This window comes from Thamnophis sirtalis, unplaced genomic scaffold (assembly GCF_051295495.1).
Source record: "Thamnophis sirtalis isolate CommonGarterSnake01/CBP01778 unplaced genomic scaffold, rThaSir2_p1.2 scaffold_3, whole genome shotgun sequence".
Lineage (NCBI taxonomy): Eukaryota > Metazoa > Chordata > Lepidosauria > Squamata > Natricidae > Thamnophis > Thamnophis sirtalis.
In genome coordinates this window covers 169,825,623-169,927,413 of record NW_028261383.1, presented here as the reverse complement: position 1 = coordinate 169,927,413, position 101,791 = coordinate 169,825,623, and the positions used below count along the sequence as shown (strand labels likewise).

Sequence of the window (101,791 nt, the reverse complement as noted above, 5' to 3'; positions counted from 1 at the left end):
GTCACATTTACTTGCACACAGTGATTTTTTGTGTGTGTGGCTTGTACCATACCCCTTTTCCTCAGGCCAAGCCTCAACTCAAACAGAGCTTAAGCATTATTTTACAAAGTCTTTGTGCATAGTTACAATTCAGTGGTTATCATTGCATAACTTGGCTGACCCAAACAGTTGTTGCCCCTGGGGAAATATTTAGTCCCGTGTCCAAGTAATGCTCAATTTCAGACGCCCCAGTCAGACAAGCGAAGGTCACTTGGAGGCCATTATTATTTGGAATATCTTTGTTTTTCCTTCTGCAATCTTAATGACTTTCTCAGGGTGTCGGGAGAGATAGTTTTACCAAGTGGTTAAGGTGCTGGACTAGGAGTGGAGAATTATCATTGTCTTAAGCACAGAAGTCATCAATCACTGTCTCTCGGAAGAAGGCTGTGGGAATCATTTCCAAAAATGATGCCCAGAAAAACTGCCTTGATGTGTCCATATAGCACAGGTGGGTTCCTACCGGTTCACACCAGTTCGGTAGAACCGGTTCGTCAAGCCTACCGAACTAGTTAGAAGAGGTTCCACCAGTGAACCCGGAAAGCAGGCCACACCTACAGAAGAGGTTCCCAAAAATTTTGACACCCACCACTGCCATATAATCACCAGTAGTCACTCTTGATTTTAAAAAAAGTTATGCCAGGAGATTCAGGCCAACTTGGGGGGGGGGGGGGCAGCCTACCATAGTTATTTTATACCTAGTCATTCTGACCCAACAACTGATTGAATTTTGTTGTTCACGCGTTTCATCCAGTGAAAATGTCTTGCAAACGAGATGAACTGAAATTACATTAGATTACAGCCAGTAACTTCCTTCCTGGCAAGTCTATCATGTATATGGCAATTCCCTTTTCTTGTGTATTTATTTATTTATTAGACTTATATACCGCTTCATAGAGCTTTCAGCCCTCTCTAAGCGGTTTACAGATTTTTAGCAAATTGAGTCAGCAAATTGCCCCCACAGTCTGGGTCCTCATTTCACCCACCTCGGAAGGATGGAAGGCTGAGTTGACCTTGAGCCGGTGAGATTAGAACCGCTGAACTGCAGATAACAGTCAGCTGAAGTAGCCTGCAGTACTGCACCCTAACCACTGCACCACCTCGGTGTAGACCCATTAAGTCTTTTCCAGGTCTACTCTGAAGGAGCAGCTATATGGGCACCTTGCCATCTTTAACCTTACCAAGAGAAAAATCAAACATAGGAAAAGCCGCGAAAAGTTACTTTTGGGTCATTTCGCCTTAATTAGGCATCTCCTTTCATTCGATGCCTCCTCTTTTCCCACCACCCATGTCCCCAAGTTTTGCAGGTGAATGCCTGCAACAGGGATTTCATTGTATTTTCATATTCCTCCCTCCCTTCATTTAAGGTATCTGGAGGGTAACATTTTGGAGGAAGATTGATTAAACTCACAATAGAAACACTGTTATAGTACCTATGTCATGGGCTGCACCTGGCGAGGTGGATGACAGGGTGTTCAAATAGTGATGCAGCTTCAAAACTGTGGCCGGGATTTTTCTGGCATCTTCATGCGTTGACATAAACCCTTTCATCTATTGATTACCCTGCTTGTTCTATTTTGTATTTTTAAAAGAAATCTTCCTGGTCATCAGAAATATCTGCTGGGGTAGGCTAGCATCTTATGAATCTATGCTGACGACAAGAGCTGATAAAATGGAACTTTATTGAAATCTACGGTGTTTGATGTTTGTCTTCTGCATATCCATTTTATCTCTCCATCTTTATGTATATCCAGGGTGTTCAAAAACTCATTTAATCTCCCCCCCCCTCTCTCTCTTTTATCCTCCATTTTATTACTCTGTTTATCTGCCTCTCTCCCATTCTCCTTACTCTGCTATTTCCATCCATCAGCCCTCGGTTCTTTTCCATTAGTCCTTGCACAAGCGTCTTTCTTTTTCTCTCTTTCCCTTCAACACCCACTCTCATAAAACCTTCTCCAGATTCCCACCCCCTCCACTCTGCCTCCTTATGATCCATTCTCTCTCGCCTGAACAAAAGAAGCTCTCCCTTTTCCTTCCGTACTGAAAAGACATTCCAGGGCAAATTCTCCAAATTGGGGTGTACTCTGCCTTTATTCCAATTTAAGGATAATTCCTAAATTCTATTTCTCTTCGCAACCCTCTCTCCCGCTCCCTTATTTTAATAGTCATTGTGAAAAGAAGGAGGCTTCTCTAATTGCTTATCCACTTCACACAGCACGCACCTCCAACAAGTTGGACTGAAGGATGATGCAAACAAATAAACACAGGGCTTCAATGCTTTTTCTCCCCCCCCCTTTCCTCCAATCCATTTTGCAGTCTGCACTACAGTCCTTGGGGAAAGGACATTTTCCTGGGAGGGGGAAGGAAACCAATTTACACTCTTCTTCTTTTTTTTTTTTTTGCTAATGCATGCTCTTTCTCTTGTTCTTTCTTCAGCCACAAGTCACATTAGGGCTTGTATGCAGCTGTCTCCTTCTTGGCTATATTGCTGGCCTGGCCTGTGTTGCCAAAGAAGATGGCCTCAACACCCGCCTGCCTGCTGATGCTGTGGCCGCTGGTTCTGATTTTCTGTGCTCCAGCAGAATCCATCAAGTTTCCTGAAGGCTGTGAGTAACAATGATATTCTGCTGCATGTGTTTTAAAATGGGAAGGGTGGAAGCTCTCCTTGTATAAGCATTCACAAGCGGGAGGGTCTGTGAGGCACTCTGGCTGCCTTTTGTTAATTCTGGGTCAATTTTGGAGCCACGAAACAGCACAGAAATGTTCTGGAGGTACGGGATTTGGAGGGGTGTGAGCGTTTTCATTTTCAATGTTTTGTTAGAGCCACAGAGAATAGCATTTAAGGCACCTTACTCTGTTTTCTTGACCGAATTAATATTCTGCTGCTTCTGAGAGGGCTCAAGGTGGCAGACACAGAAAAAAGTCTCACCCATTTTATTCCCAAACAACTCTGTGAGATAGTTTGGACTGAGAGATAAAAAGGGAGGGAGATGTGCGGGAGGGAGGGAGGGAGAGAGATGCTCAAAGCTACCCAAGGAGATCAATAGTTAAGAGGGAGACTCCGCTGTAGTGCACTGTCTTTCCTATTATTTAGGATATTAACTTTTCTAATAATGTTCCACATCTTAGTCTGCGCAGTATCGTCAGAGATCAATGAGAGGACCCCTTGGGGTAATAACACATGCCGCCAACCTAACAGGACAGCCCCCCCCAAAAAATAAGAGAGGTATAGAGGTAGCTCTCAAATTACAACATTAATTTAACCACCATTTTGAAGTTGCAGCGGCACTGAAATATTGACTTATGACTAATCCTCACACTTATGACCATTCACATGATCAGAATTTGGGCATTTGGCACCTGGCATTTATTAAGCATTGTTGCAACATCCTAGGGCAGTGTTTCTCAACCTTGGCGGCTTTAAGTCCTGTGGACTTCAACTCCCAGAATTCCCCAGCCAGCACAGTGTTTCTCAACCTTGGCAGCTTTAAGTCCTGTGGACTTCAACTCCCAGAATTCCCCAGCCAGCTATGCTGGCTGGGGAATTCTGGGAGTTGAAGTCCACAGGACTTAAAGTCGCCAAGGTTGAGAAACACTGCCCTAGGGTCACATGATTGCCATCCGAGACCTTCCCAGTTTCTTTTAGCAAGCAAAGACTATGGGAGAAGCCGGATTTGCTTAACAACTGCATGATTCACTTAACAACTGCAATAATTTGCTTAAAAACCATAGCCAAAAAGGTTGTAATATTGGGTGTGAACTCACCTAACAAATTCCTTGTTAGCAACCTAACAACCTGGACCTAACTAAGTTGAAGTCTACCTGTGTTGATGTTGATCAATACAAATGGATGCATGGTTTATGACAAGAGAAGAAAGATAAATGGGGAAACAGGAATCACTTAGTCCAACACTAAAGAGAGTCTTTTGCACCCACCTGCTGCATCTCAGCTTTATGACATTAGTTCTACACACCATGTCATCATTTGGTGAACTATTTACTAGCCGTGAACCTTTTTTCCACATTCTTTGAAATCTCCTTTGTGCAAACAATTTCATATTTCTGACATTTCACAACACTTAAGATAGATTGGTCACAATACCATTGAAAAGGAGACAGACAGTTCTAACAGACAATGAACACGAGTCATCTACAGTCTTAATAGCAGACGAAGGGGTCGGTTCCTGCCAGTTCTAACCTCTTCTATAGAAGAGGTTCCACAAATCTACAGTGCCGTTTAGAACCGGTTCCAGCTCCTTCCCCCTGCCCGTCCGCACATCATCAAGATGAAGAGCGAGAGGAGGAATTCTGGGAGTTGAAGTCCACAAGTCTTAAAGCTGTCAACTTTGAACACCCCTAGGTTTTTTTTCCTCTAAAGGGTTAGGGGTGCAAAGGTCTTGTAACTTGACAGCTTTAAGGCTTACGTGCTTCAAATGCCAGAGTTTCTGAGCCAACATTTTGATTGCTAGGCAAGAGCGTTGTTAAGTGAGTTTCACCACATTTTACAACTTGGCCATGCCCACCCAGTCACATGGCTGGCAAGCCACTCCCATCCAGTCACATGGCTGGCAAGCCACTCCCACAAAGCAGACCACACCTACAGAAGAGGTTCTAAAAAAATTTGAAACCCACCACTGAGCGGATGTTACCCTTTTATCTTCTAGCTATATAAACTCATCACATTATTTATTTTGGCTAACCTTTGTTGTGCAAGAACAAAATGTACAACATAGTTTACGCCAATACTGTTTACTAAACTCCATAATTTCCTGTCCTTGAAAACTATCTTTGCTTATACCTTATTCATTCACTGATTCATGCAGGCCTTTTTTTTAATTCTTATCCCTTTCTTTTTGATAATCTTATCAACTCCTATATCTTTCTCGATATATACATCTATAACTTTCTTTCTCAGCACAACTGCTCTTCTTATATTTGTTTCGCAATCCACACTTCATTCTGTCTATGACTAAAACCCTTAAGTGTGTTTATCAGTTGCTGGAGACTTTTATATTTCAGTCCACATTAATTCAGGACCACTTTTTCTTTACCCTATATAATCAGGCAATCCATGTTATATGGAATAATTTTTATATAATAAGAATTCTAGATCGAAATCCAGATACCTATTTACCAGATCAAATTGCAATAGCACAATCCTCTAGTACTGTAGTTTATGCTTCTTATAATTTGCCAAATATAGGAGGAGTTACAAATTTTACCTTCTTCTCTGTTGCATACCGATTTCAATGATAGTTTTGAATCTTCTTAGTTCCCCTCAACAAGCTTTTTTTAAAAAACACAGACCAGTTTTCAGCACCAAGGACAGAAATCAGGAAGCAGGTATTGTCTTTTAACACTAGGGAGAGCATTCAAGGTTAGCCTCTGCTCCTCCCATGAACATCATCCCTTCACGAGGTTTTATCTTGTGGTGGTACAGCTAATAAACATGAATTCTTCTGTCCTGTCCAATTAGTGAAAGTGTACATTAGAGCAGAGGAGAACAATGGGGGGAAAAGGAACCGTGATGTGTTTTAATTTTCTTTTTTTTAATGTCTAAATCTGTGGAACAAAACCACTCCTTCCTCTTTTGGCAACTTCTCCGTTAGGCATAATTCGTACTCTGTATTCAGTGTCAGTTGGAATCTGACCATCTGGAGGTGGTGAAAGTCTGAAAACAAACATATGCGTGTCGAAATAAAAATCGTGCTAAGAGGCTGGTGCATTATTTTGTAGTAAGTCAGCTTCCTAGGAATGAGAATGGTTGTATCGAAGAAATCTTTAAAAAAAATCAAGTGGGCCAAAGAGTCTTAGGGGAGCCAAATGGCAGGTCCACAAGCATTGTATTTGCATACTCTTGATTTAAACCAATCTCCTATAATGGTTTCATGCGCTCTACATGGGGCTGCCTTTGAAAAGTGTTCGGAGACTACAACTAGTCCAGAATGCAGCCGCGCGAGCGATATTGGGTGTACCAAGGTACACCCACATCACACCTATCCTCCGCGAGCTGCACTGGCTTCCCATTGGTCTCCGAGCGCAATTCAAGGTGCTGGTCATTACCTTTAAAGCCCTACATGGCCTAGGACCCGGATATCTGCGAGACCGTCTTCTGCCACATATTTCCCAACGACCGATAAGATCGCACAGGGTAGGCCTTCTCCGGGTGCCGTCAGCCAGACAATGTCGGCTGGCAACCACCCAGGGGAGGGCCTTCTCTGTAGCCGCTCCGACCCTCTGGAATAAACTGCCCCCAGAGATCCGGACCCTACCCACTCTCATGGCCTTCCAAAAGGCTATTAAGACCTGGCTATTCCGGTAGGCCCCGGGCTGTTGACCTCATGACCGAGGTCCATCCCCGATTAGACAGGGTGTATATTGTGGCTTTTTAAATCTATGTTTCTGTGTTTTTAACTTTCTATTTTTAAAAATGTATTGTTGTAAGCCGCCCGGAGTCCTTCGGGATTGGGCGGCCTATAAATTCATTAAATGATAAATGATAATGATGAATAAATGGGATGTTTTTGAACAGGACATGAAAGACCAAGGTGAAGCCAGTCTGATGGATCTTTTGTGTCAGGGAGGATATATGAATTCTGAAAAGCATTGTCCTTGACAGTGTTAACCTGATTTTTTAAAAGGCTTAGTTACTTGGCATAAGATTTTAGAAGTGGACTTGAGCATATGAGAAAATTTATAGGTAGATATTAGGCTTTATGCATTGTGGTGACAGATTTTTGGTGATGTCCATCACTGTTATGTAAATATTTTGTGACAAACTCTAATGGCTGCATTTTTTGAGATGCTAATTGTTACTGACATTGTCCAAGAATCAAGTTAGGAGGGGGCACTGTCTCATCCAGAATTATTAATGGAAACCACAATAATATGATGGCTAAATTATGATTTTTATAAAAAACAGACCCTAAGGTGGACGTGAACCAGTGGTGGGTTTCAAATATTTTTGGAACCTACTCTGTGGGTGTGGCCTCCTTTGTGGGAGTGGCTTGCTGGCCATGTGACCTGGTGGGAGTGGCTTGCCGGCCATGTGTTTTCTTTCTTTCTTTCTTTCTTTTCTTTCTCTCTCTCTCTCTCTCTCTCTCTCTCTCTCTCTCTCTTTCCTTTTGTCTCTCTGTCCCTTTTTCTTTTTTTCTTTCATCTCTCTCACTCTTTTTCATTCTTTTTTCTTTTTTTCTTTATTTATTTCTTCCTTTCTTTTTCTTTCTCTCTCTCTCTGTGTCAGTCTGTCTGTCTGTCTGTCTGTCTGTCTGTCTGTCTGTCTCTCTGTGTGTGTGTGTGTGTGTGTGTGTGCGTGCATGTGTGGCAGTGGTGGGTTTCAAAAAAATTTGGAACCTCTTCTGTAGGTGTGGCCTGCTTTCCGGGTCCACTGGTGGAACCTCTTCTAACCGGTTCGGTAGATTTGACGAACCGGTTCTACCGAATAGGTGCGAACTGGTAGGAACCCACCTCTGACGTGAACTTACAATCTTATGCTTTCTAGCCGGCAGAAGGTACCGATTTTGGAGAAAACTCTATGATGCTTCAGATCCTAAAATGTTCAAGTGCTGGATTCAGAAGAAAACGAAGTATTGCAAAATATGATGCTATTGAATGAAAGAGAAATCTGCCAAATTGAGATTAATTTCCATCTTATTTAAATACAATTTCAGGATTATGTATAATCCTGTTGTTATAACAGTTGTTTTAAACTGATGACCAGTTGAGAAGGGAAAGAGACAGCATTTTTTTTGTTTTAGCCCATAAAATGAATTGTTTGTGGGTCTCTAAGTATCGTTATCAGTTACAGACACACACAGTTTAGAATAGGCAGACTCTAATTCAGTTCATATGCAACATAATGCTATTTATTAGAAGTACTGTAGTGGTATAGTGTTGTATATAGTGAGCCGTATGACTCACTGTAGATGTTAGTGTCATAACTTATTTTTTTTTACATTTCATAAATTGTACGCAAATTAGTTTCCCCTCCTCCCAGATTTCTAATCTTAGCTTATTGATTCTTATTAATATTTATTGATTTGATTTCCAAAAAGACTGGCGAATTATATTGCGTCTATTAATACGTTGTAATTTTAAGGTCCATTCTCCAGACTGTTTAGAAATCAAATCAAAATCTTTCTTCCATTTCCCATTTTTAAATTTATTTTTTTTTTTTTGGAAGAGCTATGAGTTTTGCTCTGGGCTTCCACAGGCCTCTGGAATCATGTTACGATTTGCAAATCTTAATTTGCAGCAGTGATAATGGTGGAGACAAACTCTTTCTCCGATAATAAGCTCATAAAAATTCACCTTTCTGTTTTGGTTCTTTATTATTATTATTATCCCATTCCACCACCACCTCGCCCTCACTGTGTGTTTGTGCGTCTTGCTCTCCTCTTCTGTCTGGATGAGTAGGCAAGGAGATCCCTGGAGACCCTTTCCCCCCCCCCCCCGCTAATTGGATCGGAGCTTTTTTCCAACCTGTCGCTGACTCAACCAAACACAACACTTCCTATAAGAATCAATTCAGCTTGTTAAATTAAGGGGGCCCGAGGAGGCTAGCTGAATGCTTGGCCTTCTCCATGACACATTTGATCTGTAAGGAAGTGAAAAGGCATTGGCATAGGAAATGCCTTTCTACACCTAGCCTACCCACAATATAAGACCCTCAGGTTATAAACCATTCCCTGCGAGGGCATTGTGATCTGCAAACATTCATCAGCAATAGTGTTTATTTCCCTGCTGTGAAAACCTCACCTGCTGTGTTTCAAGCATTGTCACTGATGCTAAGGATACAATTTCAGCTTTCACTCCCCAGTCCACTCCTGCACAGTATACAACCAGCTAGCCACCTGCAACTCCGATGGCCCTGTTCATTGTCCCCTAGAAATGTCAGGCAACTTTTCTTATAGGGAACTGAATGAAAATGAAGCACTTAATATAAAGTGCACTGTCTCGTGATGCTGATTGACCAGTGAAATAAAGAAGAGGATAGTTTGTGGTTTTATAACGAAGCACACATGCTTTGCATACAAAATACCCTGTATTCAGATCTTGGCATCACCTAGATATGTCCTAATATCCGGAACTGGTTACTGATAGCCAATGTAGATAATACTGAGCTGAATTAACCCACTGACTTAATTAAAAGTATTTTTAGGATAATTGTCCTATTATTTATTTTGATAATCTGGTCTGTGTGTGTGTTTGTATAAGAGTAATAAGTGTGCATAATGTTCCAAGTATAAAATATTTTGAGCCTGAAGTGGGCTAACTGAACACTGCCTTGATACTCTTACAACCTCACCAGGAGCTGTATCAGTTTGAATTGGGCATTCCAAATATAAAAGACTTCCAGCCCCACTCCGAATGGTATGATTGTTGTGTTTTTAGTAGTATATGGTCTTTTGTTCTGTAATTTGTTTGTTTCCCCCTCCCTTGAATTGTGAGCCGCCCTGAGTCCCCTCAGGGAAAAGGGCGGCATACAAATAAAGCAAATTCAAATTCAAATTCAAAATGTGTTTGCTCTAAACTTAGGATACTTGCAGTAGTACTTCCTATGGGGATGGAACAGCCTCTTTTGAACATCTCTTACATATAAATATAGATTTGTGGAGCTGAATATGGTTATAAAGGAGAGTCACCTGCATGTCTTCCCTAAATACCCACGCATGCATCGATTCCACTAAAAAACATGCCCATATATTATATCTGTACTATTATTGCATTTTCAATTTGCATTGTGCTATAGTATAACACTGCAAAGCTTCAAAATTGTAGCATATGTTATAAAACGTACACTATCACCTGCAGTTAGTCCTCGACTTATACCACAATTCATTTAGTGACTGTTCAAAGTTACAACAGCACTGAAAAAAGTGACTCATGACTTTTTTGCAAACTTTGCAGCCCCCCCCAGGGTCATGTGATCAAAATTCAGACACTTGGCAACTGATTCATATTAATGGCGGGTGCAGCCTCCCCAGGGTCATGTGATCACCTTTCGTGACCTTCTGACGAGCAAAGTCAATGGGGAAACGAGATTCACTTAACAACGGGATTACTAATTTAACAACTGCAGGGACAACTGTGGCAAGAAATGTCTTAAAATGGGGTAAAACTCAATTAACAATAGCAATAGCAATAGCAGTTAGACTTATATACCGCTTCATAGGGCTTTCAGCCCTCTCTAAGCGGTTTACGGAGTCAGCATATCGCCACAAAAGTCTGGGTCCTCATTTCACCCACCTCGGAAAGGATGGAAGGTTGAGTCAACCCTGAGCCGGTGAGATTAGAACGGCTGAACTGCAGATAACAGCCAGCTGAAGTGGCCTGCAGTACTGCACCCTAACCACTGCGCCACCTCACCACCTTAAATGTATCACTTAACAACAGACATTTTTGGCTCAGTTTTGGTCGTAAATCAAGGACTGCGTTTATTTCCCGGCACTCTCTGCATTAAGAGAGGACTTTAAAAGCAACGGCTTTCAATTCGGAGAGCAAAGGAAGCTCTGAATTGAACTGGCTACTAAAGAAAAAAACATGCCCCCTCTCATTTCACAATATGTTGAGGGAAAAAAATCCCTATTCCAATTGTCTGAGTCTTCAGGTCAGTGTTTCTCAACCTTGGCAACTTGAAGATGTCTGGACTTCAACTCCCAGAATTCCCCAGCCAGCATTCGCTGGCTGGGGAATTCTGGGAGTTGAAGTCCAGACATCTTCAAGTTGCCAAGGTTGAGAAACACTGCTTCAGGTAATTTTCGATGGGCGCACAAGTTTGCTTAGCTCAACAACTTTTCTCTTCGAATGCCACATCAAGAGGTGCAGCTTTTTCAAGCCATGAGAAGTCTGAGGTAATCGCCACGAGTCACCATTTGCCAACCTTCATCTCCCCCTTCCAGATGTGCCAGGCTTCATTACTAACTATCTGACTCATCATAATCAAATGAGAGTTAATGAAGCTCAAATGTCTGGAGAGTATCAGGTTGGGAAATCTCTTGTGAGGCATCGTTTTCCTTAGAATTGCAACTATGATATTTTCCTTTCCTTTAATACAAATCTGTATTAAGAGAAGAGAGGAGATTCCATCTCTTCTCTTCTCCATCTCAAATTTGATTCCATCTCTTCTCTTCTCCATCTCAAATTTGCTGCTTTCAAGATCTCTTACTAATGAAAAAAGGAAAAGGAAACGAACCAACAAAACAAGCAAAATTAACCTTCCTCTCCACAAAAAAAACACACACATTATTTCCACCCTGGGAGTTGAGCGTAGCACCACCAACCATTGGGCAATCATCTCTTGCTTGCCATCAGCATCTAGATTTGATTTGATTTATTGCATTTCTATGCCGCCCTATTCCCAGAGGGACTCAGGGCGGCTCACAAACCAAGTAAGGGGGGTGGGGAAATACAAACAGGAGGGGAAAAAAACAACGGACAAACAACTACAACAATTTAAAAACACTCAACAACCACACAATTCGAGCGGGGGCGGGGAACTCGTCAGCCCCAGGCCTGTCGGAACAACCAGGTTTTAAAGGCTTTGCGGAAAGCCTGAAGGGTGGTGAGGGTCCGAATCTCCACGGGGAGCTCGTTCCAGAGGGCCGGAGCAGCCACAGAAAAGGCCCTCCTCCGGGTGGTAGCCTATCGGCATTGGCCAGTAGATGGAATTCGGAGGAGGCCTAATCTGTGGGATCTAATCGGTCTGTTGGAGGTAATTGGCAGCAGGCGGTCTCTCAAGTACCCAGGTCCAATACCATGAAGGGCTTTATAAGTGACGACTAGCACCTTGAAGCGTATCCGACGACCTATAGGCAGCCAGTGCAGCTCGCGGAGGATAGGTGTGACTTGGGTGTAACGGGGTGCACCCACAATCGCTCGCACGGCTGCATTCTGGACAAGCTGAAGTCTCCGAATGCTTTGTGTAGATTACACAAAGGGTACAGAAAGTTATTTTCCCACTTTCAATGAACATGCCAGACTCTGTACTTTTATCAGATGAGTTTCCTGCAAGCGTCCTGCTTTCAAATGTGGAATTTTTTACTCACTCTGCTCTTCTGTAGAAGTACTGTTTTCATCCTGCCTTGCTTTGAATACCCTAATGGTGCAGAGGAACACAATTGTTTCATTCACTGAATATGGCATGCTGACATCCAGCCGGCTTTCCTGGTCACTTATACCATATCATCTTTCCTATGGGTTCTGGCTTGCACCCTTGTGCTTCCTACTTAAAGTGTGCTCGTTTGGCTGATCCTGTTGTGGTTACGCATTTCTCTTCCTTTTGGTCTTGCTCTTCTCACAAACTGTGTGCTTATGTTTTTCTTGAGGCCCAGGAATGATGGAATGATTACTAATAAGCACTTCTCTTTTTTTTTCTTTTGTTGTTTTTCTTGCTGACGCAGTTGACCGGACAAACTGTGAGTCTTCCACAAAAAGGGGTGATGGTGGTGATAATGGTGATTGGGCTGGGATGAGAGAGGAGAAGCCAAACAGTCATTGCTTTGCTGATATGAATAGCGCATAGCTATGCTTTTATACCCTTGTCTGCAGTGCAAAGATATGACATTATTCTTGGATAGGGTGAGGTCTTCGAAGTATGGGACCGGTGGTCCCTTCTGTGTTGGATTTTTGGATTGCTCATTTTCCGTCCCACCTTTTCTGTTTCTTAGTACAACAGCCACCTGAATTCACAACACAACCAGACCAGGAGATTGTTTTATACCCCACTGATGAGATTATCCTGAAATGGGAGGCTACTGGAAATCCCTCTGTGACGTGAGTGTGGACAAGCTTCAATATTGTTTCCCCTTATCCTGGCTCCGTTCCAAATGGAAAACATTTAGTGGGAATAGCAATAGCAATAGCAGTTAGACTTATATACCGCTTCATAGGGCTTTCAGCCCTCTGTAAGCGGTTTACAGAGTCAGCATATCGCCCCCCACAGTCTGGGTCCTCATTTTACCCACCTCGGAAGGATGGAAGGCTGAGTCAACCTTGAGCCGGTGAGATTTGAACCGCTGAACTGCTGAACTAGCAGTCAGCTGAAGTGGCCTGCAGTGCTGAACTCTACCCACTGCACCACCTCGGCTCTAAGAATGTCCTCCTTAGGATCCTAGGATAGTTCTGTCCATTAGAGCTAAAGACCAAAACGTATCTTTTCTTGCTTTTATTTGTTGGAAAATAGACAACTTTCATGTTGCGGAGGGGCAAGGAAGAATTGGTCTGGGGAAATAGATTCAACTATTTTTTTCTTAAGCAGTTTCTCTAGCTCTCTGATTTTTCTGGTTAAAATTGCTCTTTCCCCCAAGGCAGGTATTTGAGTGTAATATCAGCAGCTATATTTTGGGCCCTGGGGTGGGGGGAGCAAGGCGGAGTTGGGTTGGGGCCACGGTTTGAATAAAAACAGTCAACTACCATTCCCAGTGCTATGGCCATAATTTAATTTAACATTGCTTTCCCCTCCTCTCCGCCCCCTTCAACAACGAAGAAAAAGGCATCAGAAGATCTAATCATTTATCTCCCAAGTCAATATAATTTGGCCTGGAGACACTTTTGTTATTATTAATGGAGGCCTGCTGACACTGGGAAATGTTATTGTTAGAGAGAAACCCCCAATTTGGTGTTTGATGATGCTAGGAAAGGTGGAAGAAAAGAGAAAGAGGATGACTAGCAGCAAAGTGGATGAACTCAGCTTCGGTGGCAATGACTGCACTGTTGGATGACCTGAAGAACCAACTTAGGGACAGATTGTCTTGGGGGGAAAATCTATGTCATCACTAAAAGTCAACACTGACTTGATGGCACATAATCAATCAATCAATCAATTGAAGTAGTTTGCCTGAGAGAGACTGATTGACCTAAAATTCTCCAGTGACTTTCTGTGACTGAGATGGACTAGGTCAGTGGTTCCCAAACTTGGCAACTTTAAGACTTGTGGACTTCAACTCCCAGAGCAGAGCTGGCTGGAGAATTCTGGAAGTTGAAGTCCACAAGTCTTAAAGTTGCCAAGTTTGGGAACCACTGGACTAGGTAATAGCAGATTCTTTATAATTTTCTCCATGTGTAAGAGTACCGATGTGTAGTGTCAACCTCACTCATCCAACTGCTATATTGGGTTAAGAACACTGACTTCCTTGGAAAGGCGTTGTAGAGATAATATATATAGAAATAATATTCAGAACAAAGGCATCTAATTACCCGGTGCACTTTTTTCTACCTTCAACTCAATATTGAGTCCTCACAACTGCCTGGAATAGGCCCCACAGTTTTCTAGCTCAGGTTTTCTTCAGGAGTGGTTTGCCCTTGCCCCCCTTTCAAGGGCTGAGAGAAAGTGACTGGCCTAAAGTCACCCAGTTGACCTATGCCATGACTAGAACTCATGGTCTCATGGTTTCTAGCTTGCTTCCCTAACCACTAGACCAGTGTTTCTCAACCTTGGCAACTTGAAGATGTCCGGACTTCAACTCCCAGAATTCCCCAGCCAGAGAATGCTGGCTGGGGAATTCTGGGAGTTGAAGTCAGGACATCTTCAAGTTGCCAAGGTTGAGAAACACTGCTTTATTATCTTGTTACACCTCCTTCGTAAGAGATGCTTAGAGGGTTGGCCCTCAAATTGAGAGGAACCCCAAACACCATGGGGCCAGCTTACTCCTGAACATTGTGAATACATTATTATTTTCACACACAGAGCAACCTAAAGACTAGACTGGAAATGCGTGCCCCCTCTCATCTCACAATATGTTGAGGGGAAAAAATCCCTATTCCAATTGTCTGAGTCTTCAGGTCAGTGTTTCTCAACCTTGGCAACTTGAAGATGTCTGGACTCCAACTCCCAGAATTCCCCAGCCAGCGAATGCTGGCTGGGGAATTCTGGGAGTTGAAATCCGGACATCTTCAAGTTGTCAAGGTTGAGAAACACTGCAGTAGACCAAACTGGATTTCCAAAGATACTATACAGTAATAATAATACAAGACATGATAATTCTGCAAGGAGCAAATCTGTATGAATTCCATTTTTTTCCCCAGCTATAACCTTCCTCTGTTTCAAATCTAAGTCCCAATTTTGATTCAGAACAAAGCCATGTAATCATATAGTACTCATCTCCTCTATATGCAGCCCTGAGACTGCTGGTTTTAGGAATGGGTTTCCAGTATTGATATTGGACTTTTGCACAGTGCGCAATTCTCCTAGGTTCTGCTCTGTTCTTAATATCTCCATGATTCCCTCCTATGCTGGACATGTCCCTGACCTTACTTGGTCCTCTGATCCTCTTCTAATTGATTTCTCTCTCCTTACCCCAGTTCTTCTGTGTCTCAGAGGGATGATTGTTTGCCTGCTCTTAAATCCCCCAACTGTACATTTCCACCGCCACCTCGCCAGTCACACCCACCTTAATCAATGCAGACTGAAAACCAAGGTTATTTATAGATATAGACCAACCTGCCAGTCAAAGGTTATTAAAAAAAGAAAAAAAATAGCACAGGAACTCAGTAGGAAGATTGCATCCCCTTTCCCTTCTCCTTCCCTTTTCCCTTTGTCATAGTGTTTTTTCCCTTTTGGCAGGTACCGCTGGACCAAAGATGGGGAACAGTTTGATCCAGAACAGGTGCGAGGGATCAAACAGTTGGAAAATTCGGGGACTCTGATCATCCATGCGAACAATGGAAACGTGCCAACTCGGTTCAATGGGTTGTATCGGTGTTATGCCAGCAACATATTGGGCACAGCCGTGAGTTCTGAGAGCCGCATCATTGTCGAGAGTGAGTACCTCTCTGCCTCCCCCCCTCCCCAAGGTGTCCTTCCTACTTTCCCCCCTCCCTCTTTTATAAGTGTGCCCAACAATTCTCTTTCTTCCTCCAGCTCTGCATCATTTGCACACACCCATGTGCACATGCGTTCACACGCAAACTTCTCTCATTCTGGCTTTGCTGATGAAGCTTATTTTAGGAGCCACAATGATGCAGCTTAAGGTGTCCATTGCACAAATATAACCCCCCCCCCCACACACACACACTTCCAATTTTTGGAGAAATAAATTTCTCCCTCCCTCTTGCCATAAATGTCTTTTTTCCCCGTTTACCTGCCTGGGTTCCCTGGAGTGCAGCCAGTTGCTCTTGTTCCCATGGATACAGTTGTCATGGTAGCATCGTGTCATGTGATGTAATTGCCAGCCCCTCCTTCTCCTGCCTCCCTTCTCTCCTGCCCCGCCGTAGCTCTCTGCCCGTCTGTCAAGGAAGAAGGAAAGATTTAAAAGCTGGAGGGATGCAGGAAAGGAGACACCCATTGACATCAAAAAGGATGCATGATTTAAGAACATCCTCGCTTTGTTCCAAAATTGCACTGATCCTTTATTCTTCATCTTGGCTGAAGTTCTCAGAATAAATCAGAATTAATAATAAAATGCTATTGCTGTGGCTATTGAGGAGGTCGTGCTAATAAAGATTTCAGAAATCAGTCAAGAAGTCCCGTCTAAACAAGAGTGTGTAAATGACTACTAGTTTTCTGAGACAGCAGATGGGTTGGTAAACTGCTTCAGCTTCAATTGGCTGAGCATGGCAAAGCATCTCCACTCTCACTGAGCAATGATCAAAAACCTGTTAAAATACATTTTCCCCGAGGCACAGTGAATAACTGGGTATATTAAAAACCTAGCCCAGAGGACTCCGCAGCCAATTTCTCTCCATGTACAGTAGCCTTTTCCCCCCCTCCATGATAATCCCCCCCTCCCCACATTCACTAATTGCTTCGATTCCTGCTTCATTGCCTTCCAGATGCCCCACAGTGGCCAAAGGAGGAAGTGGCACCCATCACAGCAGAAGAAGGGACCCACACAGTCTTACCCTGTAACCCACCCACCAGTGCCGATCCGCCTAAAATCTACTGGCTCAACAGCAGTGAGTATTAGAAACTGTTAGAAGGGAAGAAGGAAGGAAAGGAGGGGAGGAAGGAAGTAGGGAATGGAGGGATGAAGGAAAGGAAAGGAGTGGAGGGTGGAAGAGAGAGAGCAAGAAGGAGAGATAGTAGGAGAGGATGAAGAAATGTGGAGGAGAGCTAGGGGAAGAAGAAAGAGGTAAGGAGAGGTGGGTGGAAGGGAGAGAAAGAGAAGGAGAGGAGGGAGGAAGAGAGAAAAAGGGAAGGAGAGAGGGTAGGAAGGAGAAGAAAGAGGGTAGGAGTAGGGGAGAGGTAAGGGAAGGAGGAAGGGGAAGGAGAGGAGGAAGGAAGGAAGTAGAGAAGGAAGGGAGGGAGAAAAGAAAAGAAAGAGAAAATAAGGTGGTGTCATAGCAGGTGTGAAGGATGGTAAACAAATCATTCCAAATTATACCTTATAACCTTTTAAATGGAATAATAATAATAATATAAGAATGGCAAAGAAAAAGAATAACTATGTGAATGTATACCTATAACTGTATGTAAGAGAATAAATGACAGTAAAAATATAAAGCACAATATAGGTAAATAATACTTGATCATAAGTAGCTAAGTATAAATAAATAAAGAAGTGTATATAAAAATGGATAACCAATAACGAGATTATGAACGCAAGATAGAAATGTATAGAAGGGAAAACACTAACTGCAAAGAAACCGATTCGGAACTGCTGTATGATATACGATGGAACTTATTGTTCCTATGTTGTTTTTAAGTCATGTGTCTGTTGATGTGTTTATGTGTTTAAAATAAAAATTAATAAAAAAAAATAGAAACTGTCTTTTCCAAAGACTGTGAATTTGATTGTGACAGATCACGTGGACTGATTACTTTTTCTCAAAGAACTAGAAGAGCCGGCGGTAAGCCATGTGCTTTGGAGGAAAGGCAAGAGGTTCCCAACACAAGAGAAGGAATCTGGAAGTATTTGATGGATAGGGATGGTAAATGGGTAGGTGAAGGTAGCTGAAGGGTAGGTGAAGATGGAAGAATGGCAATATTGGCACACATGTTTTGCAAATACTTGGTCCCCGGTAATCTTTTTGATCATGTCATTCAAGAAAGATGTTGAACTCTTATAGATAACCTGATTAAAGATTAAATCTGATTAAAGATAATCTGATTAAAGATACAGAAACAGATAAATGCATTATAGTGTTTTGCTTTGAACTGGCTGCTGGATCATTTCAGAATATATTACATGCCAACCTCTGTAATAATCCCAGAACGTATGGGAAAGCAAGAGAGGGGAAGGGCTTTCTATAAACTTTTAGGAGACATGTTCTTGTTGGAAAGAGAAGGTTTGACTGGGAAGAATATGGGTCCAATCCTCCACTCTCAGGGATTAATTTGCACTCTGGTTTAGTCCCAAGTGCATGGAATCTGTTTTGGAAGTCAAAATCTCCTTTTGAAACACAGAAAAGAATTGAGTTCCTCTGCTGTGACCACCTCCTCCAAAATCTCCTCATGAAGATGATCATTGTGACTTAGAAGGAATAGAATAACTTTGCTTTCTTTCCTCAAATGAATGCTTGGGCCAAGAAACAAAGTGGTTTGGCATTTGGCTGTCTTAGGATAATTTTTCCCTGCTTTGCTGTGTCTCATTTGCCTCTCCTTCCCATCTCTCTTTCTGCAGAGATTGAGCACATTGCCCAAGATGAACGTGTCACTGTAGGGCAGGATGGAAACCTCTACTTTGCCAATGTACAGATGAAGGATAGTCAACCTGACTATATCTGCAACGCCCATTTCCAAGGTCCCAGACTCATTATCCAGAAAGAACCCATTGAACTAAAAGTCATCCCAAGTAAGTCTTAAGGTCACCCTATGTTGAGGTGCTCGGTGTGGTTCACCGACAAATGCGCGCTCGACAAAAGCACGCCTGACGAAACCGCGGTGAGAAAACCGTGAGTTCTAAATGGCGCCAACGAATGAGCGCAGAAGCGTGCCAACAACAGCGCGCCGACAGAAGCGCGCTCTAAACCTAACTCTAAACCTAACCCTGAACCTAACCCTAACCCTAACCCTAACCCTAACCCTAACCCTGAACCTAACCCTAAACCTAACCCTAAACCTAACCCTGAATCTAATCCTAAACCTAAACCTAACCCTGAACCTAACCCTAAACCTAACCCTTAACCTAACTCTGAACCTAACCCTGAACATAACCCTTACCTTAACTTAAATCGCGCTTCTGTCGGCGTGCTGTTGTCCGCGCGCTGTTGTCGGCGCATTGATGATGTTGCAGTTTTCGCACCACGGTTTCGTCGGCACGCTTTTGTCATGCGCGCATTTGTCGAGTCACGGCTTTGTGTGGTGGAGTGAGGAAGTAGCTGACTATTGCAGGAAGATATCAATTACATCTTTTTGGGGGGAAATTGTTTTTATTTTTAAACAAAAAAAAAATTCTCATCCATTACATACAGCATGTTGTTTGGTTACAAGTGTTTTTGCATCCATATTCTCAATTACATTTGCAATCACAGATTTTTCATCTAATATAACTGGATACCTCACTTTCATTGTACAACGTATATTCAATTACAATTAATATATATATTTTCCCAATAAACCTAATTCCCTTACATTCTTGATTGTCTGTTTAATAACAATATACCTTTATATAATCACATATCCCGATATGAAAATTTTACCAACCATTTATATTTGTATATCACTGTTTTCAATTATGTATAATCCCACCAATCAACTATCGAGTATGCTTATGTTCATTATTGTCCTTATACATCATACATTCAAAGAAAGATGTTATTCCTTCATTTTTCAACAAGGTATTCTAAATAGTCACTTCATATATTTTTAATTACTTCCTTATTAAAATTATTTATCAACAAGATATCTTTATAATATATACTTAAAGTTATACATTATATCACCAATCCTCTATCAAGTATACATAAATTCATTGTTATCCTTATCCATTTTAAAACAAAAGTTCTAAAGTATTCAATTCATATATGTATCAGTCTTTCATTGTATCATTGTTAGTCTATTTCACAGCATAATTATATTATCACCAGTGGTGGGTTTCAAAAATTGTTCGAACTTACTCTGGGGGGGGGCTCCTTTGTGGGAGTGACTTGCTGCCCACGTGACCAGATGGGAGTGGCTTGCCGCCCATGTGACCGGATATGAAGATGCCGACGACACTTGTCAGAACCACCTCAAATTACCTCACACACAGCACTGGCATGCATAAGAATATGATGTAAACTTGTTTTTTAAAAGGCATCTTTGGTTTGCGTTAAAACAACTTCAACACACGCAATGTTCTGATTGCACCACAAACGCAGTAGTCATCCTTACCTTTCACAGAGGCACTGAGGTTTATAAATATGAGCATGATAGTGTAGAATAATCATATCCAAGGACCAGCGGTGGGTTTCAAAAAATGTTTGGAACCTCTTCTGTAGGTGTGGCCTGCTTTCCGGGTCCACTGGTGGAACCTCTTCTAACCGGTTCGGTAGATTTGACGAACCGGTTCTACTGAATAGGTGCGAACTGGTAGGAACCCACCTCTGATTATCACTTAACTCCTTCTGCCTACCCAGCTTAACATTTGAATTGTGGAAACCTGCAAAATTATGAGATGAATTCTTGCCTGAAATCCTTATTAGAATCTATCAATGGATTTTGTTGTTGATTATCAATCATTTGCTTCAAATTTAGTATTTCAGTTTTCCCCATCCTGTTGCCCTCCAGATGTGTTGGATTTCCATGGGAATTAAAGTCTAAGCATCTAATGGACAACACATTGAGGAACATTGCAGCTGTTGCTTCCCAATATTGTTCTTTGATGGTTCTCACTTGGTATCTTATTGCTCAGTGTCATTGAAGTGGAAGTGGTCATCTAGGCTGTTGGTTCACTGACCAATGCTGGCACCCAAATGAAAATATCCCCATTTAATAGTTGCCCAACTTCTAACTGAACACATCCACAAAGGAAAATTCTTCTGACAATTAATTTTATTATCAAAAAGCTCTTACCATTTGGAATGTTTATATAACATTGAACCCAAATCTGACTTCCTGTAATTGAAAGACTGTTATTCTGTCTTTCAATTCTATTCTGTATTCTGTGTCCTGCATTATCTTCCTCAAGGACACATTAGTCAAAATGCATCAATGTAGAATAAGGTAGAACGTTTCTTTCTTTCTTTCTTTCTTTTAACTTGGGAAACTGCCTTTAATATTTGGCAGCAAAAATCTATTGCTCCCTTAGGGAGCTTAGAGATAAGTGAATCAAAGAAGTGGAGGCAGAGTTTGTGAAAAAACCAGAGATGAAATTATGAAAATTGAAAGGTATATTCATGCAAAAGTTTAAAACTCTTGAGAAGAGCTTTGTAGCAGTGAATTATGGAAGAATATGATGTATTATTTATTATCATTACGTAATGCTCACCAGTTAAATGATTTACCAGAGATAGCAAGAAACTACACCAAAGATAAAGTCTTAGAGAAGTGATGTGTTTTTTGTATGTTCCTAGCAACGACCGAGACAAGAAGCTGACGAATAAAGCTGGGGACACTAAATTCAAGTCTTCGGGATCACAGATCTCATTGAGGGAACTTTTAGCTGATCTCTTATCTCTCTGTCTAGTATGCCTCATCAAGCTGTTGTGAAAGTTAAAGAGGAAGAAATATCCAAGGGAATAACTCAAGCTGCTCCGAGTTTCTTTTCAGAGTGAGATAGGCAGCATATAAACGGGATGAAGGAATGAAAGCAGGCAGGCTAGGTCATAACCTCATTTAGAAAGCTTGGAAAGTTGAACTAGGCTTTATGAAGGAGTGTGTAAAACTGCCTGCAAATTAGTGGAGCCAATGACACATTTTTACCCTCAGATTATTAATTTATAATCAGTCAAAAGCCAAATGTTCTGCACTTGCGTTGCCTAGCCAGTGATGGCTAACCTCTTTGTCCTCGCATGCCCATAATGCAATGCGTGTGCAACAGCCCCCGCGTGCTCCACCCCACTGCCCATGCATGTATGACCACCCGTGCTCCCCCCGCGTATATGCACGTGATCCACCTGAGCCCCATTTTGGGCCTAGCAGGGCCTCCCTGAAGCCTCCTGGGACAAAAAACAGAGTGTGGGGGGGTCTCTGCACTCCCCTCACATGACCCCCCCATGCATGCGCACATGACCCCCCTCCAGGGGTGGGTTTCAACCGGTTCGCGGCGGTCCCTGCGAACCGGTTGGTCGCTGAACCCAGAAGTAAGTAACTTCCGGGAACGGCGAAGGGCGCGCCCGCCCGCCCGCCCGCGGTCCTTACCCGGTTTTGACGAGTTCTGCACTTCCACGCATGCGCAGGACGCATACAGCGCCTGCGCGATCGTCCAGGAGCAGCTGGAGCGTCGCGCAGACGCTAGCACGCATGCGTGCACCGCGCGCGTGCACGAGGACGCCGCCAGCCCCGTTCCAACCGAACCGGTTGGAACGGGGCGAGAAACCCACCCCTGCCCCTCTCCCTCATGCATGTATGCGTGGCTCCCACATGGGCAGCAGACTCAAAAATCAGCTGGCCGCCAGGAGGTGCGCACGCGTGCATGGTGGTTCTGAGCTGGGCCACAGCTTGCGTGTCCACAGAGAGGGCTCCACATGCCACCTGTGACACGCATGCCATAAGTTCACCATCACAGACTTAGGCCATCAGTACAGGTTTCTGCTGCTTTATGGTCTTCTGATATTGAGTAACTTTTTTCTTCTCTCTCTTCCACAGCCAACACTTTCTCATACCAGAAACCAGTTCTAATTGTGCCAGAGACCACACACAAGAGCTACGTGGCCTTGTTAGGGAAGCCCTTGATACTAGAATGCATTGCTGCAGGACTGTAAGTATTTGGAGATGTCTGCCAGCAAAAATAATGTATGTACGTCCTTGCACAGGGAGCTTAAGTGTCCAAATGGACAAAAATGAACATTAGCCAAAGGACTGGTAGTACAGATCTGAAAGGCACTTTGCTAAACCCATAAACGGATGAAATATAGGAACTGAGCCCAAAACTTCTGTTGCCGAGGGAGACAGTTGTTAGTTAAATTTTGTCCCATTTTATGACCTTTCTTGCCACAGTTGTTAAACCACTGCAGTTGTTAAGTTAATAACATGGTTGTTAAGTGAATGTGGCTTCCCCGTTGACTGAATGGGGAATGGGAATGAGAATGGGAGAGCTGGGGGTTCACCGACAAATGCGCGCCCGACAAATGCGTGCTGCCAAAACCGCAGGAACAAAACCGTGATGTCGAAAGCGCGCCCACTAAAGCGTGTTGACAAATGCGCACCGACAAAAGCGCGCCATCAGAAACAACACAAAAACAACGCAAAAACGTTAACAACCCTAACCCTAACCCTAACCCTAACCTAAAAACCCTAATCACGCTTTTGTGGGCGCAGTTTTGTCGGCGCGCTTTCGACGTCGCGGTTTTGTCGGCGCAGTTTTGTCAGCGCGCATTTGTCGGGTCACGAGAGCTGGGTATACCTCGTGGGTATGATAACAAAAATGGCCAATGAGATAAGAGTACACCTTGATTTCAGTAGCTGTTTCTAATGCTATCCCCGTTCTTTTGTGGATAGGTTGGTAGATTGGAGAAGCTTATACCTGCATGTGTGCTTGAAAGGGAATGGATATATTTTAAGGCAGGTGTGTCAAACTGGCGGCCCATGGGCCGAATACCTCACACGGAGGCCACGCCCACCCCAGCTCCGTGAAGGGGGAAATTGTTGTGATACGTCATGTGTTGATAATGTGACGCCAGTTTGACGCCCGTATTTTAAGGGGTTGTGACTTCTGACTTCCAATTGCTGAGGAAAATACAGCTTGGGATTTCATTTTTGCTCCTTATTGGTTTGGAGAGGCAGTGGAAACCTCTAATCCAAAGTCATTCCCCCCCTCCCCTTTTGACTGCATAGAAATTACTCCATCCTTTGAGTGGCCTTGGAAATATGTATTTAAAACATTTCTATAGCCGCCCATCTTATAACCATTTCTGGGTGGCTTCCAATCAAGTTGGATAGAAGCAGAGATTTAAAAACAGCAGTAATTAGAACAACATTTTGTTCATCTGCTATTCAGGGAACACTCAGCTCCTCCTGCCATTCAGCTGCTGGTTTGATGATGAGAAGGAAAACATCAGCAGAGAAGTGGAATGATACCCTTTGATTACATGCTTAGTAGTGGTTTAATTAACTATGCTGTTAGGTAGCAACAAACAAACAATAATGAGGGGCCTGGTGTCTTGCTGTGGCAGTTGGCAAGCCAATCCCTGCTCGGCTATGAAACTCCCATTTCTCTAGGCCAAACTGCTTCACAGGTTTCTTATGACACACAAAATGAATATGGTAGGAGCTGAGTATCTGGTGAGCTGATCATTTGAGAATCATCTACTCCTCCGTCTTAACACCAAATGCATTTAAATCAATGAGATAATTTAACTATGGCCCAAGTCAGCTTTCATTAATCTAGCACTTTCCAGATGTATTTATTTTTATTCATGTATTTATTTAGCTTGTCAAACATGTACAAGATAACAGGTATAAGTATATACATGGGCCTTAACAAAGGAAATGAGTTCAAATAAATGGGGACAGTCGGACAGGGACGGTAGGCACGCTGGTGCGCTTATGCACACCCCCTTTACGGATCTCTTAGGAATCGGGTGAGGTCCACGGTAGACAGTTTAAGGTTGAAGTTGTATTGGACCACAACTCTTGTTATCCCCAGACAATGAACCTATAGGGAATCTAGATGATGGGCTCTGGAATCCAAAAATCGAAAGAGTGCTAAGTTGCGGGGGAAAGGACTAAACAGATTTGACTGATGTCATTAGTACTACTCTCTTGATTCAGATGGATCTGACAAGTTCTAAAGAAAAATTAATTGCAAAGGTAATAAAGGCAACTCCTTTACAAAAAAATACATACATACATACATACATACATACATACATACATACATACATATATATATAGGAAGTGTTATATAGAGTTTTATATATGGGTTCACCCACAAATGCGCGAACGACAAAAGCGCGCCTGACTAAACCGCGGTTACAAAACCGCGAGTTCTAAAGCGCGCCGACGAATGAGCGCTGAAGCGCGCCGACAACAGCGCGCCGACAGAAGCGCGCTGTAACCCTAACCCTAAACCTAACCCTAACCCTAAACCTAAACCTAAACCTAAACCTCAACCTAAACCTAAACCTAGACCTAAACCTAAACCTTACCTTAACTTAAATCGCGCTTCTGTCGGCGCACTGTTGTCGGCGCACTGTTGTCGGCGCGGTGATGACATCGCGGTTTTAGTGCCGCGGTTTTGTCGTTCATGCATTTGTCGGGTCACGTTATATATGTAGTTATATATATAGTTCATATATATATAGTTATATAGTTATATAGTTATATAGTTATATAGTTATATAGTTATATAGTTATATAGTTATATAGTTATATAGTTATATAGTTATATAGTTATATAGTTATATAGTTATATAGTTATATAGTTATATAGTTATATAGTTATATAGTTATATAGTTATATAGTTATATAGTTATATAGTTATATAGTTATATAGTTATATAGTTATATAGTTATATAGTTATATAGTTATATAGTTATATAGTTATATAGTTATATAGTTATATAGTTATATAGTTATATAGTTATATAGTTATATAGTTATATAGTTATATAGTTATATAGTTATATAGTTATATAGTTATATAGTTATATAGTTATATAGTTATATAGTTAGTTATATAGTTATATAGTTAGTTATATAGTTAGTTATATAGTTAGTTATATAGTTAGTTATATAGTTAGTTATATAGTTAGTTATATAGCTAGTTATATAGTTAGTTATATAGTTAGTTATATAGTTATATAGTTATATAGTTATATAGTTATATAGTTATATAGTTATATAGTTATATAGTTATATAGTTATATAGTTATATAGTTATATAGTTATATAGTTATATAGTTATATAGTTTATAGTTTATATGGTTATATGGTTATATGGTTATATAGTTATATGGTTATATGGTTATATAGTTATATAGTTATATAGTTATATAGTTATAGTTATATTCTTTAAAAAAACGGGAGGGGAATATCCACAAACCTCACAAAATGCAAATATCCCTCTACGCTTTATGTACAGGAGAAATATTCCCCTTCTAAGGTGATGAATTCTCCCATCTGCAATTTTTATATGATCTTGTTTAAAACGTAATTTCAGATAAAGCTCCTTTTAACTAAACAACATAATTTTAAGCAGTGACCTAGATCAGTAGCGTCCAACTGAGTTAGAACCCAGTTTTCTACACATTCTTTTTCTTCTTCCCTTTCTCTGCAGCCCTACCCCATCGGTGGAATGGATCTACCTGAACAGACTGAGCCCTTCACCTGGGGTGACCTTTGAGAACTACAACAAAACCCTTTGCATCCCAAGTGTGACGGAGGATGATGATGGAGACTATCAGTGTATCGCTCGTAATGAGCACGGCAGCATCCGCCACACCTATACCGTTAACGTGGAAGGTATTTCCATCCACAATTTTAATCTAGTAGGGCCCGATAGGATAAAAATGGGAAGGATTTGGAGTAGTCAGACTGGCAAGTAGCAAGATTTCTCTTTTGAGAAAAGATTATGGTGAGATGAATAGATGTAACCACACAATGTCACTCCAAATTCCTTTCCCCTATGGCCTACCATTTGATGTGACATTATTAGGTTGGGTTTCTCTCACTAAATGACATTCAGTTGTGTGCAGAGGTTCAAGTGGAATGGAGGCACAGCGTAATTATGTCATATGTGATTTAGGATGATAGCTGGAAGAGTGGGAAAAATAGGGAGGCTACAGCCATTTTTTAATACTTTGGGGGAAAGGGAGAAAGGGGAAAGAAATTGCATTAAGGGAAAATATTGAATAAGGCAGCTTACTTTGAAAGATGGAAGTTTCTAAAAAAAATGTAGTTTTCCAATTATATATATATTGATTTTAGTGGCAAAGCAACAAGAGCTGAGGAATCCAGCCCATAGATCTTAGCAGCTCGGTGCTCTTTATATATGGTGGTATAAAACCAAATATAACTGAAATATTGACTGTGAATAAAAACCTGGATTTTAAGCTTAACCAGACATGCTAGCTATAATGCAGCCCAAACTTAGCACACCATTGCATTCATTGGAGAAAATTTAAGCAGATGCTTTGCATTTTCTTTCAAGGCCATTAAAATTTAAATTTCAAAACTTCAGTTGGATTGTTCTCCCCATTAAATAAAGACAATAATTATTATTCAGTTATTATTCTGATATTTCATGGTTTTAGGATTTAAGCTTAATACCAGTGATTGCCAGCAAGAAACAGGTTTTTTTGCATTCCAAGGACTACACATACCACATCTTAGCAAATCTTTACAGAATATTTTATTGCAGCACACAATTTCCCCAATAAGAGCCTGTAGCTTTGGATCAACTCCACTTTTCTAGACTTTGCAAAGTGATGTTGCCATGCAAACGTGTATAATACTCAACACTTTATATTCAGTCATTTCATACTCAGTCCCAAACTAAATTGACAATTATTTGAAATAGATGAAATTTCCTAGTTGAAGAAAAAGGCAGGTTCTTCCCTTGAATAATTTATAAATTTATAATTTGTAATTTTAATAGATTTGTATGCCGCCCAATCCCGAAGGACTCCGGGCGGCTTACATAAAAGCAATTAGCAATAGCAATAGCAATAGCAATAGCAATAGCAATAGCAGTAGACTTATATACCGCTTCATAGGCCTTTCAGCCCTCTCTAAGCAGTTTACAGAGAGTCAGCATATTGCCCCCAACAATCTGGGTCCTCATTTTACCCACCTCGGAAGGATGGAAGGCTGAGTCAACCCTGAGCCGGTGAGATTTGAACCGCTGACCTGCTGATCTAGCAGTAACCTGCAGTGCTGCATTTAACCACTGCGCCACCTTGGCTCTTCTTTTAAAATATTAAAAAGATTAAAAACACAAAACAATACAGTTTAAAACAGAAAAACACAACATGCACTCAGTTATAATGGGGCTGAAGTTCAGTCAAGCTCAACAGCCCCAGGCCTGCCGAAACAGCCAGGTCTTAACCGACTTACGGAAGGCCAACCGACTTAAAAGAAGGACTGTGCCACTTTTGCCCTCCAGATGTTTTGTATGATGACCCCACTCCCCCCAGTCTCTCTAATTATTGGTTGGCATGGTGATTCAAAACAAATAAAGCATCAACTTGCCTATACTTGACTGAAATATGAGAGGTAATAGAAAGAGAGTTTAAGGACAACTCATTACAAAGGGAGTATTGTGTTAGTCTATATCACGGGTGTAAAACTCGCGGCACTGCGTTGCCATCATGTGATGTTTTGCGACGGTTTCCCCCTTCGTGGAGCTGGGGTGGCCGTGGCTTGCCCATGATGCATCCGGCCCTCGGGCCGCCAGTTTGACACCCTGGGTCTATATAAAAAGAGATCTGGGAAGTTAACGTTCCTCACTGTAGTGAGCTAATTTTGTCGTAATGGATGCTATTTTCACGCGGTCTTCTTTTCTCAGCTGCTCCATACTGGATAAAAATGCCCGTGAGCCAGATTTATGGGCCAGGGGAGAACGTCCGCCTGGATTGCGAAGTTGATGGAAAACCTAAGCCAAAAGTGTCATGGAGCATAAATGGGACTCCTTTAAAAGGTGAGGGAATGGGTGAGAAGAAAGAAAGGCAGAGAAAAAGCAGAAAGCTACAATACCACCATAGCTTCCTGGGCCTAAACTCTTGGCTGCTTTTCAGATGTGATGCCAGATCCCAGAAGGAAGATTCAATCAGGGGCTTTAATCTTCAGCGAGGTGCAGCCCAATGACACCGCTGTTATCCAGTGCCAGGCCCACAATAAGCACGGCAGTCTCCTGGCCAATGCGTACATCCTTGTTGTCTGTAAGTTCATCTCTCCACTTTGAATCAAAAGGGGGCTGCACACAGTTCAAAGGACAGGCAAAAAAATAAATAAATCGAGCAAAGGCTATTCCAATTGTTCTATCACATCACCAACCTTTCAGTTTCCACTTTAAAATTCCTCCAGTAGCTTTTCCTCCTGCAGCGAGTTAGGAGTGTGAATGAAGTCTGCACTTCAGTCATCTTTCCAGGGAATGGCATTCAGTATTTATAAATTATGTACAGAGTCTGCTTCTCTTTTTGCTCAGGTCTGATAACAAAGGCCCTTTTTGCCTCCAAATTAATGGCATGATGTGCAGTGGCGGGATTCAATTTTTTTTTACTACCGGTTCTGTGGGCGTGGCTTTGTGGGCAGGGGAAGGATACGGCAAAATCCCAATTCTTTCCTGACCCCAACTAACCTGCTTTCCTGCTCTGTTCTCCTGTTCAGGGCAACAACAACAACAAAAATCAGCTGGGAAGCAGCAGGGGCGGGGCCAGCCTATTTGCCGGTTCTCCAAACTCAAATTTTCCACTACCAGTTCTCCAGAACCTGTCAGAACTGGCTGAATACCACCTCTGATGATGTGGCATTGGAGATAGCAACCCACTGAGGAAATGTGTAGTCATCTTAGTGGGTTTAGCAATGGCTCTTCCCAGAAACCTTTTAACTTCAGGAAAGGAAGGAAGGAAATAGATTAAAAAGTGAAGGTTTATTTAAACTAACCATCTCATGAGGAGAACACTTATTCTTGGTTCACCGACAAATGCGCGCACGACAAAAGCGCGCCGACAAAACTGCGGTGAGAAAACCGCAACCTCGAAATCGCGCCCACAACAGCGCACTGACAAAAGCGCGCCATCAACCAACAACGCAAAAACAAGGTAATAACCCTAACCCTAACCCTAACCCTTACCTTAACTTAATTGCGCTGTTGTTGGTGTGCTGTTGTGGGTGCGCTGTTGTGTGCGCAATTTCGACATCGTGGTTTTCTCGGCGCGATTTTGTCGGCACGCTTTTGTCGTGCGCGCATTTGTCGGGTCACGCTTATTCTTACCTGCTATTCTGGCCCGTGTGTCCACCGTCTGTCCTCATCATGATGTTAAAAAAAAAACCTGAATACGCCGAGTACAGAGGTGGTACATGTGTTGACAGGACTTAGGGCTAGGTAGGATTTCTTGAGGAGATAAGTATCTTGCTTTACACCCATTGACCTTTTTATTTTACTCCAGGGTTGCCTGCAGAGATCCTGACCCCAGATGGCATAGAGTATGCTGTGGTGGAGAACCAAGTAGTGATCCTTCATTGCAAGACTTTTGGGGCGCCAAGACCTAAAGTGCAGTGGTACGCTTTCTGTTTGGGGTCATTTTCAGAAAGCACAGTGTGCTTTGATTTATCCACAGCTGCTCTGACATTGTTTACATAGCTCCACTTATATATCAAAATTCTCTTAGTATCATTCAGTGATAGTCTTTTTTCATTTGTACTTGGAAAATCAAATGTCTCTTTGGATTTTATTAGCCTAGCTCTGTCAAATCACAAACTAATGGGCAAAATGCCAGTGCCGAGGAAGGAAGAGAATTGGGCCAGTGAATAGCACAATTATGCTATTAGCATATTCAGGAAATTGCAGAAGTTATATGAGGGAAAGAAAAACCAAACGTACATATTCAATACAATACAATAGCAGAGTTGGAAGGGACCTTGGAGGTCTTCTAGTCCAACCTCCTGCCCAGGCAGGAAACCCTATACCATTTCAGACAAATGGCTATCCAGCATCTTCTTAAAGACTTCCAGTTTTGGGGCATTCACAACTTTTGGAGGGAAGCTGTTCCACTGATTAATTGTTCTAACTGTCAGGAAATTTCTCCTCAGTTCTAAGTTGCTTCTCTCCTTGATTAGTTTCCACCCATTGCTTCTTGTTCTACCCTCAGGTGCCTTGGAGAATGGTTTGACTCCCTCTTCTTTGTGGCAATCCCTGAGATATTGGAACACTGCTATCATGTCTCCCCTAGACCTTATTTTCATTAAACTAGACATACCCAGTTCCTGCAATTGTTCTTCGTATGTTTTAGTCTCCAGAACCCTAATCATCTTTGCTGCCCTTCTCTGCACTCTTTCTAGAGTCTCCACATCTTTTCTATATCGTGGTGACCAAAACTCAATGCCGTATTCCAAGTGAGGCCTTACCAAGGCATTATAAACACTTCATATGATTATTAACACTTCATATGATCCTGATTCTATCCCTCTGTTTATGCAGCCTAGAACTGTGTTGGCTTTTTTGGCAGCTGCTGCACACAGCTGGCTCCTATTTAAATGGTTGTCCACTAGGACTCCAAGATCCCTTTCACAGTTACTACTGTTGAGCAAGGTACCACCTATACTGTACCTGTGCATTTCGTTTTTGTTGCCTAAATGTAGAACCTTGCTCTTTTCACCATTGAATTTCATTTTATTAGATAGTGGCCAATGTTCAGGTTTGTCAAGATCCTTCTGTATCTTTAGCCTATTCCATTGCTCTATTCTCTTTTGGGATAAGCAATAATAGGCAAAATATCGTAAAGGCCTAAGAAATAGCATTTTAAGCAAAAGAAAGGCAATTAAAGGTGTTATATATGAAAAAAAAATATTAGGAGCTGGATTGTGTTGCAAAACCAATGATAGCAACTCTGAGTGCGCTGAGATGTACTATAGAGGGGGATCTCTATTTCTCAGACCCCCCTTCTCGTTTTCATTCTCCAGGTTTATGGAAGACATGAACCCTGCCCTAAAAGACGAGCGAACCTTTATATTCACAAATGGATCCCTGAAACTTCAGGAAGTCCGACGTGAAGATGCAGGAAACTTCACCTGCTTGGCTGAGAATGATCAAAACAATGTCTCCATCATTGCCCGCCTGGTTGTCAAAGGTGAGATCAGGTTTTCCAATTATGTATTAAATCAAAGAGGAAATATGACAGAAAATAGTTGTCCCAGTGGTGGGTTTCAAAAATTGTTCGAACCTACTCTGTGGGTGTGGCCTCCTTTGTAGGAGTGGCTTGCCGCCCATGTGACCGGATGGGAGTGGCTTGCCACCCATGTGACCAGATATGAAGATGCCGAAGACACTTGCCAGAACCACCTTAAATTACCTCACACACAGCACTGGCATGCATAAGAATATGATGTAAACTTGTTTTTTTAAAAGGCATCTTTGGTTTGCGTTAAAACAACTTCGACACACGCAATGTTCTGATTGCGCCACAAACGCAGTAGTCATCCTTACCTTTCACAGAGGCCCTGAGTTTTATAAATATGAGCATGACAGTGTAGAATAATCATATCCAAGGACCAGTGGTGGGTTTCAAAAAATGTTGGAACCTCTTCTGTAGGTGTGGCCTGCTTTCCGGGTCCACTGGTGGAACCTCTTCTAACCGGTTCGGTAGATTTGACGAACCGGTTCTACCGAATAGGTGCGAACTGGTGGGAACCCACCTCTGAGTTGTCCATAAGAGAGGCGATAGGAAGGAAGTAATCTGGAACAAAGTACTGTGGCTTTCAGCTAAATCCTCTAAAACTGTTTTCTCCCACAACATTCTACTTCCTAAGTGGATGTGGCAGGCTATGCCAGAGTTTTTACTATTGGTCATAAGATCAGAGGCATTTCTAAAATCCATTGAAATGAGCATTGTGCCATGATGTTCTGTTCCTTACACGCATGCACGTGGCATACAACGTTGTGATGCTCATTTCATCATCTGCCGCCTCCTTGCCTCCCTACCAATGCCCACGTGGATGTGGTTCTGCCAGGCCATCTGCCTATGGCATCAAACTAAGCTTTTAATCTGGCAAGCCTTTCCGAGAGTTCATATCCCTCCTGGGATGAGGATGAGGGAAGTTGGTGTTTATTTATGCTTGCTAATAAATTCTTTATACCTAAAGATGTTTTGTCTTTTCTCCAGCGTGGAGAATGGCTTAAAAGATAATCTCTTCATGTGGAAAATGACCTGAAGACTTTTATTTAAAATGAAGTAGATGGCAGTTTTACTTGGGAGCAAATGTAATGGATGTTTTAGAGAACTGCAATGCTATCAAACGTGAAATGATTTGTTTACACAAAACACTGGACCATAGATCAGCAACTAACAACATTTCAGCCTACCAAATTGGGTGAATTCAGCCCACATGGACCCTTTATGGTTCAATGCATTGTGCAAACCCAAATTTAGCTCAATTGAGTAAAGCATGATTAAGCTTTATGTGAACTTAATAAAAGAGTAGCACTAAACAATTGGTTGAAAAATTGTTTTTTTTTCCTGGCTCTTTCAAGGCACATGCTAGCCTAAAATGCTGTCTTGTTTGTGGTTCAGTCTCTGTGAAAAGCGTAGGACAAATTTTCAATGGAAGGAATCATGTTTTACTTCCCTAAGGTGAAAATGAGGGACTGCTACTAAGATTTTCAAGCTGGGAAATGTATTGAGCCAGTCATAGTTGTATTAGGATACATTCGAGCCATGCTGAAGAATGATTAAAAGAAAAGCCACATGGGATATATATATGAGAGGACGATAGATACCACACTAAGAGTTCGCCGTAGAGAGGCTACAATACAGTATTCCATCCAGTGGTGGGTTTCAGAAATTTTTGGAACCTCTTCTGTAGGTGTGGCCTGCTTTCCGGGTCCACTGGTGGAACCTCTTCTAACCGGTTCGGTAGATTTGACAAACCGGTTCTACCGAATAGGTGGGAACTGGTAGGAACCCACCTCTGATTCCATCCCTATTCCAGGAGCAACACAGATCGAAGAGGGACCTAGCAGCATGGAAAAGAAGCAAGGTGAGAATGTGACCTTCTACTGCAAGGTACTGTTTGATGAGACTATTCCGAAGCGTGGCATCCAATGGCGCCTAGATGGAGAAGATATTGAAGAATCAGATGATGATAACAAGTAAGTTCAAAGCGTACAATCATGTTGAATAAAAGCTTAGGGTTCGAAGGACTTATGCATTAACTTTACTCCGAACATTGGTCTTTCCCTAGATACATCATTCGTGACACGTCTCTGACCATCACCAAGGTGGACTTCGATGATGAAGGAAGATACAGCTGTGTGGCCTGGACCACCCTTGACTCTGTAGAAAAAAGTGCCAATCTTTTGGTGTATGGCAAGTATCAAAAAAAGAAAGATTAGATCTGGATTGTTACTCTCTTGATGTTAAACGTCAGACCAGGGAAATCTCAAAGGGAAGCAGTAGTTTCAGTTCAGTTCAGTTTATTAAATTTATATGCTGCCCTTTTCCCCCGAAGGGGACTCAGGGCGGCTCAGTAATATTCCTGCCGCATGGTTACAAAATTGGTATTTTTATTTTTTTAAGTACTAGGTTTTTGCTGGGTATCTGTTTTTGAAATTTGGTCCATCTATATTTCTGGCAAAGCCATCTATAGTACAGCACTTTTACAATAAAAACATAGTTGAACCAAAGCAACTTGTCAATAAATAAAAATAACAGTAATTATTTCACAGTTATATACCAAATATACACGAATTTCAAGAAAGGAATGCCAGTTACAAAGACAGGGTTTCAGATTATGTTTGGAAGTAATTAAAGATGTAAATTGTGCCATAATGGGATGGGAATTACATTGCATTGAGACAGTTACTGAAAAGGCTCTTTTCCGTATTGCATTGTTATTTTTTTCACTTTCTTTACTTTTTTCTTTTAAAATAGCAATAGTTAGCAATAGTTAGACTTATATACCGCTTCATAGGGCTTTTAGCCCTCTCTAAGCGGTTTACAGAGTCAGCATATTGCCCCCCAACAACAATCCGGGTCCTCATTTTACCCACCTCGGAAGGATGGAAGGCTGAGTCAACCTTGAGCCTAGTGGGATTTGAACAGCCGAATTGCTGAACTGCAGTCAGCTGAAGTAGCCTGCAGTGCTGCATTTAACCACTGCGCCACCTCGGCTCCTTAAATAAAATATTTATTGTTTTAAATTCTTTAGTTCACTTTAAATTCTTTAAAAATACAGGTAGCTCTATCAGCAGCCCCCATGGTCACGTGATCAAGATTCAGATGCTTGGCAACTGACTCATATTTATGACCACTGCAGTGTCCAGGGGTGACATGATCACTTTTTACGACTTTCTTAGAAGCAAAGCCAATGGGGAAGCCAGATTCACTTAACAACTATGATTCTAACCTAACAACTGCAGTGATTCATTTAACAACCGTGGCAGGAAATGTTGTAAAATGGGTCAAAATTCACTTTACAAATGTTTCAATTAACAACGGAAATGTTAAGCTCAATTGTGGTCATAAGTCAAGGACTACAAGGGTAAGAAAAGGCTCTGCCTCCAGTTGATTCCAGTTAGGCCACTTCTGCATACCCTCAGAAATTCAAGATGGTATGATGGGATTGGTAAATTAATTAATTTTAGTGGGAGGAGATTAACTCTTAATATTAAGCTGGATGATTCACTGAAATGTGGAGAATTCTAAATATTGATAACAAAATTTATTTATTTATCGAATTTATTTGCTGACCATCTCGCAGTTCAAACGACTTGTAAAATAACATTGATAAATGATATAAGTATAAATGTAAATGCTATCATTTACTTACATATGTAATATAATTTATGTTTTATCTACATATAAAAACATAGTGCATAAGACAAAGCAGGCATCAGTCTGTTTTTAATGAGGTGAATTTGTTTCTAGTGTGTTATAGAAATACAGACTGAAACCCAATGAATAATGGCTTTGAGCCACAAATGTACAGAAAACTTGACAGATTACTTCAGATTTTACAGAGATAAGCCTCTGTTTAAACAAGCTAGTTTTAATTACATTGAATCAATCAATAACTGCAAAGCCTACAAATTCAATCAGCTTTACTCTGTCAGCATATAATTTGTAATAATTAATGTAATTCTGCCCCTGAAGGTGGAGTAAAAGAATTCAAAATTTCAGATTGTGGGACAGGCTTGGAAAATCTGTACGGGGGGGAAAAAATCTTGGATTTTCCTTCTGTAGTGAGGACAGAAAGATGAGCAGCCGTCTCATTACTGTCTTTTTTGTCAGGCATACCTGGCCCAGTGTCAAATCTGGAGGTCCAGAAGCAGCAGAATCATCAGGTAAAGCTGACATGGACACCTGGAGATAACCACAACAGAGAAATAAAGGGTAAGGAATCGTGCCGAATATCTCGCCATTAGGGAGAAATGACCTCTGATTAATCAGAACGCCTGGATTTCCCCCTTGGAAAAAGGCATCCACAAGGCTTGCTGCTTTCATCAAAATGACAAAAGCAGCACCGTTGCGCCACAACCTTGGCTCCCTTTGTATCCGCGTGTGCGGGGTCACGACACGCGTACGGAAGGGGGCAGAGCTGACATTGCCCCACTGCTTTCATCCTTCGCTTCTCATTTGAACCCTCCCATGGATGCCTCTGCTTGGGAGCAGTTTGGGTGGGCAAAGCAAGAGGTCGATCGCGGTCATCCCTGGCTTCTATTCTTCTCTTAGAGCAGCACCTAGAAAATATTTGTGGCTAGAAAGCACCCTAGGCAGCAACCTTATATTTCTTTGTTGTTGATATTGTGACTTTTCACAGTTTAAAGCAATTAAAATGAAAAAGACTGATTGAAACAAAAGTACGTTTCTCTCCTTACGGAGACCTGCTTCTGAATTTCGTGCTTGATGTGGGGAAGAATGAAACGCTGACTTTGGGTTTTATTGATTTGACTGATAGATCTTTAATGAGATGGCTTGTTCCAGTGGTGGTTTCAAAAATTTTTCGAACCTATTCTGTGGGCGTGGCCTCCTTTGTGGGAGTGGCTTGCCGGCCATGTGACCTGGTGGGAGTGGCTTGCCGGCCATATGTTTTCTTTCTTTCTTTCTTTCTTTCTTTCTTTCTTTCTTTCTTTCTTTCTTTCTTTCTTTCTCTCTCTCTCTCTCTCTCTCTCTCTCTCTCTCTCTCTCCTTCCTTCCTTTTGTCTCTCTGTCCCTTTTTCCTTTTTTTCTTTCATCTCTCTCTCACTTTTTCTTTCATTTTTTATTTTGTTATTTATTTATTTCTTCCTTTCTTTCTCTTTCTCTCTCTCTGTGAGTCTGTGTGTGTGTGTGTGTTTGTGTGTGTGTGTGTGTGTGTGTGTCAGTGGTGGGTTTCAAAAATTTTTGGAACCTCTTCTGTTGGTGTGGCCTGTTTTCCAGGTCCACTGGTGGAACCTCTTCTAACCGGTTCAGTAGATTTGACGAACCGGTTCTACCGAATAGGTTTGAACTGGCAGGAACCCACCTCTGGCTTGTTCATATAATTATGGAAATGCAAAAAGTTGTGATTTGATGTTAATGCCTATTTTACGGTAAGAGTGGGAAGTCAATGCTTCTTTTTCCTTTTTTTAAAATTACCTTTCCTCACCTCTCCTTCCCCATCGCTTCCCTATTTACTTTGTATTTTGTATTTTACATTACTTTGTAACTCAATAAAAATGTTAATGATTGTAGGGGACAAAAAAAGAAAAGAAGGAGAAAAAAAAGACTGAAAAGATGCAGTTGTGTGTGATGTGTAAAATGACTATTCAGTGCTTCCTTGGAGTTATCCCTAAATTTTGAAGCTAGATATAAATCACACATTGGTGAAAATGCCATCTTTACACTTCTCTGTTTCTCTCTGTGTGTGTAGAAACACAGAAACTGTTCAATCAGCCGAGGTACTGAATTAACCCAAATGCCTGGATTTGCACATCACGCTAAACCAAACATTGGTGTCATCTATGTACATGTGCATTTTAGCTCAGCTTGTAGCCCAAACCTAGGAAAGCCTTAGGGGCCTAGTGAAAGGTGATAGCAATTTTAATAAGCTTTTTTAAAAAAATCATTCAAACTCTGAGATACTGTTTCCCTTCTCCATCACAGAATATAATGTGTTTTGTGAAGAAACCAAATTTGGGCCAGCGGAAAAGGAATGGTTAGCCACGGTCCCAGGAAACCAGCCATGGGCTATCCTCAACCTCTCTCCGTTCAGAAGTTATAACTTCTATGTGCAGGCCAGCAATGACCTGGGGGAAAGTGAATTAAGCAGCCGGTCTGTCATTCATGTCACAGATCCCGCAGGTAAGAAAGTTCAAGATGCTGGAAGAAGGCTCTAGGGATGGACCCTTAATATGGGCAATGCTTACCTGTTATTCAACAAAATAAGAGGGATATACATTAGGCTAGACACGATGTGTTAGATCTCAATGCAATGTGACTTCACATGTATACTGTTGTTCTCTAATTTTTCTCTTTAAAAATAGGATAAGCCAAATACATTAACATATAGTGGAAATACACCGAGGGGAGGAGGAGTAGGAAAGAAGAAAGATGGGTAGAGAGGGATGGGAGAGAGGGTGGGGGAGGGAGGCGAAAAGGAAGGGGGGGAGTGGATCTGGATTGAGGAGTGGTAGAGGGCGAGGGGAAGTAGGATAGAGGGGGATGATGGAGGGAAGATAGAAAGTTGGAGGGTGGTGGAAGAAAGTGGTGTATGGAGAACGTAAGAGGTATATTGGGCTTTTATTTTCTGGGGCATTGTCGACAAGAGGAATTGATGCAATTACTGTTTAATACTGTATGGGGTATACATGTGAGTGTATGAAAATGAAAATAAAATATACTGAAAGGAAAAAAAATATATGGGCAATGGTCCTTATAAAAGTTAACCCAACCATTCGTTAACATATAATTTACTATGATATTAATAATGAAACAATAACCTTAATTAGGATAAATAACCGGCCCATACATTGTAAATTGAGATTTGGCAAAAAGACTTATAAACCTTATAAATTTTTGTTTAGATCTTGTTATGAAGGTATATATAATTTGGACCAGAAGAGAGGAGACATGTTATCAACAGTAAACAATTGTTTCTTTTTTCTTTTTTTCTTTTTAACTATAATAATAAGAAGGAAATGTTAATGCATACTTTGGGTGATTATTAACTAGAAATGTCAATATCTCTTAGACTGTTTTAGATCTTAAATGGTTATTTTGTTAACACTTATTAATAAGTCTCTGTTTAGAGATGGTTATAAAGGTAAAGTCTCTCTCGGGCCTGTGGAGAGGAGAGGCGGAAAAAAATAAATAATCCTTAGCTAGCTACAATAATAACAAAGAAATGTTAATTGATAATATTCAATGATACAAGCAGGTGAGATCCACTAGCAAAAGTAAAATGGACAGAAGCGTTAATTTGTGAGTTTGGGGCAGTGGTGAGTTTCAAAAATTGTTCAAACCTACTCTGTGGGTGTGGCCTCCTTTGTGGGAGTGGCTTGCCACCCATGTGACCGGATGGGAGTGGCTTGCCGCCCATGTGACCGGATATGAAGATGCCGACGACACTTGTCAGAACCACCTTAAATTACCTCACACACAGCACTGGCATGCATAAGAATGTGATGTAAACTTGTTTCTTAAAAGGCATCTTTGGTTTGCGTTAAAACAACTTCAACACACGCAATGTTCTGATTGCACCACAAACGCAGTAGTCATCCTTACCTTTCACAGAGGGACTGAGGTTTATAAATATGAGCATGATAGTGTAGAATAATCCTATCCAAGGACCAGTGGTGGGTTTCAAAAAAGTTTGGAACCTCTTCTGTAAGTGTGGCCTGCTTTCTGGGTCCACTGGTGGAACCTCTTCTAACCGGTTGGGTAGATTTGACGAACCGGTTCTACCAAATAGGTGCGAACTGGTAGGAACCCACCTCTGGTTTGGGGGGTGGGGGGGAAAAGGGAGAGGGAATGTTAGGTATCTTTTTAACAATGCCAGTAGGTGGCTGTGTCCTTAAAACTCTATTAAATGAAAATGGTGGTATAGCAATAGTAAAATATATAAATTCTAAAATGTACAATTTAAACTGAATGAAATATATGTGATGGTGGAAGAAATGCATGAAATATACCAGTAACCAATGGATACGCTTTCTACAAGATGTAATGAAAGATGGTTTTTTTTAGTGTCTTCCTTTAATAAAAACAATAAAAACTTTAAAAAAAAAGTTAACCCAACCATGCCATGCACAAAATAGTGTTGCCCCACAAACATTGGCTTCTAATGCCTCTGGGACAGGCATTTTCAGTCTGGGAGACACAGTGGATATTTGGCCTTGGTTGATTCAAAACATACAGACATCCCAGTTTAACTCTAGTCTCTTTGTTTCCCAGCACCTGAGAGAAACCCAACTGACGTCAGAGGAGAAGGAAATGAAACCACGAATATGATCATCACCTGGACGGTAAAATATTCTTTTACCTCAGGGATATTGGTCCCAATCTCTCGTGCTCCTCACCCACAGATTCAGTGCCAATGGCATCATTTATAGGACTAAGTTGTAGTGCAAGCAGTGGTTGCTGTAGTTGTTGAATTTTTTACTGAAAAGAAATTCGTTTTTTTGGTGTAATTTTTCAAGGTTGATGGATTTATTTTTCATGGAAAGATTTGTCCTAATGTATAAGGTCCTTGAGCATGTCTGTACAAATATAGCTCACTGTTATGACCCCCCTCGTCCCACACCAACATACACTCCGAGCCAAAGATAAGTTACAGCATTTAATTAACAGACAGACAGGTCCTTGGCAGCAAACCGGCACAGACAAGCCTTGGCAGCAATCCAACACAGATAAGCCGTGGCAGAATCCAGTCTGCCAAGCTCACAATAATGTTCTCCGACATTAGTTCCTGCGTTGACTTCTGCAAGAGGGGCGTGTACACATGTAGTCCTTTTATAGTCTGGAGAGGAACCTAATGACCACCAGCTGAGTGCAATTACCTCCTGTACTTGCGCAACTGTTCCTGATGCCTAGTAGCTCTTTAGTGCCGGGCATCCAGGAACAACTCACTGCTGACCTCAGGCTCACACTCCCTTGTCTCCTCCCCACTGGTCCAAGGCTCAGGCGCCTCCTGGTGGCCAACCAGCCTCCCTGTGCCCTGCTCGGAGTCGGAACCCTGTCCAGGGTCCTCCACATCCTCCAGAGCCGACTCATAGGACCCCTCGCTGTCGGAGTCTGGTGGCAGCTCCAACGGCTCCTGCTGGGCCACAACAGCTCACCATCATGAACACAGTCCATGGGCTTAACGTTGTCAGGCACATGGGAGACTTAAACAGATCCCCAAAGGAAGTAACATATGGGTAGTTCACAAATTAAAACCTTTCATTTAGTGACTTAATCAAAATTACAGTGGCACTGAGAAAAGTGACTTATGACTGGTCCTTGCACTTACGATGATCACAGCATCCCCACAATCAGGTAATCATAATTTGGGTGTTTGGCAAATGAGGGTTGTAGTATCTCAGGATTGACAGCCATTTGCGACCTTCGCAGTCAACTTCCAAGAACAGAGTCAATGGGGACAAACTGGATTCTTTTAACAATTACACAATTCGCTTAAGAACTGCAGTTATTAAGTCAATAATGTGGCAAAAAAAGGCTTTAAAATTGGCTGTGACTCACAAGAACTGCCTTGCTTAGCAATGGAAATTCTGGTCCCAATTTAGTCATATGTCTTCCATGATTGGAGATCTACATTTGGGTTTTGCAAGCCTCTTTATTCTTGTTCTGACCCAGCCTTAGTAGAAACAAGAAACAAACTTCTTGTCATGAAAACTCCCTCTTTATTTATCTCCTGTGAATTAATGACATTCACACACTGAAAAGTCCAGGCAATAGTCCTTCAAAGTGTTAACTGCAGTAACAGACCTTATCAGTTCCTTGCCATGAGCTCAAGCAGTCTCTGAGGGACAAAACACGATGAGCCAAATCTTCAGCAATCCGAACTGTTGTCTCCTATGACCACTACTCCCCTTTCCTTCTATTTATTCCCCATCCAGGAAGGGGCCATTCAGTGTCCATGTGTGCCTTGCTTTCTGTGTCAACTCCTTGAACTCAGTTGTTCTCTAATAGTTCTGCGCATACGCGCGTCTGGAACAGGCCCCAGCTTTTTTTCCTCTCACTAATCTCAACCTCCAAAGGCAGCTGCCCCCTCTGGTGGCTGGGAAATGCCAGATGGCCCTGGCTCTATCTCTGCGTCTGATGCAGAGCATCCATGAGAGCCTTCTCCAGACTCCAAAGCTGGCCCAAGTTCCTCCCCAACCTCCTCATCGTCTGAGTCTGCCGCCAGCTCTGCTGGCAGCTGGCAGGCCACAACAATTCTATCCTTGGAGCAGATTGGACTGAAACTGTCCATTATGATGGGACTGAAGGATGGTCTCTTCAGGAGGAAGGGCACCACTGCTGCCTTCAAGGCAGTCAACATTTTCCAAATCCAGATGCACACATCCTGTTCAACTACCCGAATTTTGCAATGTTCTGATGAGTCTTTGGGATGGAAGCCTATCTCCATTCCTGTGATATCTGTACTTCAATCTTTTCGGTTCACACAGTTATCTAAACATGACCACACTTCAGGGGTGGGTTTCAGGCGGTTCGCGGCGGTCCCTGCGAACCGGATGGTCGGCGAACCCGGAAGTAAGTAACTTCCGGGAACGCCGAAGGATCCACCCACCCGCCCGCATTTCTTACCCGGTTTTGACGAGTTCTGCGCTTCCACGCATGCGCAGAACGCATACAGCGCCTGCGCAATCCTCCAGGAGCAGCTGGAGCATCGCATAGGTGCTAGTACGCATGCGTGCACTGCGCATGTGCACGAGGACGCCGCCGGCCCCGTTCCAACCGAACCGGTTGGAACGGGGCAAGAAACCCACCCCTGCCACACTTCATGAGAAATTTCAGCTGTCTTTGTTTATATTCCGCCCCCAGAGATCAAGTGGATGAGTACACAAGGGATTTTTAAAAGCATCTTGATTCTGGCATTTCTTCCTGAGAAATTGTGATTTGTTTCTACCTAATTCATTTAATAATTTAAATGGGAAGCAAAGATCATTCTGTATCATCAAGCTCTTGATGCTATTTATTTATCACACCCACATTTCCCTTTTGTGGTTTGTTTATTTATTTATTATTAAACATGTACTTTGCCGTTAGGCATCTGTTAAGCACTTAAGGCAGTTTACAGCAATACAGATAAGTTGCTTATGTGTAAATATGTTAAATTGCTATTACTTTGCTAGCTTCCCGTGCCGTTCAAAATCATATGGGCTTCACACGGTGAATCTTCCTTTCTTTAGCTTGCCATGTGTTCCATTGGTCAACTTGCCACCTGTGTGGAAGTGACAGAAAACGTGTGTGTTGCAAGGTCTGGAAGTCGTGTTTGTGTTGAAGCAGTGTGCGCCCCCACACCCCAACTGTCCATTTTAGTCACTTAACTCTGTTTGATTTTGCTATATTGTTTGCGTTCCAGCAGAAATAGGTGGCAGCATACCAGTGTGCTTCTCTTCCAGAATTGTCCCTGAATTGACACGCTTGTCATGATGATAGGTTATTTTGGCTGAATTCCCAGGAGGGAACTGATGCCAGATGCTTCATTTCAGAGAGGTTTCTACCAAATTCAGCTGCTATTCCTGCTACAGCTGGGCTGGCACTGGTTGCTCCGCATGGTTCATTTGTAGCGCCTAGAGGAAGATGCCATGTAAAATCCCACACATTTCAAAGATGCCAGTTGCTTTTTGTCTCCTGAATTAGCAACGTTTTTCTCTTCATGGAAAAGGGGGCGTTGGTTATGGAAATCCCCTTCCTTGTTAACGCCAACAGGATTCCCAGAAGCTCTTTGAGTCAGAGTACAATTGGGATAATAAAGCTAGCGTTGTAATCAAGAAGTGTTAGGCATATCATGCTCTTATTTGGAGAAGGTGAAATGAACAGAAGTATTTAATCAAAAAAAAAATAATTCTGATTTTCAGCATTCTCCCAGTAGAATTAAGAGCATAATACTGGTACTTTAAAAAAAAAAAGGTTTTCTGTGCTTGATTGTTCCTAAGGAGAATACAAAAAGTAAGCCTTGCTTATAAGTGATATTTGCATTTGAGAACCGTTAACAGGCAAACTTTAACTTTGCTTTAGCCATTAGCTGAAAGCACAAAAAGATGACCACTGAGGAATAGCAATAGCAATAGCAGTTAGACTTATATACCGCTTCATAGGGCTTTCAGCCCTCTCTAAGCGGTTTAAAGAGTCAGCATATCGCCCCCACAGTCTGGGTCCTCATTTCACCCACCTCGGAAGGATGGAAGGCTGAGTCAACCCTGAGCCGATGAGATTTGAACCGCTGAACTGCAGCTAACAGTCAACTAAAGTGGCTGCAGTCCTGCACTCTAACCACTGCACCACCTCGGCTCTTACCTTATTATAAGATGTTTCCTTTCTTTTTTCTTGCCCCCATCTTGTCTGTCTTTGTGCCTCCACCTGCTGGTGTTTTGGAGACATGTGGTTCTCCCAATGCATGGTTTCCTCAATCTTTTCTTGAGCAGTGCCTTCCTTCCAGATTTGGCCATTGCTGCTTACCTTATGTTGTATCAAGAGATGGAAAAGTAATGCATCTCTTGTTTGGATGGCCACAACTCTAACCCACGGCAAGCAATTGGTCATGACTAAAGTGACCAGATTTTAAGATGGGTAAAGCAGGACACCATTGCCGGGAAGGGGGGGGGGGGCTCGGAGCACCTGAGCTATAAAAAAAAAAGAGGGCTGTAAAAACCATGAAGCGTTACCCCTGCTGCCGCCTCCTCCACCATGCTTTTGAGGAGCTTCCGACAGCTGAGCCACTTGGCCCGGGACCGAGCCTCCCCCTCGCCGCGCTACCGCCGCCGGAAATCCCCCTCTGCCCGAGGCCGCTGGATGGCTGTCGCAAAAACATCGTGCGTCGGCGCGTGCATGTGCAGGAGGGGCGGGAGCCGAGGTGGCGCAGTGGTTAGGGTGCAGTACTGCAGGCCACTTTAGCTGACTGTGATCTGCAGTTCAGCGGTTCAAATCTCACCGGCTCAAGGTCGACTCAGCCTTCCATCCTTCTGAGGTGGGTGAAATGAGGACCCGGACTGTGGGGGCACGTTGCTGACTCAATTTGCTAAAAAAATTGTAAACCGCTTAGAGAGGGCTGAAAGCCCTATGAAGCGGTATATAAGTCTAATAAATAAATAAACAAACTTTCTGGTGCCATAATTCTGGCTGTTGCAACAAAAAGCAAGAATGGACAGTATTCAGCAGGCATTGGAAGAGGTCATAACAAGCTGGGTAATCAAAGAATAAATACAACAGACTGACCAGTTGCCGAGGGACAAGAACCCCTTGCTGCAATGGGATTCTTCAGACTCATGTTTTTTTTATTTAGTCCCATCGGAGATCATATTACTAAGATGGACACTACTTTGGGATGTTCAGACCTCTAATTTGAGCTACAAAGAGTGTGTTTTTAAAATACTATCCTCTTTCCTGGGAATTTGGATGGGATGAGCTCAGTTATCTAGCCTACTGTGAGTTGCACCTACCTCTTTATGCTATAAATATTAGAAGCTGACTTTCCTATCACCAAGACAGAAGAAATATGAAAAAAATAGCACCTGTTAACTGGACCTCTGCTTTCTGCATATCTGATATACCCATATATATATTTTGTGAGTCACAGCTTGATTTAAATTCATATTTGGTTAACTGAACTGTAAGGTTGTCCACTACCTGCTTGTCTTCTGAATACCCGGAGAAAATAATTAAAAAGAAACGGGGTAAATCCCCTTCCTAAGCTATTTTAGGTCAGGTGATAAATTAGTTCTGTAGAAATAACAATTCAATTGCTCAAATTCCCCCTAAACCCTAATCTCAGCTCAACAACGACTTGTTAATGAAGGCACTGTGAATAAAAATCTTGCTTGGGAAAGGTGTTTTCAATCAGGAACAATACCCAAGGGCTACAGACTTGTCTTCTGCATCCACATTTCTTTGGTGTAATATTCTGCTAATATTACGATTGACTTTTTATTTCCATCTTTGCTTTAGCCTAAAGGAAATGAAAAGAAAAAAAATACGTCTAAACTTGTCATTTCTTTGATTGCGTGACTCACAGATAATTCATACATTAAAAAAAAATCCCTCTTTTTATTACTCTTTTTCTACGTTTCAAAGATCTGCTCCTGAATTTTGGGATCGAGTTAACTTCAACTTTCAACTTTAATAAGATTTGTAGGCCGCCCACTCCCTTGGGACTCTGGGCGGCTCACAACAAAAGTAAAAACATATAAAATTTTAAAAATACAATTATTAAAATTAATATATCATCCATTCAATCAAGTGGGGCTGGATATTAATCAACAGCCCCAGGCCTGCCGGAACAGCCACATCTTGGTCGATTTACAGAAGGCCGGGAGAGTGGTAAGGGTCCGGATCTCTGCGGGTAGCTCGTTCCACAAGGCCGGTGCAGCTACAGAGAAGGCCCTCCCTCGGGGAGCCGCCAGCCGGCATTGTCCTCCAGCCGGCATTAACCCAGTGATCTGCCTCAAAATTCTAATCCCTGCAACTTTGATGCAGGCTGATCACAATCTGGTGATCTTTCATTATAATCTCTGGTCCGGAAGTCAGAGACCTACATTCCACATTCTCTCTACAAGAGAAAAATACCCCTTTTTGTGAAACGGTTATCATTTTTAGCTTTCAATCAATGCGCTAACTATACTCCAGGTACTGCCTACATTACCTATGAAGTGGCTTGGCTAGATCCTTCATTCATTCAACCAATATCTTGCTAATGGAAAACCTATATAATATAAATGATATTTTAATTTAATTTAATTTAAATGCTAAATGTCCTTGACCCTAAACTTCCATGTTCAAACTACTAGGCTCCCAAAAATTACTTTTCAAAACATCTTCCATTTCTTCAGTTACATATGTGGTTCCTTAGCAGATTTGCTTTGCTTAACTACTAATCTCTGAAATGGATGCATTTAGTAGGAGACTGCACTGGCAATATTGAAAGCCAGCCAGCCATGTTAAGCCGGATATAATCATTCCACAAATGGATGCCCTAATCTGAAGCCTTGCGTCTTCTCTTCCTCTGCTCAGCGTACATCTGTTTGCATCTACCAACAAGCAGTTTCTGAAGTTCTATTCATGATCGGAAATTGGCAGATGGCTCATAAATGGATTAAATCACTTTTATAGGTGTTTGCTCTAATCCTTCACATTACTAAGATTTATTCTTGCCTTCTCCAGCTACTATCACTGTGCATTTTAATAACCCCCATAGTGACGGAGGCAGCTGAACGTTGACTCTCTCACTGAGATATTCTCTGCTTATTTGAGAAAACTTATTTTTCAAGGAGACAGCAGATTACACCCGACCACCAAGGCCTCAATTTGACAGCAGGGATTCTCCTGTGCAGGCATTCAACTAGAAGGTCACATTGCTAATTCTTAGAAAAACCTGTGTCCTTAAGATGGTCTTTTATTTCTAAGTTTGCTATTAAAAAATTGTAATATTTCAGTGATTTTTCAAGGGTTTCTTTTTGCTTAAAAGGCAAAAGGTCTAAGTTTATCATCTGTTTCAGTTAAATATGCCCCTGTAACAGGTTATATTATCTTCTTGCACAGCTAAATGTTTCAAAGATCTGTTGAATTTACATCCTCTATTCTTCCTGTGATGGCAGGCTGTCTCCATGAACCCAGTTCCAACATGGAGTCGGTTTATGTTTCTCAGTCTTCTAACCGCACAGCTGTGCAAAACTGCAGTATCTATTGCAAATTCTGCATGTAATTGCGTTCATGAGAATACCATACCTTCTGAGCAGATATTTCTTATTTTGCTTTCCATGAAGTCATGGCGCATTTTTTTTCCTTTTAATTGAAAGGTCCTCTCAAGAGGATGAGTGGGCTCACATTTCATCCTAAACTATAACGAGGTTCACTTAAACTAAGCTAGATGCGGGAGTCCATTCATTATAGCGTTCTTGGGTATATACAAGATCACTATAATTTAAAAGCCTTGACATTATGTGTAAACACAATTAATTTATCCCCTCCGTGAATTTACTTTTTTTAACAAAAGCTGACCAAACAATCACTTTGCTAATTATTCACATCTTATACTAGGATTAACTTCATAAAGTTTCAAATGCTCCAGAAAGGCCAAGATCAGGATAGAACCCTTCTCTTTGTCTTCTTGAGCAATGAGGGTCAAGAGGCCTACTCCCTCTGATCCTGAAAATATGGTGACTAATAGGCATTGATAGTTTTATCCCCACCCCCATTGATTTTTCTAATATCTTTTTAAGGGTAATAAAAGCAGAGTTCATTGCTACTGCTGCTTTTTAAGATAGCAGAATCCACGCACTCTGTGGTGAAAAAGCCTATCATTTAGTCCAGGGGTCGTCAACCTTTTTATACCTACCGCCCAGTGGTGGGTTTCAAAAATTGTTTGAACCTACTCTGTGGGTGTGGCCTCCCTTGTGGGAGTGGCTTGCCACCCATGTGACCGGATGGGAGTGGCTTGCCGCCCATGTGACCGGATATGAAGATGCCGACGACACTTGTCAGAACCACCTTAAATTACCTCACACACAGCACTGGCATGCATAAGAATATGATGTAAACTTCTTTTTTAAAAGGCATCTTTGGTTTGCGTTAAAACAACTTCAACACACGCAATGTTCTGATTGCACCACAAACGCAGTAGTCATCCTTACCTTTCACAGAGGCACTGAGTTTTATAAATATGAGCATGATAGTGTAGAATAATCATATCCAAGGACCAGTGGTGGGTTTCAAAAAATGTTTGGAACCTCTTCTGTAGGTGTGGCCTGCTTTCCGGGTCCACTGGTGGGACCTCTTCTAACCGGTTCGGTAGATTTGACGAACCGGTTCTACCGAATAGGTGCGAACTGGTAGGAACCCACCTCTGCTACCACCCACTTTTGTATCTCTGTTAGTAGTAAAATTTTCTAACCGCCCACCGGTTCCACAGTAACGGTGATTTTATGAAAACCTAATTAAAATGTTTTTAAATAATGCTATGATTTTTTTTAAAAAAAGTCAATTAAATTAAAAAACAGGAAAGTGCTTCAGTATCGGACAAAACCCCTACCGCCCACCATGAAAGCTGGAACGCCCACTAGTGGGCGGTAGGGACCAGGTTGACTACCACTGATTTAGTCTGTCACAAATCTTTCACCTTTTGTCTTCTTTACGGGACCTAAAGTTCCCCTGCTGGTGACCTTCTGCCATTACACCTTAGAGAGCATTTTAACTTACTGCACCTGTGTTTGGTTTGCCAATTGCACAGTGACAGATAGGACAACACTCCAGAGGGCTAATGCCATTGCCCAGAGGATCATTGATTGCCCTCTCCCCTCTTTGGAAGAGCTTTATAGCTCCCGCTGCCTTAAGAAAGTTCAAAATATTCTTAAAGATCCATCTCATCCTGGGCACCCTTTTTTTTTTTTGAACTATTACCATCTGGTAGACAGTACAGGATAATAAAATCAAGGACAAATAGGCTGAAAAACAGCTTCAATCCCAGGGCAGTAACGATATTGAATTCTACTGTAGAGTGCAATATTAATGCAATATCGGTTTTCAATTCAATTGTATAGAATGTGAAGGATGTCTGTTGGGTTTTATTTTTATAATTATAATGTACACTTGAAGATGGCATTTAATTTTGTTGTACGAGGTACAGTGACAATAAAGCAAACTAACTAAACCTGGAGTTTTAGAATTGTAAGAGATGATGAAAAGCTTCTGTTTTCTTTGTGTAGAGTGTTTTCTCACAATTCTTCTGTCATGCTGGCTGGAGCTGCGAAGTGTAAAAAAATCCAAATTAATTAGTAGGTTACCAGATTACAGTACCTTCCTCTTTTTGAGGCCAACGTACAGCTTTCATTTCTCATTTCTCATTTTATTTGTCTTGTATGCCACCCACTCCCAGAGGACTCCGGGCGGCTCACAATAGACAAGGGAAAGGGGATAAATAGACAAAGACAACACTTTAAAAAAGACGCAACATTCACAGTTTCCGTGGGGGTGGATGTTTCACAAGCCCCCCGGCCTGCTGGAGCAGCCAGGACTTGGTGGCTTTGCGGAAGGCCAGGAGGGTAGTAAGGGTCCAGATCTCCACGGGGAGGTCATTCCAGAGGGCTGGAGCTGCAACAGAGAAGGCTCTCCCCCGGGGAGTCGCCAGCCAACATTGGCTGGCAGATGGAATCCGGAGGAGACCTAACCTGTGCGATCTAATTGGTCTGAGAGAGGTAATCGGCAGGAGGCGGTCTCTCAGGTACCCAGGTCCGATGCCATGTAGGGCTTTATAGGTAGCGACCAGCACCTTGAAGCGGATTCGGAGACTAATTGGTAGCCAGTGCAGCTCGTGGAGGATAGGTGTTACGTGGGTGTACCTAGGTGCACCCACAATCGCTCGCGCGGCTGCATTCTGGACTAACTGAAGTCTTCGAACACTCTTCAAGGGCAGCCCCATGTAGAGCGTGTTACAGTACTCCAGCTTTGAATTTGCTATTGTTATGCAGGAGTGAAAGTGATCTCATTGCCGGCTTCAAAACAGCTGGAAAAGATTACTGAAAAGTGTTCTGCCAAAGTGTTCCCATTCAATGAAGTTTGTCTCTCACCCAAGACTGCTGTTGATTGTACGTTTTTTCTCTTCCTCCTGCTCATTTTTCAGCCCTTGCCCCAGAAGGAGTGGAATGCCCCAATGGTGAAGTATCGCGTACAATGGCGGCTTGAGAATGAAGGACAATGGGATGAGGTGGAAGTTGAAGAGCCTCCTGTATTGGTGACAGATACTCCTGTCTTCTCGCCTTATGAGATCAAGGTGCAAGCACAGAATGATTTTGGCAAAGGGCCTGAACCGGAATCTGAAAAAGGTTACTCCGGGGAGGATGGTGAGTAATGAGGGATCCATTTGCATTATGCCCATAGATTCAACAAAACTCAGTTATGTTACAAATTGAGGGAGTTTTAACCCCAGTACATCTGGAGGTATCAAATGGAGGAGGGGGTGGAACTAATGCGTGGCACGACAAAACCGCGCTTGTCAAAATAGCGGTGATAAAATAGTGTCGCTAAAGCCGCGACGTCATCACTGCGCGTCATCACCGCCGCGACAACAGTGTGGCGACAGAAGGGCGCTTTAAAACAGCGCGGCGGCAGAAAGCGGATTTAAATTAAGGTAAGGGTTAGGATTAGGTTTAGGGGTTTGTTTTAGGGTTAGGTTTAGGGTTAGGTTAGGGTTAGGTTTAGGGTTAGGGTTAGGGTTAGGGTTAGGTTTAGGGTTAGGTTTAGGGTTAGGTTTAGGATGCTGAGTGCTTGGGAATGCGCAGATTTGCCCTCCGTGATTATGTCATCGCGGTAGGGTCCCGTTTTTCCTTAGCGCTTCAAACGGCGCGGATTAGTCTTCGCGCTTATGTTTCCGCGGATAAGGGCTTCGCGGATTTGTGGTGGAACTGAACTAATGTAGATGATTTCAATACCAACTGTGGCAGGAAACCAAATTAGATGCTGAGGACTGATCTTCTTTTTCAAAACATTCAAAAGAACATTGCTATGCTATCATTGCTCTCCATCCTGCATTTAAGATTTCCATTTCTCTCACATTTCGGAGGTTGTTTTTAAATCCTTATTTCTGAAAATGTTTGTTTTTGAAAAAGAAAAAAGTTGTAATTATCTTCTTTATCATCTTTTAGATGTAAGATGATCCCTCACCTCCCATGTTTATGTAAGAGTTATTTCCTAAATAGGATTCAAATGTGTTACTCTTGCTTCCTCCAATGAGAAGGAGGTCTGATAGCATCTTTGCAGGCTTGTTAATTTGAAAATTGCTGTGAGAAAATTTTTGGTGCCTCCTAACTTTTGAAACCCATAGTCCATTGTTCTCAACCTGGGCAGCTTTAAAATGCATGGACTTTAACTCCCAGAATTCCCTAGCCAGCAATGCTGGCTAGGGAATTCTGGGAATTGAAGTCCACGCATCTTAAAGCTGCCCAGGTTGAGGAACACTGTCACAATCTATTGTGGCTTTTCTTCTATAATGTCTGGCTGCCTTCAAGGACAGATAGCTCTGTTGGATGGTGAACGGTTTTACTACTTAGTAAAACAAATGGAGCAGGATTTACTTCTCACCCGTACCCAGCAGAAACTGCCAAAAAAAATAAGTAATAGCTTACACCAACAGTCCTGTATAATTGGATGTTTTAAGCATACAGAAGTCTTTAATGACAGAATTCAGTTCTTGTTTTCACCATCATAGTCACCTTGGTCATAGGTAGATAAAAAATACCGGAGACAGATCCTTGAAATGGCTGGATTTTATTTTTTCTAAATTGAGGGTGGGCTATTTGCCTGCTTGTCCAGCTAGCAGTTTCAACTAAAACTTTCCCAAAAGTTCAAACTGAAATTTGTGTAGTACTGGAAGACCTTGACCCAATTAACATTCCAATACTGAACCTATTTAGCTAACCTCACTGGGAGATTTCTTAGTAATCATTTCTAATATTGCACAGTACATTAGAGATTTCTTCTTTCACTTCATTTTAATTTATATTTGTGCCTCCTGTGATACTCCAACTTTTTTCTCTTTCTCATGCTGGCAGGGAGGAGTTTTACTGTACTGCTTAGAAGGATTGGGAATGCCATTTCTGATTTTTTTCTCTCTCTCTCTGCCAACTTTGCTTCCAACTTGATAAAGCATATTGTACAACCAAAAAAACTTGATGTTGTGCTACTTCGTGACATTCGGGACTATCTTAATAGAGGGATTCCCCAATAGGGCTATCTTTGGCGATTTGGAGCCTTGGCACTTGCCGAATTCCCAATGCCATGTCTCTTTGCAGAACTGTCAGACTGAACTTTCATCCCCCCCCCCACCTTCCTTTCTTGCTGAAATTTTAAATGTAAAGGATCCTTCTTTCCCCAGTGCCCGAGGCTGTCCCTGAAGATCTGCTGATTGAGATGATAAACAGCACTACAATCAAGCTTTCTTGGATCCTTCCCAACAGAGAGAAAATTTGGGGACATCTCAAAGGATTCAAGGTATGGCATTAAGAACTTTGCATTGTATCCTGGAGGACAGCATTTGAATTACTTTTTAAATTACTTGGGTGCCCTCGAGATATGTTAGAATTGGACATATCTAGTGGTTGGCTAGATTTCTGCATCCTAATTGCAGTAATGCTACTCCTAGAATCTTCGAAGGGCAGACTAGCTGGAGTATTATGGCTTAAAATTCAAAATATTTGGAAAACTCCACATCCAGAGTGGGGTTGGTGGTGGTCGAGAGAAATCTGTTCTGTCCGAATTACTGTAAACATTACCTCTCGTATAAATCCTGTTAACTGCTTTCATACTGTAAACTTTATCCATCATATGAATTCTCAAGCTATTGTAATATTGCATTTCCAAGTAGTAAAACCAGAGTAAATAATGTAAAAAGAGTCAACTGACGCAGAACAAATTCCACCACGTAAGAGGAACAGCGGAAAGTCCTCAGGTATAATATAGCCACAACAGGTTACAAGATGCAGATGTTTGTGGTACAGAACTGAGATTGATTTGATGCAGAATTGCTTTTTAATTTTTTTGTTTTTTAAACTCAGGGTAAACACTAGCCTGTGGGACTTCAGCAGGACTCTGAATAGAACTGCCATTCAGCCAGAAGTTTACTGCCCAGGCTAGAATTACAACTGAATGTAAAACCAGAAATTGTATGTTTTGTTTGTATCATTTCCCTGCTTTTTGTGAGAGATTCCATGTTAAAGGTGCCCTTCAGGGAAGGGAACATTCGATACATGCTGGAAAGCATTTTGGCCTTGTATGCCTTCTATTCGTACAAATTAAGAAGGAGAGATATTTCTTGACATGCTCAGAGGCACCCTTCCAACGCATTTTGGAGGGGAGGAGTGAGCGATTCCACTTACGATGACAGGCATTTAAAAAAAAAAAAACTTGCCAATATTGAGTGAGCTGGTAGACGTGGATGTTCTTGAATCCGGGCAAATAATTTCTCCCTCTTTCTCTTTCTTTCTCTGAAATTCCACCTTCACCAGGTGTATTACTCCAGGCTGGGAACTCTGGCAGAACGAAGCCGCCGACAGGCCCATCTTCACTTCCATCCCCACGGGGAGCTGTTGATTTTGGGGAATGTGTCTGAAGTCATACTGGGGGGCCTCAGGCCCTGGAGCCGGTACCAGGTTCAGCTGGCAGTGTTGAATGGGCGGGGGGAGGGGCCCCGCAGCGAGGCCATGGAGTTTGTTACACCTGAGGGAGGTAAGAACCGGCGGCCTTCCCCCCCCCCGCAGACCCTCCGATCTGTGCTTCCCTCTATCCACCTTCTGAACTTCTGTCCAACTTTTGCTCCTATTCCTAAAAGCTCTCTCTGTCCATGTCACTTTCTTTAGACCTCGCATTATGTGCAGAATATCTGACAGAATGTACAAAAGAGTTGAAACATGAGCTGTGAGCACCGAAATACTTTGCTCACAGACCAGATCTGAAAAGCATGGGATGTAGCAATAGCAATAGCAATAGCAGTTAGACTTATATACCGCTTCATAGGGCTTTCAGCCCTCTCTAAGCAGTTTACAGAGTCAGCATATCGCCCCCAAAGTCTGGGTCCCCATTTCACCCACCTCGGAAGGATGGAAGGCTGAGTCAACCTTGAGCTGGTGAGATTAGAACCGCTGAACTGCAGATAACAGCCAGCTGAAGTGGCCTGCAGTACTGCACCCTAACCACTGTGCCACCTCGGCTCTTTGTGCTGAAATGAAACAAATCCCAGGCTGTCCAACTGTTTTCCAATTTGGCAACCCCGTTTATGATTTTTTTTTTTTAATGTTCAAACCAAATATTTTATTGCATTTTAATTTCACTTTCCCATTTTGTATGTTTTCAGTTCTACAGCCATAAGCACTTTTAAAAATGTTTCAGTAGTCAAACTAATAGTTGTAATATAGTATTTTTTACAATTTTATCTACGTCCAGCAATTGACAGTTGAATTCATGATCATGCAGTGAATAAATGCAGTGATGTAAATCCAGTTCAATCCTGTTAAAAAGATTTCAGTGATGAAGATTGTTATTGTGGTCGTTCATTTCATTTCATTCACTTCATTTATTAAATTTCTATGCCGCCCAATCCCGGAGTCGTTAACGGGTGGCATGATTTTAAAACTACACCTACAATGGTTTTTTTTTAAATTTTTATAAATTTTTATTTTAAACACATAAGCACATCAACAGAAACAAACACATGACTTAAAAACAACATAGGAACAATAAGTCCCATCGTATATCATACAGCAGTTCCGTATCGGTTTCTTTGCAGTTAGTGTTTTCCCTTCTATACATTTCTATCTTGCGTTCATAATCTCCTTATTCGTTATCCATTTTTATGTACAATTCTTTATTTATTTATACTTAGCTACTTATGACCAAATATTATTTACCTATATTGTGCTTTATATTTTTACTGTCATTTATTCTCTTACATACAGTTATAGGTATACATTCACATAGTTATTCTTTTTCTTTGCCGTTCTTATGCTATTGTTATTCCATTTAAAAGGTTATAAGGTATAGTTTGGAATGCTTTGTTTACCATCCTTCGCACCTGCTGTGACACCACCTTATTTTCTCTTTCTTTTCTTTTCTCCCTCCCTTCCTTCTCTACTTCCTTCCTTCCTTTATGATATTTTAATTTCATGAGAAAATATGGAAGGTAACCAGGGAAGTAGTGTATAAGGCAGAGGTGTCAAATTTGATTTCATGGAGGGCTGCACCAGGGTTGTGTTTGACCTTGGAGGGCTGGGGTGGGCATGGCCAGCTCAACGCCACTCGTGTTGGGGCGCCTGTGGTGGGCCGGGAGCTCTGCCAGCCAAAACGGGCTCCCGAACTCTGTTTTCACCTGCGACGGTCTCCTGCAATCCTCTGCCAGTGAAAACAGGTGGCCCTCCTGAGCTCCATTATCTCTGGCAGGCGGTCCTTCACTGTGTCCAGCGCGGCCCCGCAGGCTGGATCTAAGTACCCCACAGGGGTTCCACCACAAAACCGCGCTCGACTAAACCGCGTCCGACTAAACCGCGTAGCTGACGTCATCAACAGGACGACAACAGCGCAGAGACAGAAGCACGCTGTAAACCCTAAACCTAAAATTAACCCCTAAACCTAAACCTAATCCCCCTAAACCTAATCCTAAACCTAACCCTAAACCTAACCCTAAACCTAACCCTTAACCTAACCCTAAACCTAACCCTAAACCTAACCCTTAACCTAACCCTAAACCTAACCCTAACCCTTAACCTAACCCTAAACCTAACCCTAACCCTAACCCTAACCCTTAACCTAACCCTAAACCTAACCCTAACCCTAAACCTAACCCTAAACCTAACCCTAAACCTAACCCTAAACCTAACCCTAAACCTAACCCTTACCTTAAGTTGAATCGGCTTGCTTTCAAAGCGCTATTTAAAGCGCCCTTCTTTCTCCGCGCTGGCTGTTGTCGCCCTGTTGATGACGTCAGCGACGCGGTTTAATCGGGCGCGGCTTAGTCGAGCGCGGTTTTGACGGGTCACGCCCCACAGGTTGGATCTGGGCCCCGGGCCTTGAATTTCACACCCTTGGCATAAAGCATAAATCTGGATTGAAGGAGGGGTAATCCTAAATCAAATAAATTAAAATGAGCCTCTATTAACCACAGCTTCCCCTGTTCCAGTCAATCAGTTTGTAGAAACCATTGTCTAAAAAGTGAAACTTTGCATTAAGTAGATATTGAGTGCGGGGAGGGGAGATTATTGCTGTTATTGTTACTAATACTGTTATACAGAAATAATGGTTAGCAGTGCAATAGGAGTAATAGGAGAAAGTGGGCAAAATATATTACTGCATATCTGAGTATGTGGGTAGAGCTGGATTTTTCTGGATTGGAGGAAATTATGTTTTTCTTTATGTTAGTAAAACTTAGTTAGTGAAGGCCTCATTAGTTAGCATCATTTATATGCTGCCTCAGCCATAGATTATCTAAACTTCACACTAAACTCGAAAATTCTAAAAACATAACAATAAAAATGCAAGCCACTAAAAACCAAGGCTAGAGAAAGAGCTTTGGGTCAACCTTGGGTTGACAATCTACTCCTCAAAAGTTCCATCTCAGTGTTTCTCAACCTTGGCAAATTGAAGATTTGTGGGCTCTAACTCCAAGAATTCCATGCACTTAAAGCTGCCAAGGTTGAGAAACACTGCTCTATGGTAAAAAACAAACAAACAAACACTTTTTTAACCTTAAAAGATTATAGTAAAGGTACCATCTTGGTCTCAAGGATAAGATGTTTCATTGGGCTTAAGTTGTCACAGAAATCCATTTCTGGAACTCAGGACACCTCATTTTTTATGGTCCGGTCATCCTCAGCACATCTCCCAATTTGCGTGCTTAAGATACACTCTTGTGGTGTAGCATTATGTCATGTAGAAGAGACATCAAACTCTTTATTTCCCACCCTCATAGTGGCAGAAAAATTGCAGTACAGCATTGCAGTCAAAAAGGGCTCAAGACATACCTGTCTTTGGGACTTGAAGTTTCCCGTCCATTCTACTGTAGGATAATTTTATTTCCTCTTCATAACAAACAGTGATTTCATTCTATCAGGATCTCTGTTGTGGCTTTGGTTGCAATACTAAGGAGACAGAGAGTGTAGATAAATTAGGAATTATGCAATGGATGCATTGTTAACGGCATATAGATCTTTTGTTTTGATGGGCTTCTGCTTGCTAATAGGAATTTGCTCCAAGTATTTGGAGAATCCAAAAGGCTGCCCTGTCTACTACAGCTTTCTTCCCACTTATAATCCACTCCTTCGCATTTACATTCCTTGTGCCCTTCACTCTCCATTTCTCTTTGCCTCCTTACGTAGTACCTAGCATCCCTGAATACTTTCAGCTGGACTATCTCTCGGACACAGCAGTGTTGCTACAGTGGATGCCTCCAAAATTCCCTAACGGGAAATTACTGGGATACGTGTTGGGATATCAACAAGGTGAGTCTGTAGCAGCTCTGGGTTTTTCTGGGTCTGTATTGTAGCACAGGGAACCTGCAGAGGGAAATCCTCACGCGCATTTTATATTTAGGTGTGTTGCTTTTGATGCTGCTGTTCTTGTCCCAACTTCCTTCGAGCGATTTTTACTTCTGCATCAATACTGTTAATCAGAACGATAGAGTCAAAGGGCCTTTGAAGGTGATCAAGGTTCAGCAAGGAAGGATGCAGTTAGAATCTCTGTGAGATGACTATCTGGGATGTACTTAAAAATCCCCAGGAACTGCTTCTCAGATCAAATACTTCCCTGATGTTTTGCTGAAATTTGCTTCCTGCCGTTTCCACCTGATGTTGTAATCCCATCTCCTGCTGTAATACAGAATAAGAATAACCCCTCAGTCTTTCAGTTACTTCAAGAACCCTAACATCCACCCCTCCGCAAGTCTTGCTTTCTATAAGCTGAATTTACTTCTTCTTTCAATATTTTTTTCAAGGCAGAGACTGGTTTCACAGGATTTTCACCATGCTGGTTTCTGTGTACCAGCGTCTTAGTAAAATATGTGGCACCAGAACGGGTTGTAGCTTTTTGAAAGCAAAATGATGATGTCTTCCTTCCATTCCTTTAGTTTCAGTAGTAGATAATCATTTTCCTGATGAATCTGAAAGGACTTAAAGAGACTCAGGATGGGAGACATAGCAATAGCAGTTAGACTTATATACCGCTTCATAGGGCTTTCAGCCCTCTCTAAGCGATTTATAGAGTCAGCATATTGCTCCCAACAACAATCCGGGTCTTCATTTTACCCACCTTGGAAGGATGGAAGGCTGAGTCAATCCTGAGCCGGTGAGATTTGAACAGCCGAACTGCAGAACTGCAGTCAGCTGAAGTAGCCTGCAGTGCTGCATTTAACCACTGCGCCACTTCGGCTCAATATTAAAACATATTAAAAATGGAATCCGATTTCTAGCATATTGTGGCAATTTCTAGCATATTGTGGCAAGAATCACTAGCTAGCATTCGGTGATTTTTGCCACAAAATGCTAGCAATCCGATTCCATTTTTAATATCTCTCCCATCTTCCTTCCCTTAATGCTTCCTTCTTGCCCGTTTTATGCTTGTTGAACACTACCAACTCAGAACAGGATTTGTATTTTCTGGCATGTTACCCGCCTTCTCCAAGCTGACAGGTTCTGTGAAATGAAATCCATCAGATAGGGACAGCAAGTTGGATGACAATGGTATTATTTTCTGAAAATTGACCTGTTACTCTTCTGCCATCTTGTGCCTAGCCAATCAGACAGAGATGGATATTGACAACATCGACATCCCAGCCACCCAGTTAAGCCTCAATCTCAGTGGTCTTGATCCCCACACTCCCTACAAATTCTCCTTGTGGGCAGAAACCAAAGAGGGTCGAGGAGAAATGGCCTTACTTGAGGAGCATAAAATGCACGAGTCAGGTATGTGAAGCCTTAAAAACATTTCCTACTAATATTAGAGAAAGAGATGATATATTTCCTACAATATTCTCTTAGAAGCCATGGTTAATGTGCTGAGCTTAAATACATTTAATCCCCCCCTTCCCCCGGTTTGGTTTGATCCTTGCTTTTTGTTCAGAAGCTCATTTTGAAAACACAGTGCTCCCTTTTTCAATTTTCACTTATAATAACTCTGTAAAGTAGGCTGTGGTGAGAGACTATGACTGACCTGACCTCCTCCTGAGCATCCATGGCTTTATGACATCTTTTCACACTTACAACCATCACACTATTCCAGCAATCATGTTGCAATTTGGCTCACCTTTACAACCAGTGGCAACATCCTACAGTTTTGTAATTGTAACCTGTGGTCCATTAGGGAAGTTGGATTTGCTTAAAGACTGCATCATTCATTTAACAATCCCGATGATTCATTTAACCACCATGTTAAGAATGGTCATAATATTGAATCCAGTCATGTAACAATTCACTTTATGAATGTTTTGGTAATGGAGATTCTGATCTCAATTGTGGTCGTAAGTCAAGGACTCCCTGTGGACCATAATTGGTCCTATGATATTTCCATAGATTAAATCTCTACTCGAATTGTTTACACCGTTAGCCTGTGCCTTTCTATGTCACAATTCCTTTAAGTTTGTCCTACTTTCAGCTGTGAAAAGCTTTGTGGGTGTGTTCTGCCTATTTCGTTATATTGAGGCGAGAATTGGGTATTCAAAAGAAGCATGAAGGTGAAATTGAATACAATAGAATTAGTTACTTAGTGCGTGGGTTCCACCACAAATCCGCGAAGCCCTTATCTGCGGAGACATAAGCGCGAAGACTAATTCGCACCGTTCAAAGTGCTAAGGAAAAATGCGACCCTACCGCGATGACATAATCGCGGAGGGCAAATCCGCGCATTTCCAAGCACTCAGTACCCTAAACTTAACCCTAACCCTAAACCTAACCCTAAACCTAACCCTAAACCTAACCCTAAACCTAACCCTAAACCTAACCCTAAACCTAACCCTAAACCTAACCCTAAACCTAACCCTAAAACAAACCCTAAAACAAACCCCTAAACCTAATCCTAACCCTTACCTTAATTGAAATTGGCTTTCTGCCGCGGCGCCGTTTTAAAACGCCCTTCTGTTGCTGCGCTGTTGTCACGGCGGTGATGACGTCGCGGCTTTAGCGACATGCTTATGTCTCCGCGGATAAGGGCTTCGCAGTTTTGTCGTGCCACGAGTGCGTGTGGTCAAATAAGAAGAGGTAGGGCTGAGAATGAATGAGTACTGAATGAATGTGGATTGAATTCAAAATAAAATGACAGTATAGTCTTTCAGGTGGTTTGGTCATGCAGAGGGAATGAGTGTTGAACTATACAACATCATCTAGGAAGATGAAGTGGTGTAGAAGAAGACTCCCCAAAAATCGTGCTTGTATGAGTTATTAAGCTCTTGAAAAAGAGAGAGGGACATTACAGAAGGGGCAATGTAGGAAGCAGTGTATGGACACTGTAGAAAGAATGCTTGGTTTAGCTTGATATAAAAATATGGAGAAATGCGTTGAATGGTTTGAGTGCTATGTCTCCTAACATTTTCCCCTTATCTCACCTTCTAATTGCTTTATCTAACTATTTCCTTTTCCTTTATTGTGCTCACCCAAAAGTAAATGACATGATATGAACATATGTATGTCTGTATCTACTCAGCGATACGGAAGTATCAGATGTCATAGTGGATGGTCCCGCATGTGTAAAGCAATTTGAAAACAGGAAACTACAGCAGCCGTGTATCAGGTTGTGTTGGCAACGTAACCAGAGCTTATGGAGAGAGTAACCATTAGACACACACAATGTAAAAACACGGAATTTTTAGCTAAAAACCTTAATATTCACAGGGACCATTCAGGGTGGGAATCCTTTCTTTGATCTCAGTTTTACTTTTTTTTTCTCCTTTACTTTTTAAAAGCTCTTTTTCAGGGATTTCCCACCCACCCTTCTCCCCCAAATGCCTGATTTTGTCTGGGCTGGGAAATTAAGCAAAGGCAGGTATGAATGAGGAACTACCACAGAACCTGCTAGGCCACGGACTGCATTAGCAAACTAGTTTTATGTTGCTGCCACAGAAATTGGACGAGTATGTCCCAATTCCCACAGTGGAAATATAGTTAATCTGGTAGTTTTTTCTGAGGTCTTAATGACCTTGCTGTTCGCCCTGAAGCCTGCAAGGGTGGGACCTGTGTAGATTCTCCAGATATTGTGATTTTAATACTTTTCTCTCTCATTTTCTCCCTGCCTCTATGCCCAGTGAATTTGTCTTTTGTAAACATCAGTGTGGGCGAGACAGGAGAAAACTTCACCACCATCATCTGGATCCCTCGTCAGAACCAGCGAGATGTGGAGTTTGCAGTCCATCTTATGAGCAAAACAGGTAAGAGGAGGGAGGTGGATGCCCTCTTTCTTGTATTGTCTTCATGGTCCTATCTCAGCCGTGAGTAAGCATCTTTTGGGGTGAAAAGCTCTGAAGATCAATCACTGTTGATGCCCCCCCCCCCTACAAAATCTTCTTTCACTAACAACTTGTACCATATACATTCTACCACTTTTTTCCTACACCTGGAGAGGGAGGGAGAGAGGAGGGAAATGGGGGGGGGGGGAGAGAGAGAGACTTTTCATTCTACTCAAGGCTTCAAATGTGCGAGCTTTCCAAATCTTCCATTCCAACACTGAATGCAGGACTAGATGGAATCTATGACCTGACCCATCAGGTTTCTTCTTATTTGGTAACCAGCTCCCCCCGGAAATCCGGACCATACCCACTCTGATGGCCTTCAGGAAAGCCGTAAAAAACTTGGCTATTCCGGCAGGCCTGGGGCTGTTGACCTCACTGTTAAGGTCCGGCCCCGACTAGAATGAAATTATGAGGGATGACTGTTGTTTTAAATTGTATTGTTGTTATGTTTTTTATATTTTCTTGTAAGCCGCCCGGAGTCCTTTGGGATTGGGCGGCATATAAAAGCTTTAAATAAATAAAATAAATAAATATTGGTTTTTTTTTCTTCCCTCTTTCCAGTCATCATCTGTAGCAATATCTTTGGCAGGGACGAGGAATTCCTGCCTGCCTGCCAAGCTGATTTATTGAAATTGCTAATTTTATATGTTGCAAAACCAGTGATTTGCAATGGGACAAGTTTCTTCCTTTTGAAGGCCTCCTCTTGTAAATTCCTACTTCCCTTATGAGGAAATAAGTGGTTTTCAATGACTGGGAGTCCATAGTAAAGTCTACTTTCCAACAGCTAGCTGAAGGATAATGAAAAATGGGGTATTAATCCGTGACAGCACGGATTAGTAGTCTAGTCCTACTAGACTAAAATCAAAGGTAACACATACTGGTTCAGGAGAGTGGGGAACACAACCACAACCTTTTTGTCTCTCCCTTTATTTCAAACAGACAAAGGACAATGGCATGATGTAGGGAAGGCCAGTTCTGGCCAGGGCTCATACAGCATTCCAGATTTGCAGCCAGGCAAGCAGTATCGTGTTCGACTAGTTAAAGTACACCGTACTGGGGATGTTCAAATCATTTGGGAGTCAGATGTGGAGACCAGTGGTGTGGGTAAGTTACATTGGAGAACCAGGAATCGTCCAAGACATTGTTATTTATTATTTATTAATTAATAATCTAGAAATGCTCAAAATTCATCTTTTAAAATTTCTTGTTTGTTGTTTCCTTAACTAACTTGGCCAGAATAGGATTAGAAGTTGGAGGACAAGATAACTCTAGAATAGCAATTTTATCCATAGTTTAATGTGGATCTAGATTACAAACTATTCCTACGAATCCCTCACTCAATCAAAAAGCAGATGATAAACACCACATAAATGTCACATTTGGTAAATTTTGATATTTCCCTGTCACTCTTTCAAAACAACTATTAGTAGAATGCAAGAAGGGTAGGTAGATAGCAGAGGTGGGTTCCTACTAGTCCGCACCTATTCGGTAGAACCGGTTCGTCAAATCTACCGAACCAGTTAGAAGAGGTTCCACTGGTGGACCTGGAAAGCAGGCCACACCTACAGAAGAGGTTCCAAATTTTTTTGAAACCCACCACTGGTAGGTAGGTAGGTAGGTAGGTAGGTAGGTAGGTAGGTAGGTAGGAAGGAAGGAAGGAAGGAAGGAAGGAAGGAAGGAAGGAAGGAAGGAAGGAAAGAAGGAAAGAAGGAAGGAAAGAAAGAAGGGGGAAGGGGTTTCTAGCAACAAAAGAATGTATTGGGTCTACTGTGTAATTTTAAAGTAAATGAACAATAGTTATTGACAGTTAGCACTCCATGTTCTCTTTGTAAACTTTTTGATACATACGTATAGTTTAGAGCAGGGTTGAAGGCTGAATGCTTTCCAAGAATGGATCCAGAAGTTTGGAAACATCTGATCTAAGTTGCTCTGGAAATAATCAATTTCTACTCATTTCCCAGTTCAGTAGCAAGTTAGGAAAGTTAAAAATTCTGGCTTCCAATTCTAAAGTTTTTTAAAGAAAACTCCCTCTCGTTCAAGTTCAAATTCAAGTGACATCCTCACTTTTTTGTTTTGGGATGGAACATAATTACATTGGAAAGGAAGAAGGTTTTGCCTTGTTAGGAATGTGCACGGCAAATTTCAAAGAGAGACCCCGAGGGGCTGATTGTAAAGGGACACCCTTTTTGTTCACAACTGTCTATCAGATTAACCAAATGAATCCACTAATCCCTCCCAGGGGTGTGTCACTGTCACTTTCTCCTTACTGCTGTTTGTCCACCCATCGCAAAGCATCCTTCTCTGCCTGCACATCTGCCAGTGCTATGCTGTCTAGTGAATTGATACTGTGGTCTTTTAAAGTGTAGGACGATTTCCTAAGCTAGCAATGAATGGAACTTACCACCCACTACTAGCCATTGGGACTGTGTGCTTCCAACCTAATTAATTTAGCTACGAAGCTAGGAAAAATGAAAATGGCATGGAGATGCAGTTTCAACTACTTGACCAGTGTTGGGATCTGGCCTTGTATTCTAGTTTTAGGGCGTTTCCACCATGCAGACCACATATACCAGATAGGAATGAAACCAGCTTAAGAAAACTCTTTCCAGACTTCAGCCCCTTCTTTGGAAATTCTTAGGATTAAAAAAAAAAACTCAGTCAAAATGGGTGCAGTGGTCTAGAGGTGAAGCTCTCCCCTCACAATCAGGAGGCTGTGAGTTCGATCCTAGGTAGGGAGAGATATTTTTTTCTCTAGGCACAATGAGAATATATCTGCTGAACAAAACTCCTCATTGGTGACAGGAAGGGCATTGGGCCATTAAACACTGTGTTAGCTCCATTCAGTTGCCCAGACTCCATCCTGCAAGGAATTATGGGCTGATGATAATGGGGCTTCTTATAACTTAAATCCATCTGTGCTTTACGACCAAAGGGTTCTTTTTCTAAGTGATATCCCCTCCAGGTATTTGAACCATCTTACCTCATGGGAGTTAGATTGTATGATCATCTTTATTGCCTTTCTCAGAGCCTGTTCCAATTGCTCTGAATGTATTGTTCAGAAATGAACACAGTACTTAAGGAGCCTAGCCAAAATACTTGAAATTCCTGTGATTCAGTAGTGGGATTCAGCCAGTTCGCACCTATTCGGGAAAACCGGTTGTTAACTTTCTAAGCAATTGGGAGAACCGGTTGTTGGAAGAAATATTTTATTTTTTTTCCACTTTACAGGGCTAATCCTGTAAGGAAGGCAGGAAGGAAACATTCTGGGGTTGTTTCTAGCATCATCTTTACTGCCCTGCTTACAGAAACTGCCTCTCCAGTTAACCCTTATTACAGTGTAACAGCTAAGGTGAAGCGCCCATCGACGTGAGTGATGTTGAGTTGGCCACGCCCACCCAGTCACATGACAACCGAGACATGCCCACCCAGCTGGTCATTAGGGAAGAGAACCGGTTGTTAAATTATTTTAATCCCACCATTGCTGTGATTTATGAATTAACACCTACAACTACTTTCCAATAGAAAATGTATAATTTAACATAATCTTATATTAAATTATACATTTTCTATTGGAAAGCAGTTGTAGGTGAGTACTCTGAATAGGCTTTTTGAGCCATTTTTGGATCCATTTAATTATCATGCTATCCAGCCCACACTGCCGAAGTAGTGCAGTGGTTAGGGTGCAGTACTGAAGGCCACTACAGCTGACTGTTATCTGCAGTTCAGCAGTTCTAATCTCACCAGCTCAAGGTTGACTCAGCCTTCCATCCTTCCGAGGTAGGTGAAATGAGGACCCACACTGTGGGGGCGATATGCTGACTCTGTAAACCGCATAGAGAGGGCTGAAAGCCCTATGAAGCGGTATATAAGTCTAACTGATATTGCTATTGCTATTTTACTCGCTTTACTTTACTCATGACATTGGGATATTTGGTCTGAAATCAAGTTACAGTTGTGCCTGCTGTATTCCCACAATCAATTAAAAATGATCCAATTTAAAAAAGAAATAGATAAGGCTGGCTGACGAGAATTGTTTATGACAAATCCATGCTGACTTCTTAGTTTATTCTTTCTAAAATGCTTTGAGATCCATATCAAAATGATCTGCTCTAGATTTTTCTGAGGTATTAATCTCAGTTAACTGGTCTGTACAGTAATTTGCTGGATCTTCCTTCTTTCCTCTTGCTGAAGAATGAGTCCATACATTCAGATTCAGAGACTCTACAGCAGGGGTGTCAAACTCGTGGTGTCATACTGTCATCATGTGATGTATCGCGACTTTTTCCTCCTTTGGCTAAACCGGGGGTTGTGCGTGGCCAGTATGTAATGCATTTTAATGGTAAATTATTTGTGAAAGGTTCCAGGTGTTTTTTTCCCCCCATTCTATTCATAGCTGGTATTTTTCGATATATCAGAGGGTTAATTTTTTGCAAAGAATGTGTATTTGTAAATATTTTAAATATTGCCTCCTTCCTGATGTCTCGGGCATTTTAATACATTTTGTAATTTATTATTTATAGTTGTTTTATTTGATGTGACATTTCAAAGAAAGAAAAACCACTCCAGTCGTTGAAAAAAAAAACACATTCCAATTTCATACTGTTGGAAAGCGAGAGGTTGAAGGAGACCTTGAAATGCATTAATGCTTTGGAAAAGATGAAGAAAGCAGGGAGTTAGTGTCTGCCTTGCCATATTTCAAATGTCATAGCAACAAAGACAAGAAAGCCACTTCATTCCTTATACTTCACAGAATATAACTAGTAAATGAATTTTAGGAAGACCTGAGTATGATAATAGTAGAGCATAATATGTTTGTTGTGGCTTAAAAACACGAGAATGGTGTTTTGTGGGGAGAAATTTTCAGAAAGTGTTCATTTCTTATTGCCATTTCCTTTGCTTACTCTGTGATACAAGCTATGGGAAGGGGATAAGCTAGGAGATTTTTTTTGCGGGCTGCATAACTACTTTGTAGGCACTAGATAAAAATTATTTTATATGCTCTCAAGTCTTTAATTGCTTTTGAGCTGCTATGTTGAGTTGCTATTGGATTCTAATTTATTTTCATGGGTTTTGAGGCATACATTTCAGGGTGGGAAGTAGGTGATTATACTTTTATTTTGTTGTAAGCCACTTGGTCACCATGCACATGAGTGGAGAGATATACATTTGTTAAATAAATAGGTACCCTAAGTAGATGTGATCGGATATGAAGATGCCGACGACACTTGTCAGAACCACCTTAAATTACCTCACACACAGCACTGGCAGGCATAAGAATATGATGTAAACTTGTTTTTTAAAAGGCATCTTTGGTTTGCGTTAAAACAACTTCAACACACACAATGTTCCGATTGCACCACAAACGCAGTAGTCATCCTTCCCTTTCACAGAGGCACTGAGTTTTATAAATATGAGCCTAATAGTGTAGAATAAGCATATCCAAGGACCAGTGGTGGGTTTCAAAAAATTCCGGAACCTCTTCCGTAGGTGTGGCCTGCTTTCCGGGTCCACTGGTGGAACCTCTTCTAACCGGTTCGGTAGATTTGACGAGCCGGTTCTACCGAATAGGTGCGAACTGGTAGGAACCCACCTCTGTGCCACAGTAGTAAAAAAGTTTGAAACCCACCACTGACAGGCCAGTATGGTTTTTTTGCATGGAGCGCAGCAACCCTAGATTCTCAATCTCTGCAGCTTGTTGTCCTTATGGGATGGATTTGCTATTAACATCTTTCTGTTTTTCTGGACAAGCCCATTGCTCGATAGGAAACAGGCAGCTTTTGGTGAGGTGATATTAATGCTACGCCCTGATTATTTCCCACAGTTCAAGAGAGACAAAAAAGCTTTGCTGCGGAAGGTTGGTTCATCGGATTTATCAGCGCCATTGTCCTCCTCATCTTTGTTCTAGTGCTCCTCTGCTTCATCAAGCGCAGCAAGGGCGGCAAGTACTCGGGTGAGGTGCCCCCAGCCCCACCCTAGCACCTCGCGGCAGACACCCCCATGGGCTTCCCCCCAGGCTATTATCAGTTATCAGTTATGTAGCACGCTTAGTGTGCCTGGTGCCGTTGGTCCTCACAACAGTCCTGTGAGGTAGGTTGTATCGTTCCCGTTTTACAGAAAAGAAGCCGAAATGTACAACTGAGCTTGAAGTTTGACTCTTGCATCCAAAGCTCACATCAACGCTTGAGCTGCTGGTCTGGACTAGATGCATTTAAGGCCAGACTTCCTGAGCTGGAGATATATACTACCACAATCACAATTGCCTGCCAGATTGGCAGAAAATGATGAGTTTTTAGTCCAGTAATCAAGATAGCACATCAGGCTCAGGGTAGTGATCTAAAAACATGGTGGGGAAATATATAACACAATGTGATAACCTGGCATTGCCCAGGTATTTATTTGTAGGGGGGAAATGTCCAGACCAAATGTAATTTCTAAAGTTGGATTTACACCCCCCCCCCTACCAGAGGGAGTCCCCTTGTGGTGTACTGTGAAGCCATTATCATGGCAACTCCACTGTGCTGTACAGTAGAAGCCATTTTACGGCAGTACAGTAGAAGCCATTTTATGGCAGTAGAGTAGAAGCCATTTTAAGGCACAACAGGCTGTAGCTTAGCAGAACACACTCCGAGGCATGTTAAGGGTGTCATACCCTCCACAGTATTTTTCTCCAAAGAGAAAGTCATCTGTGTACCGAGTTTGGTTGAAATTGCTCGAGGTGTTCCAGAGTTATGCTGGAACATACACACTCACGCACATAACAATTTTTATATATAGAGAGAGATGATAGGCATAGGTGTGCTATCTGCTTAATCTGGTTTAATGATTAGTAAACCTAGCAAAACAGACCAGGAAACATAGCAGGCGAGTGCTTTTCTAGCAGATTCTCAGCTTTTCTAAAACTTCAACTCCCATCACTGCTTGCCAAAGAAGATGAGAAAATACGTTTGTTCTTTTCAGTTCAAGAATAAAAAGGTACTCTTGAGCAGAAAGACAAAGCAGTAAATCAAGATAATGATGATAGCAGTAGCATGCTCGACTAAACCGCGTCCGACTAAACCGTGTAGCTGACGTTATCAACAGGGCGACAACAGCGCGGAGACAGAAGCACGCTGTAAACCCTAAACCTAAAATTAACCCCTAAACCTAAACCTAACCCCCCTAAACCTAACCCTAAACCTAACCCTTAACCTAACCCTAAACCTAACCCTAAACCTAACCCTTAACCTCACCCTAAACCTAATCCTAACCCTAAACCTAACCCTAACCCTTAACCTAACCCTAAACCTAACCCTAACCCTTAACCTAACCCTAAACCTAACCCTAAAGCTAACCCTAAACCTAACCCTTACCTTAAGTTGAATCGGCTTGATTTCAAAGCACTATTTAAAGCGCCCTTCTTTCTCCGCGCTGGCTGTTGTCGCCCTTTTGATGACGTCAGCGACGCGGTTTAATCGGGCGCGGCTTAGTCGAGCGCGGTTTTGACGGGACACGGGTAGCAGTATTATAATAAGAGCTGTTGTTCTTACAGCACTATTGCTTCTTTCTATCATGCTTCACAAGTGTCTTAAAAACTGTATTTCAATCTTCTCCAATCTTCTGCACCTTTCAGAGGTGTGGGACATAAATCATTCTTGTTTTCTAGCCAGTGCTGTTACTGAATATTCTGTCTGTGAGTGTTGGGAGTTGTAGTTCTAACGCACCTGGAGGGGTTGGGGGAGGGTTGTGGTACAACATGGGTGGACATGTGCTTCTTTACAACAGTCCCTTTAACTCCAATTTCCTAGCACTATAGGATTGCTCTCAACCTCCACCCCCCCATCTTGCATTCACATCTTGTTGGTTATGCCCTTATTTCAAGGAGCTAAAGAGAAATCCAGCCCCACTGAGGGACAAACCCCCCCCCTTCTTCCTCTTTTCCATGTTTTTAAAGTTTCCCCCATTGCTTCTTGGGAAATCCCCCTGCCCACCCCCCCTTCCCAAGGTCCCACTTTGGAGGGTCCCTGCCCACCAACCCTTTTGCCTTGTGTAACATACTTTCTCTTCTACCCTAGTGAAAGACAAAGAGGATACACAGGTGGATTCTGAGGCCAGGCCCATGAAGGATGAGACCTTTGGAGAATACAGGTACAATAAATCATTGTTCCCGTTCAGGGCTAGAAAAGAGTAAATTGAACCAAATAAATGACGTACATGGTTCCTTTGTTTTATAATATACACCATTTCCATGATCAGTTGGGATTATCCTGATACAAATATGTATGGTTTGGGTACAAATTTAGCCTTAGATTATTTAAGTCTTTGGGGTTATCAGCCATAGATTTAAGGGCGTGAGGAAGCAGTTTGACAACACAACAAGAATGCAAAAATACAGAGTGGGAATGAGATTCTAACGAAAAGCACATTAACTTGCCAACAGATGGTTAATGTTGGGAAGGGGGCAGGAGGAGATAGCACGATTTAATTTATGAATAATTCACTTATGAGATCCTGTCAGCAAGTTTTTGGTGGCTTGGTCTACCAGAGCAGCAAAAAGATGCTAGTGCTGTCATTCACAGTGCATCAATAGAAGGCTGGGGCTATCAAGAGTGCTAAATTATGCTCACGGGTATAATAAGATAACAAAAAGGACAAGGATTGGCAATGAACTAAAGGAAGGGAAGTTCATAGTGTTTCGCCTTTATATGCATATATATATCTTTGTCAGTGGTGGGTTTCAAAAATTGTTCGAACCTACTCTGTGGGTGTGGCCTCCTTTGTGGGAGTGGCTTGCCGCCCATGTGACTGGATGGGAGTGGCTTGCCGCCCATGTGACCGGATATGAAGATGCCGACGACACTTATCAGAACTACCTTAAATTACCTCACACACAGCACTGGCATGCATAAGAATATGATGTAAACTTGTTTTTTAAAAGGCATCTTTGGTTTGCATTAAAACAATTTCAACACACGCAATGTTCTGATTGCACCACAAACGCAGTAGTCATCCTTACCTTTCACAGAGGCACTGAGTTTTATAAATATGAGCATGATAGTGTAGAATAATCATATCCAAGGACCAGTGGTGGGTTTCAAAAATTTTTGGAACCTCTTCTGTAAGTGTGGCCTGCTTTCCGGGTCCACTGGTGGAACCTCTTCTAACCGGTTCGGTAGATTTGACGAACCGGTTCTACCGAATAGGTGCGAACTGGTAGGAAACCACCTCTGATCTTTGTGTATATGAACACAGCCATCTGAATGGTGCCAGGATCTCTTAGTGCCTTCCATTTCTCTCCTTTGTCCTCAACTTACCTTCTTTGAAATGTGATGCTACTTTTTCTCTCTTTTTTTCTTCTAATCTCCCCCTGCCTTTTACTTGACTAACCCAGGTCCCTGGAGAGGTAAGAATGCAAGGGGTAAACATTGAATTTTTGCACTGCATGTTGCTGGTATAAGGTGGGGATAGAAGGGCCAGGATAACATTACCTGTTGGCATGCTTCTGGATTTCACCGACTTTATCATATCCGGGAGAAAGAAAAGCCATTTCCATAAAGGGCATTTGAGAGAAATCTTGCTTTTCTTTCCTTAATTAATGGGGAAAAAAATAATCATTAAAAATAGCTAAGGATAATGTTAAAAGCAATTCTTTTCTGTTTCTACTCTCCGGTGAATAGCAGTGGCAAGAGGGATATTTCACATTAGAAAGAATATTGGTTAGGGACTGCATATGAAAATGGCTTTTAAAATTTCAGAATACATTTTCCCCAAAATTGTCATTTGCCAAGAGTCTCCACATTAGTTGCAGGTAGACTGAAATTTAGCTTGCTGTCCCTGAAGTAAATGCATTGGATCCCGGACATCTTTTTTTCAAAGAATCATCCCCTTTCCCTCCATTGGGAAGATAAAATATAATCAAATTGTTAAAACGAAATACTGAAATTTCATTCCTCAGGGTTGCCTTGTTTAAAACTTTGTCTCTTTTATGTATGTGGATCTATGTATGTGCCTAAGAACAACAGAGCTGCCTGTGATAATATGAATGTTACCTTTCTGTCTTAAACCAGAATTCTGATTTCCATTCTCTAGGAAGCAGTTTTGGTTAAGAATGGAAATTCAGAAAAAGAACTGTCCCATTGTTTGAACAATCCCAAATCTTCTACCAGGTTATACTGCAGCCACAGCAATAAGAAAACCCAATGAGGTCCTTGGTGCTTTCTGAGCTTGGTAGTTTTCCTGTACACTAGTGGTGGGTTTCAAAAATTGTTGGAACCTACTCTGTGGGTGTGGCCTCCTTTGTGGGAGTGGCTTGCCGCCCATGTGACCGGATATGAAGATGACAACGACACTTGTCAGAACCACCTTAAATTACCTCACACACAGCACTGGCCTGCATAAGAATATGATATAAACTTGTTTTTCAAAAGGCATCTTTGGTTTGCGTTAAAACAACTTCAACACACGCAATGTTCTGATTGCACCACAAACGCAGTAGTCACGCTTACCTTTCACAGAGGCCCTGAGTTTTATAAATATGAGCCTAATAGTGTAGAATAAGCATATCCAAGGACCAGTGGTGGGTTTCAAAAAAAATTTGGAACCTCTTCTGTAGATGTGGCCTGCTTTCCGGGTCCACTGGTGGAACCTCTTCTAACTAGTTCAGTAGATTTGACGAACCGGTTCTACCGAATAGGTGCGAACTGGTAGGAACCCACCTCTGTTGTAGACATTTCATAATCAAACTAAGTAACATCATAGAGCCAAGGTGGCGCAGTGGTTAAATGCAGCACTGCAGGCTACTGCTAGATCAGCAGTTCGGCTGTTCAAATCTCACCGGCTCAGGGTTGACTCAGCCTTCCATCCTTCCGAGGTGGGTAAAATGAGGACCCAGATTGTTGGGGGCAATATGCTGACTCTCTGTAAATCGCTTAGAGAGGCCTGAAAGGCCTATGAAGCGGTATATAAGTCCACTGCTATTGCTATTGCTATCTGCAGATGATGTTACCTAGTTTGGAAATGAAAGATGTGCAAGAAAGCCACGGGGCTCAGAGAGCACGAAGGACCCCACAGCTCAACCTGAGCTCCCCAATATTCTCTTCTATCATCAGTACAATGATATTTGCTGGGTATCTTTGGTGTATGTGCAAATGTGGATAGGCATTGTAATGCTCTTGGGATCGAAATGATCAGTGCTAACTGTGCATGGTTTGTCCTCCCTCTCTTTCTCATTATCTCCTGAAGTTCATCAATGATTAGATTTAGGTAACAACAACCTTTCCTCCCCCTGCCTGCCTGCCTGCCTGCCATATCTTGCTATTTGCCCTCTAATTTACCTCCCCTGGGTTCCAAAATTGTATCTAGCCAGCTGCCCACCCCAGTGGGATCTCAAAGGTAGGGATACTGGCTGGCAGCCCCTCTTCTGAAAATCCCTGGCAGATGCTGTGCAGTCTGTCGGCTAAATTCTCCCTGCTAAATTCACATAGTCCTCTCTCTCTCTCTCTAGTACTGGGTCAGTCTACACAGCCTTTGACTTGTTGTAGCACTCAAATGAGCTTCCTGGGTTTAAAAGGAGCTTCCTGGATGCTCTTTCGGCTCTGCTAATTTCCATGTCCGCCTGTTGATTCTACATGCAAATCAAATATATTTGGCTGGATCCGTTTTGGTTTTGTTTCAGCTCTCCTCCACCCATGTTCACAGGATTTCCACTTAGGTTTTTGCACACCCAAATGCATGCTTGCTGGTCAGTGGGACTTGGAATTCAGAATCCCAATTCTGCATGCTTCACTTTTGTGGCATTGGAGCCTTCCTCATTCAGAGAGGCAAAGCTGGATATTTTAATGTTAGAGTGAGGGAAATCCAAGCTCTCTGATACATCCAGTATTTGATATCTGCTCCTAGGGGTATTCTCTTTCGATGAAACTATTATAAACTTTGATGCCCCTTAATGTACAGCTATCTTCTTTGAAGGATAGGCTTTCCCTCACATAGGGATACCCATGCTCCAGGGGTGGGTTTCAACCGGTTCGCGGCGGTCCCTGCGAACTGGTTGGTTGGCGAACCTGGAAGTAAGTAACTTCCGGGAACGGCGAAGGGCGCGCCCGCCCGCCCGCGGTCCTTACCCGGTTTTGACAAGTTCTGCGTTTCCACACATGCGCAGGACGCATACAGCGCCTGCGCGATCCTCCAGGAGCAGCTGGAGCATCGCACAGACACTAGTACGCATGCGTGCACCGCGCGCATGTACGAGGACGCCGCCGGCCCCGTTCCGACCGAACTGGTTGGAACGGGGCGAGAAACCCACCCCTGCCATGCTCTAATCCTTTTTTTTTTTTTGTATTTCATTTCATGGTTGCACACCCATCATTTTAGATGTGCATTGGTGTTCTTGCAAATCTGCACAGCAGCACTAGGAAACATTGTGCCGATTTTTCCAGGGATGGAAAGCCAGTCTAGGCATAACAGTGTATTTGTATCTTAAGCACATGGGGTCAGTGTGACAGTGTGGCTAAGGGGTTAGGAAAGTCAGGTTCAAATCCCTAATCAACCAGTCAGTAATGTAAAGGCAATTGTTATCTCAGAGCCCACAGGGTTATTGTGAGCTAAATTGTGTACCCAGATTGGAGATAGGAGAATCTTTTTATACATGAGTTCCTGGAGAAAAGGTGGGGCTTTAGCAAACTTAAAATAGGCTTATCTTTGCCCAGAAAGCTGAAATGGAGCAGGGCCACAGCCCTGTTCCACACTGCTGTATTTGCTCCTTTGGCCTCTGATGCTTCCATTTAAAGTTCCCCAACTGGGTGAGGTTTTCAAGAATCACATCTCATTCAGATTTGCTCATGGTGAAAAAACGAGGCCTCCATCTCTGCTTAATACATGAGCAGGGCAAAGTGTTGCTTAAGATACTACATAGGAGCTTTACTTACTTGATTTTTATTTGTTTGTTTGTTTGTTACATTTTTATGCTGTCCTTTTGAATATTCATCTGAGGCAATTAGCTAAATAACCTCTGTTCTGACCCCGTCCTCCGTCCAGTAACGAAAGCCGAGACAAGCTTACATGGAATGTCCTTTAATAACAAGACCAGACTCTTGGTGGCTGAAAGCCAAGTGAACAAACAGATAAGGACCTTGGCAGCAAGTCCGACAAACCTTGGCAGCAATTCAGACAAACTCTGGCAGCAATCCAGCCTGCCAAGTTAGTTTCTCTTTAGTCAAAGCGTTGACTTCTGCAAGAAGGGCGTGGCACAAGCAGCCTTTTTTATAGTCTGGAGAGGAGCCTAATGACCATCAGCTGAGCGTAATTACTTTCTGTAATTACGTAGTTGTCCTTGACGCCGAGTAGCTTTTCGACGGCGTGCATCCCAGAACAACTCACTGTTGGTTTCTGGATCACTCTCCCTTGTCTCCTCCCCACTGATCCAAGGCTCAGGCGCCACCTGGTGGCCAACCAATCTCTCTGCTCGGAGTTGGAACCCTGTCCAGGGTCCTCCACATCCTCCAGGGCCGACTCATAGGGCCCCTCGTTGTCGGAGTCTGTTGGCAGCTGCAACGGCTCCTGCTGGGCCACAACAAACCTCTATGGGGATTCAGTACATCAGAACATTTTCCTTGGTTTTGTGGTCCAGTGGGCTTCTATCTTATTTTAAAAAATTACTTCTTTAATTTAAAAAAAGGGAGACAGTGGCATGCTGCAGACCAAGTGATGGTCTCTAGCATTGCTGTGTTTTCAAGAATGGACCTCAGATAGATGTGGGATGATGCAATAATTATCTCATCGGTAGAATGCAAACAAAGGGTTAACAAGCTTCTTCTTGAACAGAAATACAAAGGGAAGAGCAGTTATAGCAATAGCAGTTAGACTTATATACCGCTTCATAGGGCTTTCAGCCCTCTCTAAGCGGTTTACAAAGTCAGCATATCGCCCCCAACAACAATCCGGGTCCTCATTTTACCCACCTCGGAAGGATGGAAGGCTGAGTCAACCTTGAGCCGGTGAGATTTGAACAGCCGAACTGCAGAACTGCAGTCAGCTGAAGTAGCCTGCAGTGCTGCATTTAACCACTGCGCCACCTCGGCTTCCTGAATCCTCGGGAAAACTGAGGATTCCCCCCTCTGCCATTTCGCCAACTTCAAATGCTATCCAGCCCCCCTTAAAAAAAAATCACAAAGATATACTAGCATAACATTTGCCATCCCCATTGTCAATTCCTTTCCTGCGGGTTGTTTTTTTTTTAACTTGTCACCTGCCTATTCTTCGTCTAGGGACAGGATGAAGGTAATACCACGGAGATGCAAAGGAGGAGAGGTGTTGCTAGAAGATGCTTGTATTGTGATTAGAGGCAAGCAGGGATATGGCCTAGACGTATCAGGAGAGGAAAGGGAGTCACCTTTTCACAGAGTGGGGAAGGTGGAGAGAGGAAATGAGCTGTGTCTTCTCTATGTGCATAAAAGAGAGGCAAAATAAATGGTAGCTCTTGTGAAAATCATTCTGTAATTAAAGACTGAGAAGGAGTTTTGTTGATATAGCTCTTTTAAAAAGAGCTCATATCCTGTGCTTCTTGAATAGAGCAATATTGGTTAGACTAGTAATTATTCATGATTTGTAAGTAAAGAAGAGACAGGATCATAGGTCCCTCCCTGTGCATACATATAATATCTGGGGGGGGGGGGAAATGTTAGAAAGCAGATAATATCAGTACTACATTTATCCCTGGGAGGAGAAGATGACAGCAAGATTTTAAAGTATATTCTTTAAAATATATTCTGAGAGCCAGTTTGGTCTAGTGGCTTTAAGGCAGGGGTGGGTTTCAACCGGTTCGTGGCGGTCCCCGCGAACCGGTTGGGCGGCGAACCCGGAAGTAAGTAACTTCCGGGAACGGCGAAGGGCCCACCCGCCCGCCCGCGCTCCTTACCGGTCTTTGAAGGCTTCTGGGCTTCCACGCAGGCGCAGGGCACATACAGCACCCGCGCGATTCTCCGCGAGCAGCTGGATGGCACATACAGCACCTGCGTGATTCTCCGCGAGCAGCTGGAGCATCGCGCAGGCGCTGAGACGCGTGCGTGAACTGCACACGTGCACGAGGACGACGCCGGCCCCGTTCCAACCGAACTGGTTGGAACGGGATTAGCAACCCACCACTGCTTTAAGGCATCAGGCTAAAAATTGGGAGATTTGTAAATTCTAGTCCTGCTGTAGGCATGAAAGCTGACTGGATGATTTTTGAATGTCAGTCAATGATTCTCAGGCCATCCTATCTCACAGGGCTGTTGTGGAGGAAATAGGTGGAAGATAGAATATTAGGTATGATGGCCTCTTTGAGTTACCTTTACCCACTCAGAATGGCCTGACAGTGAGGTGGGTAGCATATACATTTAATAAATAAATAATAATAACATGATGAAGGTAGGATAAAAATAAATGAAAATAACATTATTTATCCACAGAACAATGTATGTATTTGATTTATCAGAGAGGAAGAAGCTTCTTGGATGAGAAGCGAAACATCTTCAAAGATAAACTAGAAAGTCCAGTTTCCTCCTGAAAAAGCACCTTTGGGCTATTTAGTTTATATTTCATCTTTACTTCTTTACAACTCGAAATGGTGTAAATAATGCTCCCTCCTATTTTCCCTAGCAACCTTATATGGTGGCTTGGGCAGTGAGAGGGAGAGACTGACCAGTGAGTTTTCCTGTCCAAAGAGAGGACTAGAACTCATGGCCTTCCATTTTCCAGGCCAGTGCCTACTGTGCCTAAGATGCCTTATTGTACTGTAGCAGGGGTGGGGTTCTCGCCCCGTTCCAACCGGTTCGGTTGGAACGGGGCCGGCGGCGTCCTCTTGCACGCGTGCGGTGCACGCATGCGTAATAGCGTCTGTGCGATGCTCCAGCTGCTCCTGGAGGATCGCGCAGGCGCTGTATGCGTCCTGCGCATGCGTGGAAGCGCAGAACTTGTCAAAACTGGGTAAGGAGCGCGGGTGGGTGGTTGGGCCCTTCGCCGTTCCCGGAAGTTACTTACTTCCGGGTTCGCCGACCAACCGGTTCGAAACCCACCCCTGTACTGTAGTCATTATTTTGCTTTTTATAGTGCCACTTCTCACCTACTTTAGTCACAGAACACTATATGTTTTCTTTGGGAACATGTCTATTTGCTCAGAAAAAGGACTAAAAGGGGAAAAAAACTATTAGAAAGCAGAGTAGAGAAAGAGGGGATAACAACAGATACCATCCTGGTAGATTTATGCGTCCTTACTGCTTAATGGCCTCCATGACTGCCATTTTCTGAAAGGACCAGTCTCCCAGCAGTCATTTTTACAAAGCATCCATAATATGGCTTAAAAATTCCAGATGTGGCCATGAATCCACAACAGTTGTAAACTTGCTCCTAATTACACTCTATTTTATTTTCCTTATGATTATTTGCCTTAATACACATATAGTAGTCTATAAAATCCAGACCTCAGCTAGTCAACAAAATCAGTGAATATGCTTAACTTTAAATAACCCTCAACTTCATAGATAAATCTGGCGGGGGGACGGGACTTTTAGCCTCATGTCTATTAATATGGTAATGAGATCGTACAAATGCATAAAATGTATGTAAAATAAATATAATGGATGTGACAGTGTAGGAACATTCTCCTGAGTAATTTACAAGAGACTGAATGTTGTCCGCTGGGGGGCTTTCAGATTTTACCCATTATATCCCAAGCTCACAGATTGAGGTCCATAAAAACCAGAGCTTTATTGTACTATAATAACTAAATTGTGCAGGCTTTTTTCTGCTTTCCAGATGTGTGAGGGCTCTTCTCCCGTAATCTGAAGCTATGGCAACAGATTTTTGGGAATTGAATTCCAACACATTCAGGGACCACATACTTGGAGAAAGCTGTTAGTTGCTGATAAGCGAAAAAGTATTGTATTTTTAAGCATCTGCCTTTCCAAATTTAATCAAATAGCTCGTTAGCCGTGGTTCATGTCATGAGGGCACTTTAGGTGCTCAAAATGACATTGTTGCTCAAAATATCACAAAATGTAGGTAAAAATACAAATACAAATTATCTCTCCTCTAATTTTAGTAATTTGTTTAAAATAACATTTTTTTTCTTTAATATTGAGCTCTTAGATACATTATGTGGGACAGTCATGCTGTAAGGACATCCAGGGGTGGGTTTCAACCGGTTCGCGGCGGTCCCTGCGAACCGGTTGGTCGGCGAACCCGGAAGTAAGTAACTTCCGGGAACGGCGAAGGGCCCACACGCCCGCCTGCGCTCCTTACCCGGTTTTGATGAGTTCTGCGCTTCCACGCATGCGCAGGACGCATACAGCGCCTGCCTGATCCTCCAGGAGCAACTGGAGCATCGCACAGACGCTAGTATGCATGCGTGCACCACGCGCGTGCACGCACGCGCCGCATGCGCACACGAGGACACCGCCCGCCCCGTTCCAACCGAACCGGTTGGAACGGGGTGAGAAACCCACCCCTGAGGACGTCCCTCCCCCAAGAGAGAAGAAGGGCCTAATTAAGGAAAATATTGGGAACATCTGTGTGAGATATAGAGACACGCTGGATGATGAACGTTTGCGTTTTGTTTCATTTTAACCACATTCCATTTTTGAATGAATTCACTACAATTTGGCAAATAAGGCAACCTGTTCACAGTTCGACATAGCCAACCATGACTAACAGATGATAACGGGATAAGAGGAGACCAGCTCCATCTAATGAGTTCCCTTTCACATCAGCATGAAGTTGTTTTTGAGTTGTGCCCTTCATAAGTGGCCTTTCCTGTTTTGCATGATTTCACTACTGCAATGCGGTCTACATGGGGCAGCCCTTGAAGAGCATTCAGAGACTTCAACTCGTCCAGAATGCAACCGTGCAAGCGATTGTGGGTGTACCTCGATACACCCACATTACACCTATCTTCCGCGAGCTGCACTGGCTTCCAATCGGTCTCAGGATACGCTTCAAGGTGCTAGTTATTACTTATAAAGCCCTTCATGGTATTGGACCTGGGTACTTGAGAGACCGCCTGCTGCCAATTACCTCCCAAAGACCCATTAGGGTCGGCCTCCTCCGGGTTCCATCCACCAGCCAATGCCACCTGGCTACGACCCGGGGGAGGGCCTTTTCTGTGGCGGCTCTGGCCCTTTGGAATGAACTCCCCACGGAGATTCGGACCCTCACCTCTCTCCTGGCTTTCCAAAAAGCCATTAAGACCTGGCTGTGTCGGCAGGCCTGGGGTTGATGAGCTCCCCTCCCCTCTCGACAGATGTGGTTGTTGGTCATTTTAAATGTCTATTTTGTATTTGCATGTTCCCCTTCCCGTTGGAGTTGTTCGCCGCCCTGAGTCCCTTTTAGGGAATAGGGTGGCATATAAATAAAATAAAACTTCAAACTTCAAACTTTGCCTCTAGAGAACACATCCGTGTACCCAAGCACACTTTCTAGCATCTTTCACAAGCAGCCAGCCCTCCCTTGTGGGTGATATCAAAGTTCTGAGGAGGGGATGACAGTTGGCCAGACTAGGACAACATGGATGTCTTGTTAAGGAAGATAGCTCATTCATTAGCCAGTACTGGGGCTCCAAAACAAAAATAAATAACAACTCTGATATAGTATATAGCAGTGGTCTCCAACCTTGGCAACTTTAAGACCTGTGGACTTCAACTCCCAGAGTTCCTCAGCCATGTCTTAAAGTTGCCAAGGTTGGAGACCACTGCTATATAGCACCTATGGGTTCCACCACAAAACCGCGTTCGACTGAACCGCGCTCGACGAAACCGCGTAGCTGACGTCATCAACAGGGCGACAACAGCGCGGAGACAGAAGCACGCTGTAAAAGCTAAACCTAAAATTAACCCCTAAACCTAAACCTAACCCCCCTAAACCTAATCCTAAACCTAACCCTTAACCTAACCCTAAACCTAATCCTAACCCTTAACCTAACCCTAACCCTAACCCTAACCCTTAACCTAACCCTAACCCTAACCCTAGCCCTAACTCTTAACCTAACCCTAAACCTAATCCTTACCTTAAGTTGAATTGGCTTGCTTTCAAAGCGCTATTTAAAGCGCCCTTCTTTCTCCACGCTCGCTGTTGTCGACCTGCTGATGACGTCAGCGACGCGGTTTAATCGGGCGCGGCTTAGTCGAGCGCGGTTTTGTCATGCCACGGCACCTATGCATCCCATCCTCTTAAAGCAAGCATGGACAAAATGTGACCCAGGGCTGAATGAGGCCTTCTGATTATTATTTTTTTTCAATTCTCCTTAGGGAGAATGAAGCTAACTGTATAGAACTTTTCACCTGGAAGTGTCCCCCCCACCTTTAAAACTCTTGAATTCCTTTTCTAAAATAGGCCTTGGCTCTGCCTACTTTAGGAGTGTGGCCTGTGACATGTCGTACAAAATTTGGTTTGTTCCTTGATCTGAAGGCAATTTGTTTTGAAGGCAATTTTCCTTTTTTTTTTTGGCATTCCAAAGGAGATTGACAGCATGCTGCCCACTGAAAGATTCTTAGCATGTATTTTAATGGAGAAGCAACTAGGGTCTTCTGGCTTCCTGAAGGGAATGATCCAGATGGACTGATGGTTTCACCAGCTATGAAAAGATGCAGGGAAGTTATCTTGCAAGTTAACTGTTGAAACCAATATGGAAGGTTTAGATGGGATGACTTCTGAGTGGTTTACGCCCCATCAGTCAGATCGATTTGCCTTCCAGACGCTTAATAACCTGCTGTCTAAAGATGGGCCGTTTCATTTTATGTTGTGACAAAGTCATTTTGGTGTGAGCTGCAAACTCTAGTCTTCTATAAAGGCAGCTGGGATTGAATTGAATTTGAATTTATTTAGCTTGTATGCCGCCCTACTCCTGGGAAGACTCAGGGCGGCTAACAATAAGGAGGGGAGGGGGGGTACAAAAATAAAAAACAACAATTAAAAATTCAGCAACAGTCATAACATCGGATGGGGCTGGATAATTCAACAGCCCCAGGCCTGCCGGAACAGCCAGGTCTTAGTTGCTTTGCGGAAGGCCGGAAGGGTAGTAAGGGTCCGGATCTCAACGGGGAGATCGTTCCATAGGGCCGGAGCATAGGGCTGGAGTTTCCCTTTCAGTCATTCTGAGATTGCGTGAAGACCCCTTATGGAATGTGGACTGGCATGAGTTTATATGCATGCTCACCTGTAGCTATCTTGCTTATATGTGCAGATATATAATACTACCATGCTTCCCTCTATACTACTATATTATTATTATTTATTCTCTCAGCACGCTGTGGCTTTTATCAGGGTTCTTTTGGACTGCAACCCCTAAAAGCCCCAAGCAGCATGGATCCTCCAAACCAACCCTGCTGTGGATTTGGAACCGTTTAGTCCAAAAAACAGCAGGGTTTCAGATTACTTTGACTTTGCATTTTTATTGCTATAAATAAAGATATGATTCTTCCCACTCTATTACCCTTTCTCATTGTTGTCCTTTTCCCCCCCTACAGTGACAATGAGGAGAAACCCTTCACCAGCAGCCAACCGTCCTTGAATGGTGACATCAAGGCTCTGGGGAGTGACGATAGCTTGGCAGATTATGGGGGCAGCGTGGACGTCCAGTTCAACGAGGACGGCTCCTTCATTGGCCAGTACAGTGGCCAAAAAGGCAAAGAAGGAGGCGGAAACGACAGCTCTGGCGCTACCAGTCCTACCAATGTGGTCACTGCCCTAGAATAAGCGGAGGGCGGTTTCCCAAAGGATTCCCCCGCCCCCCAGTCCTGGAGAAGAGGATTTCCCTGTGGATTGCTGGGGGGCAGGGGAGGTGAGCACAGGGTTAATCACCTCACCCAGGCAAAGAATCAAAGAATCAATGTTCTTCGAATGGAAATAGTAATTGGTGGAATCTACCCTTTGTTTACTGGCTAACCCCACCCCCCAAAAAAAAAACTAATCAGGGAGGGTTAGGAAAATCAGGGGATTCCTCAAATAATCCACCTAAAAAGTATCTCATTTCCACACCTTCCCCCTCAACCAGTTATCCTTCAGCCAAACTATGTCCATGTTTTGTGTGGTGGGGAGAGAAGGGGAAGGGAGGGAGAAGGGGAGGGGCATATGACATGATCCAAGGGATGAGCTTATTGGTGAAGCCCAGGGCTTCACAAGAGGGGAGGGAATCAAGGTTCAAAATTGCCAAAAAGAGCAGATGACACACACACACACACACACACACACACACACACACACCCCTCTCAAGATCCTCAAAATGTTCATTCTTTGTTCTCGTTCAAGAAGGGGGTGTTAGATGGTGCTGCAATGTCTAATCCCAAACCCAGATCAGGACGGGAGACAAAAGAGTAGGTGGCCTGAAAGAATTGGGAACCGAAAAACAGGGAATCCTTTCTCCGCCTCTGGGAGAAAGGGTGGTTAAGAAAGAACTAGAAGCCAGAAGTCTGTGGCTATGCAAAAGGAAGGAATACCAAACGGGCTGAAAGTCAGAAAGAGTCTGGGTCTTTCAATTTTGCCATTTGGCCACCTTCTCAAGGATTCAGCTAAGGGTGGTCTCCTGATGCCTCTCTTAGAAGGGAAGGGATGCTCCAGCCAAATCTTCTGATTGCCTCTCTGCTGATCTGTCACTCTTTCTTCCCTCGTTTTTTTCTAAACCAGGCCTTGCTAAGGCATCAGTTCTCTCAAAATTGTGGCTTTCAAAGTTTTTACCTTGAGGAAAGCTTTTCCATGTCTGCTCACCCATTAAGATATCCCCATATATATTTTTTCTGCCATGGAAACTGAGACCTATTTTGCATTCACGAAAGCCATGGGCCAGTTGGTTCTATTGAACGTCCTCTTTGCTTCACCTAAATTGATTCTTTACCTGCCATTAAAGTAGTACCTGTTTACCATAGCCCTACAAGAGCCTCTGATCAATTGCCAAGAGGTCTCAAGGTAGCCTAGAAAGACAGTTTGAGAACTGCTGCCAGAACGGGGTCTCCTGGTGCTGAAGAGCCCGCTTAGAAGAATCCCTTTGTCCTTTCTGTCATTGATAATTCACATTCCCTCTTTCATGGGTTGATCAACACCCAGTTCTTTACACTGGGCCAAATCCCACCATTTGACAACCTCCTCTTCCCTCTGTCTTAACTCCAACTCTCCTCTCAAACAGCAGGAAAGAAAAAAAATACCCCAAGACCCTCCCTGCTTCTTGAATGCATCTCACGCAGCTGCCTTGCGACACACTCTCGTCTTTCAAAAGTGGCTTCTTGTTCACTGAATCAACCCTTAACCCCCCATTTCCACCTCTGTCTATTGTAACGATGACTATTTTTTCTCTTGCTTGTCGGGGATGAAATGAATCCTTGCTTTTTTTGCATACAAAGTTTTTTAAGATAATAATAAAAAATAATAAAAGTACTCTGGTGTTTTTGAGCGGCCCTACACGAAATCGTTCCTTGCCTTTTCCCCCTCTCTGTAAATATCCCCCAACCCCTTGTGCTTGAGTTTGTTTTAGATGTCTTAGGACTGGTGTTTTTGAAGTCTTTTAGTGGGTCTATTAAGGTGGCTTGGAATTAAAAAGAGAAAAAAAAATGGAAAAAAAAAGTATTTTAAACAGTCCTCTTTCTCCTGAAATGTGATGCCATTTGCACCCACCCATCCTCCCTGCCCTGTGTATTCTTCTCTTTTGTCAGGCCTGTTGCGATCTAACTTTCTCTCTCGATAGCTTTTTATATATATATAAATATGTATATATATAAACAGAATTATAAAATGATAAATAAATGATGAAATTGGAACTTGCTTGGACTGGTGATGGGGAAAGACATGGTTGGGGAAATTGATCTCATGTACGCTGTTCTAGGACTCCTGCATGAAAGTTAGGAAACATCTCTAAAAAAAATGAATTTTCCTTCTGCCAATCCCACGGGGATTTTGTGATTGTACAACACAGAGCAATAGCAATAGCAGTTAGACTTATATACCGCTTCATAGGGCTTTCAGCCCTCTCTAAGCGGTTTTACAGAGTCAGCATATTGCCCCCACAGTCTGGGTCCTCATTTCACCCACCTCGGAAGGATGGAAGGCTGAGTCAACCCTGAGCCGGTGAGATTTGAACCGCTGAACTGCAGATAGCAGTCAGCTGAAGTGGCCTGCAGTACTGCACCCTAACCACTGCGCCACCTCGGCAGAAAACTAAATCAGAATAGAACCATTCCAGGTTCAATCTCTGGCATCTCCAGTTGATAGGAAAGTCTGTCTGAGACCTCAAGAAAGTTGCTCCCAATCAAAATTGATAATATGAGGAAAAATGGAGTCTGATCAGATTTCAGGAAAGTACCCTAGTTTTCTCTGATTTTTGTTGGCAGTGGGGCTTTTTTGGAGAGGGTGGGAGAAGTGGTGCCCTAGTGATTCTATGGTTTCTTTGCACTGAGGAGGACGAGGAGGAGGGAGGTGTCTTTATATAACAATAGATATGAAACATCTGTACCTCTCTCAGAAGGAAGAATTTATTTATTTATTTATTTATTTATTTATTTATTTATTTATTTACTTATTTACTTATTTACTTATTTACTTATTTACTTATTTACTTATTTACTTATTTACTTATTTACTTATTTACTTATTTACTTATTTACTTATTTACTTATTTATTTATTAGACTTATATACCGCTTCATAGGGCTTTCAGCCCTCTCTAAGCGGTTTACAATTTTTTTTAGCAAATTGAGTCAGCAACTTGCCCCCACAGTCCAGGTCCTCATTTCACCCACCTCGGAAAGGATGGAAGGCTGAGTCGACCTTAAGCCGGTGAGATTTGAACCGCTGAACTGCAGATCACAGTCAGCTAAAGTGGCCTGCAGTACTGCACCCTAACCACTGCGCCACCTCGGCTCTTTTTGAATTATCACATGTCTCCTTGCTGGGATTGATGCTCCCTACATTTCTACCATTCTGTCTTCTATCTCAAGATCTCTCGAGCTAGACCTTTGAAAACATTGGGTTTTATGCCCTTTGGAGTAATAGTGAGCTGCAAAGAAAATCAGTAGGGCAAGGAGAAGATGAATCTAATGGTAGATAATACCTGCACACTTGTCATAAATCCCAGTGTGATACCCTAGTTATTGCTGCAAACAATGGACTAGGCTAAATATTGTTTCTTCCTTCTGGTTTAAAAAATATGCGTGTAAAAACAAGAGTAAGTTGGTCTTATACCTCTTGCGGCATCTATTTAATCAATGTAATTTAATCAATATAATTGGCAGAGTAATCAAGTAAAGCTTTAATCACAGATTAAAGTTTGCCCTTGATTAACTAGCATTTCTGAGTCTGAAGGGCACGCTGGTGTGCAGAGGCTGGATGGCATCATTTTCCATTCTTCTGCCAAGATTGATTAGTAGAGAACAAAAGGTGGATTTTTATAATAGCTGTATTCAATAACGGCAGATAATTTTGTCTTTGCAAATATAAATGCTGGAAGCAGCAAGTTGCAAACAAGCCTGGTCACATTTGACTTAAATTAATATATCTTTTATATTTCCCCAAATCTAAAAAAAATTCATAATTCTAATGTTTGTTAATAAAGTCTATTGTGGATATGATATTTTAATATAATGTGCATATCCTCTGATTCCTAAATTTATAGCAAAGAAAATACCAAATCTGTTTCTTGACGAACGATAGTTTCTAAAGTACGCGTAGGAAAACATGAACAAATCTAATCATTTTATATTCAAAGCAACTAGTAGAAAATGTGACACAAGGCTACTCTGAACATTTCTGGATGAGGTTTCCAAACAGCCCATTTTGGTCTGTTAGCATAACCATTTCCAGCGTTTCTAACTAAGGAAGTCGTTCATCACTAACTAATGTGCCATGATACCTCGGTTCCACCACAAAACCGCGGTAGACTAAAGCGCGCTCGACGAAAGCGCGTACGTGACGTCATCACAGCGCGACGAAAACAGCACGCTGTGAGCGGTAAACTTAAAATTAAAGGGCAAATCTAAACCTAACCCCCCCAAACCTAACCCTAAACCTAACCCTAAGCCTAACCCTTAACCTAACCCTAAACCTAACCCTATACCTAACCCTTAACCTAACGCTAAACCTAACGCTAACCCTTAACCTAACCCTAACCCTAACGCTTAACCTAACCCTAACCCTAACCCTAACCCTTACCTTTATGTGAATCGGCTTGCTTTAAAAGCGCTTTTTAAAGCGCCCTTTTTTCCCCGCGGTCGTATTTGTCGCGCTGCTGATGACGTCAGATACACGCTTTAATCGGGCGCGCTTTAGTGGACCGCGGTTTTGACGGGTCACGGATACCTCTGCATGTTACTCATTAATGTTACACTACGAGAAATTCCAGGCTTCATAAATAATTTAAAAACCATTACGAGAGTATTAAGATGAAACCGAGGAATAATTAAAACGACATCTTTGTGTGCAAAATTCTTTTGTGTGGACTTCGCGGTTTGTAGCTACCAGGAAGCTACCACAATTGCAGAATGCCTTTTGCAAGAAGAATGACCAAAAAACAAACAGCACAGTGTATGCCAAGGCTGTATTTAATTCACCTTTGTGTAATGCAATTGCTAGTATTCCCAAGTTGTCTTTACATCAGTAAACACTGGCTAATTTATCTGTGATAACTCACACATGCAGGCACGGGCAGCAATAATAGCTTGGCTGGATTTCTTTTTCCCTTTGCTCTGTAACAATCAGCCAAAACAAAACACAAAAATCCTGGGTCAGACTAATAAAGTTCTGGGGGATGTTAACAATAGAGCCAGGAAAAAAAACATTGCCTACATTAATGGGAAAAGGAATAAAAAAGTGAACAACTGCTGGCAAAGATAAAGGTAACGTTATAGATTCCAAGGGCCCATCTGGTTACCTAGGTTACCATCTTAATACCTTCATTAGTTGCAACAGAGAACCACAGAGGTGAGGTAGATGGCATTCCATCTTCTTACAAGCCAACCTTTCCCAAGGTGGATTCATCTGTATAGTATAGATTGCAATGCCCAATCCATACTCCCTCCTCATGCTGGTTGGGGCTAATGAGAATTGCAGAACAAAGGCAGTAGCAAAAAACCCAGGTTGAAACAAAGCAAGGAGTTGCAACTCAGTCCTTAAGTTATTTGGATGTAAACCAGAGGTGGGTTCCTACCAGTTCGCAACAGTTCGATAGAACCGGTTCGTCAAATCTACCGAACCGGTTAGAAGAGGTTCCACCAGTGGACCCAGAAAGCAGGCCACACCTACAGAAGAGGTTCCAAAAAATTTTGAAACCCACCACTGACACACACACACACACACACACACAGAGACAGATTCACACACAGAGAGAGAAAAAGAGAGAAAGAAAGGTAGAAAGAAAAAAAGAAAGAAAAAGTGAGAGAGAGATGAAAGGGAAAAAGGGAAAAGGGACAGAGAGACAAAAGGAAGGAGAGAGAGAGAGGAGAGAGAACACATGGCCGGCAAGCCACCCCCACCAGGTGACATGGCTGGCAAGCCACTCCCACAAAGGAGGCCACACCCACAGAGTAGGTTCGAACAATTTTTTGAAACCCACCACTGATGTAAACCATTCTGAATAAGAATCCGTAGATGGCTTGCTATCTGCCAGGCAGAAAGCTGGATGAAAAATGACTTCTCTTAAACCCCACCAGGTCTTTCCTTCAACTGGATACAATGACTAGCTCAGACTCTTTCTATACACAGCGTGGCTTGCTTCCAAGTAAGTGTGCCAAAGCTACCTTGAATGCCAGTGAAATAATCTTATTTGTTGCTACAAAAGGAGATTTTACAGCCCTCAAAATGCCAGCAAAAATATCAAAAGACCGAAAAATGTATTAGCAACGCCACTGGCAATGGTCTTGCAGAACTTAAGTAGATATATGAAATGACTGCAGATGGGGGAGTTGGGCCTCCTGCATTGCTAACCCTTCTCCAAACAAATGATCAATATTATTCCACAGTACTAATCATGAAATTTAAATTCAATCCATAGGGGAAGGTCAACCTTCACGTATTAAGAATAATTAACAGCAAGCCACACCACAAAATTATGAAGAGTTTTCTTTTCTTTTTTTATATATAAATTTTTATTTTAAACACATAAGCACATCAACAGAAACAAACACGTGAGTTAAAAACAACATAGGAACAATAAGTTCCGTCGTATATCATACAGCAGTTCCGAAATGGTTTCTTTGCAGTTAGTGTTTTCCCTTCTATACATTTCTATCTTGCGTTCATGATTTCCTTGTTCGTTATCCATTTTTATGTACAATTCTTTGTTTATTTATACTTAGCTACTTATGATCAAGTATTATTTACCTATATTGTGCTTTATATTTTTACTGTCCTCTATTCTCTTACATACAGTTATAGGTAGACATTCACATAGTTATTCTTTTTCTTTGCCATTCTTATACTATTGTTATTCCATTTAAAAGGTTATAAGGTATAGTTTGGAATGCTTTGTTTACCATCCTTCGCACCCGCTATGACACCACCTTATTTTATCTTTCTTTTCTTTTCTCCCTCCCTTCCTTCTCTACTTCCTTCCTTCCTCCTCTCCTTCCCCTTCTTCCTTCCCTTACTTCTCCCCTACTCCTACCCTCTGTCTTCTCCTTCTTACCCTCTCTCCTTCTCTTTCTCTCTCTATTATGAAGAGGTTTCAAATTTATAAAAGATTAATTTATGGCCTCTAATGCACTGAGCTCAAAAAAAAAAGTGAGAAAGGCCAGTGGGCTGCAAGTTGCCTGCCAATTCCACTCGATTTGCCTATCTTTTGCAGTCTTATCAACTAGGACTTTCTCAGATCTTGCATGGTAATAGGTAGCCTACATGTTTCATCTCAAAATTGTGGAGCAAATCCCTCCCTTCCTGTGGCCACTAGGAATCTTGTCTATCAGTCTGAAACAAGGATATGCCGTAACTCATGTTTACGCTGCCCTAGCAACCAAGTCTATTATACTCCTCACTGTGATATGCACATACTGTTAACCTCATGTTATGGTATGATGGTGCTTGGTAGAGCTTTGTTTTAAGGGTTAGAATTCTCCTACGGGTTTTAAGTTTTGTAGAAGTGACACAAAAGATGTTGAAACAAGAAACTGAATCACGGTAAAGAGTTGTAGGTATTGCCTGTAGAGCAGTGGTGGGTTTCAAACATTGTTCGAACCTACTCTGTGGGTGTGGCCTCCCTTGTGGGAGTGGCTTGCCACCCATGTGACCGGATGGGAGTGGCTTGCCGCCCATGTGACCGGATATGAAGATGCCGACGACACTTGTCAGAACCACCTTAAATGACCTCACCCACAGCCCTGGCATGCATAAGAATATGATGTAAACTTGTTTTTTAAAAGGCATCTTTGGTTTGCGTTAAAACAACTTCAACACACGCAATGTTCTGATTGCACCACAAACGCAGTAGTCATCCTTACCTTTCACAGAGGCACTGAGTTTTATAAATATGAGCATGATAGTGTAGAATAATCCTATCCAAGGACCAGTGGTGGGTTTCAAAAAATGTTGGAACCTCTTCTGTAGGTGTGGCCTGCTTTCCGGGTCCACTGGTGGAACCTCTTCTAACCGGTTTCGGTAAATTTGACGAACCGGTTCTACCGAATAGGTGCGAACTGGTAGGAACCCACCTCTGCTGTAGAGGGAGCTGGCTATTGTGCTGTTGGGCTGTCCTTCAGTCTCCTGAAGGGTTCTTCCCCACAGCCCAGTTAAAGTGCCTGTCACCAGTCTTTGAAAACGGTACTAATCTAAAATGTTCTTCCCCCAATGGAGATCTCTATCCTGTTGTACAGATCATGCTAAGGAAAGGGGTTACTGGATCCCCCAGCTTTGCTTCCCTCCTCCCCTCTCCCCTCCCATCAAACATCATCAGGTATATCCAGCAATCACTGGAAAGAAACTGAATTTCTGCTGGAAGGTATATCCATTGATCAGAACTCCTATTTTGTACAAGGGCCCAGGTTCAAAGAAAGCCCAGCTAACAGCTAATATCAGTTCTTCTGAAGAGTAATGGTCTTGTTCTGGAATAGTACTAAACCTCTTTGTCAGAAAAAAAAGGCCTATTATCAATTGATATCCAGAAAAGCACTAAATCCACGTTCTTTAGACCAAATAAAAGCTGTCACTTGTGTATGTGCGTGGTAGTGGTGATGGGGAGTGGAGAAACACCATGGAGGAGAAAATTGTCTCTTCTCCCTCTTCCAAACAAATAATTACTACCCACCTGTGTTTAGGTGCAACCAAGTTTCTGAGCTGAAGAATGGCTTGGTGCTTGAGCAGGGAGGGAGCCTGGTTGGGGGGGAAAAAACCCCTGGATTATCAGAAATCAGAATGACTGAGACAAGTCCCAGGATGCTTAAGGAAGGATGTATCCCTGCATCAAGATGGTTCATAGTGCTGATTCTACCCTCTGCCCAAAGCATCCCCTTTCTGCCAAAGAATGATGGGCACCAGATCATGCTGTATATTTTGGGATAATGGGGAAAACACATAACTAAGGATAACCTAAGGCTGTCTCAGGGATGGGCTGACGATGGAATAAAACCACTTGAAGAAACATCAGAAACAAGAGATTACTGGAGCATGTTCGTGTCACTCTGGCATGTGAGGAATTGAGAACATTTCAACATACTTTGCAAATCAATACCCTCCCTAAATCAAGAGCTTTTAACAGCGTTGCAGACTGGCCCATCCCTCCACTGTGGCTCTCTCCACAAATATCCAGTGCAGTGATATGGAGACAGTCCACTGGAGAAAGGAAGGAAGCTGTTATAGTTTGTCCTTCCAGCCCCACATCTTGCTATTAGTTTCTGGCATCATTTCTTTACATTTCACAGCTACATATATAGGCTCCTAGGTAAATATACATATGGGCATTTATAGGAATGCTATCAGTGTTTTAAAAGGAAAGCAGAATCTCAAGCATTGTTAATAACAATTGCTTTGAGATGGAGATGCTGCCATTTCACTAGAAAAATTGGAGAGTCAAGGCTGCACTTGCTTATTGGTGAAGAAATGGTCTTTCCTTTACAATACAATACAATACAATACAATACAATACAATACAATACAATACAATACAATACAATACAATAACAGAGTTGGAAGGGACCTTGGAGGTCTTCTAGTCCAACTCCCTGCCTAGGCAGCAAACCCTATACCGTTTCAGGCAAATGGCTATCCAACATCTTCTTAAAGACTTCCAGTGTTGGGGCATTCACAACGTCTGGAGGCAACGTCTGTTCCACTGATCAATTGTTCCCACTGTCAGTAAATTTCTCCTCAGTTTTCTTTCGAGAGCTTCTGTTTCGTCGTTTGTAGGGAAACAGAAGCTCGCGGAAAAAAACTCCATGGAGATCTTTCTAAGTTCCTTCTCTCCTTGATTAGTTTCCACCCATTGCTTCTTGTTCTGCCCTCAGGTGCCTTGGCGGCTCGGGCGGCTGCGTTCTGGACTAACTGAAGTCTTCGAACACTCTTCAAGGGCAGCCCCATGTAGAGCGTAGATGAGGATCTGTACCTTGAGTGAGATTAGAACCGCTGAACTGCAGATAACAGTCAGCTGAAGTGGCCTGCAGTACTGCACCCTAACCACTGCGCCACCTCGGCAGTCAATGAGGAAGCCAAATTCAGTTATCAACTGTGTTACTAATTTAAGAACTGCAAGGATTCACTTAGCAACTGTGGCAAGAAAAGTTGTAGAATGGGGCAAATCTCACTTAACAAATTTCTCATTTAGCAACATAGGTTTTGGGCTCAGTTGTGGTCCTATGTTGAACACTACCTGTATGCTGATAATGAAGAGTATGAATTTGTACAATCTTATGCATGTTCATTCGGAAGGAAGCCCATAAGTGTTTAATGGTTCTTACTCCACACTCAATATAACTAAAGAGTGATTATGAGAAAGGTAACCAGAGCTGCTCTTTAGAAGGCCAGATCCTGAAGATAAAACTCAAATACTTGGCAACCTAATGAGAAGAAGGACTCACTGGAGAAGAGCCTCATGCTGGGAACAATGGAGGGCAAAAGAAGAAGAGGATGAGGTGGCTGGATGGAGTCACCAAAGCAGTCGGCGTGAGCTTCAATAGACTCCAGGGGATGGTAGAGGACAGGAAGGCCTGGAGGAATGTTGTCCATGGGGTTGCAATGGGTTGGACACAACTTCGCAACTAATAACAACCAGAGTTGAGTTTGCTTAATACTGTGTAGATGGAAAACTATGAGTTGAGTTGAATTGAGTTGAGTTTATTGGTCTTGTATGCCGCCCACTCCCGAAGGACTCCGGACGGCTTACAATAAACAAGGGGATAAATAAACAAAACAACACTTTAAAATACACAACTTTCACAGTTACCGTGGGGCTGGATATTTCACAAGCCCCCCGGCCTGCTGGAGCAGCCAGGACTTCGTGGCTTTGCGGAAGGCCGGGAGGGTAGTAAGGGTCGGGATCTCCACGGGGAGGTCATTCCAGAGGGCTGGAGCTGCAACAGAGAAGGCTCTCCCCCGGGGAGTCGCCAGCCGACATTGGCTGGCAGATGGAATCCGGAGGAGACCTAACCTGTGAGATCTAATCGGTCTATGGGAGGTAATCGGCAGGAGGCGGTCTCTCAGGTACCCTGGTCTGATGCCATGTAGGGCTTTATAGGTGACGACCAGCACCTTGAAGCGGATCCGGAGACTAATGGGTAGCCAGTGCAGCTCGTGGAGGATAGGTGTGACGTGGGTGTACCTGGGTGCACCCACAATCGCTCGCGCGGCTGCGTTCTGGACTAACTGAAGTCTTCGAACACTCTTCAAGGGCAGCCCCATGTAGAGCGTAGATGAGGATCTGTACACTACACTAGAAATTGGGGGGGGAGGGGATACATCAGAAGAAGACAATGACAAATCTTTCATTTCTTGTGTCTAAAGAAGGTGCATAGATGTACCTATATAGAAAGGTTATAAGGAATTAAGCTCAATTCAAAGGCTGCTCATCTTAAAAAGTATACAGCACTGGAATATTACTATGTGGTTGGGGTTCTACATTAGGGTCAGTACACGCAGCTATGTATTGTGGTAGATCCACAACTCAACTTAAAAAAAAAACTTTTAACTCATTAGTCTTTTAAAGCAATCACGCCTTTAATACTGAGCGGGTATGATTTTAATCTACACGCAGGGGTGGGTTTCAACCGGTTCGTGGCGGACCGGTTGGTCAGTAAACCCAGAAGTAAGTAACTTCCGGGAACGCCGAAGGGCCCACCCGCCCGCCCACGCTCTTTACCAGTCTGTGAAGGTTTCTGCGCTTCCACGCCGGCGCATGGCACATACAGCGCCTGCGCGATTCTCTGCGAGCAGCTGGATGGCACATACAACGCCTGCGTGATTCTCCGCGAGCAGCTGGAGCATCACGCAGGCGCTAAGACGCATGCGTGAACTGCGCACGTGCACGAGGACGCCGCCTGCCCTGTTCCAACCGTACCGGGATGAGGAACCCACCACTGTCTACACATTTCCCCTTATGCAGTTTTCAGCATATCCATTTAGTGTCCTGCCAAAAAAAATAAAGTACTGTAAATAATATTTGCTACAAGAGGACACAAGGGGGCATACAATTCCATCAAATGGGCATATTCTGATGGATGTTTATAGATATAAATGTAGTATAAATGCTACAATTTATATAGAAATAGCAAAAAAATCTCATCTAAGTGAAACCTGACCAGATGATTAGTGGTTCCACTCAATTTGTTGTCCGAGAACGAACTATCAACCTCAAAGCATGTCTTGTTCTTCCTTGTGTAGATGTGCTTTAAAATACCATTAAAATGAATTGAAGCTAGACAATAAAAGGTTATTTTAGTCGTTGTATTAAACATTTTAAAGCAGAATATACACAAGGAAGTATAAAAGACATGTAAAAAATAACAGGGTAAAGTACAAAGTGAGATGGATAAGTAAAGGGATCTAAAATATCATAGGAAATAGAATTTCCCAATATATCCTTAATTACCTTAGCAACTATAAAATTTATTAAGCCACTTATTAAAAGGGAAAATGAAGAGTCACTCTTAAGCTTCGTGTTAGGAATATGTGCTTAACACAATATAAATCACCAACTAAAATTATAAGCTATAATCAATTAGTAGTAGATATCCAATTTCACATGAATTTGAAATATAAAGTCCATATGTAGAAAATCCCAAATCTGGGGTTTGGTACATTTATTTATTATTTATTTATTTATAAAATTTATATGCCGCCCAATCCCGAAGGACTCCCAAAGGACTACATAGCTGCCTATTAAATTATAATCCAAGCATAGTTTCCAATTATAGGATATTTAACCTTCCCATACCTGTGACGTGCCTTCAATTTTGCATGTTTTTTTTCCACAGCAGGGCTAAGGGTAGCTTGAGGGAGGGATCAATAAAGATGTAAAATCTGGACTTTGGCGGAAGAAAAATTAAGCACTCTTTCCTCCCAATACAGTGATCCATTCTCACATTTGCTTTAAAACTAAATCAATGAAGCTATGGCTTTTTGATACCAAGCCCCTTTGATCCTTAGTGACTATTGCTTATTTCTGTGCGATGAAGATTAAAAGATGAGCAGAGCAATTCTCAATTGTGGAAGAAGCCAATGGCAAAAAAGAAGGGGGAAAAACCCTTAGCTCTGCATTGGCTGATTTTGCATCTTTCCACCCTACTGTTATTGCCTCCGAGGAAAATGAATGTATTACACCAGTAGTTGATTAGGATTGTTTTTTTGGTTCAGATTTGAGATCAAGGCTAAGCGGATATTTGAAACACCTGACACTATCAAGAGAGAACTTCTGGAAGCTCAACTGGCACATCTGCATTATTCAGCAGAAACGGCAGTCTTTGGTAATCCTGTTAACATGTTCCACCAACTTCAGCTAGAGTGCCTTTGAAAGCAATATGTATAGAGTGGCACAATAAAATTGCTATCAAATGCATTCTTGCTGAGAAATAAACTCCAGTCAATTCAAATCAATCCTTAATTCCAAGGAATTCTGAAAAAGAATAGATTTTGTACTCATTGTTTTATATTCATTTAGCTGACTGTTCAGTGGTGAGTTTCAAAAAAATTTCGAACCTACTCTGTGGGTGTGGCCTCCTTTGTGGGAGTGGCTTGCCGCCCATGTGTTTTTTTCTTTCTTTCTTTCTTTCTTTCTTTCTTTCTTTCTTTCTTTCTTTCTTTCTCTCTCTCTCTCTCTCTCTCTTTCCTTCCTTTTGTCTCTCTGTCCCTTTTTCCTTTTTTTCTTTCATCTCTCTCTCACTTTTTCTTTCTTTTTTTCTTTTTTTTCTTTATTTCTTTCTTCCTTTCTTTCTCTTTCTCTCTCTGTGTGAGTCTCTCTGTGTGTATGTGTCAGTGGTGGGTTTCAAAAAAATTTGGAACCTCTTCTGTAAGTGTGGCCTGCTTTCGGGGGCCACTGGTGGAACCTCTTCTAACCGGTTTGGTAGATTTGACGAACCGGTTCTACCGAACTGGTGCGAACTGGCAGGAACCCACCTCTGTGACTGTTCTACTGAATTTGTTCTGACTTTTGTGTTAATAGTAATAATAGCGTGACTGCACTATTACTTTTCTTTTTGGAACAGTGGCACTGAATCATTTTATTGACATGTAGTACACAGATTGTTGGCTTCCAATTCCTTGTACCCACAATGAACGTGGTACTCACACTGCCAAATATTCAACATCAATTATTTTTTTTCTCCCAGCACTGAGACAAATCTTCACAATGATTATGAATGCCATGATGTCTATATGGGATCAATAATAATTGTAGCCGAAGAAAGAATATAATAAATATTTCTGGGCAAATAATTGAAAACTATACTTGAGTATATACATTTTCTCTGTATTTTGTCTGACATCTTTTATTTGGAGAAGTGGTAAGAAAGAGATTCTTACTGAAATACATGCAGATGTGCACACAGTCAGACGACTATGTAGGATGGCTATAAAAACATTAGTAAATCTGGTTTATCTACAACTGTCATCTGTTCATAGTTATTGCAACGCATAAAACAAATGAGACAAACAGAACATGAAAATCCAATTCAGCTCTGCATCATTAAAGGATAAAGGATAAAGGACAGATTTATTTCTATTAGTTGTATACATATATTTTTTTAGTTTGATTCCTCAAACAAAAGGCTTTTGTATCACTGTTCTTTCCCTCTGACTGAAATTCAAATCAAGGACCCTCTAAAGTGCTTTCGTACTTGTTGAGAAAATTGGAGAATTCTGAATGAAAACTATTCACTTACAATCATGAAACTTTTAAGACCTCTGTGGCAAAAAGGAGATGCGGTGAATCTCACGTCCTTCAACAGTTATGAGAGAGAACCTCAGTTTCATTAACTCTGGAGATCAGTGATCTATTTGGCATCCAAAAATAAAATCTCCCTCCCACTGAACTCAACTCCTGGTCATGATGAGAGCCGAGGTGGCGCAGTGGTTAAATGCAGCACTGCAGGCTACTTCAGCTGACTGCACTTCTGCAGTTCGGCTGTTCAAATCTCACCGGCTCAGGGTTGACTCAGCCTTCAATCCTTCCAAGGTGGGTGAAATGAGGACCCGGATTGTTGTTGGGGGCGATATGCTGACTCTGTAAACCGCTTAGAGAGGGCTGAAAGCCCTATGAAGCGGTATATAAGTCTAACTGCTATTGCTATTGCTATTGCTATTGTCATGTTCTTGACAATAAGGATATCTAACAACAATACTGAAGTACTAGTTCACTATCGCTTCCTCTGAGATTTCCAACTTCTCTTTCGAGTATATAAGCCTGGCATTTCCTGGCAGTCAACCATAACTCATTAATTAATTAATTTAATTAACATTGTGCTTACAGAGCTGCAAATCTGTGCCTTTGTACGGGGCAGTTTGATACCTGTTTAATTAAATTGTTCCAACAAAATCACCGGCCCAGCTTTTCTATAGTGCTCAGCTGGGCCTCTATTTCAATTACATTTCAATTGGCCCAGACGAGAAAATAGCAAGTTTTACAGCCATCCAAATGCACCCAAATGCATTCCTAGGTGCAGAAGACTGAAACCAGAACTCGAATAACAGTTTTCAGTTGCTGGCTAAAACTAAGCATTCTCCCACTTGCTTTGTTCTGTACAAGCGGTAACTCTAAAGCTGTGTCTCCTTGGCCTTGGCCTGGATATTCCACTTTCCATGAATAGCAACCAGCAGTAATGTCCTTAAAGCCACATATAGAAGATGTAAGTCTTGAACAAGAAAGTACGGTTAAGTTTAAGGTGACCAGACGTCCCGCTTTTGGCGGGACAGTCCCGATTTCTAACAATTTGCCCCACGTCCCGCGGCGTTTTTAAAAAGTCCCGATTTTTGGAAAGAATGCACGACGCAGTCCTCTCCCCTGGCACCCCACTGATTAAAGCGCTTTCTTTTCGTTTCGTTTTGTTTCGTTTAATTTATTTGTATGCCACCCTTTTCCCTGAAGGGACTCAGGGCAGCTCACAACTCAAAAGGGAGGGGAAATACAAACAGAGTAACAAAACATAAAACCATACATAGTTAAAAGCACAACAATCATACCATTCGAAGTGGGGCAACGAGTCTTTAGCTCCAGGCCTGTCGGAACAGCCAGGTTTTAAGGGCTATGCGGAAGGCCTGGAGGGTGGTGAGGGTTCGAATCTCCACGGGGAGTTCGTTCCAGAGGGTCGGAGCAGCCACAGAGAAGGCTCTCCTCCGGGTAGTCGCCAGTCGACACTGGCCGGCTGATGGAATTCGGAGGAGGCCTAGTATGTGGGATCTAATTGGTCTAGTGGAGGTAATTGGCAGTAATTTTGCCCGTAGCAGAGCTCGGGCGGGCGAAAGGAAGTGCTTTAGTCAGGGGGGTGAGTGCCGGGAGGAGAAAAGAGATTCCTCCCAGCACGCACCCCACTGATTAAAGCGCTTTCAGTGGGGTGCGTGCCGGGAGGAGAGGAAAGAATCCATATAGACCAAATTTTTAATGAAGAACACCCCCACCCCCATCTCCACCCCACCCCCGTCAATGGTGTCCCGCTTTACCAATGTTAAAATCTGGTCATCTTAGTTAAGTTCCCAAATGGGAGGAGACAAGACTCATCTGGCCAGAGGGAAACCTGCCAGGCCAGCCTTTGTGACTGCATTCCCTAAAATAGGATTTGACTTGTTTGTTTTTGGCAGTCGGACAGGGTAGATTTAGTAACATCCTACTCAGGGAGTCCACAAATCACTGAAATCAGGAACCCTAGGGAATGCGCTTTTCTCATTGTAATTTGCATGGGGATTTTTAATTGAATTAAAGGGATTAATTATAGCCTGGCAAAAATCAAACATTTACAAACAATAAAAGCCGGGACCGACCAGGTAGTCCTCATTTAGTGACTGCTTCAGACACTGTTATGACAGTGATTAATAAAAGAAAATTGGTGACCAATCCTAACATTTACTATCTTCACAGGTCTGCCAAGCAAAGGAAGTCTGAAATAAGATCATAAGTACAGCTGCAGTTTCACTTAATGACCACTTTGATTAACAGCCAAATGTCTGAAGGTATTTGGATGTCTTAGGTATAAAATCTAAGTCATACAGAGCAAAGAATCCAGCAAGAAATTATGTGGATGTCCGGTCTGGATGCACCGAACATTTATTCCAGTTATTACGTTTATTTCAGTGATGGGATTCAACCAGTTCGCACCTATTCAGGAGAACCGGTTGGTAACTTTCTAAGCAGTTCGGAGAACCGTTTTTTGGAAGAAACATTTTGTTTTTTTCCCACTTTACAGGGCTAATCCTGTAAGGAAGGCAGGAAGGAAACATTCTGGCGTTGTTTCTAGCCTAATCTTTATTGCCCTTCTTACAGAAACTGCCTCTCCAGTTAACTCTTATTACCATTGTAACAAACTAAGGCGAAGTGCCCATCGACCTGAGTGACATTGACTTGGCCACGCCCACATGATCATGTGACCACCGAGCCCCGCCTACCCAGCTAGTCATTAGGGCAGAGAACTGGTTGGTAAATTATTTGAATCCCACCACTGGTTTATTTGCATGAGGTTTTTTGAGAATGTTTCAATACAGAGATTTATAGTTTGTAGCAGCAGTGGGTTGCTAACCGGTTTACTCATGCACACATGTGCGCTTGCACGTGTGCGCAATGCATGCACAGAAGCATCTGGGTGGGCAGAGCCACTACTGGTTCGGCCGAACTGGGCTGAACCAGTAGCAACCCACCTCTGGTTTGTAGGGTTATAAAAATCCCTTTTCATGTGTTGGAAGAAATGTCCTTCTGGGTTCGGCTCCAAGTGGGGAAAAAGACACTGGAGACACGGAGGCTGCTTGGAAAGATGGTTAATTGTTGGACAGGACCACATGGCTTGAGCCCTGAACAGAAAAGGGGGATCACATGCTTCAATGTTGGTGGAGAAGAAGAGAGAAGGGCCGACTGAGATGCTGAGTCCCTGGTTTTATGCCCTCTCTGGCCTTTGATCTTGAGCTTGTATTCTGATTGGTTGTCAGACTCCCATGGAGCCATGCAGGGACAACTCTCTAGGCTGTGTTTTGAATCCAGGTTTGGTTGAGTTCTCAGATGCCATGTGGCGAGTTGGATAAAAGGGCCAATATTATCATGCCTTAATCCCATCACTCTGGAGCTGAAGGGGAGAACTCTTTATTATGTAAAGTGGAGCAGCTCAGGCTTTAATGGCTCATTGACAAAGGGGGATGGGCAGGAAGCTGCAGGCAGCTATTCTGTCTTTTAAAACATGTTTCTTCCTTTTCACATCCAGAGAAATATTCTGCCTTTTCAATATTTCCTAGGATATTTCATTTTTCTGGGAGAGGGCTAGGTGATAACTCCTTACACATGAAACTGTTCAGGAACAAACCACTTGCCTCGGAATGGATCTTCGAATCTGAAGAAGTTGCTGGATTTCCTTCCTTGTAGTGGACAGATCAAAATCTTTTCTGGGATTATTTCTCCCTCTGTGTATCTAGTCTGCATTTTTTATTCTTGTTCTAATTTGTGTTTAAAAAAACCAAAAGAAAAGGAAAAAAGAGAGAGCTAAATACAAGTAAACAGACAAGCGATAATACAGAAGAACAAAGTACAAATTCTCAAACTAGCATTTAATTTAGTTCTACATCTTGTATCATTTTAAAACTGCAAATCGTCATTAAAATCCAATTAATGCATAGGTATCCATGACAGTGATCAGCAGGGTATGAAATTTAAAGTGAAAAATTGCCATCTGTACTAGTCAATAGAGAATGATATCTCTTGGGACCACGAAGTGTGACCTTTCTGCCGCCGGTGCCTGGCCTCTGGAACAGCATTTTCCCCTTGGATCCGACACTGATGTTATTCAAGAAAGCCTCAAAAACTGGGGACCTCACCTCAAACCTTGGGTTAAGAGGGATGCCAAACCCCCCTAGGATTTTATTTGTTGGAATTTTTTTTTTCCTGCCAGATGAAAGTTGATTGTGTTTCCTTCTGATTTACTGTTTTACGACCTTTTAATGTAGTGAGCCACTCAGACTCTCCTGCCGTTGGACACCCTTAAAATCCAATCCAATCTATCTATCAGAACCCTAACCTTATTTAGCTAATCATCCATGACTTAACATTAAGAGAAATGCAAGTTTGGCTATGATATGTCTGTCAGCCTCTGCTTTGCTGCTGCTTCGGCTGCCATTGCAACGGGGAGAGGGGGGCATGGTATTTGGGAGGGGAATCATGATGTGCTGGAGGAAGATTCTAGACGCTGACCTGACCATCTCATTGCGCATGTGGAGGAAGGGAGTTTCCCGCCAAGGTTAACTGTCCGGCATTCCATCCTGGTGATGCCTTTTGAAGTTATCTCCCACCCGACAGTTGGGTGCATTATAATTGGACTATGGACTGGGGTGCCAAGGGGAGGGGATTGAAT

The 101,791-nt window shown here is 42.4% G+C and overlaps 1 protein-coding gene across 2 annotated transcripts; it reads left to right on the top strand.

The window, feature by feature from the left end:
* Positions 1-2,529: 2,529 nt before the first annotated feature.
* On the top strand, positions 2,530-84,611 carry L1CAM (L1 cell adhesion molecule). Of its 2 annotated transcripts, XM_087710887.1 has the most exons (28): positions 2,530-2,642; positions 12,438-12,452; positions 12,705-12,810; positions 15,599-15,795; positions 16,807-16,929; positions 18,597-18,767; positions 22,703-22,814; positions 26,336-26,520; positions 28,565-28,696; positions 28,794-28,937; positions 30,168-30,279; positions 31,681-31,847; positions 33,706-33,865; positions 33,958-34,082; positions 36,006-36,107; positions 37,839-38,036; positions 40,128-40,198; positions 50,512-50,731; positions 52,762-52,877; positions 53,891-54,110; positions 57,749-57,871; positions 59,159-59,329; positions 61,660-61,782; positions 62,803-62,967; positions 67,685-67,813; positions 69,915-69,987; positions 71,231-71,242; positions 82,332-84,611. In XM_087710887.1, exons 1-28 carry the CDS (start codon positions 2,552-2,554, stop codon positions 82,558-82,560), a joined length of 3,792 nt encoding a protein of 1,263 aa, XP_087567013.1. In that variant the 5' UTR covers positions 2,530-2,551; the 3' UTR covers positions 82,561-84,611. The 2 variants fall into 2 exon arrangements, with proteins under 2 accessions (XP_087567013.1, XP_087567014.1); XM_087710888.1 differs by lacking the exon at positions 71,231-71,242.
* The last annotated feature ends 17,180 nt before the right edge of the window (positions 84,612-101,791 follow it).

Bases quoted from the DNA above. Each gene is read 5' to 3' on its own strand.
- L1CAM (XM_087710887.1), top strand. From the start codon at position 2,552: ATGGCCTCAACACCCGCCTGCCTGCTGATGCTGTGGCCGCTGGTTCTG. The intron at 62,968-67,684 runs GTAAGTTACATT...TATTTCCCACAG, and splicing joins TGTGGAGACCAGTGGTGTGG to TTCAAGAGAGACAAAAAAGC. The intron at 67,814-69,914 runs GTGAGGTGCCCC...CTTCTACCCTAG, and splicing joins CAAGGGCGGCAAGTACTCGG to TGAAAGACAAAGAGGATACA.